Source organism: Scardinius erythrophthalmus (assembly GCF_964197995.2).
Source record: "Scardinius erythrophthalmus genome assembly, chromosome: 7".
NCBI lineage: Eukaryota > Metazoa > Chordata > Actinopteri > Cypriniformes > Leuciscidae > Scardinius > Scardinius erythrophthalmus.
This window is the reverse complement of record NC_138227.1, coordinates 12,151,827-12,296,005: the sequence shown is the minus strand read 5'-3', so window position 1 is coordinate 12,296,005 and position 144,179 is coordinate 12,151,827. Positions and strand designations below refer to the sequence as shown.

The 144,179-nt window shown below is 37.7% G+C and overlaps 5 protein-coding genes across 12 annotated transcripts in view; 3 read left to right on the top strand and 2 right to left on the bottom strand.

Moving 5' to 3' along the window:
• The window catches only part of scn2b (sodium channel, voltage-gated, type II, beta), a 14,218-nt gene extending 1,874 nt beyond the window's left edge, over window positions 1-12,344 (top strand). The window contains exons 2-6 of one of the 2 annotated variants that reach the window (XR_014030517.1): window positions 5,490-5,656; window positions 6,345-6,555; window positions 7,841-8,036; window positions 8,124-8,191; window positions 10,228-10,906. Coding sequence is in view for 1 of the 2 variants with exons in the window: in XM_081371050.1 (XP_081227176.1) it covers window positions 5,490-5,656; window positions 6,345-6,555; window positions 7,841-8,036; window positions 10,228-10,258 (605 nt within the window). In the remaining variant the exon portion in view is untranslated. Of the gene's footprint in view, window positions 1-5,489; window positions 5,657-6,344; window positions 6,556-7,840; window positions 8,037-8,123; window positions 8,192-10,227 lie in introns of both variants that reach the window. The other variant, XM_081371050.1, reaches the window with a different exon arrangement.
• Window positions 12,345-31,468: 19,124 nt separating this feature from the next.
• Window positions 31,469-69,919, top strand: scn4ba (sodium channel, voltage-gated, type IV, beta a). Of its 4 annotated transcripts, none has more exons than XM_081369705.1 (6): window positions 31,469-32,109; window positions 56,822-56,985; window positions 58,584-58,803; window positions 61,616-61,745; window positions 62,904-62,982; window positions 64,107-69,919. In XM_081369705.1, the coding sequence occupies exons 1-5, from the start codon at window positions 32,019-32,021 to the stop codon at window positions 62,932-62,934; spliced, it is 636 nt and encodes a 211-aa protein (XP_081225831.1). In that variant the 5' UTR covers window positions 31,469-32,018; the 3' UTR covers window positions 62,935-62,982; window positions 64,107-69,919. The 4 variants fall into 4 exon arrangements, with proteins under 4 accessions (XP_081225831.1, XP_081225833.1, XP_081225832.1 ...); XM_081369704.1 differs by lacking the exon at window positions 62,904-62,982 and having other exon boundaries at window positions 31,470-31,786; window positions 31,931-32,109; window positions 64,107-69,918; XM_081369707.1 differs by lacking the exons at window positions 56,822-56,985; window positions 58,584-58,803; window positions 61,616-61,745; window positions 62,904-62,982; window positions 64,107-69,919 and adding an exon at window positions 48,378-49,197.
• A 699-nt stretch (window positions 69,920-70,618) lies between these two features.
• tmprss4a (transmembrane serine protease 4a) lies at window positions 70,619-93,826 on the bottom strand. 3 transcript variants are annotated; one of them, XM_081371708.1, is made up of 13 exons: window positions 93,546-93,826; window positions 83,201-83,255; window positions 82,916-83,056; window positions 81,571-81,723; window positions 80,833-80,962; window positions 79,777-79,890; window positions 79,153-79,196; window positions 77,392-77,554; window positions 73,897-74,066; window positions 72,729-72,824; window positions 72,497-72,639; window positions 72,262-72,411; window positions 70,619-72,182 (listed from the first exon to the last, which is right to left on the bottom strand). In XM_081371708.1, the coding sequence occupies exons 3-13, from the start codon at window positions 83,025-83,027 to the stop codon at window positions 72,171-72,173; spliced, it is 1,287 nt and encodes a 428-aa protein (XP_081227834.1). In that variant the 5' UTR covers window positions 83,028-83,056; window positions 83,201-83,255; window positions 93,546-93,826; the 3' UTR covers window positions 70,619-72,170. The 3 variants fall into 3 exon arrangements, with proteins under 3 accessions (XP_081227834.1, XP_081227833.1, XP_081227832.1); XM_081371707.1 differs by lacking the exon at window positions 93,546-93,826 and adding an exon at window positions 88,550-88,914; XM_081371706.1 differs by lacking the exon at window positions 93,546-93,826 and adding an exon at window positions 88,192-88,605.
• Window positions 93,827-110,752: 16,926 nt separating this feature from the next.
• Window positions 110,753-116,551, bottom strand: il10ra (interleukin 10 receptor, alpha). The gene is made up of 7 exons (XM_081369916.1): window positions 116,207-116,551; window positions 115,289-115,391; window positions 114,981-115,150; window positions 114,625-114,770; window positions 114,335-114,488; window positions 113,945-114,057; window positions 110,753-112,934 (listed from the first exon to the last, which is right to left on the bottom strand). The coding sequence occupies exons 1-7, from the start codon at window positions 116,268-116,270 to the stop codon at window positions 112,065-112,067; spliced, it is 1,620 nt and encodes a 539-aa protein (XP_081226042.1). The 5' UTR covers window positions 116,271-116,551; the 3' UTR covers window positions 110,753-112,064.
• A 9,546-nt stretch (window positions 116,552-126,097) lies between these two features.
• tmprss13a (transmembrane serine protease 13a) overlaps window positions 126,098-144,179 on the top strand; it is a 20,538-nt gene continuing 2,456 nt past the window's right edge. Inside the window, exons 1-11 of one of the 2 annotated variants that reach the window (XM_081370439.1) lie at window positions 126,098-126,695; window positions 131,927-132,107; window positions 133,858-133,965; window positions 134,057-134,239; window positions 136,320-136,446; window positions 136,837-136,932; window positions 139,747-139,790; window positions 139,976-140,138; window positions 141,396-141,565; window positions 141,718-141,816; window positions 143,709-143,851. In XM_081370439.1, the coding sequence (XP_081226565.1) occupies window positions 131,981-132,107; window positions 133,858-133,965; window positions 134,057-134,239; window positions 136,320-136,446; window positions 136,837-136,932; window positions 139,747-139,790; window positions 139,976-140,138; window positions 141,396-141,565; window positions 141,718-141,816; window positions 143,709-143,851 (1,260 nt within the window). In that variant the 5' untranslated portion in view covers window positions 126,098-126,695; window positions 131,927-131,980. Of the gene's footprint in view, window positions 126,696-127,626; window positions 127,714-131,926; window positions 132,108-133,857; window positions 133,966-134,056; window positions 134,240-136,319; window positions 136,447-136,836; window positions 136,933-139,746; window positions 139,791-139,975; window positions 140,139-141,395; window positions 141,566-141,717; window positions 141,817-143,708; window positions 143,852-144,179 lie in introns of those variants that run through there. The other variant, XM_081370438.1, reaches the window with a different exon arrangement.

Below are 144,179 nucleotides of genomic sequence, written 5' to 3'. Positions count from 1 at the left end.
ATTCAAGTTCAAGTGAATACAGTGCAGTTTTTCTAGAAAGCCACCAGAGGGCGTAAACCACAGCATTTCAGTGACAGTACATGAACATGAGATAGAATTATAATAAAACCCAGTTTCACTAAACCATCTCCAAAGATCCTCCTACTTCCCATCCTAAAAGATTTAATGAGGTTAAAATATATCTCCATACAAACTTAAGTGCATCAACTATTAGACATTTATAATCTACTAATCTCCATTAAAAGTCAATTGGCACTAGAATAGGCAGAATTAATGTCTTCTTTACATGCTCATATTTCATGTAGATGAATTAATTTATTGATTAAAAATGTATGTCAATTGGTTTGATTTATTATTATTATTATTATTATTATTATTATTATTATTATTATTATTATTATTATTATTATTATTATTATTATTATTATTATTGCAATAGCATTCATACATGTGGCTTAAGTGTCCAGATATATTTTAGGACATGCATTTTTAAAACTAATATTAATGCATGGATATTCTCAGCGTTCATCATGTAGTCTAAAGCACAGTCAATTCCACTGGCAAAATTATTTGCACATCAATACCACATTCAGGTATACAGATGCGGTATTGGTGCGGCATCCTATTCTACAGGAGATTGAAGTTAATAATACATTTCAGTCGGCTTTCTGAATAAAATACTGAATTATTCCACTAGCCCCAAAAGCTATTGAACTCAATTTCACTGTAGAATCTCTTCTTCAGTAGACTACCGTTCAAAAGTTGTTTTTTGAAAGATAAGAATATTTTTATTCAGCAAGGATTAGGCTATAAATTGCATAAAACAATTACAGTTAAAGGGATAGTTCACTTTCAAAATTACATTTTGGTATGTTTTAGCTTACCTCAAGGGCATCCAAGATGTAGGTGTCTTTTTTTCCGCAGTAGTTTCAATTTTGATATTTTTAGGTCAAACCGTTCTTGTCTGTCAGTCATTTAATGCAGGTCTATGGTTACTGTCTCAAAGAGCATGCACAGAGTCCAAATTAAAACAATTCCCCGTCGTCCAAATTAAACAATTCCGCATCGTAAGTACACATTGATGGCCTAAGACACGAAACGAGCGGTTTGTGTGAGAAATCGAACGGTATTTATATCGTTGTTACCTCTTGAACACAGCCGCGTCCAAGTGATCTGAGGGCGCGGGCGGGTATAGATATATACACTAGATGTCGCCTTGGCTACGGTTTCGTTCCAATGAACTGCAGTAGCCAAGGCGACATCTAGTGTATATATCTATACCCGCCCGCGCCCTCAGATCACTTGGACGCGGCTGTGTTCAAGAGGTAACAACGATATAAATACTGTTCGTTTTCTCACACAAACCGCTCGTTTCGTTTCTTAGGCCATCAATGTGTACTTACGATGGGGAATTGTTTAATTTGGACGATGGGGATTTGTTTTAATTTGGACTCTGTGCATGCTCTTTGAGACAGTAACCATAGACCTGCATTATATGACTGACAGACAAAAACGGTTTGACCTAAAAATATCAAAATTGAAACTACTGCGGAAAAAAAGACACCTACATCTTGGATGCCCATGAGGTAAGCTAAAACATACCAAAATTTAATTTCAAAGTGAACTATCCCTTTAAGACAATGTTACAAGAAAAATCGGTTTCCACAAAAATATTAAGCAGCACAGCTGTTTTCAACATTGTTAATAATAATAAATGTTTCTTGAGCAGCAAATCAGCATTTTAGAATGATTTCTGAAGGATCATGTGACACTGAAGACTGAAGTGATGATGCTGAAAATTCATCTTTGCATCACAGGAATAAAAAATAACAGTTGATTTCAATTGTAATAATACTTGTTACTGTATTTTGATCAAATAAAAATCCTCGTGAGCGTAAGATACTTATTTCAAAGGCATAAAAAAATTAACAATCCCAATTTTTTAAATGGTAATGTATACAAACTTGAAAGATAAACTATAGAAAATATAAAAAGTCTACACTACTCATGTTTTACTCATTACGTTATTTTAGATTGCATACAGTGCATGCATATGTTGTTTTATTTTACTACAGCTTAGGTAGTCTTAATTTAAAGGGACAGTTCACTCAAAAATAAAAATTCTGTCAGCATTTATGACGTTATTCACTGACGATTTCGCTTGAGAGTTATGGTCACCATTCACTTTCATTGTATGGAAAATAATTGCTTGGACATTCTGCTATAAATACCTCTATTCGTCTTCTATGAAAAAAAGTGAATTATACCGTTTTCTAAAGACATGAGGGTGAGTAAATGATGCCAGAATATTTATTTTAGGGTGAACTGTCCCTAGTGGGATCAATGGATACAATCCAACTGCAGTTACAGTTGTATGTGAGCCGAATATGACATATGGTAGATTATGAGAAAACAATTGCTGTTAACAAGCTTGTGAAGATCTGCTTCTCCCAGAAATACAGATGTCTCGCTCTTCTCATTTACTGTGCAAACATACCATGTTCAAAGTTTTGCCCACAATATTTCAGTCATTAAGAAACTAAAATTGGGTGCATTTAAACCATCTAAACAGATTTGTTGCCATAACATTGCTTTTAACAACCCAATACTGAAATAAAAGAGAGGTTTTGCAGTGAGTACAGAGTGATACGAACAGTGAAATGTCCCAGTGCTGTTAGACTACAGTATATAGAAATGTAACAAATTATTATTATTATTTATAATCTTTTATTGGAAAATGAAACAACATTTTAACTCATAACTTTAACTTTGATAACTGCCTTAATCTTTTAAACAACTGAGAAGATTGGGCTCAAACTACATTTAATAAAAGTCACCTGTAAAGTTAATAAAGTATATATTACATCAGCATATGAGGGCATAATTGAACGACTGCAGGGACTCATTTCAAGATCAATCATTTAACAGTTCATCTAATGCCAAATTTATGAAAAAAAATAAAATAAATTGAAAATATGGGTTTGTGTATTATAACAATGTCCATCAAAACCAACACGTTGAACGATGTTAACTAACCCGCCGAAGTTTTTCTATTGGACTGGCGTTTAATTTTGCAGTGTGTAGAACAAATTTATTCTCACGTGCATTATGTATTATGTGCGTTATTGTCTCTGACAGACAGCATGTTAAAGCTGCTCAGCCCGCCATTTTCTCCCTGCTCTCGGAAAGCAATAGCGTAGTAAAAACATCCGGTAGTGTGGGTTTTCCAGGGAATGCATGTACTCGCTGGAACTCTCCTTCTCGTGTATTGTGCACGTTATACAGTATTTTGACAGACATCGATGTTGTGATATTCAAATGATGTGGATTTGTAAGGTAATGTTTATTTGTGTCTTAGCCGTAAAGTATTCATTGAAGTGATTTATGTTATGTTGATGTTTTTACTTCTAATATTCTAATCGAGAGCCATTTTTTGACGGATGTGATAACGTGCATAAGAGCTGTTCTACGTTTGATTTTTGGGTTATTACCGGTATAAAACGTGCTTTAGACGTTCAAAATGCTTTTTGCGTAGTTCATTATACTTATTTTATGGAATAAAATTTATTTCGTGGCTTAAATAAATTATATGTTACTCAGAGACTGTCATAAACGTTACATTTAGCTGTCACGAATTCATTGACTTTGGAAAATAAAGTTTTTTTTTTTTTTACCAGGAAAGGAGTGTTTTTTATGCCCAAAGTTGTTTGTATTTTCTCTTATAACAAAAATATTTTATTTAAACCCTTGAAAATGCAAATCCTGTTGTAAATAATAGTGAAAAATCACTTTTTCAAACAATGTTCCATTATTTCTCCTTAGCAGATTTTGACTCAGATTTTGAGGGTGTGATAAATGTAAATGACTCGTCTATATATATATATATATATATATATATATATATATCAATTACAATGTTATTATATAATTATAAGTATTATTATTTGTTTGTTTGTGCATGCATATATAGCTCCACAATGTACCTTGTCCACATTTCTCCTTTAACCATAACCTTGAGAGCAGGAAAAAGAGGACAGAGACAGCGCAGGGAGGGTGTAGGGATGGGGTTTGTCAGGAACTGTTGTGTGAGAGAGGGCGAGAGAGAGCTACACTGCAGTATTTTCTTCCTACAGCACTCTGAACCGGTGAATATTGATACATGCATCAAATCGGTTCCCCAAGAGTGGGCTGGAGACATCAGCAGTAGTCAGACCCCATATTTCCATGCTCATATAAACCCAAACAGTCATGTAAGAGAGTTTACCGATACATTGTAGCTTTTTAACTACAACAGTTAGACTATTATTTATTAAAATGTGTGAATTCAGTGATTAAATGTGCATGGGGAATGCGAAGGAGTTCTAAAGCGTCTCTGCTGTAGTGCAGAGAGAAACAGACTAAATATACATGAGAGTAAAAGGGTGGGTGGGGACGACATTGACGTAGTGCCGGTATTGAGTAACACACCCGGCCGAGTGCTGACTCTGCGTGTGTGTATATTTATGCTGAACATGCGTGTGTGTCTCTGTGTGTTTATTACAGCACACACTGAAAGCACAAGTAGGATACTGTTTCAGCAAAAAAACACTATGTATATAATGAATCCTTGTATATCTGTATAGTTCAAATGTTGCTTTGTAGGCACTCTGAATTTAACACACTATAAATCATTGTGATTACTAAAGTGATTCAAGTACACATGAGGTTTGTGTGTGTATGTGTTCTCCCGAACACAGCTGCTGTAGTTCTTGCTCTCTATCCGTGAGGACACCTGATTTTTTGAGAGGGAGGGGGACGGACTAAACTGCAGCACTTTGAGGGGGGTGGGGATGGGATGGGATGGGATGGGATGGGATGGGAGGGTGTGACGAAGTTGCTGCTACTACTGCAGAGAGCCGGGCCGATAAAGCATAACTGCTGCAGCAGTGGGAACTTGTCCAGAACTTGTGCAGAATGGTGTCCATTTGGCAGAATTGGCAGCATGGTGGAGAAAGTAAACCTTCCTGATAGACAAATTTATGACATTTTGGCTGTCGATTCAATACAAATAATGTCACCCAGTGAAATTCTGTCATAATTTACTCACCCTCAAGTTGTTCCAAACCTGTTCTTCTGCTGATATTTTGAAGATATTTTGAAGAATGACGGTAACTAAACAGTTGATGTACCCCATTGCTTCAATTGTGTTTCTTTTTAGTATTACAAAATTTAACCACCCATTTATCTCTTCCACTCAGAATTTAGAGTCAAAAATAGCCATTTTATTATAAGATACACTTTTTAACTGTTTTAAAGTTATATAATCCCATTATGAAATTATTTTAAAAAACAGCTTTTTTATCGGTTGGCAATAACATTTGAACTCATTCTTAAACGAATGACTTCAAATTTAATTTCAGTGACTTTAGATGAAAAAAACGTGCACCGATCAGATGGCAGGAAAATCAAATGACAGGAATTATACATGTCTATATTTACATATCTTGCAGCCTGTCCAGTGACTTCCATGGATGTGCTGGTGCAACAACAGATCAACGCTCTCAACGGAACTGATGTCAAAATCCCGTGTGCATTCACCTCATGCTACAAGCTGGACCCCAAGCAATTTGCCATGAACTGGACCTATCAGGAGACACTCAACAGCACAGAGGAGATGGTGAGAGAAAATAAGAGACTTAAAATGTTAAATATCATCAAAATATTAGCCCCTTTCACACATACCGTCTTTACTGGTAAATTACCGGTAAGAGATCATGTGTGAACAGGACCTTTTCAAAAATGCCGGTTAATTGGTTCCGGCAATTTACCGGTGAGGGAAGTTGTAACAATACCAGTAAATTACCAGTAATGTGTTCTGTGTGAATGCGGAATGAAGATTAACGGTATGATCACATACAATGTCAGAACGTGCTGACGTAAGAAGTCTGCTTGGGCCAATCATAAAGTTCTTATGGATATAATGCGATTACTCAGCACTGTTTACAGTAAGCTTTTTAATAGTTTTTCTATTTAAATATGCGCTCGATGATCATTTCTGACCGTTGCGCCACCTCTCACAGCTTTTTCAACGTGTCGCGCTCGAGACCCTGCCTTCTTTTCCATTAATCAGTGCTGCAGTTGCACTATTATAAATTGAACAGATAGTGAAACTAAAGCGGAACGCTGTTGCTTGTGTGAACAGCATATTTGTGCATTTACCGGTAAAGTCATTCAGGCAATTTTACGGTAATTTACTGGGATTGCTGTGTGAAAGAGGCTATTGAAATATCAATATTTACATAAATATAAAAAGTTAAAAGTTTTGTCACTTTTCTCAATCTACCTTCAATTTCTTCTTTTCCAAGTTCATGACCTATAAGACCAGGATAACACCCCTGAAGCCAAGCCGATTTGGAGAGCGGGCTATTTTTACTGGAAACCTAGAAAAGAATGACCTCAGCATCACTATCTTAGATGTGCAGTTGACAGACGATGGAATCTACAATTGCTATGTGCGCAACCCTCCAGATCGCATTCAGGGTCACGGCACCATCCAGTTCAACGTCTTGACTGAATGTAAGACTTCAGCCTGGGCTAAGATGCTGTACGGCAAAAGATTTGGGTCTTCAACCAGGGTTGCTTCAAGACAGGCCATGATGAATGGGGTTTCATTATTGCAGGTGTTGTTAAGTCCAGGATTAGAATAGAGTGCTGCAGAGATAACATATTTTTGTTGGTCAACCCAGAAATTTGCATCACCCTGGTTCCCTTGACAAAAACCCAATCAGATGTTTCTATTGGCTTTTGGATTATTGCAGAAAATAATCTCCTCAACCAACAAAAAGTGTATTATTCTTTTCACAAATTAACACAGCTTCTATAATTTTAAAGCCTAAATGCAACCGGCAGGAGTAAAAAGCTAAACATAGGATATAAACGAACTACAGCACGGTCACATTATTTCAACATCACCATCACTAAGTTTCTAATTACTCTTAGTCTTTATTTAAAAAAATAACATTTTGCCTAAAAGTTTGAGTTAGAATAGTTTGTGAACACAACAAAGCTGTAAAAGTGGACTAGCAAGTAAAAGAGTTCGGTATGATGACTTTTAATGTTCCCGACAACCTTTGTAAAAAAATCACAAAGGGGTATCACTGATATTGTATATGTTGTAAAATAAAACGTGGAAATATATTGAACTTGTGTTTACTACAAACCTTATTTCAGGGATTTAACTAAAAACCCATTGAATTCATTGACTTCACTGACTTTGTGTTTTGGCCGACAAACATGTCATTCCTTCAGCACTTATTTATTCAAAGAAAAAACACATTAATAAGGTTTGTATTCATAGTTCATCACAATGAAACAACCTTAACTTGCTCAGAAAAATTTAAACTCTTGCTCCACTAAGGGTACATTTACACGACTTACTAAAAACTTTGTTGTTGTTTTTCGAGTACAGATGACAACATTGTCAAAACGATCCTTGTTCACACCAATCCTGGAAAACTATTGAAACCGCTGTATGCATGCATGCACAGGCCAGTAGCTGGCGATGTCACTATATAAAGAAACACTATAGAAAAACTATAGAATATGTTAATAACTACTGTCTGCTCTAGCACCCCTAATGGCAACATTGAGAATGCAACCAGTAAATTTTAGCTGGTTAGCATAGGCCAGTTAGCCACTGGAGGTAGAAGTACTCAATCTTGGCCCAGAAAGATTTTTCTTTTCTTTTTCTACACTATTTTACACAAATTTTTAGAATATCCTTTTTTTACTGAAGAAATATGCTGCTTTGGTGAAGTTTGTTGTTAGCATCTCTTCTTTTTCTCTATTTTTCTTTGCCCAGTGCCACCACCAAGGGATTCGACTATTGCTGTCGCCATCGGGGCATCTGTGGGAGGCATTCTTGCTTTGCTCATTCTGTCCATGGTAGTGGTGAAGTGCATTCGTAGACATAAGAACCAGGAGCTGATCTCAGACGAGCAGAAGATGGAAGAAGAGGGCAAAGTAGATGGAGAAGGAGGAACAGAAGAAGCAACAAAGTAAGATTTTTTTCTTCTTCTTTTCTTTCCCAGTATTTGAGTATTTCGTCTCTGTAAACAAACTGCTTACTTTAAATCCTGAAACAGACAGCCCTAACCCGCCATCTTAGCCATGGAGGCCTAACGTATGGTGGAGCTCCATCCTTCACGTTCTGGTAAAACTGATTGCTAGCTAGTGTGTCTTGGTGGTCATGTGACTGTGGTTGACAGTGGCTCTTTCAAGTTCTCTTTCCATCATTGTTTCATCAGTCTGTCCTTCTTGTTTTTAGGTTGAATTCTGAATTCTCTGGTTGCAATCAGTCTTTGTAGTCTTTCTTTATCTGGTTAGGTTCTGTTGTGTCTGTTTGTGGTGGTTGCTGTCAGTGTTTTTCAGCTAACGAAATAACTGCTCTTGCAATATATATGAAGAGTTCAGATGCAAAAGCCTCTAAGTGCCATCTGAAATTTTCTTTTAGAATGATAAGTTTTATCAAGCTTGTATATTTAAGTTCAGCAATTTCACTTAAATGGAAATGAAATTACCTATTAATTGTCATTTAAGTGAAATTACTGAACTTAAAGGGTCATTTCACCCATTTGAACATTGGTTTTTATTTAAAGTGGGTCATATATGTAGTCGAAATGTAAAATAATTTTTGAATTTGGTGCCTTCGTGACCGAGAAAAGACAAAAAATAACTTCAGAACGCATTTGTATGAAAGACAACAACTCCCACAATGCACCACATTGCACAGCTCCGCAAGCCACTCCCACTAATCCAGAAAGCGCATATCTGCCTATAAGAGAAATCACTCTTCCGTCTACAAGGCTAGCTACTACCAGAGCTTGAAATTCATTTCACATTCACACAAAATGTCTAGTTAGTTGGCGAACTCATATAGTGCATTACTCCTCGTTTGTATTTCTTTCAAAAAGGTGAATTATTGCATGGTACCTGGATGTTCAGTCAGAACATATGCGGTGCGAAACTAGTTCTCAACACAAACGTCCGTGTTCCGTCTGATTCAGAGATTTCGTCCAGGAGAAATTGTCATCGTTGAAATTCTTTGCCGCAGACGGACTCTATCTCTGTGTTCATAGCGGTTCGTTGCTGCATAGTGAGATCACCGGCGCCACCAGTCCGCCCTAACTCGAGCCAGTCCGGGCTCCTCGTCCGCGGCAGGCAGGTCTTCTGCCTCGGCTGCTCTTCGCTATAATGCGGCTTGTAAAGGTAGCCACAAACACCTGATTCAAGCATCCGACTTCCGAAATCCTCTTCTTCTATATCATATTGAGCACTCTCCTCCGCTATTGTCATAACTTTACATCTGTCTCCACAGCGCCTGTTAGCTTAGCTTCAAACAAGATGGAGGATATTGCTTTCAGTTTCAGAGAGTAAAGTCCCACCCACTGATCTGTAATAGGTCTGTAGCGTGAGCGCGCCCCACCCTGGGAAAGATGAGAAACTAGTGTCTGTAGTCTTAACAGAAATCCCCCCCTCTAACACTTCCTCCTACAATGACGCAAAATGAAGATTTTTGCGTCATTGTAGGAGGAAGTGTAAGAGGTAAATAACAGATTTCTCCCGTCTCAGGGGAAAATGAGAGAGTGTTGCACGACCATTCAATAGTATGACTGGGTTTCTAACAATGCAAAGCTTAATGCAAATGGGTGAAGTGTCCCTTTAAATATACGAGCTTGATAAAAAAATTATCATTCTAGAAGAAAATTTCAGATGGCACTTAGAGGCTTTTGCCTCTGAACTCTTCATATATATATATATATATATATATATATATATATATATATATATATACATATATATTGCAAGAGCAGGTCTTGTGCAGTTATTTGGTTTGCTGAAATACACTATAAATATATATACAAATACAACAATGCAAGTGAATCATTGAATCAGTATTTTGAACGGCGTAATTGGAAGTAATGCCTAAGGAGTCACAGAAATTACATTTTCAAACTTTTTGGAACATGTTGGAATTTTTTCCGGCAGAGGTTCTGGCAAATGAATAATTGAATTAGTATTTTAAACCCAATTCATTGAGACTATCAGATAAAAAAAAAAAAAAATAATTATCTTGAATCAGATTTCCCAACTCTAATGGGATTTTCTTTTCCTACAAAATAACAAACTTCTTAAATATACTGTTAATAATAAATTCTCACATTTCATTGTCTTTCTTTTACCTTTCAGAAATTTATGCCTCCTGCCTGAAGATATGTAAAATTTGTTTTACTCTTCGTCTCATTCAACATTCCTCAGTTTTCTTGTGTAGCGACCAAACATGTCATGTTAGGAAGATCTCTGCCACAGTGCCATGATATGACGTCCAATCACTGGTGAGAAATCACAAAGGGTTTTATACTGCCTCTTCCACTCAATATGGCAGGCTAATGTGATAACAGCGTCCTACAGAACTGTTTATTTGGTCCACCCTTTTTACTGCCACTATTAGCACTATAAATATTAGCCATCCAGTATTTCTGCTAAGAATTTTCTAAAAGGGAGAGTTTTAAATTATACAAAGTCCTCCTTTATAACTGCCAAAGTTACCTTTATGGTGTTTATACATTTTGACAGTTTCTTGAGAAATCACTGCCCTCAACGTCCTCTTTAAGTGGATGCAGAAACATAACGTGTGTGTTTGTGCGTGTGTGTGTGCCTTCTCGTTGTGCCAGTTTGCAAAATGTTGTGCTGTTTTTACAATCCAGCATGTAAAACAGCAGAATATTTAGCAGTGATACCTTGAACCTACCAAAATGGCAGGACCATGACTATCCATCAAAATCTATCATTTGCTTGTTTATAGCACATAACACACCTCCAAAACATGTACAATCATTGCATGACAATTTTCTTATACATGATACACAAAAATTGCACAAAACAAATCATAACTTTGCATAAGCATCTGGCACATTCTATGAATAGAGTACACTTTGGTGTCCCATGACTTTTTAAAAGCATTAAGGCCCTGACACAAAAAGCAGATGGTCGGCCATCGGCCAACATCGGGCCATCGTTGAACGTCATCTGGCCCAGTTTTTGTGGTGTGTTCTGTACCGTCTGCACTAGTTGGACTTTGTCGGGGGGTATTTTGGCCGATTGAGCACGTCATACCTGAGCATTCCAATGCACAAATATTTTCAGAACTTGAGCTGCCTGAAATTAAAAAAGTGATCAGCATGATTGATATTTAATGGGTTATGTTTCCACTTTTGAATGACGAGTATAGACTATTGATACCTGCTGATATAGACAGTTGTTTTCTTACATGCAGGCGGAGAACGCATGTGCTAGTTGATAGTCGCCTGTAGCCTTTGTGGCGTGTTCAAGTCCAGCTTTTTAAGGTGACAACACAGTCGGCTTTCGTCGCCGCTAGTTCTTTAACATCGTCTTGGTGTGTCACGACCTTTAGAGGCACAAATCCCTTGTTGTTTTTGTTATGACCTATTAGAAACCGTATGCTTGTTATCTAACATCAAACTAACTTAGCATGAAGAGAAGTTTTTTTTTAGTCTCTTCCACCTCAGAGGACTTCACTTTCTTGACTATATCTAAAAATTAAAATAGAAGAGTTTTAAATTTTAAAATATGGACATAGAAGTTTTTAACATTCTGCTAATAGTAAAAAAAATAGTGAATTTTAAATTAAATTTAAAAGACATTTTTTCCATTACAAAAACAAAACGTTTAACATTCCTTGTGAGGCCCAAAAATTAAGCTAAACTGGACCCTTTTACTGCATGGCAGAAATTATGAATCGAAAAAATATATATATATCAAACAAATATCCTATGGAGCGACAGCATTTATGCCAAATTTGCAACCCTAAAATATTTTTTTCAAGTTTCAGGCATTTTGTACCCTATCTATAGAAAACGCCATTTACAAAACACTGCTTTCACACACAAACATCGTCATTTCAGGTGCAACAATTATGTGGCATTTGAAACATTCTGTTGGATACGTTTTGATAAAAACCAAAAAACAAATTTGATTGTTGATATTATTGTGTTTGACAAGTATGTTGTGGTGTGTTATTTGGAATGTGTGAACTTATTTTACATTAGTATCTATATATGTTTTTTTTTTCTCTGTACTGAATTTATGAACACTTCATTTTTAACCTGATAATCAATTTTCACAGCTAATCTTATAATCTGAAAGAGGCTTAAAAAAGGTTAAAATTGAGTCTTAAGCTTGTGCAAGTGAAAGATGATTGAATGTGTCAAATTTAAAAGAAAATGAAACATTTGGGTATACAGAGGAAATGATAACCTTTTAATGATTCACTGAACCTTTTTCCCAAAAGAAAAAGAACAAAACCAAAAACAGATATTTAGTTCTGTTTATAAAAATTCTGTTTCCATATCGAATGTGTTGGGAATCCATTTTGATTGTTAACTCATAGTAGTGGACTATGGACTGTCTAGTAGATTATGTAGGGAAGGGGCAGTTCTCCTGCATACCATCTGCTAAATCGAACAATTTCTGCAAAGAATAGCCTCGACGTTATAACAGTATGATTTTGTGTTATGTTCAGGAAACGTGAGAAGTATGTTTTAAATAGTTTAATTCAATAAAAGTAAATATATCTAAAAATAAATATATATGTATGTTGTAATCTTAAATGATGTTGAAAAGTCTGTATTTAAATTGAAGCAATTAATAGAGATGTAGGTTAGAACATTACATTCATTCAATAATAAACAGTTCTTCTTTGCTCTGGCATAAAAAAAAAACTTGAACAATATATATTGTACAGTATTTGCCTTCAAACCATAACAGTTTAAACTACTGTAGTACTTATTTTACTTCACTATCTGTAGTTACTCGGTTCGCATGCTGTAAAAAAATAAAAAAATAAACAACATTTATGCAGCACAGGCCCAAAGCCTGGAGCCACAGTGATTTTGAGCCTAGGAGGGCTCATCCTGATTGGGTTACGCTGCATTTTTTCCCCTACTGCAAGTGTATTATGTTACACTTCCACATCATCTCTTATAAAATTAATCATGGCTTTACTACAAAAAATAATAATAATAAAAAAATAAACTGGTTATCCATGGTTACCACAAATAAACCATAAACCACTGCTACACTAACCATAGTTTATCCATGGTATTAGTGATAAAACTGCGGTTATACAAATGGAAATCAATCCACCAAAAAAACATGGTTACTACACGTTTACTATAACAAAACCATGGTTAGGGATATTGTATTTTATGGATCATGACATGTTATATTGCTTCTTGTTATATCACTAACAAAAATGTACCAAAAATACATGGTAAATCCATGCTGTTGTACCACTATAATTTGCTGTTACCTCTATAATTTTTTGTATGAATGTATTCTTATTTATGTATTCTATTTATTTTTATTATTTTTATTTAAAATGTTATTTATTTATTGTGTTATGGACTCAGTAAGGTTCTTTGATATTTTACATATTGTGTAATCAGAACTGTTAACATTTATTGCTATGTATTCAATTATAATTTCATACAAAATGACGCTTAGTTACTTTGTTCACATGCACTTATAGATTGTGAATTATACTGTTTTGTTTGTATGTTTTACGACCCTGTGCATTTTTGCAATTGTGTAGATTTCATAATGTAATTTTAATATAATGTGAGTGACACAAAGATACTCCAAAAGGATAAAACATAACCATTAAGCTCATAATTTGATTTGCTGCACAGCAATTAACATTAAGCCAGCTTTTGAAATACAGACTGTGGCACAGTGATTTTATGGCTGGTGCATTAATGGTTGCCATTCATAGGTTGAATTGCCTTCATCGCCAGGCAACATGACTCTAAATTCCTGATTATATTTTAATAATTTTGTAATTATAATTATATAATTATACTATAGGTACAGTAGATTATAGCACAGATATGTAACCATGATACCATATTGTTGATTGTACTGCCTTGATGTTTTCTTTAATGCATTTGCCTACACATTAAGATCATACTAACATAACATGTATATGGACATAATCAATAGCAGCAGTCCAGCGAGGCTGGTTGGAATGGCTTGGGGACCAGTTTTTGCATTTTTCAAGCATTTTTTCATCATGCATGCCTCTGTTTTAGTATCTTTCTGAAGGTCTAACCCTGGCCTACTTTAAATACATATGCTTGCGCTTCACCATAACAATGAGCTGCATCACTGATTGTTTTTCTCCAATAAAAACAAAGAAAAAAGTATTTTGTGTCTGTTTTTGTTTTTTAACCTTTCACTAAAAATATTTGCATTTTCACTGAAAACATTAGCCTAATAAATATTTAAAGGATAGAAAATTGAATGGAAATGAAAATTCAGTTGAAATGAAAATCATTTACTCACCCCCATGATGTTCAAAACCCATCAGGCTTTCTTTCTTCGGTGGAAAACACTTGAAGATGATCAGTTCCTTTAAAATAAATATCAAATATAAAAATTATTGTAATTACTGTATTAAAATATTGATTATTTTTTAGTTAATTACAGCCAATTGAGCTACTTTCAGCTATGTTGTCAAAAACAGCAAATGTTAGTGCTTGGCAATATGCATTACATGGACATTTGGAGCAGGTAGGCAGGGCAGGTGTTTTTAAGTAGGTTATACTGAGAGAAGCTGACAGAGGGTGTTGAGGGGGCAGCGTCTCTGCAGTGTGATCAACACTATATAGCTACTGCTGGAGAAAATTGCAGCACAGGCAAAAGTGAAGGTGACTCATGCATGTAAATATACACAGTAGATATTCATCAAAGTGCCAAATTCAACTAGACCACAACATCATGACAACTTGCATATCAAGACTGAAAATCAACTAATTTAGTTAAACTATGAATTATTTGAGATGTGCATCTATTGATCATTAATACTCCAATCCAGATAAATAAAGTTTTTTTTTTTTTTTTTTTTTTTTACATATTTTATTTAAATGAATCACATGTAATGTTGGGGGTGCTGCCACGGTGAGTCAGCAAGACAGATGTAATTTAAACATCTGGTGTAAAAACCCTTCAGCAACTCAATCTCGCTGCAATTAGTCCGTTTTTAGATACACAGATGTGCTTGTTTCTTCTTTTTCTTATTTATATTGGTAATTATGTGTATAATACTCAAATAGCTTTATTTATTTATTTATTCTAGAATGACCCAGTCAAATTCCTCATAAGACCAATCTTGCCTGATGTGTAACTTATTCGCATCAGGCTCTTATAGGCTCTTAGGCTCTTAGGCTATGTGCTCTTAGGCTTTGTGTTCTTTTTAGAAAAGGGCAGATATTATATGTGTACAGATTTGGGCAATCTCACAATTATGTGTTTTTATTTAATTTTCCTATTGTATCAACTGTTTCCATAAGGATTACTCTTTCGATCTTCTCATCGACATATCTCTAATATTACAAGAGTAAATTTAGAAATGTTTCAGCAATGCTTGGATCTGTACTGGTGAAGAACCAAATCAGACTGGATCGATTGCTCCTGTCTGATCGATTGCTCCTGTCTGCCTCGCTGCCTGCTGTGAGTGTGTTTGTTTGATTCGGTGCGATAAGCTCCGTCTTAGCCATATATTTCTTTGTTTTGAACCATCATTTTACTACCATTTCTAGTTGTTTATACTACTACATTTTACCCAACATCTCAGATTAACCTGACATCGCTAGCTTTTGTTATTAGTACTACTAGCACAAAACGCTAGTAATTCGCTAGCCTGTTAACGCGCCACCCGTGCGCTCAGCTATTTTATTTATTTATTTTTCTCTCGCGCGTCCGCGCCTTTGAGTTCATAAAAAGCTCAGGTGAGTAAGAATCACTCAACAAACACGGTGAGTAATGTCTTGTCCTGTTATTGTCACTTGCACTTCATGTCACATGTTTAGTATAGGCTTCTCTGTCGACAATATAGGATTTATATGTGATAAATGTAAGGAGACAGTTAGGTTGACAGAGAAGATTTCAGAATTAGAAACACGCATCCAAACTTTAATTGAGGATAGTAAGAGTGCTAGTGCTTTAGATGTTTTGGATGCGCATAGAATAGTGCACACTTTACATGAGTCGGTTCTGGCTGAAGTAGAGCCCGTGCAGCCGGGCAAATGGGTGACAGTGAGGGATCGCTCTAGTCGCGGATCTAAAAACCACTCTTCCGTTCCGATTACCATAACAAATCGATTTGCCCCGCTCAGTGAAACACCCACTGAGAATGATTGTGCCCTAGTTATTGGCGATTCTATTACACGGAACGTGAAAATAGAGACACCAACCACCATAGTCACATGTTTGCCGGGAGCCAGAGCGCCTGACATCAAAGCAAATTTAAAAGTGCTGGCTAATGCTAATCGTAAATTCTCTAAGATCATTATTCATGTCGGCACTAATGATGTTCGACTCCGCCAGTCGGAGATCACCAAAATTAATATTAAAGAGGTGTGTGAACTTGCAAGTACGATGTCAAGGACTGTAATTTGCTCTGGCCCCCTTCCTGTTCGCAGGAGTGATGAGATAGTTAGTAGATTGTGTTCGCTTAACGGTTGGCTGTCTAAGTGGTGTCCGCTTAATAATATAGAATTCATAGACAATTGGAAAAGTTTTTGGGGCAAACCTGACCTGTTGAAAAGAGATGGTATTCATCCCTCCTGGGATGGTGCTGCTCTTCTCTCTAGTAATATGGCTCATAGTCTTAGAGCTCAAACATGACAATCTGGGGCTCAGGTCAGGAAGCAGAAAGACTGGCTAAACCGACTGTCTGCTAGCGGCCTCTCGTCACCAAGGTCAGATAAATCCCATCACATAGAGCCTCTTTCACCTAGATATCATCATATAGAGACTGTGTCTGTTCCCCGAATTTGGAAATCCAAAAAACGTTTAAACCCAACTAAGGTTAATTTAATTGATGTTCAACAAATAAAAAACAGCTATAATACAGATGAGCAAATGCTAAAGCTTGGGTTGCTGAATATTCGATCGCTTACTTCAAAAGCACTCATTGTTAATGATATGATTGCAGATAATAACCTAGATGTGCTGTGTTTGACAGAAACCTGGCTAAAACCAAACGATTACATTACTTTAAATGAATCAACCCCGCAAGATTACTGTTATAAACATGAGCCTCGTCTGAAACGCAAAGGGGGTGGTGTTGCTGTAATCTATAGTAATAGTTTCAAAACCACTAAGAAATCAAGTTTTAAATATAATTCTTTTGAAGCATTGGTGCTTAATTTAAAAATATATAGTGTAAACGATAAATCACGTTTGAGATTTGTGCTGGCTACTGTATACAGGCCACCAGGGCACCATACAGACTTTATCAAAGAATTTGCGGACTTTCTATCAGAATTAATATTGACTGCAGATAAAGTACTAATTGTTGGTGATTTTAATATACACATCGATAATGAAAAAGATGCATTGGGATTGGCATTTAAAGACATTGTAAATTCAATTGGAGTTAGACAACACGTGTCAGGACCTACTCATCGTCGTAATCATACTCTAGATCTAATATTATCACACGGAATAGATGTGGATGCCGTTGAAATTCTGCAGCAGAGCGATGACATCTCAGATCATTATCTAGTCTCGTGTAATTTGCATTTAGCCAAGGCTGCAAAGCCGACTCCGTGTTTCAAATATGTGAGACCTATCACTTCTGCTACTAAAGATTGCTTTATTAATAATCTTCCTAATCAGTTTCATCATCTCAGCATCTCAGATAGCTTAGAAGAACTAGATATTACAACAGAAACGTTTAACTCTCTCTTTTCCAGCACTTTAGACACAGTTGCTCCGTTGCGCTTAAAGAAGATTAAAGAAAATAGTCCAACGCCGTGGTACAACGAGCACACTCGGGCCCTTAAGAGAGCAGCCAGAAAAATGGAGCGCAACTGGAAGAAAACAAAACTAGAGGTATTTCGCATTTCATGGAAAGAGAGCTCAATTACTTACAGAGAGGCTTTAAAAGCTGCTAGATCTGCTTATTTTTCAACCCTATTAGAAGAAAATAAACATAATCCTAGGTATTTATTTGAAACGGTGGCTAAACTAACGAAAAATAAAGCTTCAAGCACCGAAGTTTCCAAGCAACACAGCAGTAATGACTTTATGAACTTCTTCACTTATAAGATTGATAATATCAGGGACAAAATTATAACTATGCAACCGTCTACTACAGTATCGCATCAGGCAGTGCATTGTAGTCTCCCTGAGGAAAAATTTGATTCATTCGTTGCTATAGGAGAGGAAGAATTTACTAAACTCATTAAATCATCTAAATCTACAACATGTATGTTAGACCCTATACCGACTAAGCTACTGAAAGAAATACTTCCAGAGGTCATAGATCCTCTTCTTAATATCATTAATTCGTCTTTGTCTCTAGGATACGTACCAAAAAACTTTAAGCTGGCTTTGATTAAACCGCTTGTTAAAAAAACGCAACTTGATCCTTCAGAATTAGTCAATTACAGGCCGATCTCGAATCTACCTTTTCTGTCAAAGATATTAGAAAAGGCAGTATCATCACAACTGTGTTCCTTTCTTGAAAGAAATGATATCTGCGAGGATTTCCAGTCCGGATTTAGACCGTACCATAGTACCGAAACAGCTCTCGTTAGAGTCACAAATGATTTGCTCTTATCATCCGATCGTGGTTGTATCTCTCTATTAGTGTTACTCGATCTTAGCGCTGCATTTGACACCATCGACCACAACGTTCTTTTAAATAAATTAGAACATTATGTTGGCATTACAGGAAATGCACTAGCATGGTTTAAATCATACTTATCTGACCGTTATCAGTTTGTAGCAGTAAATGATGAGATGTCTCATCGATCACAGGTTAAGTATGGCGTACCACAAGGCTCAGTATTAGGACCGCTGCTGTTCACTCTGTACATGCTACCATTAGGAGATATCATTAGGAAACATGGAATTAGCTTTCACTGTTATGCTGACGATACTCAGCTCTACATTTCTTCAAAACCTAACGAAACTTATCAATTCACAAAATTAACGGAATGCATAGCGGATATAAAAAATTGGATGACTTGTAATTTCCTACTTCTAAATTCTGAAAAAACAGAGTTTCTAATTATTGGACAAAAAACTTCCTCACGTAATAATCTAGAATACTGTCTAACACTTGATGGCTGCTCTGTTAAGTCTTCGTCGTCGGTTAGGAACCTGGGTGTGCTCTTTGATACCAATCTTTCATTTGAAAGTCACGTGTCTAGTATCTGTAAAACTGCATTTTTCCATCTTAAAAATATATCTAAATTACGTCATATGCTCTCATTGACAAATGCGGAACAATTAGTTCATGCGTTCATGACCTCAAGGCTAGATTATTGTAATGCTCTACTGGGTGGTTGCCCTGCACGCTTAATAAACAAACTACAGCTGGTCCAAAACGCAGCAGCTCGAGTTCTTACCAGAACCAGGAAGTATGACCATATTAGCCCGGTTCTGTCAAAACTGCACTGGCTCCCTATTAAACATCGCATAAATTTTAAAATATTGCTGATTACTTACAAAGCACTGAATGGTTTAGCTCCGCAGTACTTGAGCGAGCTCTTAACGCATTATAGTCCGTCACGTCTATTACGATCTCAAAATTCCGGCCAGTTGATTATACCTAGAATATCAAAATCGACTGCTGGCGGTAGATCCTTTTCCTATTTAGCACCAAAACTCTGGAACAGTCTTCCTACCATTGTCCGGGAAGCAGACACACTCTGTCAGTTCAAAGCCAGATTAAAGACACATCTCTTTGACCTAGCTTTCACATAATACATTATAGACTTCTATAATTTAATGTTATGCTGCATAGATTAGGTCAGCCGGAACCGGGAACACTTCCCAAAAATCCTGATGTACTCGTTACATCACGAGAAGAATGGCATCTACGCTAATTTTAGTGTCTGTGTTTATCCCAAGGTTTTTCCTGCAGCCTGCCGGATCCAGGCCGTATCCAGATCTGACGAAGGACCTTCACCTGGACCGATGACAACGCAGTGCTGAAGTGCCAACTAGTCTCTCCCTATGGAGGATCCCACTACCACTCTACAGATAAGGTGTTGTCGGGAAAATTCGTCTTGCGGTCCTACCCCAAAGCAACAAATAAAATAAAATTCCTTATCAAAATTTATAAGGAAAGACAAGTATTTTGTTTAGGCTTGGCTTGTAGGGAATTCCAAACCTGCGTATATTCTTACGCACATAACTATAGAACCCATTCTAAATGCGCATGTGACCGCCATCAGCGTTTCTCACAGGTTCGCGTTTAAAGTCTGTGTAGAGAGAATGGTGTCGTCTTAGCGGCCCCTAATTTAATAACAAATGATCATTGCGACGGAACCAAATCAATTAAAACTAACTTTAGATGGAAATAACTTAACTCTGCTGTAAAGCCGAAACAATCTCTGTTACCTTAAATTATACGCTTATCTCTGTAAAGCTGCTTTGAGACAATCTACATTGTTAAAAGCGCTATATAAATGAAGATGACTTGACTTGACTTGACAAATGTTGTTTGATCTATTTTTTTATTTGTTTTAGTAGCTTTGTCCATTCTCTCTTTTTGTCCCTTTCAAATTATTTTTTAATTAATCCAGATTCATGAAGTTCCCTTTCGAATGGGAACTCGCACTGCGTTCTAGGAAGCTAATGGGGAATGCCTCAGTGTGACCGGTGTCTGAAGAACCTGTTTAAACGCGACAATTGTATTGGCCGGTGACAGCCTATTACGTCGATACTAGTGCGACCGTGATGTATAAGAAGGCACAGTGAGAAAACATGTCATCTTCTTTTTCGTCTTCAGGGACTGTTTTGTTTGAGTACATGTAGTGGTAAGAAATTTTACTATGATGTGAAGATAATTGACACCAGATGGTGCACAAGACTTGTGTGTTATTTGTTTGGGCAAGGAGCATTAGAGTTCTCAACGGGTCGGGTCGGCCCGACAAACCTGACGGGACTCGCGGGTTCGGGCCGGGTTCGGGTTGAAAATATAAGCAAATGACTCGGGTCGGACCTCTGGCTTAATCTTTTCCGCTCAGTGAAAAAAATAAAAAAAAAATGTATTAATCATCACTGCTGTTCACCGTAAAGAAAGTCTGGCTGCTGCGTGCAACGTGCATCATGGAGAGGGGCGGGGGCAGACCTGACGCCGCTGCGTGCACGGCTTTAGCCTGGAGAAGAAGATGGAGTTGGTGAAAAGTAAACTTGCTGCAGGTGGATTCACCGTCGCTACTACAGGAGTGGGAAAATCAGAGGTCTGGAAAGTTGTTTGTATTGTTTGTATTGTTAAAAGGCATGAACATTAAAGGTTGATTTGAATTCCCGTCTGCTGGTCATGATAATACGTGTATGAGAGAAAAAAAATAAATTATCGTCGGGCCGCGGGCCGGGTTCGGGCAGATAATTCATGATGATGTGTTGGGTTACATCGGGTCCGGGCTTTAAAAACCACGGGCCGGGTCGGGTCGGGTTGTAATTTTCAGGCCCGTTGAGAACTCTAAGGAACATGCATGCTCAGTCCTCGAGGGGGCTGTTAGCGTGCACTGTGAGAGTTTTTCTTTGAAAAGCTCCACTCTCGTCTGTCCTTCTTCTTGAGAGAGGGGGGACAGGGACCTGTAACCCAAGGTTCGGGTCCTGCTCTCGCTGAGGCGGGAAGGAGACTGAGATTGTGGGGCTCTCAGGTGGAGCTCGCTGATGAGTTTGAGAGCGGTATAAATCTGTTGCACTCAGCGGCTGACAAGAGTGAGCTGCTGGAGGAAGATGTGTTATCTGTCACATCTTCTGATCTAGCAGTCAGTGTTCTGTTGAAAGACGTGTTGAAATGTCTGAGCCCTCCTTGCCTGCCGTTATGGAACGCGCTACGGCCAGACTTGATCTGCCGTGGAAGCGCAAAAAGGAGACAGCTCGTGGGAGATTAGATGAGTGTTTTTTATCTGGACATAACTGCCCAGCTACCGTGAGTCTTCCATGTTTTCCTGATCTCCATACTGAGATCGAGAAGGCATGGAAAACTCGCATCCATCTACATCAGCGTGTAAATCGTGCAAGGCTTTCCTATGGCCTCCTTTTATAAATAAATGAGCATCAAGTTGAGGGATTCTCTTTCCGCCTACTTGACAGACTTATTTTAGTAAGAGCTTGATTAGCACTTCCCTCACTTGAGGTATTCAGAGTACTCAGCTCCCCTAGAGCTATGTTTCTGCTCTGTAGGTCCTGGTGAAGCCTCGGGTTAAGCAGTGTCACACCCCTCACTTGGAGGCTCATTATGTTGAGACTTGCTTCCCAGGACTTCCGTCTCTAGAATCCGATGTGGTGTGTGTTATGAAACCACACAGAGACTCGAAAGTTTATTTAGAGGGTAATCCGCAATTGAAAATCCAAAATCAGGCTAAGGTCAAATACCAGCAAGAAAGTCCATAAAATAATAGAGTCCAGGAAACACAAGCAATGAATAATCCAGAGCAACGGGCAGGATAAATCAAGACACGCGAAAACAGGATACAATGGCTGAGAATTACAGACATAACATACGCAAGACTTAACGAAGAGTGACTGAGAAACCAGGCTAGATATAGGCAGAGGTTATGAGGTAAATGAGACACAGCTGTAAACAATCATAGATGATTAGACCAGGCAGAGAGTTATGCTGCCCTACAAAGGCAAAAGACCTTAAGTCGCTAGAGTGTGGAACTGAGAAAAATGACTTTAAAGATTTTTAGTTGTCCCGCTTAATTAATTATAGGTAGGACACTGGAAATTTGGCAAGTAGATGTTTTAGTAATGGAAATTATATACATAAAAAAATCTTGAGCTCAAACTTGACTTTTGACCACTATTTTAAAGTTACTGTACTCTGCCTTTGTATTGTCAGCAAAAAGTGAGAGGTCATACCAAGGCAAAAGGCAGTAACTTCCACATTATCAATATTTAGTTGCTGATCACCATTAACAAAATCATTATAGTACACACCTGTATAAAATCTAGTGATCATGGCATTTATTTTGTATGATTTACAATTATTTATAGCCATCTATTTATTGATATCCTGTGCTTTGGTTGCATTCTGATGGCATTATTAATACATTTGACATGACAAAATACCTCCTCTTAGTCCAGCGTTGACTCGACCGCGTTTAGGGCGGGGCTGAAGGCGAAGTTTTGGCACTCTGCCAGCTAGTTTGCGGGCTTTAATTCATGGTTGTATTCATCTGATACGGCAATGTGTAACGTTTTTCTGTCAACTCTGCATAATCCTTCGCGATCGTAATCGCACGTTTGTCGATGGAGCAGACCATGTTCTGACCGCTCTGAGGACATCAGAAGTTAGAGCGACTGATGGCAGCTGTACAAAGTACACAGTATACACCGTAATTTTAATTGTAATGGACATTAAAACAAAGGCAGATAACCTTACAATCTGGTAGGTAGCATTATTTGATTAAACACCGGCACCGTAACTTCATATTGACGTGCGGCTAAACAAAGGCAGAGCACAGTAACTCGTAATTTGAGCGTTCCAAAACAAAGCCAAAGAGCGGTAACTGATGTTACGGTGTTCTGCCTTGGTTTCTCATGGGCTTTTGGAAGTTACTGTTAAGACAAATCATTATTTTCTCGAAAAATAAACGGAATTGATTCAAGATACTTATCCACATGATAAAGAAGGTCTTGAATGTGCCAAAAATATAAATAACTCATTTTCGACCAAAAACGAAGTTACGGTCTTTTGCCTTTGCACGGCAGAATGGGTAATGAAGTCCTTAATAGAGTGGCAATAATCTGGGGTGGAGTTCCCTCTGGTTGCAATCAAGGGCACTCCAGCTGGTGAATGTAACACAGCCCCCTCCTAAGGAGCGGCTTCCAGACGCACCTAATATGGTCAGAGAAGTCCATGAGGCAGGCGGAGTGGAGGGCCAGGTCCATGGAATGGAAGAGGAACTGAAGACAAAGGAAGAGCAGGGAACCAAGGCGGAGCAGGCAGGACAGGTGGCCTAGGTGGGTTAGGCTGGGCAGGTGGCCATGGCAGCGCAGCCTGGATTGAAGTTCACCCCAGCGATACTGGAGAACAACATGGTGGAGCAGATGACCACCACAGCAGATTAGCCGGGACTGAACATCCTCACAGCAGATCAGAAGACCACCACAGCCAAGTTGACAGGAGACTGAAGACCCCCACGGGGGAGCAGAAGACCACCTTAGCAAGACTATAGACGGAGCAGGCAGGGCTGGAGTTTGGAGCATGGAGTATGGTGTAGTTGGTGGGTCTGGCAGAACTAGAGACTACCACGGCTGATCAGGCAAAACTGAAACAAATCACATTTAGGTTAGTGTTGACCTCAGGGGCCAGGTCAAAGCAGGCAGGGTGTTCCAGATTGACCTCTGTGGTCATCTCAGGGCAGGTTGGAAGTTCATGAATGACCTCTTATGTCGTGTCTGGGCAGACAAGAAGTTCAGGAATGAGCTATGCGGTTGTGTTGGTGCAAACAGGCAGTTCAAGAGCGAACTCCATGGTCTGGTCAGGGCAGACTGAAAACTTGGGGACGACTTCCGTGGTCACATCAGGGCTCTGAAGCGGACTCATGGGCTGGAGCGGGCTCTGGAGTGATGGCCATTTTGGAAACAGGCTCTGGTGCAGCAGCCATGTTGTGAATAGGCTCTGGTGTGGGAACCACAGGATGGGAAGGTACAGAAAGCGCAGGACATGCAACCATTATAACAGGACATTCTGGTGACCGTGGTGGGCCGGGGCTTGGTGTGTCCTGCCACTAACCCACCCCCAAAAACAATTTGTAAGGGGAAGGATCATCCTCTACTTTCCCAACAGTGAAGGAGAACCCAACTCAACTACAGTGCATAATCCAGAAATTCAATCAGCAACCCTCAAAGACCATCACAGTTGAGCTTAGAGGTCAGAGAAATTTACAATGTCTAAGAAGTCCTGGATGTGGTCCTCGAGAGATCTATTGCATTGACGCAGGCGGATGATTCTAACTGCTGGACCTTCTGTTATGAAACTGCATGGAGACACGAAGGCTGAGGATGCTCAAGTGTTTATTTTTAGGGGCTAATCGACAATCGAAAATCCAAACACAGTCTAAACTCAAATACCAGGAAGACAGTCCAAAAGGAAACACAAGCAAAGAATAATCTAGAGCAACAGGCAGAATGAATCAAAACACAGGAAAACAGGACACAATGGCAGAGAATTGCAGACATAACATACGCAAGACTTAACGAAGAGTGACTGAGAAACTGGTTATTGCCTTTCTGAGATACCTTCTCATTGTAGGCCTCTGCTAGAGAGCTGAGCCTAGAGATTCTGTTTAAGCAGACAGGTTGTAGGCTGACTAGGTTAAGATAGAATGATGTCAGCCCCCCTGGTGATTCTAGGGGTCAATGCTTATGTCCCCCTGAAGTGATAGGCCAGGGTCTTTTTTTTGTCCCTGGTCATATTCCCTTAAATGAATCTTTCATTAGGTAAATGATTCCAAGCCTTTGAGCTCTGCCCTGGGTCAAGTCCTTCCGTTTTACCTTGCGAGATGAATGGTATGAGTGAACTTCCTGACTGAGGCATGCAGCTTGGGCAGTGGCCGTAGGGAGTAATGTCACGAACAGCGATATACTGGTGTGTACCTTTGGGGAATTTTACTCTGACAATTAGTCCATTTGAGTCTTTAGGGCTTAGTCACAGCCAATCTAGCATACATTCCCCTCAGCATGGCGGAGTGGGCATTTGTTCCCCATTAGCGTCCTAGGACACAGTGTGAGTTCCCATTTGAAAGGGAACATCTCTAGTTACAAATGTAACCTTGGTTCTCTGAGAAGGGGAACAAGTCACTGTGTCTCATTGCCATGCTTCGGGGCTGCCTGTGTGGTCCCTTCAGATGAAGAAGTGGATGACATTTTCTCTAGGTGCCCATCTTATACCTCACAGGGACGTCATAGGCTATCGCCAGCCAATACAATTGTCGCGTTTAAATACACATCCTTCAGACACCGTTCACACTGAGGTGTTGCCCATTAGTGTCCTAGGACACAGTGTCTAGTTCCCCTTCTCAGGGAACCAAGGTTACATTTGTAACCCGAGACGTTAGTCATTTTTCATGCACAGAAAGAAATGTGACATCACATACTGTAAGTGTAATAACACCATTTGAGCCTTGCCTATATCGAGCTTAAACTGAAGCATTTTTATTGTTATATTTATTTGTATTTTTTTTTTTTTTTTTGCATAGCAAATCCTACAAGTAGCCTTCTTTGTATTTGTACTTTGATATATTTTCCTGATATAACTTTGCTTATGAACAAATAACAGTAATTGCAATACCAAATCACATTTTTAAATAAACTAATTGAATAATAATATCAATAGAAACTCTTATTTGATGAGAGTTTTAATACGCAAAACAATCTCTTGTACACTGATATTTTGCAAGACATCCTTTGTCACATCAAAACTTCACCTTCAACTCTAAGTATTTGTTTGTATAATAATAAATATATATATATATATATATATATATATATATACCGTACTATAACCTTGCTAAATTTCCACATGAATTGTAGCCTAAGTTACTCTTTGTAAGTGTAATGAATTGTAAAAGTGTGGTATATAGGCTATGTTTTTTACACATAAATCATTTATGAAGTTCTGTCAGGAAACCTAAAAATGTGCTTCACATGGTAACATCTAAGTTAGCTGATTTAATTGATTTAACGTCACTGAATCAACCTGACTGACTATACCAACAAAAGTCATTTTTGTTTCGGGCAAGGTACAACTAGTTCCTTAATGCCGGGGACACATGAAACATTCTAAGACTGAACTGAACACACTTACAGAAAAAAACGTAGGCTACGTTAAAGCCCGGGACACACCAAACCGACGCCAAAGAACTAGCGCTGATGAAAGCCGACTGTGTTGTCGCCTGCACTTGAAAGCTGCACTTGAACACACAGAGAGAACTACTGCCGACTGTCAGCTAGAATGCTGAATGTGTGTTCTGCGCCTGCGTGTAAATTAGACAACTGTCTATTTCTGCAGATATATTCATCTATATTCGTCATTCAAAAAGGGAAACCGACGCTACAGGCTGCAGATACACAAACCATAAACAAAGCAGTGCGTGCTTACGTTTTGAATATCAATCCTGCTAAACACTTTCTTTATTCCACTCCGCTCATGTTAATATTGAAATATTCGGCAAGGAACACTCAGGTAAGATGACGTAACAGAACAGCCTTCTATCTGTAGCCTACCGATTTGACTTCTTTGCTCTGTTTTGCTATTATTCTTGTGCACTGACTCAATGACTCACTGAACAGCCAATCAGAGTTCCCTCCTCCACGCGACTGCCTGACGCCGATTCAACTTGTCGAATCGGCCGAAAAAAAAAGCCGATGAGGTCCAATTTCTGCCGACGGTGCGGAACACACTGACAAAACTAAGTCGGCCGACGCTCTAAAACGGCCCGACGTCGCCCGACGGCCGATCGTCGGCTTGGTGTGTCCCGGTCTTTACAGTTTCCAACGCCTGGAGCAGATTTTAAACACGACTATGAACACAGACTGAACGCAACTGTCTCTGACTCTGAGCATTTGGTCATGATCAGTCGTAAGTATCAAATTACATTTATAATCGGCCTTACAGTTGTTACGTGTGTCCCCGGCTTAAGGAAACAACTTCACAACTTTTTAAAGCACTGCAATAAATAATAATGTAAAATACAATGAAATAAAACATTTACACATACATTAGTATTAGTGAAGAGAGTTTAAAGAGATTCAGTTGCGTTTATTCAAGATAAAAATGACTTGTACTTACCCAGTTTTGAACCATCAAACAAGTGCTCTTAAATTTTAAAGTGCAATTCCGTAAGTGAAGCCTGTCCTGCACATTAGTCCAAACTTCTCCTCCCCATCACATTCCACGCATCATAAAGTTGTAGAAAAAGAGGGAGCAAAAGAGAAACGAGGTAGGGAGGGCTGCATCCTCCTGCAGACTCTCTTGTAGTTGTTCCTGGGATGCTAAAGGTCTGAAGAAATGCAGCAGTGTACTTTAGTGCAGAGTGAGTGAGTGAGTGAGTGAGTAAGAGAGAGAGACTGAGAGCGAAACACATAGAAGGAGATTCTAAGGTCACTGTTAACTTGAAATGCAGAGACTCTCTTACTCTCTACCTCTCCGGCTCGCTTTCTCCCTCCTCCTGCTGTTCTCCACACCTCTTCTCCTCCGCCCCTCCCCGTTCCTCTCCTTTCCCGTCTGGCGAAGTTTTGCAACATCATGCTCCCCTCGCTGGTGCAGTCCGGGGAGTCCAGCATCTTCGCTATTACGTCTGTTTATCATTGATAAACAAACGTTTCACCTCCAGGATGCTTTCCAGTATTTGTAAATCATTAGTTTGATAGGACAATTCGACGTGTGGCGTCCCGTATGTGACTTCCAGGTAAAATCTATCCATCCATATTAAGGTCACGGTAATAAAACATTATTTCCTTTTTATCTTCTATTGAATTGCCATTCTCAATCAGAAGCCAATGGTAGTGTTTCTTGCTCCAAAGTGTCACCAACCTCTGTCTAGTTAATGCCTTCCTCCATTCTTCAACTGGGAGCGGGTCTTTAATGTCCAATCTCTCTCTCTCTTTCACTCTCTCTCTCTCATTCTTTCTGGTTCTATACTGTAGATTGCAATATGGGAATTGCTCTCTCTCTCTCTCTCTGAATCTCCACCCTCACACTAGCACACACACATATGCTGTGATATGGACTCCCAAGGTCGCATTGTCCTATAAGTATGTGTTCGTGTGTGTGTGTGTCCGACCACAGGGGGTTGATATTGAGTGCTCTCCTATAAATCACAACGGCCCACACAGGATGATATTCTTTCAGTCAGATATCTGAGTGTGTGTTTAAACATCTCTGTTTAGATCAGATGTGAAACAGCTGCTGTCTCTTTTTTTGGTATCACATCTGCATCGAGCAACAACGTTGTTCTTCCGCAAATGTTCCCGATTAACCAACCCCATATGCACACTCAGAATAGGTAATAAGTAATATGCAGTAAGTAAAATGTGCAGCGGCAGGCGAGACATACCTGGATGACCTACCGTCATTCTATATTAGATATCCAAAATGGCAAAAACATCAAAAAAGACCTGCATATTGTAAGGGTGAAAGAAGGGGAAAACTCCAAATGTGAGACGTGACTGTCTTTCCATTTTTGCCATTTTGGATTACTGTGGCCGGGATAATATCCTGTTTGTTGCTGTGTTTTTGGTGACTTTTCATTTAATTCCAGATAATATATAAAAGCAAGAGGTATTTATTTTAAAGCAGAAACACACTTTAAAAAACTATTTGTTTTTTAGGTTTAAAAAACAAAAAGTATATATATACTGGTCAAAATAAAGTCCAAATTTGAGCACCTCGTAGCGTCTTGAAGCTCTAACATTTGCAGACCACTGCTTGATATGATGAACTAATGGAATAAAATAAATACAATTTCAGTCATTACTGATATGTTGTTTCCCTTTTAGACCACAAGTCCAAACCACATATGCCTTGAACGACCAAAGCAATTGACTAGTCAAGTGTCAGTCCATAAAACTCTGACCACAAGGCCCCCAGTCCACTTCTTCATGTATTAAGCTTTCCATTTTAACAGCTGCACTGCTGGCTCATCTGGCGTTCAATCCAATTGTTACAATTCTGGGGGGATGAGACCCAGATAATCAAATAATCTATGGGATAGTGCATTTCAGATTGCTTAGACTCAGAGCCAGACCTTTTATCGGAATAAACTTTTCTCCACTTTGCAAATGATGTTGTGGACAAGAACCAACAATTCAGATTGGAAGATATGTGGATGACATGTAAAGCAACGATCAACGATACAATAATGGCTAATAAAACAAGAAATAAACACCAGAGATCAAAAAATCTGTCTGCACTAATTTAATAAGTACTTAAAATTTCACTCAATACACAATATACAGTTTTGCTCATGGATCTAATTAGTGCCTCATGCATCTATCTCTCAAAGATTTTATGGCACCAACCTTACAAACTTTAAAGTATGTTTAAAACACGATGTGCACCCTGGAGAATTTGCATAGCATTCAGCCAATCAGAGCTAGTGATTTTAGCCAGCTTCTGACATGTGTGTGTGCAATATGCATGAGAGGGTCAATGAAAATACTGCGGTCTGTGGGTGTGTTGTATAAAGCTGAGGCTGCAGAATGCTTAGCTCGACATTTTCTCAAGCTATAAATATCTAGTATGTAGCTTGTGATATGCTTTAAAAAGGATCTTGCTAATCATAAGTTCATCATAATTTTTCAGCTAAAATAAACAATAGCCATTGACCTAAGCAAATAAAGTGTTATTTTACAAGTTGTTTTATAACGTTATTTTATTTATGAATGTTATTTAATGAATGCAATCTAAATTATTATTATGGGGACCAGGATATAAATGTCATAGAGGGAAGATCTGCACAAACAGCCAATCAAGTGTTTACAAGCCTAAAATAGCCACTATGGAAAACAAAACTGTTTAGATGCATTACAACAGAGATTAAAACGGCATCATAAATTATGCACACATAATATATTTAATATCCTGAATGAGCGCAGCTGGGATACTACAGGACTCTCAAGTGTCCATTACTTCATATTTCGAATTTCAGTCAAGCTAGGCAGTGTTCGATTTAGCTTCTCTTCCTGGAACTTTAATCATTGATCCAGTCATGCATTGTAGGGTGGTTTGTGGTGGGTTTTACTTCAGACCTGGCAAAGCTCCAAAGAGAGAAACAGACTGAAAGAGGTAGACATCCATAGGAGGGAGGAAAAATCACAAAGGGAATCTTTGTAATTCCTTAATTGTTTTTACTAGATGTCAATGAGATTAAATGGAGACCTTTGTTCGCTCCTGCTTCTCTTTACTAGATAGGCTTAGAGTACAACTTGAATACAACTTGAAACTGGGATATATCAAATTATATATAACAGATAAATAAAAGGAAATTCATTGCAGGGACATTTTTGACCCCTATGTTTTAAATATCTGGACAATTTGTGTCACTTTTTGTGGCATTTTTGCCCTGAAACGTGATTCATTTCTGACCTTGCTCCTGAGATTTGAAAGAGCAACCTCTGAGCAATAAATTATTATTGTGGGCAAAGCAACAAGCTCAGACAGTAAAGTAAGGGAGATGAAATTTGGAAGGCGGCAGTAAATGAATAATAATAGCGTACGCAGATATAAAAACAGAAAGAAAACAGTCCTATGTGCTCACAGGCACTGGCTATAACGGGACACACTGAAGGTTTTATGATTTTCACAGATGTGATTAGTCTAAAAGACAACCCCCCCACAACACACACGCATCCCCTCCTCATACACTCTCCCGCCCTGCCTTATTTCTCTCTCTCTCTCCCTCTCGCTCATCCCGTACCTCTGCAGTGGCTTATTCTTTCCTGCGCCGGCTACAGACACACACCACCCCCCCTTCACCCCTCCTTCAATATGCTCCTCTTCAGGGGTAAGACCAACAGTCTCTTCCGACAGAAAGTGGAGCTCTGCGCTGCAGCTGCTGCTGAATGAATGCAGCGTTTCCTGCGTCTACAACCACGCTGAGTGAGAGAGAGAGAGTGTGTGTGTGTCAGCGAGACACTGCCGCAACTGAGAGCCACTGATCTGAAGATCAGAACAACGGATCAGGTCCTGCCTTCGTATTTCTCGCTCTCTAGTTCTTTCTCTCTCCCTCACCGGGACATACTGCAAAGGGAGATTTAGGACAGGAAGGTACTCCGCAAGCCTTCCCCAGCTGAAAGTCTAACTGAATTGATTTTGGGTCTCCCTCAGATCTAAAGTATCCTGAACCAAGACACACAGCGGAAGACTCGACCAGGGACAGACAGACAGACAGACACACGAGGGCAGACGGTCTGACATGGAGTTGCAACGAGGTAGATCCTTCCTGCACAGATGTGCGGGGTCCGGCGATGTGGTCCACGCAGGTCTGGTCGTCACACTTCTGATTGGTAAGTCTCTTGTAGTCTTTCCCTGCTATCCCACACTTGTACCCCTCTCTAGCCGTTTACTCTTAAGCCCACCTTCCTACGCTTTCCAAATGGGGCGGCTGCCAAAATGCTGCAGTTTTTGCATGGCTTGCCCAACTCAAGACTTTTTAAACAAGCCGGGTTACTTGTTGCTGTTTGTGGAGCTTGATTTCCTAAAAGATCTCGGGTTTCAATGTCTCGAGGGGCTACAGTCTGGGAGGACTAGGTTCTCTCTCATACCTCTGGTCAAAGAGAGGGATAGAGGGAGAGACAAATCATGTAAAAGCATGTCGGTATGTGGTACATATCAAGAGGGCATAATCAAGTTGGCATCAAACCTCTTAAATCAGTCGATATGGAATGTGATCATCAGTTCCATCTGTGCAATTTGGTCTATCGAAGTTCATTCTTAAACGTCTTTACCTCCAGCGGAGTAAATACATCTCATTAAGTTACTAAAATAAATAATCAGGTGACTTTGCTATTTCTTTTCAATCGCCCTTTCAGCTATGTCTGTTGTTCTCTGGGCCGTGACCTGTAAAGTTTGGGGGGGGATACGCCCTCCCCAGTCGATGTGGGTTTTTTAATGACTGATTCTTGAACTTTTACATTTGGTACCCCAAATCTTGATTACATTCTTACCGAAAGAAATTCTTCATATTTTCTTTTTTCTGCAATGACTTTTTTTTTTTTGTGTGTGTGGGATGTGGCTTCCTGCTTGGAGTGTCTATGATGTATTACACTGTGCAAGTCTTGAATCACACTGCACAAAAATATGCTGAGCCCACTGAATTTCGCCGCTGAATTACATTAATTATGTTTGAGCAGGTGGGCCTGATTCTTCCAAGAAAGCCCCCCTCTCCTTTCCATTTACTGCTTGTGAAGGTGAACCAGAGGCCGTTAAACTAGGTCATTTTCACTCTCTTCTTCATAGTATGAACTCGGATGGTTAATATGATCCTCTGCAGAGTTCCCGGTGGACTCGGGGAGGTATGATGAATATGTTCATGGCACATCCGTCAGGTTATGAGAAGGTGCACCACTTAGGGGCGAATCACCATTTTGACAAACGACACAGTTTTACTGATGGTTTGATTACACATTATTCTGTTGGTGTGCCTGTAATTGATAGAATGTGATGTTAATTGCAATATGAACAACACTCATTCATGTATTATCAGAGTTCATCAGATTCCATGCCTGTAGGGGAAAAAAATGGAATGTGAAGGAGATAAGGTCAACTATTATTAACTACTACAAACATCTACACCATAGTATTTAACACTAAATACTTTTTTTGATACTCCATCAGGCCTCCACCAAGAGGCTTTACTTGCTTATCAGGGGAAACGCGCCAAGACTTTTAGGTGACACAGGAATATTCTGAGGCCTGGAAGAAATGGTGAAAATGCTTCTTAAATCAGTTCTGGTCTTAAACATTGTCCAATACAGTTTATTGGAACACCAAATGGACATGCTCCTGCACTTACTAATATTACTAATTAAATGAAAAGAACACACAGTTTCTCCTGTGCAGGAATGGATAAGACTTGGGCTCTATAAATAGTCTAAGAGCACATGTGTGTAATATCATGGCATGCGGAGCGTGTGAAGAACATTATCTCCTCTACCGTCACTAGTCCATCACAAATGTGATTAGGAGCTCACATGCAAATCCCTGAACAGAATCATCAGTATCATTGAAAATTAGCAACATTATTAAATGACTGTAGGACCCACCAGATTTCAGGGAGAATATATTTATTTATTTGCGGTTCCCTTACGAATTTTTTTTTTTTTTTTTATGTGTTATTAGTATTCTTCTTTTAAACTAAAAATAAGAATGTATACTTTCATTCTATTTTTTGTACTTCTCAGAAATGTACTTAAAATTGCACTTAAGTATACTTGACATACTGACAGAAGTATATTTGGCCTACTTGTACTCAATCTTTTGATCGACGTATACTTAAAAGTATAATTAATATTCTAAGTATGCTTGGCTCGTAGTTGTGTTTACTCTTTTGATTGAGTATCCTATTAAATGTTATTAAGTGTTTTTTTTTCTTACCTCTGTACAGATAAAACGTTGATGGGATAATTCCGTGGCTACGCGGAAGCGATAAATAATTCTTTATTATACATTTTTAAGGCCAGACAAGTAGTTTGTTAAGGGTTAGTTTGTAAAGAAGGACTACACACCTGCGCACATATAGTATTACGCGCATACCTATAGACTAAACACGTGATGCGCATGTGCACTCCATTGGCGGTTTTGCGGGTTTGTGTTTTTGAGGTTTGCGCAGAGATAATCTTTTTTCCAAAAAATGTCAAGGCTTGCACCTTGGAATCTATTTCAGGGTTTGCATTCTTGAGCGTGACGCTCAGTGACGCACTGTTTTGTGTGGATGAGCGGGCCGGAGTGCGTTGAGTGTTTTCTGTTCGAACGGTGTCGTGTTAGCAGCCCCTAAGTTAATAACTAATGATCTTTGCAACGGAAGTGAATCAATCAATCAAAACTAACTTTAGCTGGACAATAACTTAATTCTAGAGCTGCTGTAAAGCCAAAACAAATCTCATACTGTAATTTCCTATTATCACTGTAAAGCTGCTTTGAAACAAACTATATAAATGAAGGTGACTTGACTTTACTTGACTTATAAACTTACACTGTTTGAAAATATAGATTTATAATGAAAACAGATATGTTAGCTAAGTATCTGATTTTTTTGTGTAGAGTCCAGTACATATGAATTAACTTCAAATCTACTTGACTCTTTCCCCTCTTTTCCTCCTTCGAAATACTTTTCGGACGTAGTCTTTGACAAAAATGCGATTTTCTCAGCTTTCTGTTTAAAATGTTGCTTTTTTAAAATAAAATTTACCCACATTCAAGTGCTGATAAAAAATGATGCATGAAGCTACAATAAAATGTTTTTAAAATGGAAAGCGTTAAAGTACAGTTAAAGGTTTATTTCAAGTTTAAAAAATGGATATCTAAATAGGAACATAGTAGTACATTTAAAGTGCAAAAATAATATATAGGCTAAATAGTAAACTATAATTATGATGTTATGTTCACTTTAAGAAAACAGACAAGTTGCAGTATAAACTAGTAGTTCCAGAAAAAAACAGCTCAGTTCCAGAAAAAACAAATTTGTGAGACAATTGGTAAACAATGGCTGAGTGTCTCACAAATGGTGCACAACATCAAGTAATTTCAACATCCAATCAAAATAATTACTTTTGAATGGCCGTTATTGTTTTGATGATGATGTAGCATCTACTGGCAGGAGCTAAAAGCCAAAGGTAACCATCTAAATCTTGCCATCCTTGCAATGCTAAATATGCTGTGTAAATGGTTTGTCTTTCAATGTCTTTCAAAACAATCAAACATCCTATTTGTTGAGGCTGCATTGAGAATGACCCAGGCCTGAAAGGGTCTTTGGTTTACAGTAAGAGCTGTCGGCTCTAAAGTTTGTGCATGATATGCTGATGTCATAGGATGTTCTGTGCAAGACATGGAGTTCTGTTACAGAGAGCAGTCATTGTTATCCAGCACTCTCCTCAATTTCTTTCACTCAACTCCTCTCTTTTTTCTCCATCTACTCTATGTGTCCTATTAAGTAGCAATATGAACCTCATTCCAGTACAGATTAGTGTTTGTGGTTAGGGCTGGGCGATAAAACGATAACGATATGTATCGCGATAGACACGTAATCAATATCAATAAAAAATGCGTTCGATAAAACGTTCGATAATTTATTTATTTTTTTCGTCGGAAAAAAAACAGCAAAGCAAGTTTGATTGCATGAACAAAGGCACTCACTCTCTAGTAACTAGATAAAACAGGAAAAGTCAGCTCTCCTGCCTTCAAGTCTGACCGTAGTCAGACCAATGTCGTCTGCAGATTATGCAAGGCCGTCGTCAGTTTCTCTGTTATTCGCGTTCTGATGCGCTGTTCTAGCGTGTGCGTTTCTCAGCGCGTACATGTGAAGCTCACATGCACTAAAAGCCTGTCTACCAGCGCCTGGATACTGGACTAAGTTATCTTTCGAGTCTTATTGTGCTAATACTGTTATATACACACAAGGTTTACATAAACTAGTCGGATATGTCTAAAGTGAAAGCAAACTTGAGAAAATTGAGAGAAAATCTGCATGTCAAATGCGTGTATAATAGACGCGTCGCGCGCAGTTCTTAAAGAGACAGTAGCAATAGTAAACACGCTGCCGCTTGTCCTTAAAGGGATAGTTCACCCAAAAATAAAAATTATCTCATTATTTACGCACTCTAATGTTGTTCCAAACCTGTATTCATTTCCTTCTAATATTTTCTAATATTAATTTTTTGAAGAATGTGGGTATCCAAACAGTAGCTGGTCCCCATTGACTTTCATAGGAGAAAAATATACTATGGAAGTCACTCTGGTACATCAACTGTTGGTCATTCTTCCAAATAACTTTTATTTTCAACAGAAGAAAGAAACTTATTCGAGTTTAAAACAACGTGAGAGAGTAAATTATGAAAATTAGAATTTTTAGGAGAACTATCCCTTTAGTGTTAATAAAACAACAAAATGTAAAGAGAAAATCACTCACTGCTCTTGACTGATAACTTTATTAATAGCTTTAATAAGTATCAATGTATAATTTATACAGTGAAGTCTGTTTTGTTTTATTTTCATATTTGTTCATCATATTTAATTACTTTCTGCAATGCTACTGTTAAACACACCTACTGTAGCTGAAAACATAAAGCACTGTTTATTTAATTTGTATATTAAGTTGTGTATGTGTAATGTGTAGCTTTGATCTTGATATTTAATAACAAAGAAAATAATGAGAACATTTTTTTATCCGCCCCTGTCTGCCATTCTTTTTTATTTTATATTTTGTTACCTAAGGCTTTGTTTTTAAAATATGGACATTAGTTTGGCTGTAATGCTCAGTCACAAAATAGTAAAACCAACATAAAAAAGAATTGTGATAAAATCGTGAATCGTGATATTATATTTTTGCCATATCGCCCACCCCTTTATAAAGCATTTCTTACGTATTCTTTAATTTTGCACCTTAATGTTAAGAGATAATTGTTAAGTGTTCATTGTGATTTTAGACTTTTGAGTTTTCCATGGTCGTGTTGACATTTCTGCCTTTATAACTGATGGGATTATAATCAGAGGTAGGTTAAGTTTAAAATAAAAAAATCTTTAAATGTAATATATTTGTCTCCTGGACTGATCCTTATTTTAAATATGTTATAAAAAAATTCAATAATTATCGATATCGACCGATATGAAACACTTATATCGTGATACAGTTTTCAGCCATATCGCCCAGCCCTATTTGTGGTGTATATTACGGGTATTGATTATCTCCCATATATATATATAACGGAAATGTACACTTAACTGTGGACTTTCAAAAAGCAAAAGTATAAATGGACATGAAGTCACATAAACAAACAGACATGTACATGCAATTGTGTGTATATTGTATATGAAAAAGGAAAACAAAAACAATTCTTACTTGGTGATTAAAATATTTATTGGGTAAAAAGGGAAAATAAATGAATCTTAATAAATGATTTATTATAAATATTGCACAAAAATATCCAGTGATATTTCCAGAAAGGATTCTGGTGTACCTTGTCTCTCATTTCTACTCAGTTGTTTCATATGGTCCAAAATGTTTCATTCGTAATATAGTTGATTTGTATTTATTTCATTTCTGTTTTTTAGGATCTCTACAACTTCATTACCTTCATATAATAAATTATTGTGTGGCATCTTATAACTGATTTTAAAACATTTGATTATCTTTTTAGCATCTCATTGACCAAATAAATTAACAGCACACATATGTGCTGTACTGTAAACAAATATTCATTTTAAATGAACTTTATAGAATCACAATTGCTCAAATCCACAACTATACATTATTCGCTATTATCTTGCAATGAGGAACTTTAACTTATAGTCAAGGGAATGGCTTGTCAGGGATAGAGATAATGAGATATGATAGTTGACTGAAAATTGATGGCCTGAATACGGGAAAGAAAAAGATGCTTATGAAGGTCAGAGTAATGTGAGAAAGGGGGATTGTTTGCTTTAATTAGTTTTGTTCTCTAGAGTGATAGTCAGTAGAAAGGTGGGTGTAGATTTAAAGGGAAGTTATTATGTGAATCAGATCCATGACAGAATAATATAATTTATTTTAGAAACTTTAGGGTTTTGTTTTAAACTGGCTAATTTGGTTGTATTGTTTTTGTTTTATTTCATCTTAACTGTAGAATTTAAACAATTTTGGCCTTTAAATAGCCTTTTGGGTAATTTTTATCAACCATTTATTTATTTAATTTACTAAAGGAAAAAAATAGCTTATTCTCAAATCACACTATGATAATATAGTCAAGACCAATGTAATTGTTGTATTATTTATGGTTGCATACTGCTCCAAGACTTGGGTTGAAGGTCCAAATGCAGCTTTATTGGGACATTCCACAGGGTCAAACACACGGTCAAACAATCCAAATTAGGGATTGTGTTTGGATCCCTAGCAGGCAGAGCAGGTGACCAGGGTGGAGCAGGTAGAGCAGGTGACCAGGGTGGAGCAGGCAGACTAGGTGACCATGGTGGAACAGGCAGAGCAGGTGACCAGGGTGGAACAGGCAGAGCAGGTGACCAGGGTGGAACAGGCAGAGCAGGTGACCAGGGTGGAACAGGCAGAGCAGATGACCAGGGTGGAGCAGGCAGAGCAGGTGACCAGGGCGGAGCAGGCAGAGCAGGTGACCAGGGTGGAGCAGGCAGAGTAGGTGACCAGGGTGGAACAGGCAGAGCAGGTGACCAGGGTGGAGCAGGCAGAGCAGGTGACCAGGGTGGAGCAGGCAGAGCAGGTGACCAGGGTGGAACAGGCAGAGCAGGTGACCAGGGTGGTGCAGGCAGAGCAGGTGACCAGGGTGGAGCAGGCAGAGTAGGTGACCAGGGTGGAACAGGTGACCAGGGTGGAACAGGCAGAGCAGGTGACCAGGGTGGAAGAGCCAGAGCAGGTGACCAGGGTGGAGCAGGCAGAGCAGGTGACCAGAGTGGAGCAGGCAGAGTAGGTGACCAGGGTGGAACAGGTGACCAGGGTGGAACAGGCAGAGCAGGTGATCAGGGTGGAGCAGGCAGAGCAGGTGACCAGGGTGGAGCAGGCAGAGTAGGTGACCAGGGTGGAGCATGCAGAGTAGGTGACCTGGGGCCGGTTTCACAAAGCTATTTTTGACCGGTCTGTAGTGTTAGACAAGTCTAAAATTTGCTCATAGACTAGTCTAATGCAAGTTAGACTGTTTCACAAAAATTAAGACTGACTTAATTTAGACCAAAAAAATTAGACACCTTACCCTCAGGCTAACTTAGGTCTAAAGGCGGTCGCACACCAAACGAGAAGCGCAGCGCCGCATCGCGTCTAGGACAACTCGAGGTATCGCACACCAGACGCACATTTTCTCAGTTCATGGCCAGCGATATTGTTATGTTTAAGGAGATTATGGAATTAAGATAATGTCTGTACTATGTTATGATTGTACTGTACAATTAAATACAATCGTTGCAAACTAAAGTCTGCAGTCTGAACACTTTACCTCAGAGCGTCCGTTAACTGAATGAATTGAGAATATCACCTGAAAATCCGATAACATCAGCAGTTTTCATCCAGGCAACTGATTTCTGTAAATGAATGTAAAACTAAATGTATATTGCAGGACAGGGTGAAGTCAGTATATACATTAATGACGATTTGAGACAAATATGAGACAAAAATGTAAATGCCGCTCTGTGGCGCGGCAGGATTTTGAACAAGGTCCTGAGCCGTTGCTGGGCGCCGCGGACAGATGCCGAATGGCGCCGCCAGTTTGCACTGCGTTGAGATTTTATGCAACAGGAACTTTTCTGAATGCTGTTGGTGACACATTGGGTCTCAGCAAAGCTTCTGTGTCACAGGTGGTATACAGGGTATCTTGTACCATGTTTTTGTATCTTTTCTGTACGTCTTTAACTCTCCGCTCAACGATCGGATTAACGCTGTTAACTGTCGTAGCAATCTTTTTCCAAATTAAACATTTCTTCTTGTTACTACATTCTCCGCTAAATTTCCCAAGTAAAATGTCCTTGTAACTGTTATACTCCTCCAACAAACACATATTTTCTGCTGGGGTAAACTGCACTGAGCAGTTGTATGCGCTAACTCAATCCGCCATGTTTTTTGTTTTGAAAAGTGTCTTATTTTACCCAGAATGCATTGCATTGTAGTCCTACTTAAGATAGTCAGAGTCTTAAGTGCTTTGTGCAATGGTCTGATTTTGATGTCTATCTGAAGTCTGACTTTCTACTATATCTAAGCCATAGTCAAAGTCTATCTTTGTGAAACCGGCCCCGGGGTGGAACAGACAGAGTAGGTGACCAGGGTGGAGCATGCAGAGCAGGTGACCAGGGTGGAACAGGCAGAGTAGGTAACCAGGGTGGAACAGGCAGAGTAGGTGACCAGGGTGGAACAGGCTGAGCAGGTGGCCATGGCGACTGAAGATCCCCACAGCAGATCAGAAGACCACCACAGCAGACTAGACAGGGTTGATGAGCTCCACGGCAGAGCTGGCGGGGCTAAAACCACCAAAACACAGCTGATGACCACTATGGTGGAGCAGGCAGAGCTGGTTACCATCATGGCGGAGCTGAAGACCACCAGGGCGTAGCTAAGGACCACCATGGTGGAACAGGCAGGGCTGAAGACCACCAAGGCATAGCTGAAGACCACCAGGGCAGATCAGGAAGAACTGGAACAAAGAGCACAGCAAGGTTAGGGTTGGCCTTTAGGGCTGTGTCAAAAAAGGCAGGATATAACAAATTGAGTCTTCAATCACAGTCTCCTTGACAGATACTCTGGAACTTAGTATTACCTTTCTTGCCGAGACGATACAGTTCATAGGCGACCTCTGTGGTCATGACAGGACAGACTGAGAGTTCATAGACGACATCCGTGGTCGTGTCAGGGCAGACTGAGAGTTTGGGGACAACCTCCGTGGTCGTGTCAGGGCAAGCTAAGAGTTCGAGGACAACCTCCATGGTCGTGTTAGGGCAGACTGAGTGTCCGGGAATGACCTCCGTAGTTGTGTCAGGGCAGACTGAGTGTTCTGGGTATTCAGGAGTGGATGCCACCGCCTCAAGACAAGCTAGAGAGCAGTGTACAGCCCAAACACACAGATGCTATCACAGGCAGAGCAAACAACGGGGGTATAAACTCTTGAAATGCTGGACTTTCAAGGGATGGGACCACCAGGATGCCATCCGCTCGCACAGACATCAACGGTTGGTCCACCAAACTGGAGGTTGGTCCACTGAACTGGAAGTCTCAAAGCACTAGGGACCACTTCAGTAGCTTGAGTTGCAGCATCCATGACGGCTGGAGACTCTGGCATGGCAGCCATGACGGCTGGAGACTCTGTTGTAGTGGGTACAGCATGAATGTCAATTTCATCCTCCACAACACCCACAGAAAAATCAGAGCCACTCGGCTGCAATACAAGATCTATATAATGTTCCAGAGTCCAGTGAGGATTATGCAATGGCATAAGCAAACTGAGCAGCTCAGATAGCCGAAGATGAAGATGATGAAGACCTCTAATGATAAATGTATAATTTCTTATTGAAATTTCTGACTTATTTCAAACTTTGCCATTTGGCAAATCTGAGCACAGTTTGAGCCAATGAGACACTAAAACTTTAGGGGAGACACGTGAGATTACTGAGGTCTTCTTCACAGAAAAACAATCTGGGAGGTTGAAACTGAATAAGATTCTACAATATGTCCATAAAGACATCTCATTTGTCATTTTTCTTTCCTGTGGGAATCTGACTAACTGACTACCCATCCATAAGAAACACTAAACAACCTGGATCATCTGCTTGCAGGTAATCCATCAATAAAAACAGAAACCACTTGACAAAGTGACTTGTGGAAAAATGATCAGAATGATGCCTTCCCCATCTCAGCGCAATGCCGTAATCTGTACATTAAGTGAGAAAGCATTACTGTAAACCAGAGCCCCTCCCGCTTATCCTGTAGACTACACTCAGAGTCTCTCATAGGGAATTAGGGCCAATGGAAGGAGATGGGGTGAATGGGGGTACAGAGAGAAGATGGAGGGATGGAAAATGAGTGTGGAAGAAAGACCAGCAGCAATGGTGATATTGTCTGCTGCAGTATAAAATTAATTTAGTCATTTAAGAGAAGACGAATGCAAGAATGCAAAACTGCATAAAAACCTGTCACGTGAATATAATTATACAGTAATTATTAATGTACATTTACACACAATTTTGGCAACACTTATCAAAAAGGTTTCATTAGTTTCATCAGTTACCCAGACAGCAACCTAGTGTCGGCCCAGATCTGGCCCACATTTGGGCTGTGTGGAATCCACGTGTACCAAATGTGGGCCGGATCTGGGCCGACACTATGTTGATGTCTGGCTAACTACTTTAGTTAACGTGAACTAAGAATGAACAATACTTCTAAAAGTATTTATTAATCTTAGTTCATTTTAATTTCAAAATGTACTAATACATCATTCAAATCATATTAACATTATATTAAATATATTAATTTTTTTTTTTTTTTTACTGTGAAGAAAACCATGAAGTGAAAGAGAAATGGCTGGATATGAAGAAAGGGATAAAATGGCAGTGTTAAGAGTGAGTAAGGAGGAAATCTAAAGAGGTAAAGAGAAAGAGGATGTAATGGCTTTGAGGAATGTGGAGCACTTTTAGCTGGATGTGGATGGACGAAACCACCTATCAGAATTTCAGACAGTTTAAAGACCTGGGATAAAAGGCAAAAATAAAAGACAAATCAGAGTGTCCCCCACATGCTGACCTTACCCGGAGGTAAAAGTGAACTCATCCTGAAACAGTTCACTCAGCAAAAAAAAAAAAAAAGGTCTGAGTTGAGAAGATGAATTATTCACTGATGTTCAGCTTTGCAACTACGGTATTAGGAGGGACCATTATTCAGGTGGCAGGTATTACTGTATTAAAACTACACTTAAATTAATTTAAATCCATTTCAGTTCCATTTAATTTTTTGTTTGACATTTTAGGAGGAACTCTGAGTTGAATTGTGAAATATACAAAACCTCACTAAGATAATTAAATCATAAGTTGGCAGCTGAAGTATAATGCATGTTACTATCAAGCGTATAAACAGCATCTCCTTTTGGCCGCATGATTACTTGTTAGTCAGTGCTTTGTCATTGTCTACATATCAAACAAACATTCACTCAAAAGACACTGTTTTCTGTAATACCTTAGTCTATTTGGAAGAGAAGCATGTGTGAGTTTGTATCGTTCTTGTCTGGCACAGCAGTACATGTTGGTCTCAATGGGACATCTGTTCCACCGTCAGAGAGCATCAAGGTCTTTCTCCGCCGTCTGTTGCCACCCAACTCACCCTGTCAGAAGGCAAAAAGTGTAAACAGTGAATATAATCCAAAATAATCCCTTCACATTCCCATCAGTCCTATTTACTATTTTATACATGGTGAATGGCACATAGTGCAATATATAGGGGATAGTGAATTATTCAGACAATGTAAATATGCTTTCAATCGGGTGAATGAAGTCTGGTTTCACGTTAGTATCACCACAGAAAACGTATCGGACCCATTTGAATTCTGCAAAGAATGCTATATTTTAAAGCGAGATTAGGAGGAAACTGCAGCTTTACTGAGCTCAACGGCCCAGGCCGAGTTGTGAAACAAACTAAACGCTATTGGCTATTATATAAAGGGGAGGAGCTGTTCAATATGCCCCGCCTTGTTTTCGTCAACACATTGACTAATGCTGCGTGTTTCAATGCACTTCAGTGGGCCTTGTATGTAATATAGAAATGTATTTTTATATTTACAAGTACATATGAGCATATATATTCATGAAGATATATTAAACTCCCTGCAATTCGTACCTTGATAGCACGCAAATATTTCTGCACGTTTTCGCTCGTGTGATTGTCAGAATCAGCTTTTTTGCTACAGCCGCCTTGTGAGTGTATAACGCGCCACGCCATTATTCACAGCTAAGAAAGAAAAATAGGCAAACTAGACGAGCGTTTGTTCAGAACTTGATTTTAGTGTTGTCATAGGTACCAACTTCGGTACCAAATTGGTACTGAGCGCAGGAACTGAAGACTAAAATGTTATTATTTAATGTTATCATTCTTTATTTGTATTCATAATAATTTGTAACCATTGTATTCTGTGAATCATAGTGTTCTTGGATATATGTGCAAGAGTGGGAGACAGGGAGTGGGTGTGCTGGAAGAGTCAGAGACATGGATGTGTATGCAGTGTAAGAACTTAGTTTCCACGGAAGCATTTGTTGACTTAAGGATTGGGTCTTGTTCCTCTGAGCGTATAAAACTCAACCTCTTTGGCCAGAGTAAGAGAGAATCCGGATCCGTCTATCAGCGGATATATTAGGAATCCACTGATAGATGCCTGGTAGAATATAAAAAAAAATTGTACTGCGCATGTGTCGAACTCGCCATCCACGCTCATGTGCGGTTGAATATCGATATATATTGAGCTGCCATTTGATTCTGCCGATTCATGCATTCAGAATTTATTGTCAATGCATTGGAAAAAAAAACAGTTGGCGCACTAAATGACTAAAGAAGGATAACTATAAAGATAATGATACCATACTAAACAAATAAACATATTTTATTTCAGGTAGTTTCCATGGCAAACTTTCTCATTTTCATTTAGTTTAACTTGCCTCCGGTTTCAGACAAGGCTAGTCCCAGACTGAAATGCTTAAGACTGAATTGACTTAAAACTGCATGTTTTAACTGAAAGCAACTTGCACTGACATATCTTAAAATATGCCACTGCCATTATTTCTCAAGATGCCCCCAGTTATGTGTTTTTATAAGGCACTGTTATAAAAGCTACTTAAATTACATAATTGAATTAAGGCCTAATCCTGGCTTAATCTAAGCCATGTCTGTGAAACCAGGCCTTGATGTACTAAAATAACTAAAACTGAAAAGAAATTTGAAAAATATATGGACATTAGACATAAATACTGTATGTGAAACTGACAAAAATGTACAACAAAATTACTAAAACTTTAACTAAAATTAAATTAAATTAATAATAAATTAAATTTAAAATAGTAATAAAAACTATAATAGTATCTGAATTATACTAAAACAACACTGCTATGCACACACACAAAAGATGAGATCATAAACGTACTTTAAGGATGCAGAACTATTCATAAACTTTGAAAACAAGCTTTAAGTTAATGCACCACAGATCCAGAGTCCAGGCACAACAGTGACCATGAACTTTCTCTTTCTGCTTTGGTGTTGATAATGCCATCATGGCACACAGAATGGCATGTCACCTACACTAAACAGATCAGAGTGAATATACAGGGTGCCTCAATTCACTCTATAAATAACATATAGCAGCACCCCAAGGACAGCTAAGGCACAAATGTCGACAGACAAAGGCAATAAATAACATGGGCCACCGAACATTTACTGTTCAACAAATCAGAGAGATAGAGAGGGAGGGAGGTGGGCTTCAGGTATTCCTAAAATGAGATTGGGTTTTAATTAAATTCCACAGCGACTGAATGAAAACATTGTAGGTTTTAATAATTAAGTTGAGGAATTTATCCAAACACAACGGCAGTGAAAATGATGAAATGGAATGGAGGCTGTAGGGATGAAGGTTAGCGTTTAATTAAACCAGTTTGTAGATTAGACACACCAAGTCACATGATGGACACACACAAGTAATCTGCTGATTTAGTCATCATTTCTTTCCCAGAGGTTCAACATTGGTATTCTTCGTAAGTCTGCTAAATGAATAAAAGTAAATATGCAGAGCCAGAATGGCACATTTTGGCAGACTTCCCCTTAATTAGCATTGCGTCTTGTGGTGTTTGGAATAATATCTATTCTGTTTCCTCACTATGACTGAGTGGGCAGAGTTTTGTTGAGGTGTAAATGTAAGCGGTTGCAAGCGGATCCACACTGCTGAAGGTGTGCTATCCACAGCAGTGAGAAGTCTTGTTCAGCACTTGTTCTACAATTGCTTTGGTTGGATTAATTATCAAAATCGCTGGGCTGTTAAGTCATTCACTGTTGTGATGAAAAGCAATAAAACGATTTGCCGGATTGCAGAGGAACAGACATGTTCTTGCTTTCCACTTTTTCAGGATAGAATGTTTGCAATCACTTCCTTTCCATATGTGCTAAAGTAGACTATTGTTTCTCATTTTTAATGTTTTCTGCACTAATAATATAATAGCAGGCCGAATCATTTATTTGGTGTGAAATATGTGCCTTAAAAACATGCTAACATCATTTTTAAAACATTTTGGGCCCTATTTTAACGATCTAAGCGCATGGTCTAAAGGGCACTGCGCAAGTTCAAAAAGGGTTGTCCCTATTCTCTTAAAGGTGCTGTAAGCGATCCCGGGAGACGTTACTTCTTTTTGACATTCGAATTGTTGTCAAACAAAACGGAGGCTAGCTAGACCCTCCCTCCTCCTCATCCCGTCTCCTCCCTCCTCCCCTCCCTTCCGATATAAAGGAAAGTCCAAATAGTCACTACAAACAAAGTTTAGTTTTACTGATACTTCATTCAATGAGTAATGTCGCCAAGTTAGATAAATGCTTTTATATATTGCAGAACAGAATGCAGAAAAAGAGAAACATTATCTTAAAATCGTCTCGCCACCTGAGGTTATAAATAGCTCCCATACAAGGATGCAATAATAGCATGATAACGTTCGCGTTTCCCAGTGAGCATAAACAACGGTGGCGGCGTAAACAAATTTAGTTAAAGTTGTCAATAGCCTATAAATGAACATTCAAATTCATAACAAACAGTGGATGAAAACAATCATTCACACAAATTGTCGCCCTACTGTGAATTTGCTTGATCATTTACAATAGAGATTGATCGCTGCTAGAAACATACATGTTGTATTCACCAAAGTTAACGCTGACTGCATAGATCTAGCTAATTACATCCTTGTGATGGTTTAGCGAACATGAACGTCAGTTTAGAAAGAAAAATGGATTTACCTGTTCTGCAAAAACAGAGCAACTGAATGTCGGATTGGAAGCCCTTCTGCCGGCGGAGTTCTCGCCACCTTTTAAAGGTTTTTCCGATGTAAATTCGGGACTTCGTGCGTTCCTTATCCTTGTCCCCCTTCTTTGCAATTTGTTCATCGGAACGTCGTCTCTTTGGTCGTGTGTCGGCCATAATTCAAACTTCCCTTAAGCGCTGTTCTGCGAATCACAGGTGAAATCTAGTCGTTTAATAGGAATCTATGCAATCGGGAATTCCATATTATTATAAATAATAATCAAAACTTACGTTTCCAAAACATTTAGAACATATTTTTGTTAGCTCAGAACATTAGCAATGTGCTAAAACATGCTAGAAGCATGCTAGAAACATCATGTTCGTAACATGTTAAAACATTTTAGCAATGAAACATGCCAAAACATGCTAGAAACAAGTTAGCACAATGCTAAAACATGGTAGAAATGTGCTGAAACATGCTAACAATTTTTTTTATTGGTCTTTCTATCATCATCTTACCTTCTTTCTGTCACGGTTACCGTTGGTTTCTGCACTACATTACCCAAGATTCCCTCTAGCACACCTGCACTCACTCTCAGGATCATTAATCACCCGCACCTGTTCCCAATCATTAACCTCATCAGTCAACGCATAAAACATTCCCTGTGATTTCAGTCTGGGTCAAGCCTCCAACAGGAACAGACCATAATCCGTTGTCTCCGTTTCCTCTGACAAATCCAGACTTCAAGCTGTAATGTATACTTACCTGAAACACTCACCTTTATGTCATTGTTGTGCTGTCTTCAGAAATCCTGTCTGAGTCCATGCTGCCTGAGATCCTGTGTTCCTTTGAGTTTCCAGTGTTTCAACTGAGCTTGTTTGATTGCCGATCTGCATCTGAAAGAGAAGAGACAAAGATTACTGAACTGAGATTGCTTGACGTCAACTTATCCAAAGTGAAAGTGCTTACCTGCTTTTCACCCCACATCGAGTTTCCTTCACGACTTCTGCACTTAAATTGAGTGAATACTCACCTCGCACTCTGATCATCTGTAAATAAAGCTGTGTTTGATTCACTTACCTCTGTCTCCTGGTCTGTATCCTGACAGAAGGCTTGACCATATACCGTTATGGATCCTACACAGCCCGCAGACCGTGCTTCCGTGAACCCCATGAAATACACTATGTTCAACCAGAAGGATAAGCAGGCTTTTGTGGGAACCCGCCAAGCTGTGTTCAGGGGGATCCGTGGAGGTCACAGAGGAGGATGTGGGCGATATGGGGCCGGACACTTTCTCCAGAGCCAACATCTACGTGTCCAACCAGATCTTCACATCCAGTCCTATCCTCATCTCATCAGTTCAATCAAACTTATCTCCAGGGATGATGACTTCTCTGATCTCCCTCCTCTCATCAGCCAAGCCGAACCAGAGCCTGTTATCTGCCCAGCTAAATCTGAGCACATCGTCTGCCTAGCGGAGCCTGCACTTCCCGCCAGTCCAGCCGAGCCTGCACTTCCCGCCAGTCCAGCCGAGCCTGCACTTCCCGCCAGTCCAGCCGAGCCTGCACTTCCCGCCAGTCCAGCCGAGCCTGCACTTCACGCCAGTCCAGCCGAGCCTGCACTTCACGCCAGTCCAGCCGAGCCTGCACTTCACGCCAGTCCAGCCGAGCCTGCACTTCACGCCAGTCCAGCCGAGCCTGCGACAGAGCGTCATGCCCGCCGAGACTGAGAGCGTCATGCCCGCCGAGACTGAGAGCGTCATGCCCGCCGAGACTGAGAGCGTCATGCCCGCCGAGACTGAGAGCGTCATGCCCGCCGAGACTGAGAGCGTCATGCCCGCCGAGACTGAGAGCGTCATGCCCGCCGAGACTGAGAGCGTCATGCCCGCCGAGACTGAGAGCGTCATGCCCGCCGAGACTGAGAGCGTCATGCCCGCCGAGACTGAGAGCGTCATGCCCGCCGAGACTGAGAGCGTCATGCCCGCCGAGACTGAGAGCGTCATGCCCGCCGAGACTGAGAGCGTCATGCCCGCCGAGACTGAGAGCGTCATGCCCGCCGAGACTGAGAGCGTCATGCCCGCCGAGACTGAGAGCGTCATGCCCGCCGAGACTGAGAGCGTCATGCCCGCCGAGACTGAGAGCGTCATGCCCGCCGAGACTGAGAGCGTCATGCCCGCCGAGACTGAGAGCGTCATGCCCGCCGAGACTGAGAGCGTCATGCCCGCCGAGACTGAGAGCGTCATGCCCGCCGAGACTGAGAGCGTCATGCCCGCCGAGACTGAGAGCGTCATGCCCGCCGAGACTGAGAGCGTCATGCCCGCCGAGACTGAGAGCGTCATGCCCGCCGAGACTGAGAGCGTCATGCCCGCCGAGACTGAGAGCGTCATGCCCGCCGAGACTGAGAGCGTCATGCCCGCCGAGACTGAGAGCGTCATGCCCCCAGAGCCAGTTGTCGGCCCAGATGAGCCGAGTCCAGTTCCGAGTCCAGTTCCGAGTCCAGTTCCGAGTCCAGTTCCGAGTCCAGTTCCGAGTCCAGTTCCGAGTCCAGTTCCGAGTCCAGTTCCGAGTCCAGTTCCGAGTCCAGTTCCGAGTCCAGTTCCGAGTCCAGTTCCGAGTCCAGTTCCGAGTCCAGTTCCGAGTCCAGTTCCGAGTCCAGTTCCGAGTCCAGTTCCGAGTCCAGTTCCGAGTCCAGTTCCGAGTCCAGTTCCGAGTGCCCCCAGAGCCAGTTGTCGGCCCAGATGAGCCGAGTCCAGTTCCGAGTCCAGTTCCGAGTCCAGTTCCGAGTCCAGTTCCGAGTCCAGTTCCGAGTCCAGTTCCGAGTCCAGTTCCGAGTCCAGTTCCGAGTCCAGTTCCGAGTCCAGTTCCGAGTCCAGTTCCGAGTCCAGTTCCGAGTCCAGTTCCGAGTCCAGTTCCGAGTGCCCCCAGAGCCAGTTGTCGGCCCAGATGAGCCGAGTCCAGTTCCGAGTCCAGTTCCGAGTCCAGTTCCGAGTCCAGTTCCGAGTCCAGTTCCGAGTCCAGTTCCGAGTCCAGTTCCGAGTCCAGTTCCGAGTCCAGTTCCGAGTCCAGTTCCGAGTCCAGTTCCGAGTCCAGTTCCGAGTCCAGTTCCGAGTCCAGTTCCGAGTGCCCCCAGAGCCAGTTGTCGGCCCAGATGAGCCGAGTCCAGTTCCGAGTCCAGTTCCGAGTCCAGTTCCGAGTCCAGTTCCGAGTCCAGTTCCGAGTCCAGTTCCGAGTCCAGTTCCGAGTCCAGTTCCGAGTCCAGTTCCGAGTCCAGTTCCGAGTCCAGTTCCGAGTCCAGTTCCGAGTCCAGTTCCGAGTCCAGTTCCGAGTCCAGTTCCGAGTCCAGTTCCGAGTCCAGTTCCGAGTGCCCCCAGAGCCAGTTGTCGGCCCAGATGAGCCGAGTCCAGTTCCGAGTCCAGTTCCGAGTCCAGTTCCGAGTCCAGTTCCGAGTCCAGTTCCGAGTCCAGTTCCGAGTCCAGTTCCGAGTCCAGTTCCGAGTCCAGTTCCGAGTCCAGTTCCGAGTCCAGTTCCGAGTCCAGTTCCGAGTCCAGTTCCGAGTCCAGTTCCGAGTCCAGTTCCGAGTCCAGTTCCGAGTCCAGTTCCGAGTCCAGTTCCGAGTCCAGTTCCGAGTCCAGTTCCGAGTCCAGTTCCGAGTCCAGTTCCGAGTCCAGTTCCGAGTCCAGTTCCGAGTCCAGTTCCGAGTCCAGTTCCGAGTCCAGTTCCGAGTCCAGTTCCGAGTCCAGTTCCGAGTCCAGTTCCGAGTCCAGTTCCGAGTCCAGTTCCGAGTCCAGTTCCGAGTGCCCCCAGAGCCAGTTGTCGGCCCAGATGAGCCGAGTCCAGTTCCGAGTCCAGTTCCGAGTCCAGTTCCGAGTCCAGTTCCGAGTCCAGTTCCGAGTCCAGTTCCGAGTCCAGTTCCGAGTCCAGTTCCGAGTCCAGTTCCGAGTCCAGTTCCGAGTCCAGTTCCGAGCAAGAGCCAGAGCCAGTCCTCGAGCAAGAGCCAGAGCCAGTCCTCGAGCAAGAGCCAGAGCCAGTCCTCGAGCAAGAGCCAGAGCCAGTCCTCGAGCAAGAGCCAGAGCCAGTCCTCGAGCAAGAGCCAGAGCCAGTCCTCGAGCAAGAGCCAGAGCCAGTCCTCGAGCAAGAGCCAGAGCCAGTCCTCGAGCAAGAGCCAGAGCCAGTCCTCGAGCAAGAGCCAGAGCCAGTCCTCGAGCAAGAGCCAGAGCCAGTCCTCGAGCAAGAGCCAGAGCCAGTCCTCGAGCAAGAGCCAGAGCCAGTCCTCGAGCAAGAGCCAGAGCCAGTCCTCGAGCAAGAGCCAGAGCCAGTCCTCGAGCAAGAGCCAGAGCCAGTCCTCGAGCAAGAGCCAGAGCCAGTCCTCGAGCAAGAGCCAGAGCCAGTCCTCGAGCAAGAGCCAGAGCCAGTCCTCGAGCAAGAGCCAGAGCCAGTCCTCGAGCAAGAGCCAGAGCCAGTCCTCGAGCAAGAGCCAGAGCCAGTCGTCGGCCCAGATGAGCCGAGTCCAGTTCCGAGTCCAGTTCCGGAGCAAGAGCCAGTCTTCAAGCAAGAGCCAGAGCCAGAGCCAGCCTACGAGCAAGAGCCAGTGCCAGTCTTCCCAAAAGCTCTTTCTTCGCCGCTGGTCTCACCCAGCTTAAAGCCCTCTTCGCCGCTGATCCTGCACAGCCCCGAGCTGCCTTCGTCGCTGGTCCTATCCAGCCTAGAGCTGCTTTCTCCCCCTGCCTCATCTAGCCATGTATCAAAACCTGACAAGTTCTCCATTAAAATTTTGGGGGGGCGCAGTATACCTGCTAGGGGGACCGCGGAGGTCTTTACGACAAGGTTCCCAGTGTCACCATGGCAACCTGAAAAAATATCTCCACCATGGCCACCTGAAGAAATATCTCCACCATGGCCACCTGAAGAAATATCTCCACCATGGCCACCCGAAGGGTCCTCACCACCATGGCCACCCGAAGGGTCCTCACCACCATGGCCACCCGAAGGGTCCTCACCACCATGGCCACCCGAAGGGTCCTCACCACCATGGCCACCCGAAGGGTCCTCACCGCCATGGCCACCCGAAGGGTCACCTCTGCCCTGTACTCCCGAGGGTCCGACAGCTCCGCCCTGGACACCCGAGGGTCCGACAGCTCCGCCCTGGCCACGCCCACAGCCTGCTCCGCCCTGGTCCCCTGACCAGCCTGCTCCGCCTGGACCGTCCTGGAATCTAGGATGCCCACCCTCCCACCCCTTTGGATGTTATACGGCGCGAGGACGCGCCTTCGGAGAGGGGGGGGTACTGTCACGGTTACCGTTGGTTTCTGCACTACATTACCCAAGATTCCCTCTAGCACACCTGCACTCACTCTCAGGATCATTAATCACCCGCACCTGTTCCCAATCATTAACCTCATCAGTCAACGCATAAAACATTCCCTGTGATTTCAGTCTGGGTCAAGCCTCCAACAGGAACAGACCATAATCCGTTGTCTCCGTTTCCTCTGACACATCCAGACTTCAAGCTGTAATGTATACTTACCTGAAACACTCACCTTTATGTCATTGTTGTGCTGTCTTCAGAAATCCTGTCTGAGTCCATGCTGCCTGAGATCCTGTGTTCCTTTGAGTTTCCAGTGTTTCAACTGAGCTTGTTTGATTGCCGATCTGCATCTGAAAGAGAAGAGACAAAGATTACTGAACTGAGATTGCTTGACGTCAACTTATCCAAAGTGAAAGTGCTTACCTGCTTTTCACCCCACATCGAGTTTCCTTCACGACTTCTGCACTTAAATTGAGTGAATACTCACCTCGCACTCTGATCATCTGTAAATAAAGCTGTGTTTGATTCACTTACCTCTGTCTCCTGGTCTGTATCCTGACACTTTCTGTCTGTCTGACAGTAAAACCTTCAAATCTCAAGCTATTAAAACTACTTTACACTTTCAGGCCAAACATCAAAATTTGTAGTTAAACATCAAATCGTTATATCATTATTCTGTCTTGTTAATATTTCAGTTACGATACATTTACAATATGATACATACATTTATTTGGGCACAAAATAGCATTATAAATTGACCTCTTTATGGTATAATTATTTTAACAGACCATAACATACAGTATAAGTTTATTGTAGGAGAGTAAGTGATCGAGAACAACAGAAAAAAAAAATCTCCAAAAGGAGGAGAATGATTAAATCAGCTGTCCATTTGACAGCATCTTTTGCGCATCAGTGATCCGCACAGTATCTGTGTATGTCAGTGTGATGACAAGCTCAGAAATGAACTCTCTGAGCTTTAGAGTGGCCTCATCGATGAATAAGTGCACTATAATGGCTGGTCATCCATCTATGAGCAAAGCTAGAGGGATCAATAGCCAGAAGGCAGCAGACAGGAGGTAGGCATATGATCTTGGTGAAGAGGCTGTTATCTTCCTTGAACCCTGGACCTTAACAATCAGCGTCATATAAAGTACCGCAAAAGGCTATTTGATCTGAACCTGCTTGCCTTAAGTTTGACTATGTCTCAAATCTTCTGTTTTTGGGCATCACAGCCTTTTTGGATGTAAAGTCTATCTTAGGTTAAAGGTAGAAAAATGATTATCTTCTGAGATATCCTTAATGGTCAAACCAGTCCCACAATACATTGTGAAATAAATCCCTCAAAAAATGGAAGAGCAAAATATCAAAATATATTGTTTGCAGTGATATAATACCGATATTTTCATTTTATGATATTTTCATTTTATTTTATTCATATTTTCAGGATTTTAATTTAAAGGGACACATTGTAACTTTTGACCATCTAGCGGTTAAAAAACAACTTCATGCATTTTGGAGAAAATTGTTTTGGTTGTGCTTTGGATCTGGGTGACTGTGCAGATGAATATGGTTATCCTATTTCTAATAAAACATTAACTACTAAGATTAAAGCTTGGGTAGGTTATTTTGGAGAGGCTAACAATAGCAGGCTAGCTTTCAAAGCATAAGATCCCACCCTCCCTCCAAAACACATGCATATGGACAGCCAGAGCAGAGTCTGCAAAGCGTCACGAGAGACGGCGTTAAATTACCTTATATCTCATGCTGCAGATTAATTTTGGCGATGATAGTGTTGCCATGGAAACGCATAATTCTGAGGAGAGAACAGCTCCAGGTTGAACGTCACGGGTTGTCATCTCGTAATTATGGTAATTACTACATATTTTGAACGCAGCATTAGCTTAATGTTTTGGTTCATGAGGATCTGTTAAAGGTGACTGCTGTTTGTTTGAGGCGATTGGTGACTGTCTGTCTACAACCCTGCATAGCCTCATGGAAAGTGCTGATGACATGTGATGGTGCGCGGAGGTATACAAATATAAATGTTGTCAGGCAGGTAGGACATCCTATTATTGCATTCGGACCAAATGCAATGATTGGACGAACATTTTTTGGTCCTGAGACTTCCACAGAAGACATATTTGAATATTTAGAACACTTCTATAATTGATTGCTATCAGGATGTGAAGAGAGTTTCAACCTGTATAACAAAAAGTGTTTGTGAAAAACATTGCCTACCCTATCTTTAAAGGAACAATCCGACTTTTTGGGACTCTAGCTTATTCACAGTATCCCCCAGAGTTAGATAAGTCCATACATACCTTTTTCATTTCTGTGCGTTCTGTAAGTGTTATTTGACGCACCCACCACTAGCCTAGCTTAGCACAAAGACTGGATGTAAATGGATAAGGTAGCATACTAATCCCAATAAGTGACAAAATAATGCAAACATTTTCCTATTTACATGTTGTGATCTGTATAGTCACAGCGTGTACAAATAACAAGGCTATATGAGACAGAGACCATTTTTAATCGTATAAATACTGGGAACTATATTCTCACTAGGCATAGGAGCACAGCTAACGTTACCTGGGCGGAGTGATTAGCGCAGCACACGAGACGCCCTGTTGATGGTTCCGTAAACAAAACAAACGTGACTAACTAACTAGTAGGGAACGTGACTCGTGATCATGGCTGACTTTGAGGAATTGTCAGAGGAATTTTACTGGGTATCAAACCAAGATCCAGAACCATATAGTTTTGAGCCAGAATACACAGACGAGGAGTTACAAACTTTGGAAGCTGTGAGACAAGATACAGCGAACACCCATGATTGTAAACTATAAATTTACTATCTAGTAATTGCTGACTCTATTACTCCAACTCTGAGCGAACTCTCTGCTCCTCACCACAGGGCGTCTCGTGTGCTGCGCTAATCACTCCGTACTGTACTGTATGTGCACAATTTCCTGCCAAAATCTTCACGCCAGGTCTAAAATATAATCACTTATAATAGGCTTATCATAGTTAATCAGGGTAAGACAAAAACACATTTTTGTAGAAGGATTGATGATGTATTGACCGGTAACCCGAAGGTTGCGGGTTCGATCCTCAATACCGGCAGGAAATAACCGAGGTACACTTGCCCTGAGCGCTCCCCGGGAGCCATTGCCTACAGCTCCATGTGTGTGTGTCCATGGTTTACAGTGTGTGTTCACTACTCATTGCTCCTGATGTGTGTGCTCGAACTTAGATGGGTTAAATGCAGAGGACAAATTCCAAGTATGGGTTGGCATTCACATGTCACTTTAACTTTCACTTTATAATTTTGAAACGTTTAAGATAAATTATAACATGTTGCACCACAGGACAACCACTTGAAATTAAGTCTACTACACTTATACAGTAAAAAAAAAAAAAAACAGTATTGATATGATATAGTTCTATCTAATGGAAAAATGTGTAGGCCTTAATCCACCCCAAAACAGTGTGTGCTGTGTATTTTTGTGCTTAGATTATAAAAACGACAACCTAGCTACATGCTTGCATCTTGTGAAATTAAACACTGAGATGGAAGCATTTAAAAATAGTCCTTCCCGCAATGGCTCTCAGCTACGACACATGCTACGAATACCAGAGCTGGGTTAGAAAACAACTCTGCATGTCATATTGAATGGCTCTTTTTCTCATTGGGAATGCAACATTTATGAACTGATTATTAACCCTGATTGTGAGTTTTCAGTCTGTCAGCAGGTTAAGCAGAATATATATATTTTTTAAAAGCTGGGTTGTTTCAACTCATGTTTGGGTCAAATGTGGACAAACCCAACCTTTGGGTTTAAAAATTGAATTAAGAAATGTAAACCAACGGTTGGGTTTGTCCATATTTGGCCCAAACATGAAACAACCCAGCATTTTTTTAGAGTAAGCTGTTTTCCTCATGGGGACCAAATCATTTCAGGACAAGGATTTCAGAAATTGTTCCCCACATACTATGTACTTATTATAGTAATTACAATAACTGGGAAATAACTAGGTACTAACCCTGAACCTACCCCTAAACCTAACCATAACCCATGCAGTTACCTTATATTAGCCAGTACACGTAAGTGCACATACTGTAAAATAAAGTGCAACCACTGCATTTTTGTGGGGAACCATACTTGTATCTCGCAATCACTGGCAATTGTTTGTGTTAGGATGATAAGTCTTGATAGTCGATGTTCATCTCTCCTCCATGTCTCTCAGGAGTGTGGTACGCTCAGGCTTTGGAGGTGAATACAGGGAAGGTCAATTCCATAGAAGTGATGAATGGAAGTTCAGTGCTCTTACCCTGCACCTACGCCAGCTGCATAGGCATTAAAAACCTTTACTTCAACTGGCAGTATAAGGACAATGGGACAATGGTTAAGGTGAGACATTCAGCCGTCTCTCAATCACACTGATTTCATGCAGCTCATGCTAACAGAAGAACATTTTTACAGTTTTTTCTTTGCCCATTTCACAATAATGCTTCACACAGTTATCGAACTTTCATCTTGGCACAGCAGTTCATTTCACATAAGAAATGTGATATCGAATCAACTCATTCTTCCCTAATACTATAGCAAATGTTGTCACCTAATAAGCACAATTTGTCACTCACTAACAACATCTACCATTACACAGTATTTATTTCATAATATTTATTTATAAAACAAAAATTACACCTCTTGACTCTTTAGAATTCACTGCAGTGTGTTACATGATCCATGTTTACATTACATTACAAAATTATTCCTAATTTTTATTCTCTTTTGTATAGATGGTAATGACATTGAAAGACTAAACATGCGAAGGTGTTCAGACACGTCTAATTGTGTTTAGTATTTCATATTTTTTAGACTTTTTAGAATTTATTTCAATATGGTTTTAGTGTAGAAATATTGCAAATTACTGTCTTGTACAGTTTTGTATTATGCTAGGTTTTGAAAGTTAGTTTAAAAGTTTTGTTAAGAGCATATAGTCAAGCAAATTAGCCTGTACATATAGTTTTGGCAGTGGTTTTGTGAGAAAAGTGAGCATTTGTGTAATTTGAAGTAGTCACTGAATGCATTTTGTGCCAAAGCAATGATAAATAGCTATTGTAGCTATTATAAAATGGTGACGTCTGTAAACAAATTATTAGTTTGTTACATTTCTATATATAATTTAATCACAGTTTAAATAACAGATTATTTTCATCAAACAATGTGAATTTTTGATGAATTTTGATTTACCGACACAAACAGCAATGAACGATTTTGAGACGAAGAACATCTAACTGTACATGAATCATTACTTATCAGAAATCACTGGTCACAGATCAGGTATTAGAATGAACATGGTTTACTTACATGTTGTGGCATTACTGTTGAGTCCATAACGTAAAAAGTCTGTTTGCAAAGCATGCACCGAAATTGCAACTGATTTACCAAAGGATACACAGTGAAATGTACAGAATTCAAATAAATATTGCTCAACTGAGACATTCACATTGTTGAAAATAAATAACCACATTCCTAGCATTAGGATCCTTTGGAAGGTAATGTTATTTTTAGTCCAGTGATCCTGTATCGCTCTTCTATCCTCATCATATCACTAACACGCCAGTGTTGCAAGTTGCGATGATGAAGTAGGCGTTGATCTTCTTCTGCAGAGGCGTTCTTTCAAATATCTATGACGTCATAAATCGCCACATTCCAAAAACGAGTCGTTTTCTGAGCTTGGTTTGAATAAAAGCTGTTTTTGAGACAAACAAGGAAGTTTCAGTTCTGAAACTATATATTCTTATAGTATGATGACCTCTTATATGTCAAAAGCTCAAGGAAAATTTGATTCCTCAATTCATGACCCATTTAAACAGTGTATATTTTGAGAAATATTTATCTTGAAAAGTGAATTCAAGCAAAAATAAAAACATAGCACCTAGTTTGATGTTTTGTTTCTAATGCGGTGGCATTTATTTATTTCCCATGATCTGTTCCCTCAGCTTTGTGAGGCCACTATCCCAGCAGAAGGAGTAGAACCTAATGTAAAAATCTATCATGAGCGGGTGGAGTTTGTCGGCTCCAGCAAGAAAAATAACATCTCCATCTTACTGCATAACGTCACCTTCGAGGACCAGGGAGAGTACATCTGCTTCGCCCGCAACCCTAAGGAGAGGGAACGCAACCATAGTGCCATTTTCACTCTTTATGTGGTGGATGAATGTAAGTTTCCATTCTCAGTTTTGTAAAAGGTCTATACTTAATACTTAAAAATGTATAAGTATTATACTTAAAAATTTGTATACTTAAAGTCTGTTGAATTGGAACAACTTATTTTATACTAAATGCATTTTAGTTGTCCAAAAGTAGTGGTGAAGTTCAACTTGTACTTACATTTTGAAATGCAGGATTCACTCAGTATAAACTTAAAATGTATTTTGGTGACATTACAATTGCAATTCAATTACAGTACACTGCAAGAGTATATTTGAAGTGTGCTATTGGCATCATTATTGTGTGCTTCAAATACAATATCTTTATAAATAATGGCACAGCTTAAGATTTTGCCTTTTACTGACATTTTACAGACACATCCAGTAGCCTATAGGCGTACCAGTAACTTCCAGTACCAGTAACCTTGCCGCCACACAAGCTCACTCATTTTACTAGTTGTGCCACCACGCATATATGCAAGCAAAACTGCGGTTAATTTGTGTTCTTTCTATACTACTGTAAGTTTTCTATCAATGACAGCACAAATGATATCACAAATCGGCGAGAAAAGTCTCAATTTAGGCGCAGTAAGCTGTGCGTGAAAATAAACGCGAAACTGTATAGAACATGAAAGTGCGTTAAACTTGAGGCTGTTGAAGAAATAAAGCCGGCAGACACAACATAAAATATAATCTGCAGAAATGCTCATTTCAAAGTGCAACGGGCCATTAAAGTACTATTACAGTATATGTGCATTGGAGCATATTAGGAATACATTAAAGTAATAAAACTTCTGATCAGGTACGTGAATTTCTTTCACCATTTCAAACTGACTATATGTTGTTGTTTTTGGTCATAATTACATATATTTACTTCTGTAACTACTTTCTATATGTAAGTAAAGCTGCTTTGCAACCATGCAACATTGTGAAAAGTGCTATAGAAATACATTTTTAGCCTACCCGATATTCAAAGTGTGGGTAAATTATTGAAAAGGTAAAGGTCATAATTATAAAACTTTATTCTTGATTATTTTTTTTCTAACTCTAAACACATTTCCTGTAAATTTCTTTTATCCAGGCGATATTAGTTTTATACTCAACAGGTAGAACTGAAATACAGTTCATTGTATTGTACATTTAAAGGTGCATTGCGCAAGTCTCTGAGTTTTTGCAGAACTATGCCCCCTCTGGCGACAAGCGAAACTGCAACCAGAGGTGTGCACGCTCATGACGTCATGCCCAGTCTCAAATTCCGACCCGAATCCTTCTTATTTATTTTACTGTACAGGATTATAGAGGCAATCGCAGTGATCAGAGAAGGGCTCATTCAGCCCATCAGGCAATTGTTTAAGCATGTATGGGTTAGAAAAACGGGTATTTTTAACATGAAATGTTGCGCAATGCACATTTAATCATAACAGGTCAACAGAGGATTCAACAAAACTAAATTACTGAAGTAGTACTTAAATATTTAACAAATTAAAATTATTTTATTATTTTATTTACTCATTGTTACATTTTTGTGTAGGCAAACGTTGTGTTTAGAAGTTCTGCCCTTACAGCATCTGTTAGCAGAAACAAACTAGATGTTTCAGGTCATACCTCATATTTTTAGTTGGACCTCAGCACTATTTCTGAATAACTAAAGTGCTTAATATATTTATTTTTCACTAGGGTAATTATATGTATTTTAAACAGTGTTTTTTTTTCATAATGGATTAAAGCTAGGGTTGCAAAGGGGCGGAAAATTTCCGGTAAATTTCCGGAAAGTGCCCGGTAAATTTCCATGGGAAGTTAAGCTGGGGAATTTTGGAAATATTCATTACCACGGCAACCGCTTGCGCGTCCACTCTGAAAGTAACTGTACACATAAGAGACGGATAGATACAAAATTTAAGGTTATTTCTATTCGTTAGAATATTGATATATGAACTTGTTGTCAAGTAAGCCCCGTTGCGAGCATGTGCGTCTCTCTAAACTTTCAGTGTGCTGCACTGCTCTAGTTGACTTCTGCGCCTTCCCCCCGAAAATATCACGTTAATTTTGAAAACGTAATTCCTTTTGTGGATCCTCTTGGTCTTTCTTCATGTTTCTTTGACAAATATCAGTGTCTCAGTCTCAGGCACGCTACACGCGAGTTAACCACGCCTTCTTATTTACATGTTGCAGTATACACGGAATAAAAAAATCTCTTACGGTTGACATTTTCTTCCACGGTAACGATATATACCGTCATACCGCCCAGCCCTACTTATGTGGTAAATAAAGTTATGCTAACTTATTTAGCATCTAACTTATCAGCTTGCTATCTATTAGATCTACATACATTTGTATGTGATATTTGCAATTTAAACATTAAATAAATATATTTGCCCATAATATCATCAAAACTTACTTTTAGTCCACAGGTTCAAATGTGTGCCTTCAATAGTCTTGTGCTTTGGGCTTCTGTACATGTGATGGAGGCATGCACTGTGCCAGTAGGGGGTGTGGTCTCAATAGCCATGCAGTAAGCAGTGTGCTATGTGCATGTGATTGAGGAATGGCATGGATATTCAAGTGTATTTGAATGGCATCTGTTTGTTTTAGTCAAGATTATGCTTTCTAAACTTTCCTCAACTATATTTAACTTCCCTATGAAGAGCCAACCTTCAAATTGGAAAATTCCCAGTTTATTCCCATTTATTCCCATAAATTCCTGTTAATTCCCTTAAATTCCCATTAATTCCCATGGAAAGCTTCCATCTTTGAAAATTCCCAGAATTTTGCAACCCTAGTTAAAGCTCTCAAAGCATCTCGACACGTGTTTGTCTTTGCAGTGAAAGAGGTGGACAACACATTGACCGTAATCATTGTGTCCGTGCTCGGAGGGGTCATAGGCCTGATCATTCTCATAATGGTGGTGAAAGCTGTAGTCCTCGCCGTTCTAAACCAGGTCCAGGAGAAGAAGTAAGTCAGTTTTATCCTGAGTCAAAATCTATACAGTAATCAATGTTCGCTTACTTTTTATGACTAGATTATAACCTAATCAATGAATTTTAGCCTGCCCTTGGTTGTGTGTTAAGATACATCCCTTACAAAAAAAAACAGGTGTACTTCAGTTCATTTTATTAAGTATACTCAAGTTCAAGTATATTTTTTGTAGCAAGTAGTAGTAGTAAGTATGTAGTAAGTACTATCATATCAGTACTATAATATCAATGTACAAGTAGTATACTTGTAAGTGTACTACTCAAGACTAAATTGGCCCACTTTTTAGTGTATAAAAGTATACTTATTAGTATACTTTAAGTGTAAACTTTGTGTACAAAACTATTTTACAAATATATTTTTTGTTTGTACTGCAATTATACTGCAGGCAAACTTTTATACTGACCGTTTACTATTTAAATACTTGTAGCACCTTTTTTTAGTTTATGAAAGTACACTTTGAAGTATGCTCTCAGTAAACTAGTTGTTTAGTAGCTCTATTCTGCAATTAGTCTTCGTTAAGGGAACTTAACATCATACTTATTGTTTACTATTTGTATTTATGTTATTTTTTCACTTTAAGTATACTACTACTATGTTCCTATTTATGTATTAATTTTATACTTAAATAGACTTTGAACTCTTTCCCCGCCAGCATTTTTATTTTTTAAAGTTGCCAGCCACCGCCACCATTTTTTTTAGTTTTCACACATCTTTCATGGCCCCCAGAATATTTTGTTGTATGAATATCTGAACACGCAATTTATCAAAAGAAAGAAAAGAGCCTCTGCTCTAGAATATATAAGCCTCTGCTTAAGAATGCATGATTTCATTCTAGCATCATGCATTCTTTTTTATCAACACTTGAATGTGAAAAAAAAAAAACTGAGAAAATCACGTTTTTGTCAAACACTACGCCCGGATGGGATTCAGAACGATGATCAAAACAAAGAATGAGTATCACTTTCTGCTCTTCCTGGGTTCAACATTTCATTCTGTAACATTAGGTAGTTTTGATTTGTATACCGTTTATTGTCTGATGATCACGTTAGATTACATGCACGTCAGCAATGCTTCTATCGCTTGTTTCTGCTTCTTCTTCACCTGTGTTTTGATCTGGAGATTCTGTACTTTCAGAGCATGTGTAATAACGCCCCCTACAATATAACAGTGAAAGCATGGATTGCCAGAAAATGTCATCAATGGCTTGGAAAGAGTTAAGTAGATTTGAAGTAAATTCTTATGTACACTACCAGTGGACTAGCCTACACACAAAAAAAACCCACAAAAAAAACACACACATACTCAAAATTAGGAACATATCTGCTTTCTTTATAAATCAATATTTTCAAACAATGTAAGTTTCTAATACAGTATTAGATAGATAGATAGATAGATAGATAGATAGATAGATAGATAGATAGATAGATAGATAGATAGATAGATAGATAGATAGATAGATAGATAGATAGATAGATAGATAGATAGATAGATAGATAGATAGATAGATAGATAGATAGATAGATAGATAGATAGATAGATAGATAGATAGATAGATCGATCTACATTGGGCAGTGGTTTGCAACATCACGAAAAAATATGCAGAGTCATCTTCCCTTCTGTTCTCTGTAAATGGTGGCATGTGTGCTGCACACTAACAGAAGCGACTCTCTAGGGTCCAGTGCTCTTCTGGTGACTTTGACATGGTGACTGTTATAAAACTCCCTGTGAGACCAGAGCAAATGTCAAAAAATATCATTCTGTCATTTTGAGTAAATGTCAATAACAAGGCATTCTGGGTAATGGTGATAGGGGTCATCCCTCACAGGACAACATTTCTCTATATCCTCTGTCTGAAATAAAATTTGTTACAATCCCAAATCATTCTTAAGAACACATTATCATTAAAAGAGTAACATTCTTGAAAAGGAAACTTTAATAAAGTAGTTTAAAATTATGAAACATAAAAACATGAAATTATGTCATAAGGGACAGGGTGCGGTCACATTATCAAAAAGGTCATGGGCAATAGAAGGCCCATTGTCTGTTGTCAGTAGAGCAGTGAAGCACAGCTCACACAGAACTGAACTTTCGGGTTGGTCAGCCTGGTGAATCCATGTGATCAGCTTGAATCAGTTGTGAAATTTACATGAGTAAATCGTTTGTCATTACGCAGAATACCCAATCTCACGTATTCCTGAAATGCATGACTATTGAAAATTCTCAGAACACCAGTAAATGTGACCACACCTTAAGTAATAGATAAATTGACATTTTTATGTCAAGGCAAAGTTACAATGTCTTACAATGTCTATGTCTTTTTTTTTCTCTTTCCTATAGTAAAGAGTGCCTTGTGAGCTCTTCAGGGAATGACAATACAGAAAATGGCCTACCGGGAACCAAAGCAGACAGCAAACCAACACCAAAGGCATGAAAACAGCATGTATGTGTACATATGTGAGCATATGTATACATGCATAACTATAACAGATTGAAAGAAAGTCATAACAATGGACAGTTTTATTCTCTTTATCTCATGAGAAAAATGCTATATAAATATGTCACCATATATTTTAGACTGTGCTTGAGGAAAAATATGAAGTGCTGTAGGCTGGATCACATACCCTTTGCTGGACAGAAAAGCATTATTGAACTACTAACAGAAAGCAGATGATGGGTGACGCTTTGGTGTGCTTGCATTCTGCTCTATCTTGTCTATGAGACACAGCACTCTCACACTGCCTTCTTCACAAACTGCCATATCCTTTCAATGCTCGACAGCACAAGAACCACATAACGAAATGTTTCAGATAAACTTTTCTCGTGCAACTTTATACATCTTCTTCACACTGCATTCCAAACGATCCTGAGGTGGAATCACACACAAGCTGATAAGTCAGTAACAAAACAAACGCCTTTATGGAAAAAAAACGAAACAATTTACGCATAAAACCATGGGTGCCTCTTGACATTGGAATATGTTTACCACCAATTCAAGCAGCTAACCGATTCTGATTATTAACCTCTCCGACCAATTTTACAAGTGATAATGAGTCATAAAGAGCAGGATGCGAGTGCACTTGAAGGCCAGAAACACACTCTACGCAATAGCACCCCTTGTGGCAATGCTGATAATACAACACTAACTTGCCATTCATTGTAAATTGTGCTCTGACACATTTCGTGTGTGAAAATTAGGTTGCGTAGAGTATTTTTCATGTCTAATAGCGTTCTTTAAAGGGTCAGAAAGGGGAAAAAATACTTACCAGAGATGCAGATAAGGGGTGTATATACAGGATCCAGCCAAGCACAGTTTATTCTATTCATTTCTTTTTCATGTTTTCTGCTTTAGATAAAACACAGGTGCCTGTAAACGCTTCAAGCTCCACATGCTTCCTGGGAGCCTTCAAATGCTATATAAATAAATTATACAATGCTCACATTAAAATAAAAAAAGCATCAAAAAAAAAAAAAACTAGAAAATAAACACCAATATAAAGACAATCCCCAGAAACCAACTCCCTGTAAATGAATGATCTTCTGATGCTGCTTTCAACAAAAATAACCAATTACTTTTCCTAATGCATGTGAATGTTTTATACAGTACATCTAGTGTACTATGTATCCATTTCTCCGAATCGTGTTCTCTTGTCTTTCCTTGCGTGATCTAAACATGACTGATCAATCTGTGCTTGTCGTATACATCACCCTCGCTAGTTCATAACATCATACCATCCAGACTCCACAGGACATCATACCGCCATTGTTGCTAACTGCTAATGTTGACTTTTGACATCTGAACGAGCAAGCTAGCAACCTCTGTGCGCTAACCTGCACCTGTCCTCACAGATGCTATGCTAAGAATACTGTTTTCATATCATCACACTATACATAAACAAGTGAAAAACTTTTGTGACAAAATATAATGTATTGTAATACCTCACATGCCTCTCAATGGCTACTTACATGTGACTAGCATTAGCGTGAATCTCTCAAATCTTCTCATAGATCAGATTAGCTCGATGCTAACTTACGAAAACACGTGCAGAGATGTTAAAGCGAATTCTGTTCATCAAAACAAGCCAACTTTCCAAATGTTTCAGGAGTTATTTAAGATTCAAGTGCCAAAATAGAACTGCTAGTGGAACGGTGGATGATTTAGCTGTTGCCTTCATCTAGTTTCGTTTGTCTTCCTCTTTCCTTTTGTATTGGAAAACCCATAAATGCACAATTCTCGCTCATATCCATATCTGGTTTAAGTATAAATATTTTGACAAATTCATAACTTGTGATGAATGTCACTTTGCGATTGTTCAGCAAAAATGCAATGAAACCCTCACTAGTCTTCCGCCATAACCCAAAGATGAATGTACGCAGTGGTTGTAGTTATGGCAAATTCAGAGGGGTTGTTTCTGGGCACTTTATTCATAAAGATATATGTTTTGAATGTGCATTGTATATGTAGGGCGAAGAGCGATGTAGAATTTATCGCAGGATATTTGAATATGAAGTTGAATAGCTGCAGTGGTGATATCACGAATAGGGGAACAGGAATAATTTGTCTCGTTGAATGGCTGTATCTCTTATATGTGCACATATTAGCAGTCTTCCAAATCACTTGACTCTCTTTTAGAAATCAGGGGGCTTTGGCAATCTCAACTGTTTGGGATGCTTTTGACAGAGCGGTATGAAATCCAAGTATAGACAGTTTTCATTTAATCCCTTTAAATTGTGTCCGTAAATGTGTCAAAATAAGCCATGATTTGGAGAAAGGGTTTGGTGCCGCTCTGTCTGTCAGATGCACTGTAAAGTCATGTGATTAGCGCCGAGTGTCCTAACTGTTGTTGAGCTGTTCGCATGGCCTCTTTGATTGATTTTTTAAATATGTTATGCTTCTTACAGCTTGTTGCCTTTTGTCATTTTCAGCCAGTGTATTTATGGATTAAACGATCGCATAAACAAGGAGATTACGTAGACCAGCAATATTGTAAAAAAGAAAGGAAAAAAAACAAACAAAAAAAAACATGGATGTATAGGCTCTTAAGAATGGACTGTTGTATGCAAATGAGCAACTTTAACTTTTAGTAGAGCTTCTTTTTTATTATTTAGCTATTTTAAGCAATCATGTTAACCCAATGCCTGTTCTGCTCATTTTTTGTGACTTTGTATATATCTTTTTTCATAATGATTTTGCATTTATTAAAATCAGATATTTATTGATTAGTATAATCTGGTGGTTCTCAACTGGTTTTGCTTTTCACCGGACATCAGGCGACGTAAGAAATAATGCTTATTGTACAAAAGTAAACAATAATGCCTTCAGAATCAGATACTGAAAATTGCTCATATTTCCATGAACTGCGTAAAGATCAAAATGCCGTATTTAACGTAGTTTTGTTCATGGTTTTGGAGGTCACAACCTGTCTGTGTAGAAATCTTGACTACCTTCTACCAAGTGGCAGGTAAAAGATGCGTCAAAATACCACAGAATTATTTTTCTTTTCTTCCTAACTTTATTATTTGGCTATTTTGTAGCTGTTTTGTATTTATATATCGAGTGATGCCACTATTTTACCTGCTGTTGTGCAGTAAAACCAGACATGTGATCCATTTGCCTCCATTTGATTTGGTTGGCAGACAGTTGAGAACCACTGGTATAGTGCGTAGCTGTGTAGATAGACACAAATATGCAGTCTCTTGGTCGTTTGCTCATGTCTGCTGAAATAGTTGGCTCAGCTCAGCCAAATCTGTGTTCGGTTAGTAATGTCTGAGCAGGCTGCATAGCTGCAGTGTTGCAATGCAGCACTCCATCCATGAGCCATGAATCTGCACACGTCATGCAGGTTGCGTTTCTCTCTGGATCTGAAGGACCATGGCAGGGAAAACTAAAGGGAAATGTCTGATTTATATCATAAAACATCAAAATATGATGTGCTATCGAAAGTGTATACATTTAACTTACTCAAAATGCATGTCACATACTTACAGCTACTACTTTAAAGTAAATATATACAGCTGCATTTTCAGGCAGGCTGCTTGATCTGGGTAGAAAGGAAATATGGGATTTGGAATATAAAATGTGCTTTATGTGCGCAGTTGTTCCTCTGTGTTTTGCAGAGAGAATTTGTTCTACATACGTGGGTTGTCCAAAACCACTTGCACTCTTGTACTTAAAATTCTTGTACCTATATTCATTTGAGAGTTTGGCTCTCTTCGATCTGATCCTATACGGGAGCAGATTGTCATTTTGTAAAGTTGACTTATGGATTTCCAAGAAAAACAAAAACTGGATTTTACTGCCTGGGTGTCTCGCTCTCACTGCCAAGCCAAGAGAGTGTGAGGACTGCTATGTGCTCCAACACATTCCAAGACACTCTGTCTCCCTCTAGTGGATTTTAAGACTTCCAACATTTTTAAATGATTCAATGATTCCAGTCACACTGGCTATGTTTGGAATGGCAAATTAGCAGTGTTGGGGGTAAAGCATTGCAAGTAACGCGAGTTACGTTATCAGATTACTTTTTTCAAGTAACTAGTAAAGTAACGCATTACTTTTAAATTTTAAAACAAAATATTTTGTTACTTTTTCAAATAACTAACGCAAGTTACTTTGTTTATTGACTGACACCTCTCTTGTCTCCATGTTGAGAAATGACTTTTGAAGATCCAATTTAATCATACTAATAATCAAAAATGACTTTAGTAAAATATCACATTTGGGTTTTTTTTTTTTGTTTTGTTTTGTTTTGGTTATCCAGAATGGCAGCACAGCTGAAAGGTTTATTCATTTCACTTTTGGTGTGAGTGGGCCTTTACAGTTTAAAAAAAAAAAAAAAAAATTTTAAATTAAAACAACAAACAAGCAAGCCCAGTCCAGGTGAGAAAAAGTCCTGCAAAAGTAACGTAACGTAACTTTTCTATGAAAAGTAACTAAGTAATGCAATTAGTTACTTTTCTAGGGAGTAACGCAATATTGTAATGCATTACCTTTTAAAGTAACTTTCCCCAACACTGCTAATAAGTTTACTGCTTACTGCATACTGCACAGTATACATTGAATACTGTACACTTTTTTTAAAATAGTATGCAAAACAGTATGCATTATGCTTCACTGTTTTCACATGACTTAAGTCTTAAATTTAATTCACTAAATGCCATCCAGTTGGAAATAAAACATGTATTTTAAATTTTAAATAATATTTTGTGTAAAAATTAATAGGAATAAAATCAATCCCACTAGTCATATTGGGTGCGTTGCATTGTGGGATACCAATTCTAGTATTATTTATATACTATTACCACATTTATATATATGGTAAGTTAAAAAATGTTTTAATATTTTAATTTTTCATTTTGATTTTACTTAGTTTTGCCATTTTTTTAAGCTATAGGTCTTCATATAATATTCATATTTTATTTATTTATTTATTTATTTTCAATAACCAAAAAATGATTTTGAATAGTTTTAACAATAATGACACATGCATAATGTACACGTAAGCAAATGTGGTAGGAATCACATTCGTTTTGAAAACTGCATATTGCATACTGTAAAAAAAGTACTAGTAGAATGCTAGCATGCTAATCCAAACCTAGCCATTGTATAAGAACATATGTAGAGTTTTAAAGTTTATATTTTACAGATGTGCATAAGCATTCTTTGTGCACTAAATAGACTAGACAAATTTAAGAGATTTTAATCCTATATGTAAACCAAGAAAACAGCCTAAAGGATACAACTTTCAAAGCTACTTAAACACAAGCCCTGCTGTACCACCCATCAGCACACCCAGGAGACCGTTCCTTTCATTAAACTTCTCTTCTTTAAGGTTGTAATGGAAGGTAAAAATAATACAAAAGGTAAAAAGATCCGAATGAATAGCATTGAATAATAGTTTTATGAAAACCGGCTCTGGCTGAGCACTTTAAACGCTTATAGACACGTCATGTACTCAGAAAAAAAGAGAAAATTTTAAAGAAATATATGTATGTACAGCTTTTGTCTTTAAATTTACCTTTGTAAAAACATGTCATATTCCCTTATCATAACTATGCACCGCAGTAGATTTCTCTGGATTGTAAAGAACAAACTAATAAATATATCACTATGAGAAATAAAGGTTTGCAAAAAAAATATTACTTCTTGTGTTTGTTTGCTGGGTTTTATTTGCTTGGGTAATCACATTTGTTTTGTTTGGTCATTGACGAAACCAAAGTTCCTTTAAAGGTGGTATCAGTGATTTCAGGCCCAAAAATATTTTATCACATTCATCTAATCTTTCCTAACAATCCGCTAGCTGCCTGCCCCATAAGCATGCCGTCAAAAAAACGCGTCTCTGTAGGCAGCCTAGGCTCTGAGATCTGCACACAAAAACAAATGATTTAGCCAAACACTCAAAACCAAAACAAATAGTGTTCCAACCAATCACCGACAGGGGGAGGGTGTTGTGAGGTTTTGTGCTCGTGCACGGCTGCACGCGAAGTCAGAGCTGAAGAAAAAGCTGGCTCAAAACCTCACAACACCCTCCCCCTGTCGGTGATTGGTTGGAACACTATTTGTTTTGGTTTTGAGTGTTTGGCTAAACCATTTGTTTTTGTGTGCAGATCTCAGAGCCTAGGCTGCCTACAGAGACGCAGTTTTTTGACGGCATGCTTATGGGGCGGGCAGCTAGCGGATCGTTAGGAAAGATTAGATGAATGTGATAAAAATATTTTTGGGCCTGAAATCACTGATACCACCTTTAAGGCAAATCATTTCACTTGGCGGCCATCTTTGAAACGCCTCTTGGGCAAAGATTTCAGTCATGCGAGTACAGCTCCTATCTCTTTGAATGAGGAAACAACAAATTCTTCAAAGCTGTTGACCACACTTCACTTTATTATTCGAAATTCGACATTACAGACACAAAACTGTACAATATTTACAAAGAAATATCCTTTACTTTCACAAGTAGGGTGAATTCAGGTAAAACGCACTACATTTTTGACACTGAGATGACTCTCAACAAAGTCCTAATTACACAAGTCCACCCTAAATTAAAAAAAAAAAAAACATCCATAAGTTAACAGTACATAAAAACATGTTTGATTTACATAATTTTAGCTTTGCGTGCAGTTTAAATGAACATATCAAAAATCGAATGAGTCTTACAACTCAAGAATCAAACACTACCCCACAAAGGGAAATATGTGACGACCACTTAATCCTGGTCTTAATAGTTGGCCTCTATAACTGATGCCATAACTTGTCCATTAAGATTTGTTAAAACATTTTAAAAGGCACCCTTAGTATTTTGGCTGAGTAAATGAGCACTGGCATTAATTCAAGATTATAACATAGCACCTAGTATAAAAGTCCTCAGACCTCAGAAAAGTAAAAGTACAGACATCTTAAGATGAGAAAAAACAGAACCCTCTTGTGGCTGCTGTCTCAAAGTGCATTTTAGGTCACTTTGAATTAAAGAGACAGCTCCTATAAATATAAAATGTCACCCTCATGATGAGAAGCTGTTCACTGCAGGGGCAATGAGTGGAGCTTGATTTCCAACTCCCACTCCCTGGATGTAATCTGGAGCTAGAAAATCTAACCATATCCCTCCACCTGTTAGATCCACAGAGGTCAAGATCCACCCATGACGCCCAGAGAGGAGGAGCTGGACCTCATTTGGCACTTGCTCATGACTTTATGTTCCTTCTTCAGCAGAAAACAAATGGGCAAAAATGTAGCAGAATGTCTAAGTTGCTCTTCTCCATACAATTAAAGTGAACGACAAGATCCTCCCTTCAATCTTAAAATTAAAGGTTCTTTATTGGCATCTATATTTCCATGAAGAACCTTTAACTTTCCATTGCACAGAAAAAGTTCTTTAATAATTTAAAGTGTCTAAAAGTGTTCACACAAAGAGTTCGTCTAAGACCTGTTCAGTGAAAGGTTCTTTGGGGAACCCCAAATAATAAATATATGGAATTGCTGTGAAAACCCCCTTTTGTAACCAATGTTTCTAAGAGTTTGTGCATTGTATGTAGGAGAGAAGCGTGAACATTCTTCAAAATGTCTCCTTTTGCGCTCCACCGAAGAAAGTAAGTACTACAGGTTTGGAATGACATGAGGGTGAGTAAATGACTGAATTGTAATTTTTGACTGAACTGTTCCTTTAAGATTGCATTGTCCCAAAAGATGACATTCACTTGTCTCCTCATTATACATACAATATACATTTCAGTGTGCAAAATCTTTTTCGTGGCACCTTTAAGTCCCTGAGTATGCTGACCAACAACTCCCACAGCGATTCCTCCGCACATTTGTGTAAATCAATATATCTTTGGTACCAGATCTCCTTTTTGTGCATTGAGGACTTTGTGAATTCGTACTATGGGTTTGATGGTGTCTTCTCCATCCCAGACTCACGCAAACTCCTGAAGATAAGCAACCGTGAGTATTCCAATATTACTAGGTGTACACAAACACAGTAATTCCTGAACAATATGTTCATACCTGCATAACTGAATGGACCCAGTCAAGCATCTGGTCCATATTGGTGTAGACACCAGGACGATTTACTCTGGCACAACCCACACCCCAGCTCACTACACCCACCAACATCCAGCGGTCAGATGAATACACCAAAGGACCACCGCTATCACCCTTAGAGAGAAAAAACAAACGGTTATACTAATAACATTATGACGCTCGCATGAACTAATGGTACACAGAAAAGCAGAAAACGTACCTGGCACGCATCTACTCCTCCCGTCAAAAAACCTGCACAGATCATCCTAAGAGTGACAGAAGAGCCGTACACCGTGGGACTTTGGCACTCGGCTCTGTCTATCAGAGGGATCTGTGCCTTTTGTAACTTTGGAGACACATTCCCTGCAGGAAAAACAGCCAGATAATGTTAAATACTGAATATTTGAATCTGTCAGGGAGGAAAAAATGGAGGATTAAAAAAAGCCAGGAACCTTTTTCCAACAGATGACCCCAGCCGGTCACAACCAGATTGTCGTCTTTTTTAAGGCCAAGATCTTGAGGTGGCAGGCACACCGGCCTACGGGATTCTGAATGGGACGAAAATAATGACATTAGTACCAATGATCATGGTCGAAAGATAACACAAAACACTGACCTTGAAGGATTGACAGAGCATGGTGGAGAAGGGATGCTGAGAAGCTGATTATAAAAATTCTGTTTTATCTAAACTAAATTATTCTATTTTATCTGAATTAAAATCAAAAGTGGATTTTTCAATAACATTGTAATATACAGTATACAATGACAAATTGATATTAACCCCCTGGTGTCGGTCAAAAATGAATTATTTCAATGAAAAGAATGTACTATATTTTAGTTTTGTGTTACTAAATGATATTGATGCAGTAGTTATGTCCAATAATGATATTGATGCAGTAGAATGCTTTGGAGTCTTGGGTCTCTTTTTAAAGAAGACAATTGGGCAGATTATTGCTGAAGTGAAAAAAGGTATAAAAAAAAGAAGAAAAAGTTATAGAATTTTAAGTTTGTTATGAAAAATCCACATAAAAACTATATACAATTTTTTTTTATGAAATATATATTTTCCAAAACTGAGAGTATGTTGTGTTCCAAATTTGAGGTTGATATCTCAAAAAAATTGCTTTCATTAAGATTTTGTTTTGGCACAATATCAAACATATCCACTAAAATAAAATTTGTTTCCCATTTATTTCCAATGTGGTCATTTAAAAAAAAAAAAAAAGTTTGACTATTTTTGTTTTTCAGGAACATTCGACCTTTCCGAATCATGTCCAGAATTTATTTTTCACATATCAAGTGACAAAACCTAAGTGTTGTACCATTATGAATTTCTGATGAAGTAAAAAAAATGTATACACATTTAATGATATATATACTGTATATATAAACTAATATATCGACCGAAGAGCACCAAATGGTTAAATTATTATACATTTATTGATATTATTAATCAGAGCATATTGTTTTGTTTTCTTAAGGAACTATAACAAGTTGTACAGTGTCAAGTGCAAAAGAAAGTAACTAAAAAACTCTCCAGGTTTTAACTCTTCATATTTAGGCATCCTGAATTTTTGGGTGAGTTTGGTGTGCGCGTGTGTGTGTGCTTGTCTGATTTACCTCCCACAGTGATGGGTGACTGGAGTCTTATCATGGCAATGTCATAGTCGTTCCGTCCTGAGCTGTAATATCTGTTGACGATGATTTTGTTCACAGAAGAAGCTCCAGAAGATCCCAGATATGTGATTCCAGTGACTACATTCCATTTGACCAGTGCCTTCCTACCATCCCTGTAAAACAGAAGAACAATGTTGCCATCTTAAAAGCATTGTCCTTTTAGCTTACACCCTGTATTAGTTCTATTTACAAAGCTTCAATTTACTGTATGCTTCAGGTAAGATGTGAACAATTCTTTTTTTTGCATGTTGAATGAAGAATGACGTACAATAGTCTCTAAACCAGATGAACTTGTTAGGGCTATGAATGATTTTCAGAAATGAATGGTTTTTATAAAGAAATATTTGAAGTAAGTGATTAAAAAACATGTTCACTTCCGTGACTCATATTTTCCCCATGTAACAGACATATGTAATTAGTAGACGTTACTTCATGCACCTACTATGTTAATAACAGTAAAATATGCATAGATACAAGTAACTAACCCTAACTCTATAGTAAGTACATGTAGTTAATTAATATTACTTATTACTTCTCTAAGCAAGTACAACTACGTCACCTTAAAATAAAGTGTAACCCAAAGCGCTTATTGTGTGTACATACATCTATGTAATTACAGCTGTTATTCCATCTATAATTACACCGTGAATTTTAAAACCGTGATTTACATGCACAACATTAACATTGACAGCATTATGTTATTTAATGTGAAGACTAGAGTATAGAATCTAACAATAGTTTGCAAATGATTTGTAAGTATGTACTTCATTATACTTCTTAAAAAGTGTAAAGTATACACTTTTTTTTTATGCAAGTACATATTTGTTAAAGACTCCTAATATAAATTGTGACTGGTTGTGCTAACTAACTGAATGAATACAACCAATTCATAGTTTTCTATGACGAAACAAGGCTTTCCATTTCCCGCCAGCCATTTTCCAGGTTTGTACTTAGTACCTATGTATTAAGACTGATATTAAAAGACCAAATTCAATATACACCTTATTGATGATGCATACTATGTACAGGCAAATGATGAAACCAGAATATAAAAGTGTTTTTCCATAGGAAACCATTATAAAGAAAACGCTTAACCATTCATATTCTGGGTTCATTTGCTTGACTATAGTATGCATCATCAATAAGTGTACACTGAATTTGATTCCTTTTTCTTTAAGTGTTTTTCGTGTTTTCAGAAACTAAAATAATGCATAAGGTGAGTATGTGAATCACAGGTTCTAAAAACTTGCATTTTGTTCACTTATTTTTGTTTTTCTTCTTTTGAGAGATCTAAATAGTTGTGGCTTGAAACAGATGGAAAAATTGACAGGTCTGTGTTGCAGTTTCATGGATGTTTTGATGATGTCTTTGCACTAGTCAAATGACTTAAAACTATGAATAGAGACTCTGTTGGTGAACCAGGCTTTGATAGAACTGAGATACAAATGCAAATACAATGCAAAAGTGGGAACCTGCAATTGTTACTTTAAAGAGCTATTTCTACCTGATTTATACCACCAACAAAAAAATTACCTGATTTAATGGGATAGTTCACCCAAGAATGACAATTAGCCCATGATTTACTCATCCTGCAGATGGCCATACAACCTAATGACGAACGTGGTTGCCCAGCCCTGTTTGTTTGAACCGCGAGAGGCGTCAATTGCCGTCATTACGTTGTGCGTCAAGTTCAAGTGTTACTCTTTTGGCGTAAATCGAAGCTAGTTATTTTAGTCGATAAAGATTTAAATATGGATATTTTTCTTACACAAACGCATCGCTTCACTTGAGAAGGCCTTTATTTGATGGACTTCCAAAGACATACAGTCATTCACTCCCATTATCAAGCTTGGAAGAGCCAGGACATTTTTTTATAACTCCGATTGTATTTGACTGGAAAGAAGATTGGCTAGAATGGCTTCAGGGTGAGTAAATTATGGGCTAATTTTCATTTTTGGGTGAACTATCCCTTAACTCATATAATGTATTGTTGGTGCTATAAATTAATGTATTTAGGTTGATTCAGTGATAGTACATAATATCTTTGACTTGAATAAAATATGTTAATTTAGATGCTTACCATTTTTTTCAGTGTACCAAAATAAATTGATTAAAATGTGCACAATTAACAATTGATTATTGATCTTAAATGCAAAAGTCATATTTATTGTAATTTATAAAAAAGGCACATCTCAGGGGCTACTTCGAGTAGAAATATTATTAAAAATTAAACTTTAAAACATTAACTGTTTTGTATTTGAATATATTTTAAAATGTAATTTATTCCTGTGATGCAAAGCTGAATTTAAAACACAATTACAGTGTCACATGATCCTTCAGAAATCATTCTAATATTTAATAACACTCTTTAGAAATCACAGGAGAATAAACTAACCCAAACACATATAATACTGACAACACGGAACAATGAACAGAGGAAACCAAGGGTTTAAATACACGGGAAGTAATAAAGAAAGAAATGACTGACAAGTGAATGAAATTAGTAACCAAGGGAACAAGCTGGCACATGCGAGGAAATTAGGTCAACTTACAATGACGAGGAACACGGTCAAACAGGAACAGGGTTAACAGAACCAAAACACAGTTATCTAATTTATAAAATGTGCCACGCCAGGGTCTAAGCAGACGTACACTACACACTTCTCCTTGTGGTAGAGAGTCGGAGATTTGGAAATCTAAGCAATCGCTCACCATTCTCAAGTAAAAGGATTTGAACATTGACTGGTGCTCTTTTATATGTAAATGACATTAATTAGGCAGCATTTACAAGTCGGAGATCTGAAACCATTCAGCTCCGCACAATTTCACAATCATTTGCGATTTATAAACTTCACTTTTGGAAGAAAGGCGTACGAATGTGTTTTCGTTCTCTGAATCACACGTAAACGCATATGAGAAATGATTGTAAGACGTAGGACGGTCCACAACGGAGCATACACATTACAATTAGATTTCATAGTACCTAATTTACGCACATTTGTTTAATTTGTTTCCTGTGTATTTGTTATTAAAGATTGTTCTAGTTGGAAAATATCGTTGTGTGCTTCGTTGCAAGCCACTCACCCGTTACAGTCTCACTGTTTCCACAAAACTGTTAAGCAGCAAAACCTTTTCAACATTGACAATAATGATAATAATAAAAATAGTTTCTTGAGCAGCAAATCAGAATATTAGAATGATTTCTGAAGAATCATGTGACACTGAAGACTAGAGTAATGATGCTGTAAAATCAGCTTTGACATCACAGGAATAAATTACATTTTTAAATGTATTGAAATAGAAAACAATTATAATAAATTGTAGTAATATTTCTCAAAATTACTCTTTTACTGTATTTTTGATTAAATAAACCAGCCTTTTTGAGCATGAACTTGAAAAAAAAAAGTGTATTTTGTATTATAATGTTTATACACCAACCCATTGAAGCAGTGGGCCGCAGTGACCACCCAGTTTGGAGACACCAGTGACCCTCCACAGGTGTGCTGGCTGCTGTACTGCAAGCTGACTTGCCAGGGCCAGTTCTCAATGATAGCGTCCTGTCCACCTACAATCCGGTCCTGGCTTCTGGACTTACCACAGTCTACAAAATAAAACAATGTTTTTCTTTTCATTACAAAAAAGATGTATTATGCAAATATGTTTTATGTTCTGTATTAAAATAAAATTCGAGAATAGAATATAAATATAAGTTGTCTGTCGACAGTATTTTAAACATTGAAGCGATAGTTCAACCTAATATAAAGCTGCATGTCTGCAGTTCTCTTTCTGTTTTCTTTCTTTAAAACATGCTTTAGCATGTTGAATTGCCCAGTCCAGATGACTGACTCTGTCAGTGAACACACCTGAATTATTTGATGTTGTATCATTAGAGCTAAAAGTTGTGGAAGAACACTGTAGCCAGAGCTACTTCTCTCTGTTGTAGGCTAATGATGTGTCACACAGGTACCATAACGTGTAGTTCTATGTCTGTTTAGTTTCACTGTGTTTTGGTTCTGTTTTTTCCGGTTCCTGTTTTGCCTGTGTTCCTGATCATTATTAGTCTCCCTGGTAGTTAATTAGTTGCTGAACCTGTTCTTGATTACTCCCCTATGCATTTAAAGGACAAGTTCGGTATTTTACACTTAAAGCCCTGTTTACAGATCGTATCTGATGAAATAGAACGGGTAAGATTAAAATTTGGACACATGCTGCTGTTCCGAGAATTTTAGGTTTATTTCGCTTTCCCCCCACCCCCACAATGGATGTCTATGTGCACTCGAACATTCATTCCTAAAACACATTAAACTTTCGTTTACAAAGACGTGAAACTCACCGAGTGGTCAGGGGTGTTCACTGGTATGTTCACTCAAAAATCGCTGAAAATGATGCATTCCAACAGGTGTTTTACCATTCGTTGTAAAACTGTGGATCTATTTTTCCAAACGTCTCACACCCGTAGATTCTTCCGTTGAGAGCTTGAATAATAGACACTCCAGCCCAGTTGGTGGCGATAATGCACCTTTGCCAATTGCAAGCAAACCACTGGATTTCATTGAATACACAGAAGAAGCAGAAGAAGAAGCGGCGGAGTAATACCGTACCTCACACAGCACATTCAATACAAGTCAATGGAGTTGGACAAAAACTACGATAAAACCTGTTGGAATGCATCATTTTCAGCGATTTTTGAGTGAACATACCAGTGAACACCCCTGACCACTCGCTGAGTTTCACGTCTTTGTAAACGAAAGTTTAATGTGTTTTAGGAATGAATGTTCGAGTGCACATAGACATCCATTGTGTAGGTGGGGGGGAAAGCGAAATAAACCTAAAATTCTCGGAACAGCAGCATGTGTCCAAATTTTAATCTTACCCGTTCTATTTCATCAGATACGATCTGTAAACAGGGCTTTAAGTGTAAAATACCGAACTTGTCCTTTAAGCTCTCGGTTTCCTTTGTTTCATTGTCCCGAATATCGTCTTTGTTTTATGTGGTTGTGCTAGTTTGCTTCTGCAGTCTCCTCTGTGTTCCTTTGTGGATATAACAAATTACTACGATCACTACAGCCACTACTCGTGACAGGTACTGGGCTACTCTGCAGCGGTTATCGTCCCGCTCGGTTTAAAATAAGCTGAATATAAACACTTATTTATTGACTAAAGCCCTAATTGGTTGTTGGATTAGGACTTCATAGTTACCTGAGCATTTTAACGTGACGACTTTTCCCGTACTGCATACCTTACTGAAAAAGAGGAAGAACATGAGAGAGTGAGAAAATGTTTACAACCAAAAATTAAATATGAATTAAGTTTGAGGTTGTTGTATATATAAAATCATTTAAAAGTAGACATTTCAAGCTTTCTATAGATATATTTCTAATGTCTGTAAGGCAAGTAGCCTATACTCGTTCAGGGAGACTGAGACGGCAGAAAGCGCATCCTGTTTCTTTTCTTTATTTTACAAAAGCACAACGTTTTGTTGTTTTTGTGAGTGTTAACAAATAAAATTAGAAAATTAGGAATGATGTATTACTCTTATCTGTATGACAAAAAATGTCAGTATTTTAAACTGAAAAAAAAGCAAGTGATCGCGCCGGCGGCTCCAATAAAGCGCACCATACTTTTGCTGCCTTCCTTCCACACTCAGCATGAACACTTGAATATCTGCCTTATAATAGTGCTTAAATAATGCCACTTTTTTTCTGAAATGCTTCGTTTACAAGTTATGTGTGTGCATATTTCTTTCAAATAGGTGACACTTGGTTTGATTATCTAATGCAATGACAAGTGAAGAAATGTATATACATGAGTATCTATACTAACCGATCCATTACGGTGGACTGGAAAGTCTGGGGTATAGATGAGCCCACCATACAGAAATCCATCTTCAGATCAGAGGACAAAAGACCCACTTGAACTGTGCTGAAAGATGGATTACTGAAAACACAAAATACAAGACAATGGAATTTAAACAATAAAATTATATATTAATAATAATTAATAATAGAACTATATTCAATTATACGTTTATTTAGCACTGAAGTCAATAATCCAAGACTTGTTATTCTGATAATAATTGTAGTTTTGCAAACTTTCAGTATTGATTTCCAGTTCCTGAGTTTTTCCAGTTTTCTCTTGTTGTAAGAGTTAGTTTACTCAAGAATTTAAACAATTGTCATTAATTACTCACCCTCATGTTGTTCCAAACCCATAAGACTTTCGATCATCTTCCAAACACAAATGAAGATATTTTGAATGAAATCTGACCTCCATTGACAGCCATGCAACTACCACTTTTATTCTTCATAAAGCGATCATAAAACTAATCCATATGAATCGAATGGTTTAGCCTACATTTTCTGAAGAGACTCAATTTCTATATATGATGAACAGATTGAATTTAGGCTTTTATTCACATAAAATCATTGATCAGCGTACATAACCAGAAGTTTAACGTGCAAGAACAAACGTTATTGGTTCTTGAGGAAGCTCCAATGTGATATGTAACACGAGAATGAACCTCATTGGTTCTCGTGCATCAAGCATGCTTGAGCTTCCATTTACCATATCTGATGTCTGAGTTCATGAATGTTTATATGTGAATAAAAGCCTAAATTAAATCTGCTCAGCATCTAAAGCATATAGGTTTACTGTCTTTTTATGAACTTTTTGAAACGTCAAAAAGGTAGTGGCTGTCAACAGAGGGACAGAAATCTCTCAAATTTCATTTAAAATACCTTAATTTGCGTTTCAGATAAACAGATAAACGTAAGTCTTTCGGATTTGGAACGACATGAGGGTGAGTAATGACTTTTTTTTTTTTTTTGTGAACTAACCCTTTGAGTGTAATGACAGCATGATCTGTGGACCAATACTCACGCTGAGTACCCCAGCTTTTGGCACACAGTCTCTGCATGTTGTTGGGTGAAACTTTCTTCACATACACTTTTCCATTTATCCTCAACAGAGCTGAATACCTGAAGCACATTATTGGTTGAGATCAGCCGTACTGTGCAGAAAGAAAAACAGTTTTAAAATTCAGACATCATAAAAGATTTATATTCATTATATGGTGGATATATTTGAAATATAAATAACTCAGCCATGAAATTCTACATGCCATCTGCAAGCAATCACACCACTACCACTTGGACACAAGCTGATTGGCCACTGCTTATTCTGTAGCCAATGAGATTGCTTGCTCAACATTTAAATAGTCCAGTTCAGTGTTCACCGGCTAGAACAGATTTACTCTGAAACCCTCCACCTCCCCCAGCACCACCTGCCCAGATCTGCTATGAGATTTATGCATGTCTATTAATGGAGCATCAGCATATCTTACATGACCAAATCTATCCATCCTCCAAGACAATATACATTGCCATAACTATATTATGTATACATATATATACACCATCAGAAAAGAGGGTGAGGTTGGGGCATTTGGCTTGTTTGTCTTGAAACAGGACACACAGGTTATATCTGTGCTGACTGCACGCATGTCTGTGAGCAGGTATGTGGGCGTGTGTGTGTGTGTGTGTGTGTGTGTGTGTGTGTGTGTGTGTGTGTGTGTGTGTGTGTGTGTGTGTGTGTGTGTTCTGAACACAGGTGACTTACGGGGGAAGGTGGAGTTGGCTCCAAACTGCATTACACAGGCTGACTCATCCTCCGCTCCACTGCAGTCCTCCTTCCCATCACAGGCCTTCTCCAGCGGAATGAACTTAACCGATTTTGAGCAAAAATAATACTTGCTGTCGATCAACTGCTTGACTACGTCATGAGGAAGAGGAATGAAAACAGCATTTGTTAATAAAGCAATTAAATGAATCAGTGTTTATGTTTCTTGAGTCACAAATGTTAAAGGAGTGACTAAATAACTGTTGTTGATGAGAAAAAAAAACATTTTGACTCATTGTTATTGTTAAAAGTGAGGTGGAAGGTTATGACCAGAAAAAAAAAAGTAGGTAATTTCCCCTGGCCCACATTAAAATTGCTGGGTAGAAAACATTAAATGTAGAGGAGAGAGGGGCTAGTTGTCACACAGGGGTGTTTGTCAGAGGGCTTTATCTGAGTTGATCAGTGTTCTCAGGACAAGGGTATTTTGGGCAAGTTGTCACTTTAAATATTATAAATGGTATACAACATTATAGAATGTAATAGGATATATTAATGTAATAGAATAAATGTATTCATTAAAAGTTTTAATGCATTTAATATAACAATACATGTTGTATTAATACATGTATGCAATGTATTACAGTTTTCACATTTTAAATATTATAAATTTATATGTAATGTATAAGTCACATGTTTTAAATGTCATAGATTTATACAATTTATGATGTATTTATTACAAATTTCATGTTTTGAATGATATAAATGAATCCTATGCATTAATTTTTACATTTATACATTGTATTAATTTGAAACATGTTTTAATTGTTATAGATTGATACAATGTATTCACTGCAATTTTCACATTTTGAATGTTATAAATGTAAGCTGTGTAATGTAATATAGTTTTCATTTTAAATTGTATACGTTTATGTGCCGTATTAACTGAGTTAAGCGTTTGAAATGTTATTATTGTTATACATTTTTTTTTATGTATATGGTTCAATATTTATGCATTTTAGCTTTTATACTTTTGCTGTTACAGAAATTGTTTTACATTTCATAATTGTTTAATTTTGCTAAATTGTAATAGGCTGTTTAGTGGCAGGTTCCAGTGACAACTTACCCCACTTAGTGTAACAACTTTACATGCTTGTTTAATGAACTTTATCTTTCAGTAACAGAGGGAATGTCCAATGACTTTAAAGTAGCCAATACTTTAGAGTCCCTTTTTGACTTTCAGACATACAGTATTCACTGGAGTGAAAGCAGGACAACTAGGCCCTGGCCTTCCCTGTATCATAATCACATGAGCTTAGAGATGGGGTGAAAATGACCCAGAACTTACTGAAGAAAGCAGCCACTGCCAGAATGGCCAGTATAACCACCACGATCAAGACTGTTATGATGATCTTTTTCACGTTTGGACTTCTCGTGTTTGGAGCTTTTGGAGTCGTCATTGGTTTTCTGTGTCTTCCGGGCTGAGCAACTAGAAGATAATATGAAAATGATGAAAATCATTGCAAACTTTCTTTCCCGTAAGACACCCACTTGAATCATGAGTATTACAAAGGAGGGTATTGATAAATCGCATGAATAAGAGATTGAAAAATCGGGTGATAGATTACTGTACCTGGTTGAGGTGGGTTTAAGGGTATAGTATTCTCTTCAGGAACCGGAGCTTTAGTCTGAGAATGAGAATGAGGAGGAGAGAAGATGAAAGGGAGAAAGTTAGAGATCATTTTGTTATTTCTATGACACATGTACCCCTGAAGCTTTATGACTCAGTTTTTGATATCACTTTCAATGTGTCACACGGGATTTTTTTCAGTCTTTCTTGAAATCTCAAAACTTCCTTGTAAACCGTCCTACTCAGCTTGAACATGTAGGCCGCGATTTATCTGCAGTAAGTAACAAACAGTTAGCTGGATTTATACGATCTGAGACCACAAAGAAGAAAGTGTGGTAGATGAGGTACAACAAACATTTACATTTTTCACTGAAACCTGGACTTTGAAAAAAATAAAATAAAACTTTGCTTCCACGTTTTTGGTTATATAGCAAAATTTCCAAATCTCATCTTCAATTTTAAACCTGTTAATCTTGTATGGTTATTTCAGTTACTGATATGGAAAATTACATTGTTGGTAGGCTGAAACTACTCTCATGGCAAAGCAGGAACACTTCCCTTGTACTTATGAAAATTCAATTTTTGACTGTATCAGATCAGACATGACTCCTGACATCACTAACACAGCTGGATGTAAACCTTAATAGATAGACCTATTGAGCTGCTGTTTCAATTTTAAGAGCATTTTTAACTTTTTACGTCAAAATAATTTCTCTTTTGAGCTGTATATTAATATAATCAGGTGACTGTTTTTGAAAAAGGGGACATTTGTCATCACCACAAGCAATTTAAAGAAAAATCATTGTGATTATTAAAATAGCGTTGAATTTGTATTTGTATGAGTAAACTATCAAAGTAAGATACACCAGATTTGAGAATGTGAAGTGACTCTTAACATCAGCCTGTCAGTCAAAACAGTGACTAACACATAATGAGAGTAACGGATGATTCCAGACAGCTCTGTTACTGAAAAAACAACCCATAAAATAACAGCCAGAACAAATTGTCTCCAAAAACATCTAGTCTCAACAATAACAGGAGTGGTGAGCTCTGCAGATTCGTTGTCTCCGAATCTAATACTGTGGGAGAAAATCCAGGCTGAATGAATAAATCCTCATTGAAATAAATGTGTCTAAATACACTTAATGCTCATGTGCTGTAAGTTGATTCCCTTAAAGCTTCAATGGAAATTATGTTTGTAATTATTCATTAAATAATGGAAATTAATGTTTATATATCTAAACATATAGAACAGCATAGTTTACTATTGAGATTTCACTGTATGCATCAAGACTAAAAATTGAGAACATTTTAGAATATCAGAAACAATATTTAATATTTAAGACAGTTTTATAAAAAAATTGGATAAGTGTGCAAATGTTTACTAGTGAATATAAAAGCTTTCGAACTAAATAAAAAGCTTTCCCAAATTCAAGTTAAGATACTTTACTTTGCAAGTTGCACCCAGAATTCGTGAACAACATTACAGTAAAACAACAAATGTCTCAGACTTTCTTTTTCATCATCATACAATGTACAAACTTCTTGAATTTCAGCATATCTAGAAACCAAGGAGTTGACACGATAGATATGTATAGATAGGCTATGTCAAATCTTAAGTTGGGACAAGCAAATAAGCTGTCTTCCACAGTTTTCCAAACACCAGAATTCCAAATAATATTTGTTGAACTTTAATGTCGTGAGAGAAATAATGGACTGTGATTTTTCAAAGTGACATTTTGATCATTTGAATCGGGATTTGGAAATAATGGATCAATTTGGCAGAAACTGAATAATTAAAATGATCCGAATTCCAATTTATCTTATTTTTATGACACTCATGCCTCTCTAATTAGCCTCTAATCGAGTTTCAAACTGATAAGCCAGCCACAGGTCAGTTTCACTAGTAATACATTTAACTGCCACTTTGAACTGAGGTCAAGAATGTGGTGTGGCAGTTTCTGAATTTGTGTTGTCTTGTGGTCCTTGTATCGGTGCATGATTGACTTCTCAAAAGATGGAAGTTGTCCTACAACACAAAGCAATGCAGCATCCAGTGTTTTTAATAAGGACTTAGTTTTTGGGTGTGGTGTTCTTATTTTATGAACCACAAGAAGGGAACACACCTTAAACATTCATTTGTCTTCTTAAATCAAAAGAGATTTGATAATGGCTTTTTTCCACAAAGCATTTTCAAACAATATCCTCAGAACACTCCTTTGATACATAAAAAAAAAAAAACATTAAACCCCAACCAAATAAGAAAGACAAACAGGAACAGTACATCAGTATTTCTAATGGTTACATTCCCAGTATGCACTGCGGTAGGGCTATGGTAGTATGATGATATGTATGATGATATGTAGTTGTAAAAATTATAATCATTATGTAATACAACATATATTGAGACACCACATATAGTGTCAATTGCAATTGTCTAATATATAATTAGTTGTATTAGAACAGAAAATGGCCTAGTCTGCATTGGTTCAGAAAAAGACTCAGAATACATATTTGTATTGTAAACAAACACTGTTAAATAGAGTAAAATATTGGTGATATTTACAGAGCAAATAAAGTTCAAATTGAAAGGTTCACACAGTGGAGCTTGAATCCCCCTTTCAACAAATACTGAAACCACAGAAAGTTCTTTGAGAGACAGAGACTGGAAGGGGAACTTCCTTTAAATGGGACATTAACACTAGGAGATCTGGACAGAGAGAAACAATCATGCAAATGGTGAGGATAGTTTGAAAAGAGTTGTTTACTAATAAGGTTAACAGTCAAATGTACAACTATATTGTGTTGATGCACAGAACAAAATATCTAAAACTAAATATCTAATAACGAATCTTGTAAAACAGTAAGAGTGGCAGTTGACAAGAAACTACGAAATTATACCAAAATAGCCTTGCTGTGATAGTCTGTGTTACCTGTGTTACACAGTGTTCAGTCGTACACTGATAACATCACTTGCACAACGCAGCACTTTATATATAATTTTGTTCAGTTAAACAGCAGACACTACAATTAAAAACATAATGATACCGGTATTACTGGTGTCATCACTTGTCGATTAACTGGTGGGAAAATATATCAAACAAAGCATAATGTCAGGTAAGAATATGATGGATAGCATAAGTGTTTTGTTCTGAATTATTTTCCACCCTATTCAGTATATAGATATACAAAGAAAAAAAAAAGATTGGTGTGGTTGCTTTGAGAAAGATCTAGTCATACATTAGGGTAACTCAATCATTATTGACTCCACACCATTCCAAGTGCTGTTGATCTATATTATCAGCTTTCAGGCCCCTTGAGGACTAGAATACCAAATCTGACAGGCACCAATAATTGGAAGAGATTTCAGGTCAGAAGTATCAAAGCGGACTCCTGCCAAAGCGGATTAGTTACACATGCCAACAGCTCCTTTCAAACTGCATCCAATTATTTGTTGTTAATGTATCAGTTTTTGCATTTAAACCTTCAGGCATACTGATCTCACATAGGCAAAAACATTTTATCAAGAACCAGACCTATTCAAATGACTGAAATGCAAAGTAGGACTTGAACAACACACACAAGAATCACGTTTCTACAACACACACACACACACACACACACACACACACACACACACACACACATATACATATACATATACATATATATATATATATATATATACACATATATATATATATAGCCTATATATACATACATATACATATATATATACACATATATATATATATATATATATATAGCCTATATATACATACATACACATATACACACACAACATATATATCATTGCACAAGCCTTCATTACTAACGCAAACACATCCTTGTTAGAACTAGAACGAATGAATGACATTTCTAAGTTATTGGGAGTAATATGGTATGCAGCACGATGTATGATATAACATTGCTTTCATATAACAGTTGAATAAAAAAGAACTTAATACTAAGTTACTTACATTTATACACAACCAGTAACTTAGTAGGCCTACACACTGTAGTGCGTTTAGTTTCTGAATTATTCTGTTTCTATTGGTTGAGCAAATTATTCAACGACTCGTTCATAGACACTTGTTTACCTTCCAGAATAATTCATTTTCAATTAATCATTTGAATTAATTATTCGATGACTCACTTCGAATTTAGACTTTCACGTGTTTCATTTCTGAATGAATCGGCGTTGATTAACGAATAGATTAAATTAATAATTAAGACAGTCACTTGTCAGCACTTACTAGCCTAAAAAATGTAACCTGTAAGGAGATACTGAAAAATTCCACCACTAATGCACAGAATGGCAGTCTGCATCCGAATATGCATATTCCCCTACTATATAGATGAAAAGCAGTAAATATTGAAAAGATTAGTATTGTCTGAATTCACAGTAGGCCTATTCATAAAACAGTAGGTGAAAAGTAGGCAACCTAGGCGAGATTCTTAAGTGTGCATCCATTAAACAGTTTAGTCCCATGAGGCCAAGGGTGAGAATTTGGGAATGACAGTGTGACACAAGGCAACTGACAACTTGACATATGTAGACAAGATTTCATTTATTTTGCTAGATTTACATTGCTTTCACACTGGGCTCGTTTGTTGCGGTCCGACCGCGATTCTCCCCAATCATCAACAACGGATACGTTTTATTTGATACATCATAATAATCAGCTTAAACGCATGCGCAGGTCACTTTACTTCCTGAACAAGTGCGCACCCGAGTCCGTGTTACTTTCACATTCACGCGAACCGCGGCACGGTTCGACTCGAGTGCAACCGAACTCAGACCACCTCCTCCAGATAGTCTCGGTTTCGGTACGCCAGCGCGCACCCGTGTCCGCATGACAGCGTTCACATTGGCGAACCGTGCCCCGTTCCGAACTAAACTGCCAGAGTGAAAGCACCAGCGTGGCTACGCTATCAACTGCACAGTGAAAATTTCTTCTTTGAGTAGAAAAAATCAGTTCAAACTCACTCACCCTCATGTTTCTCCTGTCGACGGGTTTCTGCAATCTGCCGGCCGTACAGAACACAGCAGAAGACAGGGCAGTGGAGACCGCAGAAGCCACCTCTATACCAGCAAAAAATACCTAATTCTACGATGCTCCTTTTCTTAGTGCACTATACTTCTCTTTTTCCGTAAATTCTTCCTGGTCTTGCCTTTCACTCAACAATCCCTGCTACCTGATCTGCCTTAATGCTGTTTCAAGCTCGCTGTGCTTCAAGTCTTTTGAACGTTTTCACCCTCTGCCCTCCTGTGCAGATTTGTTTGGAATTGGAGTTTCTCTGCGCCCGACCAAAACCCTTACCTATGTAACACAACACCACCCATCTCACCTAGATATGTCGCTCCTCCTCGCTGCATTCAATAACTTCCTCGTTGGGACGAGGCCAAATCCTGTACGTGGTTGAAGATGATCTGAACTCAGGGGTGCTGTCTGCACGGTTTAAAAGCGCTTTAACGATCAGGAAGTGGCTCTCAATTTCCTGGATCTTTATTCGAACAGGTTTTAGTTGTTATTACTATTCATTGTTTATCATCATAATTATGATCTAGTTGAAGTCTTTTAATGATGACTGCTCATCCGTTATTAGCCTAATGTAGATCAGGAATCTACCGGTTGTCACACTGAAATAACTGACTGAATCATTCATGTTGCTGCTGTATCACTGCTCATGTGAGAAATAATATGTATTCACTCTTCGACTGCTGTGATCTCATTCTCTTTATATTCTCTACTTAAAAATATATATTTTTAAAATTTTACATTGAGAAATTATTTTCTGCATGACTGTTTTCTTCAGTTGCTCTCTCTCAGCCAATAGTTGTCACATTTGTTTTGATTTGATTAGGTCTGATTCACTTCATTTAACTTCACCTTATCACCTTACTTCACTCATTTAATGGTACTTTAATTTGCTTCAACTCACTTATTGATTTCACATTACATCACTTATAAAAATAAATTTAATTTGAATCAATCTATTTCTGTACAATCAGTTTGACTCACTTTGTTTGGTTTGGTTCTCTATATTTTCCTGAAGTAAAAAAAAAAAAAAAACTCTACCTGTCTAAAAGTGATTACCTGTCTACCTGATTAAAGTTTAGTAGTTTGTAAATATATTCACATTTGATTTGATTCAATTACATTTGAATTTGCTTTGCTTAGATTCATTTCACTTTACTTGAATGATACCTGACAGAGTAAAGTTTATGAGTGTGAAACCAGATACATTTAATTTGGTTTGATTCAAATTAATTTGGTTTAGTTTGATTGGATTCAGATTCGATTTACTTCACTTGCATGCCTTTTATCATTGCTGACAACACATACAGATAATGTAATCTTGCCCAAACTGGCACCTTTGAGTCTTATTTCCATTGAGAAGAAAAAAAAAACTTAATAAGGCTAGCCAAAGGATCAGCATTATATTCAAATTTTACCTCAATATGCCATAAACTCACATCATGTGCGTATTTAACTTTCTCTTTTACAGTGTGTTACAGCGTCTCTTAATAGAAAAATCTTTTTCTAAACTCAGTGATCAAATCACTAAACTTTGCTATAGTTCAAAGGTAAACAAACACACCATTTATATAACCAAGTGAACCAGATCAATGATCATTTGACCCTGGTGCTCTGTTATCACTGTTATTTCTTTCTTTAAAGAGAGAGAGAGGACTCTAAACTTTGAGTGACATGTAGAGAAAAAGGTTCTCTGTGAAAGTTCTCAGTGGGAAAGTGATCATGTTTCTATTAAGGGTCAGGTCAGTGTGACCTCTCCTTGACCGGTGTGACCCCATGATACTAGTGCATCTCAGTCTTGTTAGGAAACTGTGTGTAATGAATTCCATTGACACAGCCTTTGTTTAACACATACTGGCTCTCCACAGAGCCATGATCTGATATGTTTACCTTGTTAAACATGTTGTTGACACTGCCATCATTACAAAGCAAGTTGCTCTGCCACTATTGTGATGTAGTGATACTAGAGTCGCACCTGACTTAATGACTCAATCTGTTTTTGTATTTCAAATTATTCTTCAAAATTGAGCAAGAATGTGAAAAACAAAGTCAGTGAGAACATGAATAAGAATGTTGCTCAGACATTTGAATATAAAATAGGAATCACAACGGAGCACTGTTTGGAAAGCTGACACCAAACTGCAGCGTTAGCCCAAGGTTAAAACAATGTAAACACTGTTTACTGTAGACAGGATTGAAATTTGAATTAGAGCTCTCAGCTCATATCCTGATATCTGATAAAGGAAAATGAGCTCATATTACTTACTGGAATATTGTACAATGTCAGTGTGGAAGGAAGTGAATGTCTATAGATGTGTTGCATCATTAGCAAAAACCAAATTAAAATAGGTTGTGTATCTCTACGTATTTAATCACATAATCATACAGAAGGGCAAATCTGAGTGTTGGGATAAATGTTCCATAAGGTAATCATACATTGACTGATAATATGCTACTAAATATATACAGCCATGACCGACAATGAATACACTCATTGAAAACAATTATGCCTTATTTTAAGTCTTTTAAGTATGACAGCTCGTAATATCAGTTTTTAATGTAGATCAGGAATCTACCACTTGTCACACTGAAATAACTGACTGAATCATTCGTGTAATGCTGCTGTATCATTGCACATGTGAGAATACGTATTTTCTCTTTGACTGCTGTGACCTCTTTCTATTCTCTACTTAAAAATGTTTTAAAATTTACATTCAGAAATTGATTTTCGTTCATGTCAATGTTAAGCTAATGAAAACACTACCTGACGGAGTGGAGGTTATGACTGGTCATTGGAGATAAAATAAAGAAAATATTAAGGATATGTGTATAAGACATCGCAGAACGAAGAACAGAATGAACTGAGGGCTTATAAACACACAATATACACACAGGGATTGTTAACTTAACGCAAGACACCTTCTTAACATAATCAGTGATTATGGAGACAAATTAACTATAGAACTGAGGCACACAGAAACACAGAAACTGAATAGAAACAGATCATGTGTCATTACGCCCCCTCCCAGAAAGGTGCGTCCTCGAGGCGTATTAGTTTCAACTGAGGAGGGAGGGAGGGAGGGAGGGCAGGGGCTCTGGAGGGGGACGTGAAACCGGAGAGAGAGAGAAAAGCTTGGGGCGAACCAAACAGTCCATGGGGGAGTGGAGGGAGGAGCCAGGAGCAAGAGGAGCCAGATGGTCACCCAGAGTCCAGCCAGGACGAAACGCCAGGGTGGGAGTCGAGGGAGGAGCAATAGTGTTGACTTGGCAGATGACATCCTTGGAATGACTGATGAAGATGGGGCTGCTGGAGGTGGAGACCCAGGTGGAGCGGAAGAGCCCACCTGACATTGATGGAGACCGAGAGACGAGCGTCCGAGGTAGGAATGAGACGAACGGAGCCGATGGGACTTAGGGCGAAGGTGGAGCCGTGTTGGGGTTGATGAAGATGGAGCCGAAGGTGCAAGCAGGACAACATCTGACCAAGGCAGAGCTGATGGGAGCCGTAACCCCGGATTTCCACCAACTGCGGAACGGCTGCGGAACAGTTCAGCTGCGTGTCGGCTCCGTGCTCCGCCGTCCTTCAATACCCACTAGGTCCGGATTTGTTGCGGAACGGCTGCGGCCATGACTGACAGCTGAAGTCACAAGGACCCACGAGATCTCGCGAATTCACGTATGATCGCGCGATATAAGTGCTGAATTGCTGCGGAGCTCTCCGGCATCCGGCAAAAATATCAAGCAAGTATCTGCTCCGGAGGGCTGCGGATCGCCGGAGTCGGAACGCAGCCATTGCGCAGTCAGTGAAAATACACAGATTGACTTTAATGGAAACCTATTGACTCCGCCGCCATTCCGGAGCGGATCCACAGCCGTTCCGCAGTTGGTGGAAATTAGGGGTAAGGACAATGGTTTCTGGTGGAGCTGTCGACAGGCCGCGGTGGAGTGATGGGTTCATAGGCTGGAAGCGGAGCCTGGGGAACCTCCTACTGGATGCAGCTGAAGAAACAGGTGACTCTGGGCAGGGTAGGACCAGTGGGATTGGAAGAAACATCTTCCTCAAACGCCTCCAAATTACTTCCATTCAATACATATCCACGATGGTGGGGTTGTGGGCTTCGCGCCATGCCCTCGAACTCCACAATAACTCCCTCAGCGACACACGGTGTTGCCGGCTCACGCACCTGGTCAGACTCTCCGTGTGGCTTAGGGGACGTTGTCTCTTCCCGTCCCGTCCATAACTGCAGGCCGATCTCCACAGCCTATGGTGGCCTCTTGCAAATCCTCCTCCTGCATCTCGCATGGAAGGGCTGGCTAAACTCTGGGTCTGGAGTGGGGCTGCTGTGGTCCTCAGCCAGGCCGATGGTGAACGCTGAATTGTTGTTCACCAGCACCCACTCCACGGAAGCAGAGAAATCCTCCTTTAGACCGTCCACTGGAACGCATGCCTTACACCGCTCGCTCAAGGCTGCCGTAGAAGAAGACAGTCCGGGTAGTGAGTTAGGCATGCTAGTATGCTTTCCTGTAGCTCAAACAGTAGAGCGTTGACGCTTGCAACGCCAAAGTCATTGGTTTCGGGAATTCCAGGGAAAGCAAGAACTGATAAGAATGTAAAATGTGTACCTTGAAATGTAATGTAAGTCACTTTGGAAAAAAGCATCTGCCAAATGCATAAATGTACATGTAAATGTGGTTTGATGAAGTCCTGGGCATGTTCTTCCAGTGGACGGTCTCCCGTACATTTTTTATATCATTTATATATGATTTATTTATTTTTACTTTAAAAAAATGTAATAACACAAACAATAATAGATGTTAATAGGGCCCTGTAGTAGAGGATGGGCCCCTGGGAATCTGGGTAGTCATGAATTTATTTTATTCTTTGATACTGCAAAATTCTATTATTATACTTGCTGTTCGGTTTAGCACAGGCAAAGCGGAACATTCTACACACATCCTGCCTAAAGCAAATACACACACTTGCTAAAGGAAAACTGAATTAAACGTACCCTAATTCACTTGAATTATTCTGGTGCTATTAATTACAACCCATAGAACAATTAGTCCAATTCCCTTAAAGATCATACAACTTTAGAGATATCAGATGGCTTATATATATATATATATATATATATATATATATATATATATATATATATATATATATATATATATATATATATATATATATATATATATATATATATATATATATATATATATATATATCAAGCGCTCTTATAAAATATAACATTTCATATAAATTATCAAAAAATCAACTAAAAGACAAAATAAACAGAACTTACTGTGGCTGTATTCCAAAAGGATCTGATGTCGATAAAGACTGGCAGGTTGTGATCCTACTCTCTGCTCTTTCTCTCACGTCCTCAGTGGTCATGGATATCAGTCTTCACTAGGCAAACCAGTATCAGAACAAATATTTAAGAATCAAGCCTCTTTATAACCAACCCTTGCTGTTCTTTCCCTTTGCACCGAACTGCTTTGTCCATATATTCTTGTCATCTTTTTGTTGTAGTATGTGCAAGGAATGAGATATAAGGAAGTGCTCGTGTTCATTTTCTCTTTTGTGTTTTTATCTTGCAAATAAGAGCTCTCAACACATCCTGATATTTGATCTACAGGAAAATATGCTCAGATTACCTCATTACCAGAATAGTATACATTGTCAGTGTGGAAGGAAGTAAATGTATATAGATGTGCTGCATCATTACAGTAAATCCAAAGTAAAATATGTTGTGAGTCTTTACTTATTCCAACATAATTAGGACACATTGAGTGTTGGAATAAATGTTTCAATCAAATAAGGCATAGATTGTCAGTGGTAATCATATTATATTAGGTCTTGTTATATTAATATAATACAAAGACGTAATGAAAAGACACAATAAATGAAAAAGAAAATATATATAAGTGTTTAAATCTTCGTATCATTTGTTTTGTGTGAGGATATTTCAGATATAAATGTATTATAATATTTACTTGTGCACTGTTTGTACAATAGTACTCATCTGTTTAAAGTGTTTACTTTATGACTCCTACCAAGGCTCAGTTTCGAGAGCCCTCATTTTAAACAACTAATGTAACTGTGTTATTATTGCAATATTGTAGCCTGCGAGCTGCACGTGACAGGTTGTGGTATCTGATTGATCTCGGTGTTCAAAACATTCTGAGAACTCTGCAATGAGCGCGGCATCCATCCGCATCTGTTTGTGTGCAGGGCGGCGGCACTGTTTTCATGAAATTCACAGTTTTGAAATGAAGATGGAGGTGCAAAAGGGGAACCCCCTCTATAAAACATCATTTTCCTCTTAAATTGAATATTAATACTTTGATCCTTCACATCACATTACATTTGACCTAGTGATCTGTTACAGATAAAAAAGTACCTCACACAGTTATATACTGTTTATGTGGTTAAGATATTCTCACTTGCTATGCTGAGGGTAAAAGGAAGGGTGGTTTTGAATTTTAATGAGACATTAAAACGTCAGCATGTGCGATAGCTGGCAGATAAAACAAGTAATAAAAACTCAGTGAGTGTTTTAGCGCAATTTTCTCACGTCATGGGATCACAACACTAAGAGATAGTAAATCTTTTCCTGGATTTTTTTTTTGTGCGTTCCCGAGATTAGACCTTCCTTAACATAATGCCGAAAACCCGAAGTCTCTAGGTGGTCTGGTTGAGGAGTAGATAGAAGTGCAAGATTGGTGCGCACAGACAGAACAGAAATCATGAGTTAACAATCGCAATTTTGTCCGGTGGAAAATTGCGCTAAAAAAAATAAAAAATAGCCTACTGCAAATGCATTGAGGCTGGTTAGAATAACTTATTGTCAGAGCATTATTCAAATATGAAAAGTTTCATTATTTACTCATATGACTTTCTTTCTTCTGTGGAACACAAAATTAAACATTTAGAATAATATTGTGCTCTTTCCATGCAATTACAACAAACAGAAATTGGAGTTTCCACATTTCAAAAAATGTGCCAAGGCTCTTTAAATTATCAATTCATGTGTTATTTTATATGTCTAGTCTTATGAATAAAATGTAAATTATTATTCAGTTATGATCTGTTGACCAATGTGACCAGATCACTGAGTCACTGAGTTGAACTATAATCAAATAAGATAATCAATCAGATTTGTGAACATGCATACTGGTTCTGTGAATTGCATCAACCAATTAATCGAAGAGACATCAGAGACTCATTTTGGGGGGTGGGGGGTGGGGATGATAAATGCATGACTGTTCAGTGGTTAACTCTTTCTCATTCACAAGGCTGAACTTTATCTTTATGGTTTTGTATGTCTTCCCTCATGTTTCCTGTACTGTCTTATACAAGCTACTTTTGAATTAAAGTGAATTTTATTTCATTCTGTGAGAGAAAAGCCATGATGGGAGTGTTTTTTTGTGCAACATCACTCCACTGAATTAGAAAATCACATGTGGTCAAGTTTGCCACCAGCCTGCTGCATTTCATTTAGTGAACAACAGAGGGCAGCACGTACCACATGCACATGAACCTAAACCGCTCCACCACCCCCACAAAGTGTGCACTGTAACAAATGAGAAAGCAGAAAATGATTCCATCTGATTCATAACCAGACAGGTGACATTAAACTAGGTGACAAACGTAGGTGTATATAAGAATATGGCGTGAAGACATTCTGTGACATACTACACATTTACCAGAACAGAACGTTTATTTCAAATAAAAACATTCTAGTACTTAAAAATGCCACATTTGTACTTAAATCACCTCATGAAAATGAAAATGGAAACAGAGCGTCAAACTTGGTGTGACTGAAAGAGATGCCGTCAGTGATAAACTAAACTATGTAGCCAGTAAGCTAAAGAAGCAATCAGAACAAGCGATAGTAGTCAGGTGAAAATGAAGCACCAATGTGAAAGGGTGGGCCAGACAATGTTAAAAAAGAGAATGAAGACAGACCAGTTTAGAAAAAAGCAGCTTTTCCCAGTCTACAGACGCACACAAAGCAAGTTAGCGACATAGCAAGTTAGCACTGTATTAGAAAAAGATTTGTTTTTCTAAGATAAAAGGAGCATCTACTCAACTCTTCTTCAGGGCACATCATAACAAAAGTACAGCTATTCTCAAGAAAAAGGCATCATGGGTAAGAAACTCAATACTGCTGTTCATAAAAAAACCTCCTCTAACCAGAAGACATCACAGTTCTTAGGTTTCAAGCATTTAAAAGCGCTATGTTAGTCTTATGACAAATTTCTTGTGAAGTTGCTTTGGATAAAAGCATCTGCTGAATGAATAAATGTAAATGAATTAAATGTGTTTTTGTTTTCAACGTTTTCACAATTAATAGGCTAAGTTTATTCTGGTCAGGTACTGGTCGTGCATTCGTTCGACTTTTAAATAGCATAGGTCTATCACGCGCTAAGTGTTAGGCTAAGCTAATAGGCCTTTGCTTTTAGCAGTTAGCACTTAGCATTCAGAACATGCAATTATTATGATTAATAGTCCATGTTTTTGCTGTGTGTTTGTGTTTTTTGTCAATCTATTAGTCACAAGTTGGAAAACTCAGAATATTTTTAAAATTACATACTGTTGTGATGTCACATTAATTAAACAAAATCTGCCAAAAATATGCAGGTAGCTTTGGGATACGTAGTTCAGACTGAAGCGGATTTCCTGATATGTGATTTGAATCGGATTTCATACCACATATGGATGTAGTTTGAAACGGATTTCATGTGATTTTTTTTTTTTGCTGTTCACATTAGCTAATTCTGATCAGATTTAAATCAGATATGAACAAAAATCGGATTTGGACTGACAATCTGAACGTAGCCTGTCGGGATAAGAAATAGAAAGAAGAATTGTCGGGTCGTCAGTCCTTGTTCGGATCTTTACCACATATTAACTTTAGTTTATCAAAATTTCCTGCTCTTTCCTGCTTACTAAAGCCTTCTCTATATGATTTAGCAGCTTCCACTTTTTTTCTCTGTGGTTTAGACATTATAAATTAGTGTAACAATGTGTTCAGTAGTACATAAACAGTGCAATCCATGCTGTTGTTTACATCCTAGTATCTCCAATATGGCCGCGCATTCGGGTAACTGACCAAACCGTGACGTAGGTGCAAACCCTCAATAGGATACTATTTTTTGTGAGTTGGTATGCAGCATTAGTCCAACAGGGTGTGAGCACACTATTTAGTATCCTTCTTTTAAGAATGCCATTAAAGGGGACCTACTATGCTAAATTCATTTTGTTTGAACACAGATGTGTGTCTACAGTGTGTGTAAACAACCAGCCTATAATTGTAAAAAATCCACCCAATACTTTTTTTATAATCCCCATAAATAATTAACAATCTCTGGTTTCAGATTTCCCCCTACTCTAAAGAGTAGGGAAGCCATGACTTGCCCTATTAGCATAGATCTTAGATCCCATGATAGATCCCATGACTTGCCCTATTAGCCTAGATCCTGCCCTGAGTGAACCACTTCATATTTTGTGTGATGTACAATAAACTTCATAAAACTCATCAGTACATTTTTGGCCGCATCATTTGGACGGGCTACAACAAGCTTGTAGATAAAGGCAAGATGACAGCATAAGTTGTAACTGTAATTAAACTAAACTATACCTGTTCTTACTCATATATTCTCTGGCTCTGTAGGCTGAACACTGCTGACAGTTTCAAAGTGTGAGATTGTCCTGTTTTGTTGCCATAGAGCTCTTAAAGCTCCACCATCTTCTAGAAAGGGGGCAGGGAACAGCAGCTCATTTGCATTTAAAGGGATACACAAAAACGGCATTGATAGATTTCATCATTGTTTTATAATTAAAAAAGTTTAATCATTTTTTTTTTTTTTTTACTGTTTTACAATTGTTGTTTAATGTCCAGAATTGTTAATTATCTTGCACCCTCATCCTTAAAAGCATTTGTTTCTTCGCGTACAGAAAATGTCAGAGAAACAAGAGCTTCGTCAAGAAGTGAATGTGAAGTACATTTTAGAGTAACTGAGTTTGGTCGATCAGCTTTTTCTGTAAGAGCTGTTAATAATATGTAATTGGGGGATGTACAGTAGTAATTTGGATTGCAGTTTTTATTGTTATGTGATGGATTATATGTTGTATATATTTTTCATTTGTGGAGGGATTTTATCGTATGTAATGATCTTTTGATCTTTTGGTATGTAATGTGATTTACTCTCCTGCCAAGGCACAGCAGATGAAATTTAGTGTTGTAGCTAATTCTGGGGTAGTTTTAATACTGTCCATTGTCCCTGTCAAATAAAGAATTAAATAAATAAATAAAAATCTTCCAGATACCTCCACATCGATTGGGATAGCTGTGGCGTTTGGGATCTTGGGATTGTTCCTGCTGATATGTTTGATGCAGATATGCTGCAAGAAAATCAAATGCTGCAAGCGCAAAAGTAAGCAGCATCCTCATTACTGTCTAAAAAAATAATAATAATAATAATCAATGTCCTTGAGCAAACTTTGAGAAAATAATAATGATATTTGATTTTTTTTCCTTAACAGACCATTCGGTGAAAGACAAAATTTTAAAGTAAGTGAACTGACTAATATTTGTTATATATTATGTGTGTGTGTGGTTCAGGTAAACCCTATGTAATGGGGACAACATTTGTTTCCCATGAGGAAATCAGCTTACATCATATATGTTTTTTGAAAATGTAAAAGTGGAGAAAGTTCTTTGTAGGTTTATGGGTAGGGTTAGGGGATAGAATATGTTTGTACAGTATAAAAATCATTGTCGATAGAAAGTTCCAATAAAACATGAAAACCCAACATGTGTGTGTGTTAATGGTATTCTGTTTAACAGAATAAATGTGGAATGATTGGTTGCTTATTTTTAACTTTAAATTGTGTGTATCTCTACAGGAAAATCAGGATAAAGAATTTGCCTCCGTTTTCAATCAGCAGAATCGTTGACAAGAAATAATGGCCATCACTGCTCATATATCATTCTCTCAATGCCTGTAAATAGTGTACATGCATCCTGAAAGAATCTAATTTAGTCCATGTTTTCTTTATTTCCTACATTTGTTGTAACCGTAATTATTTCCATGTTATGATGTGATAACGCCTGTCAATTTATTTATTTTTTATTTCTGTGAAAAGTGTGAATCACGCCTCTGAAGTGAAGGTGTCAGCGATGGAGATGATTCATAACTGGTTATGATCGCTTTCCCACAGCTAGGGAAAAGCAACACACCTTGTTTTATTGAGAACGCTTTTCTTATTGTTTTTCTCATTCTCTGACTCAAAATTTGTCTCACCACAAAAACATAGCGAAGCCTTTTTCTCAAGCTGAACCATTTCCATGTAAAAATAACTTCAAAGGTCACCATATACATTGATGAAATGTCAAGTGTCTTCAGTTGCAGTAGAACGATCACATCATCCTCCTTGTGATTAATGACGTCCTCTAGTCTCGGATGATATATTTCCTGTTAAGCAATATAATGTGTGTGATGTAATTTGGATCTGTATTCCTATACATCATATCTGATGTCAATTTTTTTAGTTTAATGTATATGTGTGAGTGTGTGTGTGCGCATGCATGTGTGTATGTGTGTGTGTGTGTGTGTGTGTGTGTCGAAATCTGCTAAGGGGTAATTAAATGTATGAAATCATGTAAAAATGTATCGTCTTTTATTGGAAAATTAATACTTTTCAGGGGTCGGGGGGGGGATATCAGTCAAGAATAGAAAATTATTGAAAATATTCAAACAAAAAATGTCAGAATCAGTTTGTAAATAAAAAACATCCGTCAAAAAGAACACATTATACAATATTCACTAACTCGGCAAAGTTTTTCTGTTGGATTGGTGTTTATTCTCTTTAGCATGCAGTGTGAAGTATTTCACTGTTCCCAGATCATTCCGATTCAATTTCAGCAATTGACGAACAAATTTATACTCACGAGTGTTATGTATTATGCGGGTTATTGTCTCTGACAGACAGCATGTTGAAGCTGCTCAGGCCCCCATTTTCTCCCTCTTTTTGGAAAGGATGTTTTTTAGTCAAAACATCCGTTAGTGTGGGTTTTGAATGCATGTACTTGCTGGAACTCTGCTTCTCAAAAATTACTACCATGCATTGTGCACGTTATATTTTGACAGACATCGATGTTGTGATATTCAAAAGATGTAGATTTGAAAACTGATGGATTATAAGGTAATATTTATTTGTGTCTTAGCCGGCAAGTATTCAGGGAAGTGATTGTTGCCCATGAGTATGTTATGTTGATGTTTTTAGTTATAATAGCCTAAACGACAGCCAACATATTTTTTTGACGGACATGATAACATGCGTAAGGGTTGAACTACATTCGATTTTTGGGTAGTTTTAAAACATGCTGGAGACATTTGAAATGCTTTTTGCTTAGTTAATTATGCTTATTTTACAGATTAAAGTTTATTTAGTGGATTAAATTGCATGTTATTCTGACATTTGGCTTGTCAAAGATGTAACGTTCAGTGGTTGCAAATTTGTTGACTTTAAAATCAAGTTATTTCAAGTATATTTTAAAGTGGTTTTGATGCACAGTTGTTTTTATTGTCTCAAAAAAACTTTTTTATATTAAACCCATGAAAATGCAGATCACTCTTTAAAAAAATTGTTCCATTATTACATTATGTACATAAATAAAATGTAATTTTCAATTATTTTGTTGAATATTTATTTTTTGTCTAATATTTTGTTCATAATATAAACATATATTACATGTGCATAATGAAAAATACTGTAGAAGCATTTTTACTAGTGGTTTCTGTTTTCTGTTTCCTCTTTAACAGCATTTCCTCTTTAATCTCTGGTGATCATCGTTGTTTTTCATTTGATTCAGTTCATGACAGCAGCTCACTAAACCGCAAGCCAGAAAAAAAACAACTTCATTAGTTATTCAACTGACGCAGTTCATGCAAACATTTATAGGGGCTAGATGTTTCCTGAGTTGGCATGCAGCAAGCAAAGTACATGGTGGTGGTCTGTAGGAAGTGAGAAACAGCAGTTAACATCTGAGGTTCAGCAGTCTCTCGATAACTTTTGTGAGACCAGGCCTGTGTAAAGCAGAGCAACTTTGACACCCACAGGATGATAAAAACTCTTTCTCAAAACTTCAGACACTGGTATACCATGATGGCTTGATTATTTCTAGGAATGGTAAATCTAAAAATAAAAATGATTTTTGATTATTTATTCACCATAATGACATTCAAAACCCACATGCTATTTTTCGCTGGAACACAACAGGAGACGTTTTTAAGAATCTTGGATGTTTTCCTTACAGTGACAGTTCATGGGGACTGAAATGGCAAAAAAAAAAACTCATCATATTCATGTTCACTAATTATATATATTAAGTAAAACAAAAATAAAAAGGCAATTTCTTGAAATTGCTAATTCATATCCCCCAATTTACCATTATACGTTGTATGCAATTATGCAATATCTTTACATCCGATTGTGGAAAAGATAATAGCATGGGTTTGGACTGACATGAGGGTGAGTAAATGATGACAGTTTTCATTTTTGGGTGACTGTTCCTTTAAGTAATCATGTGTCATCGTGACATGCAAAGGAGGATTTGTTCATTCTATAATTATTTTTGTGAGTATTTATAAAAATCACACTTATAAAATCAGAAATAGCAATGCAAATTAATAGTTTGCATGAAATATATGGTCTGAATGACATAATTCAGTTTGATTTGTAGGACCGTGCTGTCTCACTGAATCATTTTGAGCTGTTTCTTGGATATTTAACTTCAAGCAGTTGAAACAAACTGCTATTTTTTGAGAGGTAATTGTAAGAAAAATTGTGCTTCATTCTGCACAGTGTACCGTTTTGATGCCTCTTGCGTTTCTAGCGTAAAGGCCCCGATATACTCATGGCGAAAGTCTTTTTCATTCTTCGCTTAGGGGTAAAAAGAAGTGGGAAATCTATGAGCTTTACAGTATTAAACTTGAAAAAAAAAAAACAGTGTCAGTGTCGCTTTTCTTGAAAGTTTCAAACTCCAAACAAACTTCGTTTTGGCCTGATTCTGTTCTAAATGATGTCATATCATTGCATGGAGCATGGAGCGAGCAAAGCAGAGCTAGGGTTTTCAATTAATTCCTATGGAGTTTGAGCTTCACTCGCGTGCTGTGAATTGTTGGATTGACAGCGGGTCAGAGAAAGCACTGAGAGCGGCTGAGAGCATCCAAAAGTTGAGAGATGCTCACTTTTATGCAAATATCAAGTAAAATATATGTCTAGGAGCCAATTGCTATAGAGACACCCACAGCCACCTAAGACATGTCCCAAAGACATTGTAGCGTTTTGAGTGGCACTGAGCAGTGTAGTGTACACTGGTGACATTATTGAAATTGCCGAAAATGCCCATTCAAATCCTGCTGGGAGTGGTTTGAGTAGTGCCGGAGGGGTTACATTGGTGCCATGACCCAGATGGGTGTGATATTTAAGGCCAGTACACACCGGGACGAATATCGGCGCGCGTTATTCGCCAGCGTTTTTCAACGTGTTTTTTGTGTTCACACCCAAGCGATTTTCGCTGACGATGAGCCGAGTGAACATGCAAATTCATTCCCTGACATTAGATGGCGCTCCATAACAGTTCTCTTTTATCAAGATTTTTGTAGTCGCTGTCGCGTTTGTCATAGTTCTTTATGTTCCGACACCAACGAGACCAGCAGCTCTACATTCATCTTGCCTTGCATCTTCCTCGTCTTATTTCTTCCCGGCAGTGTTTAGACGCTACTCGGCATATATCTTCTTCGCCGTTATGTATGTGTGCTCGGCAAGACCGTTTTGTGTTTGAGCGCCCCCCAGTTGTGTTTTACTGTAACTTCAGAAGCTCCAGACACGTGAGCAAAAGCGGCAATCTCATTGGTCGGATAGTTTTTGACGCGGCGCGTCAAACCAAAAAAACGAACCCGAGGCGTTTTTTAAAAAATGACGCTTTTACGCGTGGCGTTTTTCGCGTCGGTGTGCACACTCACATTGGCGCCCTTTGTTTAGTCACGAGGCGTTAAATGTCGGCAAATATCGCGCGCGAAATTCGTCCCGGTGTGAACAGGTCTTTAGGGTGAGTGTAATGAAGACCAGCTACTAAGAGCTCTGCGAGTAAACCTTTCTCCCCAGGCTTCAAGAAGCGCGCTAGATGCTCCACTCTTTAGCGTCATTGTTATCCCACTCAAAAAATGAATTTTTGCCTCTTGTTAAATTTAATTAATTAAAATAAGCAAAAGTAACACAATTGTTTAATATTTTGTCACAACTTAATTTAATTGTGTTCAATCAACCTAATATATTTAAAACTGAAGTTTACTTAATTAATTTGTGTGAAAACTACATGAATCATTTTTGTTGACAACTAACTGGGCAGTGGATCTGTAGTTCCCAGCATGCTTTGCAAGGGACTGCATTAGGAGGGTAAATTTAGGGATTAAAATGTTATTTTATGTGTTTTTCTGTAAATGGAAATATGTTGTTAGTTAATGTTAGTGTAAACTTAGAGGACTTTCTGTAATGTTTTTGAATTTTGTGGTTACCATTATGCAGAAGAGTGGCGACTGTGTTTAGTTTAGGACTGTGGGCCTCAGTATACAAGCCTAGAAATCTAAACGCACTCTGGCGGCAGCAAAATGTATTTTGAAGCCAGGGCAGTCTAGCAACTCTCCATTGACTTTTGAGCTGCAAAAACCTAAATTGTGTCAGGCCAATCACGTCGTGTATAGAGTAGGCGGTGCGGGCTTAACATAATGATGACAGAGTTGCCACGGTTACCTGCCTCTTGAAAACAAAGATTACCTGCCTCTTAAAAACAAAGAATGACGGCTGCTTCTGGCGAACAGTCTTTCGAATCGGCTTTGTCCACGACTCTGGAGGACTTGGAGTTAGGTTTTTCTTTGAGAAAAGAGCATAGAACGGCACTTAAGTCATTCTTAAAAAAAGGAAGATGTGTTCATAGTTTTGCCGGCCAGATATGGCAAAAGTTGAATCTATCAACTAACGTTAGCTCCACTGTTGGGAAAACGCTCTGGTTGGTTGAAGCGCTGTCCTATTGCGTGCAGAGGGAATTTGAAAGACAGCCGTTTATCCCGCCCCTCGGATTGAGCCGTGTCTATGGTGAGTTGCCAGACTCAACATGTTGATGTAGGTCTGGCTTGCCAGGCTATCAGTATACACTATACATGCATTAACCTTTTTTGCAGACCTGCATAAGTAATATTCAATATTACTCTGTAAAAAGTGGTTATAATTAAACTGAACACTAATAGCTCCTATCATTGAATATAACTGTAGAGTCAAATTAAATAAAATTATAATGTTGGCGATTTTAGACAGGGCAAAAATTAAATGTAGTCAACCTGACAAAACTTTTTCTAGCAGGAATGACTAAATGAATTTAAGTTCATACAACAACATTACAACAAATCATTTCAAACAAATTAGATTTTGTAGGAAAAATGTAATTCATTTTCGTGGAAAAGGTTTCCTTAATTTAATTAAGTTCGTTCAACAGCTTCATTTTACATATGCACAGTTGGGTCACAGAGTATATTATATATAAGTATAATACACTGTCAGAAAAAAAGGTACAAAAGTTGTCACTGGGACAGTACCCTTCAAAAGGGTTCTAATATGTACCATTTAGGTACTAATATGTGCACTTCTGGAACTAATATGTACACTTTTGGTACCAATATGTACCTTTGAGGGACTAATATGCACTCTTACAAAGGTACAAAGGTGTACCTTTTGAAAAGGTACCGCCACAGTGACAGCTTTCTTACCTTTTTTTCTGAGAGTGTAATTAATGGTAAACAAACTTGGCATGCTGTCTTCTAAGAAGGCTTGATCAAGAGGAACTTGTGTTTGGAACTTAATTATATCTTCTAGTGAAATGTGAGAATGCTTTTGTGAACTGCTATGAATGATAGCATGGGCAGTTGCGTTCTTACTGCAACAGGCAACTTCAATGCATTCAACTGAACCTTTTTTTGAGCAGTCTGAGATCTACAGAGCTACTGAGAAACTACAGCTAAAGAAAACCACATTCCTCGTCGGGTCTTCCTACTCACTTCCTCTCTGGCTCTCAGTATCAGGCCATGCATATGTCAGAACATTTTGCCTTTTGAATGTTGCATAATCATTCCATGGTTATCTACTTTGTTGACTCATTAAAAGTTGATTATAGCATGGACGTATATTGTAGGTTATCTTTTATCCATATCTACATTTTTGGGTGGGGCAAACCCTGACATATTTTTTATGCTCAATAACTCTCCGTTCAGCATTCGGCCATGTGTGGGATACTACCTGTGAGGGCGGTGAGGACGCTGAGAAACGCAGTCATGACTAAGCTGATTATTCACATACTGGAGGAGTGTGATGACAACTTCACCCACAAAAACTCCACGATTCTCCCATTTTCTTCTAACCTGTAGGTATCCTTCCTTTAAAGCGTGACACAAATAAACAAAGGCAGTCTGTCAAGGTCACTAGATGAGAAGATTAGTATTTCTTCTATTGTAGAATTTCCAGTGAGTGGGTTTTGAGATCTAGGTTTTTTTTTTTTTTTTGTTATTCTCCAATTTTGGTAGTTGGGTAGTCATATCAAGTAACGGCTGTGAACTGCTGAACTGTGATCTGTGAACTGTAAAACTGATCGGCTGATGGAAGTCCTGAGATCAGAAAACAAAGACAGATGGCAGAAATAGTTCATGCTTTTTAAATACTTGCTTTTTAAAAGAATTGGGAACTTGTAAAAAATCTACTATACTTAGGCTAAAGATGAAAATTCTGTCATTAATTACTCACCCTCATGTCGTTCTAAACCTGTAAGACTTTTGTTCATCTTCGGAGCACAAATCTGAGTTTTCTCTCCCTCCATTGACAGCTATTCAACTACTACTTTGACGCTTCAAAAAGTTCATAAAGAGATCTTAAAACTAATCCATATGAATTGAGGTGTTTAGTCCAAAGATATGAACGCTTTATATGATGAACAGATTTAATTTATGCTTTTTCCTCATTGTTTTATTGTATTTTCCATCTTTCATGACTGTTAATGGAAAAAAAATATATATAGTTCTGTCATGAAGATTTCGCAGGCTGATAGGTCTTTTCCATGCAATCTGCAAGCAATCACTTCTTTACTTCATAGTACAAGTTGATTGGTCGCTGCTGATTCTGCAGCCAATGAGATTGCTTGCTCAACATTAAATAGTCTGGTTCAGTATTAGTTTTTTGGCTATTCCTGCAGCACACTATTAGAGTTCTTCTGAAACCCTCCACCTCCCCCAGCACCACCTATCTGCTGCTACAGGATTAATGTTTGTCTATTCATGCAACAGCAGCATTCATGTACATGCTCACAGCAGAGTGTCTGTGTATCTAATGGTAGTATCAAGTCCATAATTGCTCTGCAACAGATAATTGAAATATAATTACTCTAATTACTTTGACAGCCCTTGTTTTTAGAGAGAAGTAGTTTGTTCTCTCTAAAACTGGTTTGGAGTGATATTTATTATAGTGTTGTCAAAATTTTACACACCGTCAACATATATGTCTATGATTGGCTACAATGACACCCCTGGGCAAAATTGTTCCGTGTAACTAAAGAAATCAGGGCTCATCTGAGCAGCAGCAAATCTTGCAGCATATTTCATATTTGGTCCATCATCTGTCACGGGTGGTTGCAGGTAAACAGACGAAGATGAAAAATACGGTTCCAATACAGAACTTAAATACGGCGCATCCCAATCTGCATACTATCCGTCCTAAATCCTAGTATTCGAAAATAGAGTTAGTACATTCCAAATCGTAGTATGTTGAAATGAGTGTTCCAAAGATTCCCGGATGGTCTAATATTTCCGGTCAGAATCCGAAGTGCAGATCGATGCGCACTCTAACGACTAATATTGCCCACAACCAGGGCCGGCGCGTCCATATAGGCAAACTAGGCAATTGCCTAGAGCGGCACTTTTGTAAGGGCGGCAAAATGTGTGCCAACCGGGAATGAACAATTCACAAAATAGGCTATATGATTTGCTGAGCTGCCGCTGCCTGCCCCGCCCCCGCCCCGCCCCTGCTCTCACGAGTCATGTGACTCATGAGTAGTCTAATATTTTTAGACTCATGAGTCATGACTGAGTGATGGGAAGTTTGGATCATTTTACTGACTCTCTTGTTCGATCTCGTTCATCAAAATGAACGAATCTTTATTTGAGTCATTTCGTTAATTTAAGTGGCTTAAATGTTATACATTTAACAGCCAAATTCCCCAATCACATCCACCGCCGTGTGCGCTTCTGAAAGGTAAGTTAAGCTTTATTTGATCTTTAGTCGTTGTTTAAGATGCTGAACCTGCTGATGATATAATGTGCTTGCGGACATTTCATTTGTGTGTGTTTTACGCACATAAGAAAGTGGTGTAAAGAGATTTGCAACGGTAATTTGAGGAGCTGAAATGATGACTGCTTAAAGAAAAATGCCAGCAGGCATTGCCTCCTGCATAAACTTTAATATTGTTGACATTTTGGGCACACTGGCATTGCACTATTTGCGTTATAGGCCTATGTTGGTCTAATGGCTTATTGGTCTTTGTGTGTTGTTGCTGGTTTTGCGTTATATGTATGGCATAGGCTATTGGTCTAATAGAATAATAGAAACAAAATGTATTAGCCTTTTTACCTGTTATTATCAATCCAAATTAATCTCGTTTTTAATTTAACTTAATTTCGTTTCGTTTTTCTTTATTTAAATTTCGTTTTTTTTTTTTTTTTTTTTTTTTTTAAATTTCGTTTTTCTTTATTTAAATTTCGTTTTTTTTTCTTTATTTAAATTTAGTTTTTTCTTTATTTAAATTTCGTTTTTCTTTATTTAAATTTCGTTTTTTCTTTATTTAAAGCTACCCTTTAGGCTACTGTGTCAGTAATTTGTTAGTCAGAAAAATATTAGACTACCTTAAAAGTATTGCTTAAGTTAACAGACTGTGTGCATTTAATATCACTAGTGCAGACAGTGTCCGTTCTCGGAGCATATAAGCCCTGCCCGCGTGAGGTGCGCCGCTTCCCGCTCGCGCTGTTCTGTAAGCTAGTTTACTAAAAAGTGTATTCATTTTGAATGTGTTGTCTCGCGTGTCTCTCTGTAATTGCACCAAATGTGACACTGCACTCCCTTGTGAAGTCGATTGGATGAACAGTTCTCGAAATATCAAAATGCAAACAGACAGACAGACACATAGGGCCCTATCTTGCACCCAGCGCAATTGACTTTGTACACCGACGCATGTATCATTCCTATTTTGCACCCGCGCAAAGCGCGCTTTTCCCTCCACAGAAGCACGTCGCTAAACTAGGGAATGAACTTGTGCTCCCTGGGCGGTTCAGCGCAAAAAAGGAGGCGTGTTCCAGCGCAAACGTTCCTTCATGCTATTTTGCAGGTTTAGAAAACAATTGCGCCACTAACCAGGAAAAAATAGTTTAAAGTCAGTGGCGCGCGTTGCGCATGTTATTCATATGCTATTTTAAGGGCGCATGCTTGGCCGTAATCAATGTAGCGTGTGCACAACGCGCATACACTTTGATTCTCTCATCTACACAGAAGCAGCAGTTTTCATTTTTGCAAATCATAAATTATTATGATAGATAGATGGATGGATGGATGGATGGATGGATGGATGGATGGATGGATGGATGGATGGATAGATAGATAGATAGATAGATAGATAGATAGATAGATAATTTATTATAAAAGCATACATCTAGCTTACACATTTACCCAAATTATCATACGCCTTTTTAACCGAAGTTAATTTGGGTGGGTTTCTCCATCCCCAATGTCCCTGACGAGAGCGTTGCTCTCCTCGGCTGTGAACCGCTCCTGGCGCGCGCCTGGCAAATCCGCCGTTACAATAGGAATCCGCTTTAGAAAAAGCGCGTCTGCTCTTAAAGGGAATGTGAGATGACGCTCTGATTGGTTTATTTCACGTTACGCCCAAACCACACCTATGAATAATGAAGCTACTTCAGACCAACCCCTTTTAGATTTGCGCCTGGCGCAAGAGTCATTTATCCCGCTGGGAAAATAGCAACAGCGCCAAGACCCGCCCACAAAGTTACTTGCGCTTTGCGCTTTGACACTTGCGTTTCAGATCGTTAAAATAGGGCCCATAGAGATTCCTGCCTTTATTAGAGAGAAGAATATGTTCAGCACCCTCTCTCCGAAGCTTCGAATATTCGATGTTCATTACTACCGAAGCTTCGAAGCTAAAAAAAATGGTATCGGACCCGCCTTAGGGGCGGCAAAATTGTTTTTCGCCTAGAGCGGCAGAAGTGGACTCGCGCCGGCCCTCGGGCCCTGCCCACAAACCAATTAAATTAGATTGAATGGAGGATTTTAACTTTGACAAGATGATTGACAGGGCAGTTTACGGTGACAGGATGCACACGACAGATCTGTCCGTTTCGATGACGAAGTATGTTCCAAAGCTGGCCCACTCTTTTGCTACACACTCAAAAGTATGTACTTTTTCCTCACAAAAAGAGTACATACTTTTAGGGCATAGTAGCCTATAAGTAGACGAATTGGGATGCAGCAATAGTCACTCAGATGATTAATAGAACATAGCTGAACCAAATTAACTCATAGGCCTAATGACGCGGTGACCATGGACACAAACGAGTGGCGGGAAAATCAAACAAAGGAACACATATGAATGAAAACAAACTAAAAGTCCATGATAGCAAAGACAAACTGAACATAACTGTGACATATGAAAAGCTCTATACAAATTAATTTAAAGTGAACTGAAAATGCCTCAAGGTTATGCATCTAATAGTGGTTAGATGGGAAAGTGTTTAGAAACATGTTTTCTTTTATTACAATATTATTATTTTTCTAATAATATAAAGCTGCTTTTATATTTTAGAAAAGGGAATCATCATATTTTGGGGTCATTTGCTGCAAAATGTTTGAAAACACCTGGTAACAGTTAGATGAACAGGAGTGCTAAAGGATGGCTTTCTCCAGATATGCCCATTTTAGACTTTCCTATACAAAATTAAATATTATTTACTGCCCATTTACTGATTTCAGTGCACTAGTCTGTAATACAGAAAGAGAACCGTTTTCACTATGCATCCGCTTGACACTTTCAGAATTAAACATGTGTGAGATTTTATGATGGAGCGTTTGGAGGGTATAAATGTTGTTGTCGTGTTTTGTATCAGATGAAGTTGTGGTTTCTCTGAGCAACTGATTTGCTATTGAGATGAGAAGCAAAGGTACCTGCTGTTCTACAAATGACTGACACAAGATCTTTCAGAGAAAGGAAATACTCAAATCAATCCTAATGTTGTATTTTAGTCCATATCAGAATCATCACTTTCCCCGAAAAAAATATCCGATAATTATTACAGTGACAAGAACTATTTCTAAAGATACTTTTTTTTTTTTCGTAATGTGGAATCTCCACAAGAGTTTATTTTCTCTTTTTTCTCTGGAGCCTTAAGATTTGGGTGACCGCATGTTGAATCTGAGACTGAGATGATGTGGGTAAAGTACTTTTTGTTTCCTTCCCTATCTGAAGATGGAGGTCATTGATTGCGGCTGAGCGTCGCTTTCTCATTCAGTGGCTGTGTTTCGTCACAGCGCAGTGACAGTATGGAAATACTGAGTAATGGGTTTGCACAAGATCTGTGAGTTTTTGCTACAGAAGATGTGTTTATATGCAGGGCTTTACTGGGATGAGGGTTGGGGTTAGCTTATCTTTATTCATAATTCAATTGGGTTTTTCTTTTTAGAAGTGGCTGTGGTTGTCATTAGCTTTGATATTTTGATATGCTGTTAGAGGAAATCACTAGTATCAAGTACAAGTCATTTTCATGGGCAAACAGTCACAGGTTTTCGTGGGTTTCCACTAGAGGAAGTGCTGGGTTTTCCTGTGTCATTAGTATTTGAATATATCTCATTAAATTGGAACTTCACAAAAGATATTCTTGCCTCATAATTTGCATATGTTCTTGTTGGTAAAATGCAGATTCAAAGGTTTCACATTTGGATCTTCCAAAGACTTTTGGAAAAATGTTACTTTAAATTCTTTGTATCGTTTCACTGACTAAAACGACACTAAAGTGAACAGAAATTAAAGATATTTTTTTTTAAGTAAAAAACTCACTAAAGGTGGTGGCGAAGACTCTTTTAAATTGGGCCAATAAACAACACGCTCAAACACCATATCAAACACGGCAATGAAAGGAGGGTGTGGATGAAAAAATTGGGAATGGGAAAGCACCACTTATTTTCATAAAATGTAAAAATCTAGATATTTATTATTATTATCATCATCACCTTTACCATCATTCCATCACATTCAACACATAAAATGTAAATACGTACAATTCATGTGCAAAATTGCAATAGATGAAATGTAACAATAAATGAACTACATCAGTGGTGGGTGGGATGTGTCACATTGGACGTCAAGAACTGGTAACAGCTCATCGTCATCATAATCTGATACTAGTTCACTCTTGATCACTCAATTTGTCACCTCTCTGGTCAACGTTTAGACAAAATGATGACCCGGTGCTTGCAGGAAGTCACACTTCTGAGGGACAGCTCCTATTCTGAGGGCTTAGTATTAGCAAAGTATTTAGCATCTCTCTGCTGTTACTCTAAACAAAAAATGGAGCAAACGGCAGGAGGAGAAGCAGATACGCTTTGTTCGGCCCATATTTGCTTACACATTCATGAAAACGTCTTACAGTATATCTCACGTGAATGTCAGTTCTACGTCTCCTAATGTAAGAGGCAAAGTGTCCAGTTGGCAGGGCTCTTGTAGAAGTAGTGGACAGGTAATGAATAGCGATGACTCGCTGGAGTTCTCATCTGACTGGGAGGACAAATCTCCCAGTCCTAGCACATTCACAGTCTGTAGAGGTGATTTTTTCAAATAACTTGGTCTGTCATTGTCGTTATCAGTAGTACTGAGTTTCTCATGAGACAATGAACCACTGTCTGTTAGGAGCTTCCTGGTTTTGCACCAAATGCAAGTCTCAAAGTCAGAACACGAGCACGTCACATGACCAGACCGATAACCACTGCTAGGGCTGGCCATTTTAGTGTCTACATCACATGGAACGGTCGCCTTACTTTCAGAATCAGCAGAAGGGCTCTGACTACGATATCCATCCCCAACAACTACAATCTCAGACAGGTCACCATCCGCCCCTTGGAGATTGTCAAAATCATCCTTGTTTCCCATTCCCAAGCCACTGTAATCTTTTCTTTCACCGTTGCTGCTATTCACTCTCTCGTCCAGGAAAGGGAGCTCTTCCAGGCTTCTTCTTCCACCGCTGAGACCGCTGTCCTCGGTTCCTGTCAGACTTCCACAGCCGCTGTCCTCCTCTCCCGTATGTCCGTCTGTGCGTCTGTTCTTAAGCGAGTTTTGCTGGCCCACACTAACGCCACTGTCTGTACTCTTTCTTCTCTCTTTGTCATCCTCAGAAAGCTTCTCGTCCTCACCAAATGCTTTACTCTTTGCCGTCATTTTGTTCCTAGTCAGCATCCATCCCTTGTCAGTGACGGTTTCCACTTGGATCAATCCTACATGCATAGGGTGCCATCCATTCACAGCGGATTTCTGATGGACAATGATATATGATAAAATAATGGTTAACACTTAATAGTTAATCTCACAAAAGAACAAAAAATAATATGCTTGGGGAAATATGTTTTTAAAAGGAAATATTATTATTCAGTAGGGATACATTAAGTAAAATGTGAAAGTAAAGACATTTATAAATGTTACAAGAGATGTCCATTTAAAATAAATGCTGTATCAGCATTTTAGAATGAATTTTGAAGGATCATGTGACACTGAAGAATGGAGAAATGGCTGCTGAAAATTCAGCTTTGGATCACAAGAATAACTTACTTTTTGAAATATATACAAAGAGAATAGAAGTTATTTTAAATTGTAAAAATATTTCACAATATTACATTTGATTTTTTACTGTCATTGAGATCATGTACACGTAAAACATACGTAAATCCCCAGCACTTCCATTTCTGCTACTTTTCCTCGAAAGGAGAACTGACACTACTGAGTCTCTCTTCTTTAGATTACATTCTCTTTTTAGGAACCTGAAACTGGCTTGCTCTAACACTTTTGGTTTTGATGAAACTACATTTATCAGGGTTCCCACACCTTGGTTAACTTCAAATTCAAGGACCTTTCAAGGACTTCCCAGGTCCTATACCCTCAAATTCAAGGACTTAATGTGGGGACCTCAACACAAAGTACCTCACGCGGGAAACACTTAACTTAACGTAACGTATAAATGTGCGTAACTAACGCAAATCAAGTAAGCTAGTATGCATAGGCCACGAAGTGTTGGCGAAATAACACATTAGCGGACCAGAGAGAATAATATGATTTTTTTTTTTTCAGAAAACTTTCAAGTACTTTCAAGGACCTGTATGTCCTTTTTATTTTCATAAATATGTATGCATGTTTATTTTCAAAAACTTTCCAGGGCCTTGAAATTTATTTATTTTTTATTTATTTTTTCAGATTCACAAACTTTCAAGGATTTCAAAGAACCGTGGGAACCCGTGATTTCTTATTTAAAAATCACAAAGTTGACTCACCAGAACAGCCGGCATTTTACCAGGACGCCTTAAGAAGAAACAGACTGCAATCATGAAGAAGGTCATAACTCCAACAACACCAATGACTGCCATGTAGATCACCATAGACATATCTGACAAACAAGAGGAATCAACATTAAGCCTCAGTGGTTGAAATTTCAAAAATAATTAATAACAACCGCATAAAAACTCAAATGCAAAGAATAAGGGTCTTGTATCAGTATCACCCTGAAGGGGTTTATTTGTGCAACATACTAGTTACTAAATAAATCAATACAACAGTGAAAAATACATTTTAGCAGTCATTATGTTATATTGACCAGTCATATTTTTATTCCATTTGAGAGAGCTGTGTAAAAATAGAAGATTATTATTTATTCAAATGCGTACCTGCTGATGGATATATGCACCGGGGTAATGAGGTGTTGCTCACATCATCAGATATCATCTCCACTTTTACATAGACACAATACTCCTGCCATAATGGTAATGAAGTGAACTCCACCTGACCATCTTCGTCATCATCTTCGATTACTGTTTTAGCCTGTATCCGAGACAACACAGGTTTAGAGATTCCAACACCAAGCAATATAACAAGCAAGTTAATGCATTGTAAAGGGAGGGAGGGTGGGAGGGAGGAGGGAGGGGGGGGGGGTGTTTAGTCTACTAAAAAAACCAACCTGACTCTCCTGTCCTTTGGGATACATAATGGCAGAGTAACTTGCTCCATATGCAGAAAGGTATTTGAGAAATGGCTTTCTGTGAATCTTAACCTTTACCGTATTAGCAGTGAAAGACAGGTCAAATTCTGGAGCCAATAATTTACCTAAAACATGGAAAGAACATGGATGTTACAAGGTTTTTCATGGAACCATTGATGCCACTAAACAAACCTTATTTTTGTAGACAGTAAAACCTGATGTTCTTTATACTTAAGCTTAATCTAGTGCTGTTTTATTCAGTTAGTTTAGTTTATTTTTAGGTAAACAGTTGTTTTCCTATAGTAACACAATGAAAAAGTCCTGGAAATACTTACTCTGAATTAAACGTATTCTTCTCACCACTGACCAGGAAAAGTTGCCATTTCCTTGCAATTCAACCTTTATTCTCGTGTCGGGTTTAAATAAAAAGTTCCCAAGTTCACATCTAGTTTCTGTAGTCATGTTACACTCTGGCACAATGTCCCACTTATTAGGACTGGAATACCTAAAAGAGAGAGAGAAAAAAAACAAATACATTAGTTTTTGGAGCACTCTAAACTTCCTTTAAGCAAAAAAGGTGGGCAAAAAATAAAACCAAAATAATATGTTTAGTAAACTGTGAAACTATATTAAGACTGCTTACGGTTCTTGCAGTACTTGATAAAGGGCATGTATGGGGGCTCCTTTAGGGGGATCCCAGAGCGCAGTTACATGTCCCTCCCATATGTCAAAGTCTAGCTCTTTACCTGTAAACAAAATAGAAATATTGTCAGAATTATCTTCAGACTTTCCCAGACTCTTCTCTTCCCAAAAGAGAAGTGGTTTATTTGCTCTTGTTCCCGTCATAGCAGCATTCTCACACGTGATGCACTGTATTTATTGTCCATCAGCTGTACTTTCCAGATGTAGGTGACGTGGCATGTTTAAATTAAGTCAATTTGCTAATGGATGTCTACTTCATCAAGCAAACCGTTACTCAAAATGTTTCAAAAATAACTTAAACAATGCTATACAATACAATGTAATAGCGATGACTGGGTATAGTTGGTTGGGGGTTGGGTAAAAAAAAAAAAAAATCCAATTACACAAATTTGTGCTTTCTCTATCTGTGTTTTCTTGTATTTTCTATGTTGGTTTAACAAAAAACATACCTTTGAAAAGCTGATGAATATTCACTACAGTCAAATAAATAAATAAAAACATATAGTCATTGCTATATATTCATTTGCGAAATGTCAATGCAGTGGTCACAGGGGGACGCCCAAATTCGGTGAGGAATTTACATCACTCACGTCATTGCTGTGACAGAGACTGGGGGCTACAGTTCAAGTCAAACGCCCACTTGCACTTTATATTTCTTTCGTATTCTTGTATTTTTATTTCAGTATTGTGGACATGATATTTTTAAGAATATTTCATTTAAAATGACAAATATTGTTTAATATAACAAATTAAATAAAAGTATTTTCTAAAATGTAACAGTACACAGTACATTGTTATTATTGTCACCTTGCAAAATGAAAAGCCAGCCCCAAAAAAACCCTAATCAATCAAACCTTACTTGCTATGTAAACCGGGATGTGCATCAATGTGACCAGAAAAGAAACCCATGAGATCCAATCCATGTCTATGTCAGTTGAGAATCATATCCAACAACAAATTCCAGTCCTGTTCCATACAAGCACACGCGCAAAATGTTTCTGATAACCGAATAACCGTTCTAACAGAGCCAGCTCAATGTTCAGTTAGTCTTCAGTTCCGTCCGCACGTCTCTCTCTCTCTCTCTCATGTGAGTGAGGTTGAGTGGTTGACTGACTCTCTATGTATTTATACTGTGAACTTCCCCTCTCTCTGTTTTGCTTCAGTCAGTCTTCCGTGATGGCAGATATTTCCCCCACTCTAAGATAGCAACATCTCTCTCTCGCTCTCGCTCTCGCTCTCTCTCTCTCTCTCTCTCTCTCTCTCTCTCTCTCTCTCTCTCTCTCTCTCTCTCTCTTGTGGTTAGAAACGTAGCATTAAGTATGAAAACTGTTGAAGTGTAATGTGTAAACATGGAACATAAAAAATCTACAATGTAAATGTTTGAATCTATATATGTTAATGATTCCAAATTTAGAGGGAAATACCAGTGCAAACATTACATCGGGGGAGTACCGGAGTTATTCTTTCTTGGTATTTACAAAGGAAATTTTTTGCAAGTAATAGCTCATTAAGTTATTACTGTTTTTGATTATCACTTTTTCTAAACTACAAGAACTGTTGCTTCTCAATACTGAGCTACAGATACGTTTGCATATCAACATGTGACCACATGCTCGTGTGTTTGCATATCTGTGACTATAATCTTTAATGCAGTGGTTAGTGGTAATACATGCAGCGAATGCACATTATTTTGATGGTCCCTTTAACACATTCTGTTGACTATAAGTAACGTTGCACCTACATGTCTACTAACTCTCATTAGATTTTTAGTAGAGTATTGGTAGACTGGAAGGGTTAGAGTTGGAAGAAGTTGACATAGTTGCAAAGTAGTTGCAGCAGTAGAATGTCTGTTGGGGAGCATCACAATTAAGTGTTACCCATTATTTTATACATTATTGATGGACTATTTTTCACACATCTTGTTGGACTATCTGTCACACATCTTATTTGCAGGTTTTTTTTTTTTTTTTTTGTGGTACAGACAACCAGCTTTAAAATTTGGCTGGGTGTGGTTGGAATTTTTAACCAACGACTCACTGAACTCTTATGCATATATATATATATTTTTTTTTTTATGTATTTTTACTCTTATGAAGTTTTGCTGTTTTTTTTTTTTTTGTTTTTTTTTACATGATCTGCAAAGAATGTGAATAAAATTCACAGAAACAAAGAGTGTTTTTTAAAAAATAATAATGTGAAACAAATAATGTGAATAAAATAAGAATGTGAAAAACAAAGAAAAAAACAGAATGTGAATAAAATAAGAAATACATTTTTTAAATCACAAAGTATAAAGTAATTCAATAGTGTATTATAAAATGTTGTATTAACTTCCATTAATTTACTCTTTTATATAATTAATATATTAGGTACTATGTTTTTAAATCATAGTATAAAGTCATACAAAAATATATTAAAAAGTATATATAATATATTGCTGAATAATAATTATTCAGAACACGAAGGGCTCTTCCAATAATTTATGCTTTTAAAGTATATTTATAAGTATATTTTATTTATTATGCTTTTAAACTAATAAAAAGTAGTAAAAATCTCTCTGTGTGTGTGTGTGTGTGTGTGTGTGTGTGTGTGTGTGTGTGTGTCCAAATCTTTGTTTTCAATCACTTTTTGCATAAGAAAACTGAAAGGCGGCTGACATTTGATTCCCTTGGTGTGCATGTTTCACTTTCCCATTTGTTAAAGAACTGAAAGATCCTCCCAGCTCACACCTTTTAACCAGGCCTGAAGAGTGCGCTTAAATCGAAACTGATCATCTAGATTCAGTTCCATTTGAAGTTATATTCTTATTTGAAAAGCAAAGGCTGGACCAGATCAGTGTTCTCACGAAAGGATTTTCACACACCTGCTCTGAGGCTAAGCATGACACAAAACTCATTTAACAAGTCTGCTTTGGGTAAAAGCTTTTTAGCATCTAGAAACTTGTCAGCCCCGTTTCTAAATGATTTGCCGTGATCTTATTATAGCCATTGTACATTTTTAAACAGGATCATCTCACTAAGCAAAACCATAACCGGCAATAGTCATATCTTGCATGCTCAGCTGCAGCCACATTAAATAAAATGAAATAATAAAACAAAACGCACATTTTATTAATTTAAATTAAAGCGTGTCTGGTTGGATTAAAATAGGTCAGACTCAGGATGAATCACAGACTCAGGATTCACCTCTATAAATATCTAGGGCATGTAGCCTGTCTATATTTAGACTCGATGCATGTGCATACTATATTAAATCTCTCTTGAATACAAATATGTACACAAACATGAGAAATGAGCAATGCGCACAGAGACGAAGAAAACTGGGCTAGTTGTCTGATGTCATGAAGTCACCAGCGGAAGATCCTTTAGAGTTCAAATACAACTTAGATCATCACCTGGACTCTCTGAGAAGGTTCACTGAATGAAGTTGAAGTTTAACTCTGTTGCTAGAACACTGATTTACCCAGATTAAAATTGTTTGCTTAGACGAGAGTTGCAGACGTTGCCATGAGAAGGTCTCTTACCCCTGACACTCGTCGGTGAAAACCACACAAAAAGAAAATGGCACGGTGACAAGGTTTCCCACTCAGTGTGGTACAGGTTCTGCATATCAAACTAATCAAATACTTTCTAGCAAACCCTTTGCAACTAATGTCTGCACTATGATCATTTTTGGAATATTATCAAAAGCTTTTTAACTTACCACCTGAACAGTTTTTTTTTTTTTACTAAATAGACATTTGCACCTTCAATGTAATCAGAAATGCACTTGTTTCGTAATTCATATTTAATAATGGTAAAATGGAAATGTTTTAAGCATTCATTTGTTTATAAATGGCAAAATCTGGTTGAGCAGTGCTGTGCTATTCACAAGGAAGTGTGCTTGAATTTTGCTCATCACATGGTTTCATTATTACATTTGGTCAAATGTACTGGTATTTTCCGACTAGTTTCATGGTGTTTCCTTTGTTTCACTGCTCCTTTTCAATAAAATAGGGGGCAAGAAATGAAAACAAAAATGGTCAAAAAATTCTCCTTTTGTCCAATTGTAATTTTTGAATCATTTTTAATTATTTAAATCATTTTAAGATTTTATCATATATATATATATACATCAAAACTTTTTTATGATCTTACAGTAGCTCAACCATGACAATTATATTGTATTTCTGTTGTTGTTTTTTATTACACAAAATAATATAGGCCTATTGAACATGCTTGGATTATTTTAAATGTGCATTTGGCAGGCTAGTTGTTCGCTAACGTAAGTTGTTCTTCGTGAAATTCGTTTTTGAGATTTATCTAAATTACACTGATAGTGAGTAGTCTACACAGTATTTAATTCCCTCACCAATCCAAAAAAAAAAAAAAAAAAAGAAAAAAAAAGCAACTTGTTCACTAATCGTGATTTTCCCTGTCATCAAATCATTCCACCTATGTTCCGTACCGATGTTTTCACTCATTTATTTTGTCTATGTCAGTCTTTCTGTCTTTCTTTATCTGAGGTAACTCAGATTTTTTCCATTTCTTCAACAATGCACTAATTCTCCCATTGTCTCCGCTGGGAAAGCACGATAAAAGTTTATGCAAGTATCTGCACTTGCTAAGTTTGGCTCCTCACGTCACCAAACACCACGTTTTTTTGGAGGGGGACTGAAAAAAAAAAAAAACAACCCGTGGCAACACAGTAAACGTAGCCCAATTCCAGGGGAAAACCCTGGCAACACTGAATACTACGCTACAAGCCCATCTACTGAGGCGGCAGCCAATAAGCGTGAGGATTGTAGTAAAACACAGCGGCTCACGTCATTTCAACGTCATAAAATAGCTACATTGAGGGGAAGTGCCCCGCACTATGTAAGGCTTATAAAAACACTTTTATAAAGAAAACTAATATAAGAAGAGTCTTGATCGTATGCGAGTGCACAAAATTCAGATAATTCCTCACAAACACACACATTTTTTTTTTGTACCCAACTACTGAATACACTTAATTGCAGTGGTGGAATGTAACGAAGTACAAATACTTCCTTACTTTACTTAAGTTTGCCTACATTTTTCACGTATCTGTACTTTAGTTAAGTAGAATCAATAGTGCATACTTTTGACTTTTACTTCGTTACTTTTTGCAGCAATTATTATACTTTCTACTCCACTACATTTCTACAACGTTTCGTTACATTTTCTGATCAGTTTTTTCCCCTGCCAAAACAGGGATTGAAATAAATCTCCATGTTTTCGGTGCTGATACGGTGCTGATGCGTTCATGTAACATGTAAGGGTGCATGGCGCTGCCAATAAAGCACCTAAAACCTGTCACAAAGAACCGGCAGAAAGTAATGAATGAATATGTAAAATATAACAAGGAGACATTTTAATTGTTTATTAATAAACAAGTGTTTTCTGTGTCAGTGTCGGCTGCAAAGATGAAGTTGACGATGCTGACTCGCGATCTTCGCAGTAGTGAACGAGGCAGAGAGAAATGCACATTTCATACGGATTACATAAGCAGAGAGCAGTCTGTTTTCTTTCGTTTTGAATTGCTCTGTTTAAAAGTAGACATTTCAAGCTTTCTATAGATATATTTCTCAGGTCTTGAGGCAAGTAGGCTACCTTATACGTTGAGTTTCGGTTAATTTATTAGACGAGCTCCAGCTCACGCGCTGGTGTTGTCCTGAATATCTATTGTCTTCTTATTTATTAAATCCAGGCAATTGGTTGATGAAACATTGATTAAAATTAAGATACAATTAATACAAAACGAAATTCACTTTAAAGAAAGGCTTTGTGCTTTCTGAAAGTTTTAAAGCAGTCTTTTAGTGCCGCGTTCAGAGCGCTCACGTCCGTAATGGAGAACTGTCACGTAACATTGTTTTTTCCTCATAAATGCAACAAAAACAAACAACAACAAAAAAAAAAGAATATTTTATGTTCTGTGGAGGCCGACCCTTCTTCATCCAGTGGGTAGTATTACTTTTGGTTTGCGCAGTGTAATTCATAGAATTACAAAAACAATATTTTTCCACCTAAAAGTTAAAGATTTTTTTGTGTCACGTCCGTAACGCATATGTGTAGCCTATTTCCCCCATATTAAATATAAAACGCATGTGTAGACTGATATTTTTCTAATGTCTGGACTCCTTTATTAAGGGAGTATGGATAGGCTATATAAACGGTTTTTAATATGTATTAAATGCATTTTCGGAGAATTTATATTTCAAGTTTTTACTGCAAATGTCACGTCCATAACGCTAGAATTGCCCAATTTTAAAGAATTTATCCTCAAATAGTTTTGTGGTGTAGGTCTACGTATTGTATAATGTTAACTTCAAATAAGGGGTGTTTCACGATTCTGCCTTCTCACACCGCGACACAGGTTCGTGGATCTGAGTGTCGCAATTTCGGTTTCATATTACATATTTTTACAGCACTAATTATTAGAATATAGACATTAAGAGATTGTTAAGCAAGTACTTGTAATACTTAAAGTACATTTAAAATCAGGTACTTTTTACTTAAGTAGGGTTTTCATTGTGGTACTTCTACTTTTACAAAAGTAAATATGTCTCTGGTTATTTGTACTTTTACTTAAGTACTGAGATTCAGTACTTTCTCCACCACTGCTTAATTGACTATCAAAGTCACCATTGTTTGGAAGCTCTTTGTCCAAAGCAAACAATGACACTCAAAGCCCAGACAACCTAAAACAGGTCAAATGCCGCCATCTTCTGTTAAGATAAATTGCTAACACCACTGACCTAAGCTCGTTTCATTTACATTAATTTTACTTAGGAAGGCTTTCAACTAACAGCATAAAGTCTAGGCCATATTGGTGCTTATTCTGGCTCCTAAAAACAGGCTCTGTTAGAAAAGACAATATGAGAGTGACAATGTAAAGTAAGTAACCAAAATCACAGTTCTTTTTGCTTACATGTCATTTAGAGGTGAGATATAATCTGAAAATAGATTCTACCACCAGTAAATACACCACAATACCTTAATACTAAATTCATATTGACGGTTTACAGGTCAGCAAAGTGTGTTCTATAGAAAATTGTTCCAGGACTGTAACTTCCTCTTTGTCCTTCCTCAGATGGTTTCGTTTTGAGAACACTCCCATGTGTTTCCTCCTGATAAAGGTCATTTTAGCATGTCCCTTGCTACCATTTCATGAGTTTACACGTGCATAAACAGATAAAGAGCTTGAAATTTGGGATCATGGAGGGATCCTAGAAAACTGTTGTGGGACAGAGGTGAGAGACGGCTGTATTGTATGTAGGCGTCCTCTTGTGCTGATTGGTTAAATTATCTGAACATGCTTTTCCCGAACTTTGTTAAATAAACTTAAAGAATAAAAATTAGATTTTCCAATTTTAAAGTAACTGCTTATGTCCTGTGACAGATAGCAGTAATGTTAATGCTATCCTAACATTATAACTGAGGGACGAGGAAATGAGGAAGCATCCACTTGAGTTTTGAGAAGTAGCCTACCCTATGGCTGCATTTGAAGAGTTCAGATGCAAAAAACTCTAAATGCCATCTGAAATTTTCTTCTAGAATGATAATTTTTATCAAGCTTGTTTATGTTCAATAATTTAACTTAAATGACAATTAATAGGTAATTTTCATTGCCATTTAAGTGAAATTACTGAACTTAAATATATGAGCTTCATAAAAATGATCATTCTAGAAGAAAATTTCAGATGGCATTTAGAGGTTTTTGCATCTGAACTCTTCATTTACATACACTGGTGAACTTCCCTAAGCACTTCCCCTTGAGGGAATCCCTGTTTCCATTTTGAAGTGTGTTCAACTTTGAAGTGGGTGAGAGAAGTTTATTTAGACAGACACTCGACCCCTCAATTTTGACAGAGGGAGCGAGTCTCATATATACTCAATATGTACACTTTAGGCAGATCCATAGACCACAATGCCATTGTGACGTCACAGCAGATTGGACTAAATTTACCCCCACACAACTCTGGTGTATAAATTGGAGTTATTTTCACATTTTACCACATAATACTTGTAGATACCTACAGTAAATCTTTTTTTTTTTACACTGTTATAGTTTATTGTATTGTTATCATTTTTGTTTGTGTAATTTTTTATATTTTCTCCAATAGCCCAAGCACACATACAGAGGCCTATTTAATGGTGCATAAAACAAATTAATGAGGAAAAAAAAACTGTAAATAATGAATCAGCTCAATAATGGATTCCAAATGATGAAGGCCGTTTAATTTAAATCCATTGCAAAGATTCCGCCAGTAGTGGGCACTCTTGCAATGTAAGCAATGACGTACATGTGAGGGATGTTGGCAAGGGAAGGGCATAAAAAATTGGATTTAAACAGTCTATGGGTACTTTTCCAAAGGAAGGCTGCGCATAGTAAGGCTGCATATCTCAGCTGCCACATCATCAAGTGCCACGGTAGACTGTCTCAATTTTAAGTAGGCTATCCTTGGAAGACAGCCTTCATTTCACGTCCTTCATTCAGCTCATTTGGACTGGGCTAAGAATACTGGCTCACTAGGATGCAGCCTTCCGACTGAGAAGCACCCTATGTCTGAGGGGCTGTTTACACGACACCATTTTCAAATAAAAATCTTTTTTGCGTTTTGTGTTTTGGCTGTTCATACACAACAACGCCGTTTGGGGGGGCCTGAAAATGCAAACTTTTGAAAACAGGTTTAAAACTGCACGTTTTTGAACATGATACGTTATCGTCTCCGTGTAAACTACAAAAACGTGAATTAGGCCTAGTGAAAACGGTCACATCATGCGTATTACGTGTTCAGTCCATAGGGTTCAGTCCAAGCGTGCCGCACAAGCCCTGAAAAGTTAAGCCAAAGCATCTCGATCGCCCCCCGGTGACTGGTCCTAGTATAGGTCATAAACCCTGCCTCCATGTTATTTAACGTCACGTGAGACCAACTAAACAATTCAATTACACTTCAAATATATTTTTTCCAAAGATGGTTTCTGTCATTTACTGTAGTTTTTATCAAGCTTATGTAAGTTCAAGTGTTTGCTTTTAAAATAAGTTTTTAGTTAGTTATTTGATGCGGTGGTGTGACGTCATGATTGACAGGTTCTCACTGAAGCACCAACAGACTTTTTTTCAGGATCTTCGGAGGACTGAGGAGATTGGAGCTTTAAATTTAATATCTAAATTTCAATAATTAATAAAAAAAAAAAAAAAATTAAAGTGCAGGAGCGAGTGCTCCTTTTATTAGAACGTTTTCAAAAATGTATTCAATTATTTTGCCAATTTAGACTTGAGAATCATATGGACAGTTTTGTTAGAAAATGACATATATTTGTTTGGGTAACGATGCCTATCTAATCACACAAAATGGTTGATGTTTTCTAAAGACCAAAGGAGAGTTTCTGCCATTCTTCATTTAGCCAACAGGAGGCAGTGTAGAGTGAAGGCGCATTTTAGAAACTGAGTTGTCTGGCTTCCTAACTGCTGAGATCATGAAGCTGTCCTCACCTGTATTACATCATCAATCTGTAAATATATATCCCCTATGTTTGCTTGAGTGTTGAACGTTGAACCTGTGCCTTTTGAAGTGCCTTTTGCATCATAGTCAAACTCATATTACATTGCTTTTTGTTGTTTGAATACATTACTGACTGCGGGGTCTTTAACATTGTGCCTTGTGATAGCATTTTACACTATGGAATCATGTTATATTCATGTAAATAAAAATCTGTATTTTATATGGTAAATAACTGTAAAAAAAAGTAATATAATTAATGCGATGGGACGTTTCTGTGTTGTCACTCATTGATTACTGTAAATAACAGAAAAGTCGTGTTTCCAGTCAAATCACGTGGATCAGTTTCAAGGTGGCTTTTGTTACTTTTCTCTTTTGTTGATACAATAAATTGCAGCACATGAATACATTATATGCCTCATGCTCTGTTACAGCACAAATCTGAATGCAGTGATGTAACCTGACTATTGCTTTATTATATTTTGCTCTTGTTTTTCAAATGTCCACTGTATGGTTTATATTGGTTTGGGGGGAAAAAAACAATAAATCAAGGTTGTCTCATGTCTGTGCTTTTGTCATGAATAGAACTGTGTTAACAAAGAGTATTCATGGACATATAAACATACTGTACAACCGAGATATTGATAAAAGGAAGGTAAAAGAAAGTTATTGTTCCCACCAGTTCCTGCTAGTTCAAAAACTATCCTTGACTAGATGTGTATTCGCAAAATGAATAGAAGCTCAGTGACGTTGTTGAAAGACTGAACATACCTTTGGAAAAGAGAAATGTTGAAATACAGCTGTCTTTTTGCCTTGTCATTCTCTTTGTGAATTGTCATTTTAGCTTTTCCTGTTCACTGTGGTGACTCAGCTGCCACTGTGATGATGATGATGATGATGAACGGAATGTTTTCCATTTGACCACTGGAAAATGTTGTCGTGCTTCAGCGATCCTGAAAAAAACAAAACAGAACAGCCTACCAAAGATTACAAAATTGCAAAGATCTAATTCATAATCAAAATATTAAATTGGTCCAGTTTCATTTCAAATAACATTAATACATTAAGTGTCATTTGAGTGCCCAAAAGCCCACTGTATAAAACACGTGATATTTCATATATCACTGATATCAGACAGTAGCCTACTCAAATTGATGCTTCCTCGTTTCTTCGCTCCTCTGTCCTCATTTTCTTTCCTTCCCGCCTTCCCTTGCATCCTACAGGGGGTGGAGGCGCCGTGGAGCTGAGACGTGAGGGAAGAAAACGAGGATGCACAAATAAGAAATTAGAAGCACCCACACAAGCTTACCAGATTCAAAAGGTGCGTTCACGCCATGTCGTAATTTATGCAATAAGATGATTTCAACTTGTAAAAAACTTCCACGTCCTCGTAAAGCTTGTAATTACGATGGGAATTTTCTGAGAGCTCCAACTTGTACCACCTGACCTGACCGCTGCAGTTTCATCTAGGCGTTGATGGTGGTGCCATAGAAATGCATAGGCCTACTTCCCAGTCCGAGGAAGTGAACATCTCAGAACATCTCATCTCGTGCTGTCATTTTGAGACTAGAGCAAAATACCGTCTTTAGTAGGATATACTTTTATGGTATCGACTTTGTATCGTTTCAGTGGGGCTAAGTTACTTTCGGTTTCAAGTGAAAGGCCAGCGCTTGTAGGCAGCAGCTAAATTGCTGCAAAGAATCGTAAATACGAATGGTGCTACAGAAATGTTGACTACTGTTTGTAGTCAACATTTCAAACTGGATTGTCCACGAACACAGCCAAATGTTGGGCAAAAACTGAAAGAAACTGCCGTTCCACCCGAGTGGTATTTCAAGTGCAGGTAAGAAAGCTGTTTCCATAGTGTTTCATTTTACCATAATGCTGTTTAAAGAGACATATTTAATTTTCAGTGATATACCTACCATTACAGTTATGTTAATAACCCTCTGTCGATCTGACTGTCTGTGGGCGGGGATACAAAAATGCATAAGATACAATTTGTAGCAAAACGTGTCACGCGGACTTTTGCTGACAAATAAACGTGAACACGGTGAACGAGTTAACATGGTTCATTTACACTACTGACATTGCAGCTTTTCAGGCAGCTTTGTAACAAAGTTACACTTCAATTATTACCCAACTTCTGGCCTGTGCAGTTCATATTTGAATGATTGATGTATGGTTGAATGATTGGTTAGAATGATTGAAGTTTAACATATTTAAATCTCTGATCAAGCAAGCAACTTTTAGTCAAACTAGTCATCTATATTTATCCAACAGAACTACAGTAGGCAACATTTGAAGTGGATCAAAACCTTTCATCAAAGTTATACATGAATTTTGAACAATACCCGTTCTTGTCTAGGACAACTTTGATTCACTTTTTTGATCCACTTCAAATGTTGACTACTGTTTTTTTTGTTTTTGTTTTTTTTTACTCTGAACACAGTGGTGTAGTATGTCACCATTACTTTACAATATGAATTAAGCCTGCCAATTGCAGAGAAATGAGACAATATTGATAACTTTACAACAGGGAAGTTATTTTGATATGAAACTATTTTTAGCTCATCAATTCTAGGTGAGCCAGAGGGTAGGTGAGAAGATGTGCAGGGCTCCGGTGTTGTGAAACTGGTCGGGCAGGTAGATGTGACACTGGCATTCCTACATTGAAACTAAAAGAGGGAGGATAAGAGGGCAGTCCTAACTATGTCTTGAAAAGCAGGTGAAAAATGGAAATGAGGGTCACATTTTTCCTTTAGGACTGTAGAGACAGGTTGAACTTCTATCCACCCAAGTCACTTTTGGATCTAACCATAGTTCTCACTCCTGTGCCTATAATGGCAGACAATGATACGGTAAGACACGATCGCCGTGTTTTGGCTGCAAGTGTGTATGCTTTTGTATTTATCTCAACTATGTTTTCATGCATGTGTGACATGTTAACGTTCTATATCGTGTGGTTTATTTCAGTGGACTTTTTATATAAATGCGTTTGTAAGGGTCTGGCTTGTATGTTGAGCACCAGAGGGTACTAAGAAAGTTTTTGTTTTGCTTTGTTAAAACAATGAAAGAGAAATGGCATATAAAAATAGAGCTGTTAATTGGTTCAAATGATTTTGAAGTGTGATTAATCTTAAGTGTGATTAAACAAATTTTAACTAAAGCATTAATGCGTTACCAATATGTGACACACACTCATTAGGACAAAAAAAAAGTTGTGGCATTAACATTTTTCACACATTTACCAAGTTTCTACATGATCAAGAAATTATTCGAATTATAAATAAGTTATAATATAAGTTAGTGTGAACTAACAATTACAGTTGTATCTGTTAATATTATTCAGTGGTTCTGAGCTAATGTGGATTAACAATGAATGAATGCATTTTTTTTACAAAGAGGAATAAATTCATTGTTAATGTTAGTAAATGCATTAACTGATGGTGACTAATGGGACCCTAATATAAAGTGTCACCTAAATTATTATAGTAATGTAAAAATATGGTGATGGTATATATATATATATATATTATATATATAATATAATTTTTTTTTTTTTTTTTTTACTTTGACAGCTAGTTTGCTGATAATTGCTTTATATAATTGCTGATCATGCTATTTTTGGTAATTGTAAGAGTTTTGACTAACCAGTTCCTCCACATTGACCTGAAAACTTTCTCATTCTTTCTCATATCTAAGCTTCGGTAGCAAACACTGAAATGTGAGACCTATAACACACCTCATTGGTCAAATTTGGAAAACTGGAAGGTGTTTAGCTATGTATTTAATAATTTTAGCTGTCTGTATCAGGACTTGTTGTAAAACCAACTTAATGCTAAAGAAGAATTTAAAGATAATCTAGGATCTAGGTAGTTGAATAACACTCATGCAGGATACATGCATATCAGACAGAAACCCACTATTCATTCTAGACAGAAACTGGGGTCAGTATTGTTCTGGTATGTCAATTTAAGAGTCATCATTCTAGACCTGGGTAGTTAAATATAACTATAGTTAAGTAGGTTTAATGATTATTCAAAGAAACATTATTATGATTATTATAACGCTATTATGACCAATTCACATTTGACATCATAAAGAATGTATTAGTGGCACTGCAGCAAAAACAATCAACTAAATAGTTGAAAACATCAACAACTAAATGTGATTTGGGTAACAAATATGACTGGTCTGGTTGAATGGGTTAAGCACCCATATTTATTAACCTATTAGGCAGGCAATAACCAAAAAAACACCTTCCATGCAGCCTCTAAGCTGTGGTAGGAAAAGTGGTGTTGACTCATGCAACACTTGTGGAAAAATGACATCAATACAATGTGAATTTAATACATATTCAAAGCCCAGAAAACATGGCCCACCTGTCAAATCTTGGCAGTGTGTGAAACATGCATAGTTTTGGTGACACTGCGGGTGTAAACAGACAAGTTTGTTGTCATTTGGTGAAGCATTGTCAACACTTACACACCTACTCACTGGACTGAAGAGGTACATCTTTTAAAAGAGGCCATTAAACTGGAAATTAAAGTGAGGGAGGCTGTGACCTTCAAAATACATCAGTCACAAAACACAACTCAGTATAGCATAACAAAACGTCTGGTTAAACTGCATAGTTTCCAAAGGTGTTCTGCAATAGACTATACATAACTTGTAATGGATAATGTGTAGTCAAGCTGGTCATTATCACCAAATGGTTGGACCGTGGCGTGACGTGGTTGGACATGGTAATGACTTTCAAAAGTCCCATAAAAAGGTAGATTAATCTCATTTGAATCTGAATGGTAAGACTGATTACAGTTGGTCAGACTAGTTTTTAAGACACAGTCTTAACAAAATATATATGCAACTGGCCTCTGAAGTGCTATCAAGTCATTTTTACCTTAATCGTTACCTGATACAGAAGTAGTAATGCAATTAAAAACAATATTCAAAATAATAAGCAGTAATTTTAGTAATGTCACCCTGACACTATGATTTTAGCCATGATTTCCCACTCGCTGACCATTAATGGAGACAAAGCAGTGCTCATACATGTTAGTGACTATCGCTGTGTCAATTTTCAAAGACTAATATCAGATGACAGATATTTAGCAGGTTAAATATCTAGACCTGTCTGCGATCCTGTGAAATGTGTTTTGACTGAGAAAGACATCAGTATTGACAGACATTGTGCACTGTGAAAAGAAAGTTACATGTCAAGTCACCATAAAGTCAAACATACAATTCTTGTTTTTATGTAATATTGCAGTTTATTAAAAATTCTTTATCCATGTACAATATTATTTTTTTGAATATCCTTTAATCAAAATAACTTCCCCTCCCTCTTGTAATGTCTTCTCTTCTCTGATGATGCGTTTAGTGGCTTGAGGGTGGGGCAACCTGTCACTCACATGAGATCGACCAATAGCAAACCACAACCATCCAATCAATTCCCCTTGGACAAAAGTCCCGCCCTACATTTTTTTTCTTGTTAGAGAAACTGTTTCACTCGGATATGTGTCACAATAGGGAATAAAAGACTATCGCAACGTCGATTTCATGCCAGCTTTAAAGATGTGTTAAAAGTTGCAGCGATTGACTAGTCAGAATCAAGTATTCCAATTAGCTATGTGAACCTAACTTTAGTATTAACTAGAAATACTGCAACTACCCTCATAAACATTGCAGACAAACCACCAAGAAATAAAACTAATATTTATTTTTCTCACAGATTGAAATCCACACTCTCCAAGATTAGAAAAAATCATCAAAATCATTGTTTATCTTGATTATTTTTTTCAATAAATCAGTTGGTTCGTTCATGAAGTGGACTGATCCAGTTCTAGAGAGCAGCTTACTGACTCAAATTATTTGGTCACAGAATTAGAGGGATTATTTTCAATGATTAATGTTTGGATTCGATTGGACAACTTTTATTTGCATTATGTTTGAAGCTTGAAGTGTTATAGTGGCCAGCCATCATCACAATGTTTTTTTTTTTTTTTTGCATTCCACAGAAGAAAGTCAGTCATACGAGTTTTAAATCCTTTACTGAACTATTCCCGTAAAATAAATACTTCCTGTAGTGAAATCCATCCATTCAGAAGTAGAAGAAGAAAGAATGTATTCTTTTCAGGACTGTTGTGCTAACAAGGAAGCAAACCATTAGATTCTTGCAACCATACTGTCTAAGTTACAAATCAGTGTGAAGACATCAACACATTGTCAGAGGCAATCTGCCTACCTTTCATCAAGACAAAGTCTCTCCCAGAAGACAGTGCCCATTACAGAATACCCTGATTGCATTTGTTCAGTCTTATCATGGATGATAATGGATTGGGCAGTCTGAACCAATACAATCAAAGGGGTGAAAATGAGCAAGACAAGGAAATGAACGAAACTCAAGCATTATGGTCTAATACAAATGGCAGTTTAGGTTAAATGTCAAATTTTGTACAGATTGTCAATATAGAAGGTTATGTTGATGAAGTATGCAGTCAGCGCAAATAGCCTCATTGATCAGGTTTGATCCCATTTTAGTGACCAAATCATCAAATTACACTCTATGTTTAAGTATGTACACATCAAATAACTATTAAACGTATGTAGCATACAACAACAATCTAATAAAAATAAAAATTAAAATGAAAGAAAATAGTAAATACAATTAGGCCTTCATAAAAATAGGCACCAAAGTCAATAACTCCAAAAATAGGATTAAAAAAAAGTTTATTTTGTTTTCTCATTTGGGAAGTTGTTTTATTTGGCTGTGCATCACCAAATTTCATGGCGACTTCATTTCAGGACAAAAAAAAAACAAAAAAAACGTGATGAATAAAAACTAGAAATACAAGTATATTGACATATTTGTTATGGCATTTGACTAGAATGCAGAACTCATAGAATCCTGTTGGGGAGTGGAAGGCATTTTAAATATTTAAGACAAGGCACACAAACAAGTTCTACTAAGAGCAATGTGTGGCATCTTTAGTATGTTAAAAGGATTTTACTTGTCAAACCATGCCAACTATAATAGAGATGATGTGGTTTCTTTCACTTTCTCTTTTGTAGAAGGACCTTCCTCCACCATACTACTCTGTGGCAGTGGACCCACAGACCCCTCCTATGACCTACGAGGAGGTGATTTGTCAGGACAAATATGGTGTCGCGCAGAAAACTGTGCCATACTATGTTCAGAAGGACCCAGCACAAGTTCAGGTATCAGCTGTCATCGTCACACAGCGAGTTGTTGGTAAGTACTGAATCTATTTATTCACGCCGATTTGGTGCTTCCCATAAAAAAGCTTTCTCCACAATATGCTCTTGCTAAATGAAGCTAATATCTGCATACTGCATACAGTTATACCTGCAATGCTTGAGACTCAAATTTATAACATTAAAAACTGGAAAATAGGAATGTTTAAAAACAATAAAAAATTGCTTTACAAAGCATGTACCAAATTCTTAGAAATGTAATGATCGTGTTGTTGATTTTTTTTTTATGTTTACAATTTCAAATAGAATAGCATTTAAGCAAAAAGTATTAACAACATTTTGATAAAAGTTCAAGCATTTTTTTATATTAGGTTGCTGTCACTTTAAGACCGAATGCATGGATCCTTGTGCATTTTCTTTCTCAACTGTTTACGTTCACTTAAGAAATAAATGACTGTCTACGAGGATACTTGCAAAGATAGGCATTTTGACTCATAAGTACATGTATTTAACAGTTCAAACCTAATTAGACAGGAAAAATAAATATATATGAAACTTTCTGACCTTGACATACAGACTGACAATCTACAAGGTCTTGTTTGTGAGGTTTCCTGTTTCTGGGTTTCTTGTTACTAACAACAAGAGGGCTGGACAAAATGTTTGTCAACACTCTGAATCAGATTTATGGAGCCCTACACATAACATGCAGAAAAATAAGATACTGTTATCCCAAATTAACAATCTGTCCCCACAACCTTTACATTCATAGCCTTTGTTAATTCTTACCCTCATTCTTGTTAAATTGTGGCCACATTGTACTAATTTGTAGTACATGCAGATGATTTAACTGAAACGATAGAACAAATTATCAAGTCATGGGAATGTATTCCTAATTCCTCACAACAATATATTTTTGTTTTTTAATTAATAATTGTTTTACAATAACAAGGAAAGACTGCCAAACTATTCCCTCAAGAATTTTCTACATTTTTAAACATTGCATTCTCCAGACAGTTACACCACCTATACATTTTTACATCAAACCCCACTAAAAAACAAACAAACAAAAATTACAGTTAATTCAGAAATTGAAAATGTTCATAATAGACAATGTAAATTGAAGTCATTGGGCCCTATTTTAACGATCTAAGCGCATGGTCTAAAGCACACGGGCAAGTGCACTTAGAGCTTTTCCGAATCCACTTTTGCTAGTTTAACGATGGGAAAAATGGTTGGCGCACCCAGCGCATGGTCTAAAAGGGTTGTCCCTATTCTTTTAATGAGTAATGGGTGTGTTTTGGGCGTAATGTGCACAAAAAACAATCAGAGTCTCATTTCATATTCCCTTAAAAAGCCAGTTATTCGCATTTGCATTTGCTATGTTAACAACATGGCGCAGGATGTGAAAATGATAACTGCGTCAGGCTGAAACTAGCAAAACACACTTGCCTGGCGCTGCATTGCACTGGATGTATGATAGGGCCCATTGTCTTAAAGGTATAGCGGAGGATCTTTCCGAATTTTAGATAAGACCCGCCCTCTCCACTTTTTGAAAAGTTTGATTGATTCACCAGAATGATTGACAATTAGGAGGACCAATAGTATAGGCATTTCACCCGGAAGTAAAAAAATCCTCCGCTATACATTTAATAAATTGCATTCAAATGTATTTTTGAATAAATGAACAGTCCTCAACTTGCCTACAATTATAGTAGTGCTACACACTTTTGATCTCAAATGTGGGACATTAGTTTAGTTGGATTGCTGATTTGTTCTTGTTCCTTCAGCTCCTCCAAAAAGGCAGGAGTCTTGTGGACGGAGTGGCAAGTGTTGGGGTGGATGGGGAGGTGCGCTGTTTCTGTTGTTTCTCATTGGACTGGCCATCTGGCTTGGAGGTAACGACAGGACTCACCATTAATGCTCACCTTGTACCTTAACCCCTTTCCCTGATTGTTTTCTTTGCCACTCTCTCACTTATGGGGATAGTGCGTTACGGATCCAAGTCATATTCCGCCTATTATGGGGACAGTTGCAAGGGAAAAGATTGCAATGAAAATGAAGACCACGAGACGCATGACGACATGAAGGGGTCTGACAACTGCTCCAGCTCCTCCATTCAGTGTGACGGCATCAAAAACTGCCAACAGGCCAGCGATGAGACAAACTGCGGTGAGCTCACTTTCTACAACAAAGAGGCGGACTATCAGATGTTACTGATTCATTTAGGAAACATTACAAAGAGATTATTGGTTGAGTGTTTTGGATAATACTTGGGTGAAAACCACAAGGTTGACATGTCTTGATAAGGAAACTAGATTTGAAGATTAGCCAGAAACTGACTGGACTGCAATAAACATTTACAGTACACAGTAAGGCCTCTATTTATTGTTATGAAAAAAACAAAAAGGCTGTTAAAAACCACAGTGCAAGTTGCACCGCAAAAAGCAAATATATCTAAACCTCTTTTTTACTACATTTTACAAAACAAAACCGTACAAAAAAAAAATCTTACCAGATTAGTATTGTTTTTAATGTTAAATTTAAAGCTCCAGTATGCGACTTTGGTATTTGACCACAAGAGGGCGCAGTTTCAACAATAACAAAGGCGAAGCTTGATGACGCTATGAAGGAGGTGATGACGATGGGAGATGTCGTTTTTTTTATGCGTTTTCACCATCTAGCGATATATCTACATGGAATTAATGAATCATGATCACGGATGAGGTAATTTATTCGTTTTTGTATTACCTGTATGTCTGATCGTATTATTTTATTTCATCATAATTAATGAACTGCAAGGAACGTGAAATGTTATGCTATATTATCTGCAACATACAGCTATTTGTCAAATGATTTGTTTGGTTAATGTTGTGCAGTTTTACGTTTTTATGGTTAATGCCGTGTTGTGTAACGTGTTCAAACCAATATCTAAAAGTAAATTTGAACGAACATTTGCAAGTAATGACTAAATATATTTTTTTAACATCATATCCGATTGTATTTAATTGTACTGCCATAAGCTCGGTCACCACACGTGATAAAAAGCCTTACCAAAGTACAAAGAGCAATATAACTTTGTTTATAAGTGCTATTATTGACAGTTGCATGTCTTACCTGTCTCAATACACTCGCGAGAGAGTCTCTGTCAAGTCCAAGATAGTCGCGCAGCTCTCTCCATCTCGAAAACGCCTGCCGATATTTATCTGGGTTTTATTCCTCCGTTTGTCACACAGTCTAAGTGTATCCGAATATGGACGCTTTCGTTTTGTTGGCACTTCCATACTCGCCAAAGAGTTCGTGATCCATAACAGCTATAACCGTACAGTCTATGGCTATAACGCTTTAACCACCACTTCCGCATTTGACCATGCGATATTCCGGTGTGGTGGGTCATATTTTTTATTTTATTCTTTTTTTATTCTTTGTCAGACGTCTTTATTGTTTATTGTGATGAGAAAAAAAACCTCAATAAAGTTGTTGTAAAAAAAAAAAAAAAAAATCCCGTGTGGTGGAATATCCTATCACATGGTCCACACCGGAAAAAAGGGATATTGCGTCACTGAGGAGCGACATTTCTTTTCCGGGACGGCCAGTTATTTAAAATCGGAATTTCTCTGAAATAAAAAATCTTTGGAGACTTTTGAGATATTGTAAGTACACAACTGGAGGAAATATATCACACTGTGCAAGTTATTTTTGGAAATTTTATTACAAAATTCCTACATATTGGAGCTTTAAGCTAAAGTAAACAAGTAAAATCAAGATAATTCTATACCGTGTTGTTATTGTTTAATAAAACTATTTAAAATATTTTTTGGTAATTAAAATAAAATATAAATATTATAATAAAATAGAATAAAAATGCCTTAACTTAACTAAAATGGCTAAAAATACAAATTATATACACTATGTAAATTACAAAAGCACATAACAAAATGACTAAAATATGAAAATTATTTCAATATTTTATAAGTAATATTATTACTTATATTAAAATGAAAAAAAAAAAAATTAAAATAAAGACCAATTCAAAATATGAATAAATATTATAATAGTATGTAAATAATACTAAAATAACACTTCAATATATATTTCAGAAAGCAAGTCTTAATATCTTGCAATACCTCAAGTATATTAAAGTTGTTTTAATGATGGTCAGATATGTTTACTGTTAAAAAAGTAAAAAAAAAAAGTAAAAATTTAAGGAAATGCAATTTCACTGTTTAACATTCCTTTCCAATGTTCTCAGTGAGATTTGGTGAAGGTGGAAAGTTGCAGGTCAGAACTGCTCAGGATGGTCGATTCCTTCCAGTCTGTAATCAGGGAATGGATAAGAGTTATGCTGACCAGATCTGTGAACAACTGGGCTTTAGACGGTAAACATATTTATCTATCACTAACAAGAACATTTCTTTAAATTCAGCTACCATTTACAGTACTAGTTGGTCCAAACCCATATGACTTTCTTTTCTTAGTAGAACACAATATGAAATTTTGAAGAATGTTCACATAGCTCTTGGTCAGCAGCGACTAGGGTCCATCAACCTTAATAGAGCACTAAAAGCAACATAAAAGTCCATATGACTTGTACATTTACAAAATATTGTATTCTGCGCTCCAGGATAGAAAGAAAGTCATACAGGTTTGGAACGACATAATGGATAGAATGAATGATGACTGATTTTTCATTTTTTCATTAACTATGAATCTTGTTCCAACAAAAACTATTTTAATATAGCTGATGTCTTGTGTTTCTTTTCCCTTAGGTCTTATGCATCAAGTACATTGAATAGCGAGATGTCCACAGCCCTTACTCTACAATCTAGATCAGCCAAACTTATACAGGGTCTGGTCAATGTCAGGTAAGACCAGATCAAATAAAGTGCAGATTGTAGAACAGCATCCCAGCTAACAAAAATATGTTCTAAAAACGTTTCGCTAACATTCAAGCTGTGAGAAAGTTTCTTAATCTTCAAAACATGCCTTGGTTACACCTAACGCGTTTTTCAGGTTCGAAAACGCGAGGCACACAGCACTGCCCCGATCACACAGAACGAGCGGTGCGCTGCGTTTTTTATGTTGCTAGGCAACCACCGAAACAGCTGTCCTGTCAGTCAAGTAAACGTCAAATCAGCCTTTTATTAACTTTATTTACTTTCTGTTAACATTGTGGTAGTTGGTTTGTGAAGTCGTTAAGCTCCTGGAAACCCGCGAGAGCACCACAAGTTTATCCTCCATCATCGCACTCTCCGGGCGTTCAAAGCAACTGTAGCTTTCATCACGACAACGGAAGGACCGTCTCTCCATTCATTCGATTCATTGGACAGTGAAAAAAAAAAGCTGAGAAAATCGCGTTTTCATCCAAAGACTCCAACGTGCATAACCCTCTGGGCTTCTTCGTCCGAAAATGACCGAAAACTTTTACATTTTTAATTTTTTTTGCTTCATTGGAATGGGATGACACTTGGTAACTTTTGTTGTATTAGCTATGTGAACACACAAAAAAATCATGGACATGATTCGGATATGTTAAAGGGTCGTAAAAAAATAGTCACACTTAGCTTCCTCCCGGTCAAAAATGACCGACATAGGAAATGAATGGGAAATACGAAAAAATACGAAAACTCAGAGAAACTTTTAGTGGTACAAACTACAAATCAGCCACTGTGCAGAAAAAAGTGCACAGCAATAAAGGGGTGACACTCTAAAACATCAAGAGTGCAAATATGACACCCCCCCCCACACCCACACATACACGCACACCCACACCCCCACACACAAACACACAACAAATTATGCTCCAAACTATATAAAAACTATATAATTATAACTCCAAAACTGTAGCAAGGAGAGTCAAAAGGTAGGTATCATTTGAAAGAACTCTTTTTAAATTTTTTTAAAATATAAATTAGATTACATTTGGACATTGTCCTGCCGAGAAACGGCTGATAAAAGACAAAAATATGTATATAATTTTTATTATGATTTTGCATATCTTTCTTATTTGTCATGGAATAACTCAGGAAGGAAATAAGGTAGGAGGAAAATTCTTTTTTAGTGAAGTCCCCCTACATGTTAGCTGCATCTGGATATAAAAAATACATTTTTGGATAAAGGAATCAAAAGTTACAGCATTTGGAAAAGAGATAGCCTTTTTGTACAGTCTTTGACACCCCCTCATGGGCATTTTTTTCTCCATGAAGAATATCTTGTCATAAAAGCAATAGATTATGTTAATTTTGGGCTCATTTTAATTGTAATAATATGCTGTAAAAAATGAAGTGCCATTTTCAATGATCTGTGAATGTTTCATGAGCTGTATGATGTTTTTGACACATTGCAGTACATTATTTTATAGATTATGAAAAAAAAAAGAAATTCTATTTATCAGCAAATAACTCAGCAATACTTAAGAGTTTTTCAAAGTGGATACATTCACTGTAAAGTTCAGACTCTAAGCTTTCAAATGACATCAACTTTGTGTTAATCAAGGCAAGATTTTTGAAAAATATGGTAATGAATATTTTTGCAGCTAGGTGGCGCCTGCTGGCGGTACACTCGGTTTTAGAGGGATTACTCAGCACTCGTTAGGAGTTAATAAATGTAATTCATTTTTTTTCTTTCCGAATGGGAATAAAAATAAATAAATAAAATAAATAAATAAAAAAACTATAGGCAGCCTATAGGTGGTTATAGGACATGACACATAGGTTTTTTAGGCCTGCACGCTATTTTGATGTGAAATGTTGCATTTATTGAAAAAAAAAAAATACATATAAAATAAAAATATATATATATTAATTCTAATGGAAAAAAATAGCTCATAAAAATTATATAATTAATGCAAAGTATCATAAAAAACTCAAAAAAATTGAAATAATAATCAGAAAATATTATAGAACAAAAATATATTTGATTGGTTATCCTGGGAAAAAATAAAGTAAAATTTTAAGGCTTCGTCCTTTTTTGACCGGAGGGAAGCTAAGTGTGACCCATTTACGAAGAAGCCCAGAGGGATAAGCAATGCTTTAATCTTTTGTTTATGCTCCTTTTTTGCCTGTTTTGATCTGGAGATTCGGTACTCGTTTAGAAGATGTGTAATAGCGCCCCCTACCGTATAACAGTGAAAACATGGAAAGCTGGAAAATTCTGTCAATGGCAGGGAAAGTATTAAAAGATCAAACTTTGTACACACCTTATTTATGATGAATATTTTATACAGGCGAGCAGATGAATCCAAAATATGAACGCAATGCAACAGGCTAAATCGTTAAGCATTTTCTTTAGAATGGTTTTCTGTGGAAAAATGCTTAATTAGACATTTATATTCTGGGTTCATCTGCTTGCCTTTGCATAGTATACATCATCAATAAGGTGTATATTGAATTTGGTATTTTAAAATCACTGTCTTACTTTATTAGTACTTAGTACAAACCTGGTAAAAATTACTGGCGGGCAGTGGAGGAAAGCCTTGTTTCACTCTCCAGGTGGGCGTTCCTATAAAGGTGTGAAATCACGTGAAAGCTGCTCATTAATGTTACTGGAACAATGTTTGTTCATAACTTTGAGAGAACCTTTCCAGAATGTTACTCAAAGTTCTGAGAATACTCCCTGTTAGCTGGGATAAGAACTTCCTCAATATAACATAATGTCTTTCACAATTTTTCTTTGTTCAGCTCGAGCTGTTTGGACCACCGTGCAGTTTCACTTGAGTGTACAGGTAAGAATAAATTTGATCAGTTTACACTTTACATCAAATTACTATGACGCATAACTAAATGAAACGTTATACATCACAGTACACCTTCAATCATTGTTCACTCCATAAGTGACATTGTTTGGATAATGAGTAAATGTAAATCCTTCGAATTAATAGTTTTTTTTTTTTTTTTTTTTGTTTTTTAGATTGTGGCAAGCAGCAAAGTGACTCCAGGATCATAGGGGGCACGTCTTCTAAACTTGGCCAGTGGCCTTGGCAGGTCAGCCTGCATTTCAATGGACACCATGTTTGTGGTGGATCGCTCATCTCTCCAGACTTTGTTGTGTCAGCTGCCCATTGCTTCCCAAGGTTGGTTATTAGGCAGCAGGCATTGACTAACTAGGTCCATTCTAAGCAATTAAATATCATTCTCCTCTTCATTATTAGACATGCTTAAGTTTTACATTGATTACATAAATAAAACATTTATAAAAAAAAAATCTTCATTTATGTTTTGAAGATAAATGAAAATCTTACGAGTTTGGAACGACATGAGTAATTAATGACAGAATAAAAAATTTTGGGTGAACTATCCCTTTAAGGCCGTTCACACCAAGAACGATAACTATAAAGTTAACTATAACGGTGGACACTATTATTGTGCTTATTCTAAAGGCATGCTGCCGTTTTGTCATCTGCTGCTTTAAATGCTCAAGCTCTTTAAGGTCTACTGGATTCTGATTGGCTGTCATTGCTTTTAATCATTCATCAGCTGGAAAAAAATAGTTGTCTATGTAAGTGATTCCAATGATATTGTTTCTCTGTGCTGCATTATGGTTGTGCTGTGGATTCTGCTATTATTTTATATTTAGATCAATTTTTATATTATGAATATTACTATTATTATTATCATGCTTGGTGTAAACGGGCCTTTAGACACTCCAACACCACCTAGATACAACAAATTATTCAAGGCTTAGAACAGTATAACGTAACAAAGCCTCATTGGCTGAAATCATGTGACTTCAATACAAGTTCTGGACCACTGATTCAAAACTATGGAAGCTTGTTTCCGCCACAAAATAAAAAAAATTAAATGATAATTGCGACTTTTTATCTCACAATTGCGAGTTTACATCTCGCAATCCTGACTTTATTTCTCACAATTGCGAATTGCGTGAAATAAAGTCGCAATTGCGTGTTATAAAGTCAGAATTGCGTGAAATAAAGTCGCAATTGCGTGTTATAAAGTCAGAATTGCGAGATATAAAGTCGCAATTGTGTGTTATAAAGTCAGAATTCGACTTTATATCTCGCAATTCTGACTAAGATGTAAACTCGCAATTGTGAAATAAAAAGTCGCAATTATCTCTTAAAATGTTTTATTCTGTGGCGGAAATAAGCTTCCATACAAAACAGAAGATTCGCAAATGTTTAAAAGCTTCATGTTTGTTGCTAATGTAATATTCTAGTTAAGCTGCAGGAACTAGCGTACCAATTGTCAAATGTTTATTATTTATAGCTGCTTTGAGTTTCAGTGAGTTTTCAGACATTCTTTTAATCAATGTATGTCATTACAACATTGATGAAAATGTTAACTTGATAATCTTTTTCTCTTGATCACAGCTCAATGGCGAATTCTGGAAATTGGCGTGTTTATGTTGGGACTGTTTCCCAGTATACCCTTCAGACCCCATTCCTTGTGAAGAAGATTATGGTGAATGAGAATTACAACAGCAACACCAATGATTATGACATCGCCTTACTGAAACTCACCAGTCCTGTTGCTTTCTCCAGTGAGTTGGATTGACTTAATGGAGTAGTTCACGTAAACAAAAATATGTTTGCACTGCATTTTCTACAGTGAAACCATTTAGTAACCCTTAAAGAACCATACATTTATATTCTGAATATTCTACAATAGCTCAACATTCTCTTTCACATACAGATACCATACAGCCAGTTTGCCTTCCTACATTTGACCAGACCTTTTCTAATGGATTAGCGTGCCGGACATCTGGCTTTGGGACAACACAAGAGGGAGCAGGTATAGAGAGATAACAATGAGAATGAACGAAAATGGTTGAGGGGGAAAAATGGGACAAAGAGTAACAATGTATTATTATTATTTACCTAAGCAGGTCATAGAGAAGGTACAACATTTAGTGGGTGAATCTCACAAATCTGTGTGTGTTTTTTTTAAAGAGACAGAGAGAGAAGTAACAAATTACATTGTGCATGAAGAAAATTAAACTTTATTTTTCTATGATTATTAAGATTTTTTTTTTTTTTTTTTTACATGTGATGTGACTTGTCCTGAAATGTCCAATAAAATCTGATATATTATTTCAGCTGTAAAGTTCTGTATGTATACAAAATGATAGTGTTTGTTGTGTTGCCTTCAGTTAATGCTGATTTTGTTATAAAACCTGTGTGCAGAAAGGATAATTAAATATTTAAATTTAAATGATAGCAATCATCATTGAGAATATATGAGAAAGAGTATTACTAATAAACTACTATATATATATATATATATATATATATATATATATATATATATATATATATATATATATACACAGTACCAGTCAAAAGTTTGGAAACATTACTATTTTTAATGTTTTTGAAAGTCTCTTATGCTCATCAAGCCTGCAGTTAAAAAGAATAAAAAATAAAAAAAACAGTAATATTATGAAATATTATTACAATTTAAAATAATGGTTCTCTTTTTTAATATACTTTAAAATGGAATTTATTTTTGTGATGCAAAGCTGAATTTTCATCAGCAAGTACTCCAGTCTTTGGTGTCTTATGATCCTTCAGAAATCATTCTAATATGATGATTTATGATCAATGTTGGAAACAGTTGTGCTGCTTAATATTTTTTTTAGAACCTGAGATACTTTTTTCAGGATTATTTGATGAATAAAAAGTTAAAAAGAACTGTATTTATTTAGAATAGAAATCTTTTGTAACAATATACACACGTTCAAAAGTTTGGGAACAATAACTTTTCTTTTTTTTTTTTGAAATTAGTACTTTAATTCAACAAGGATAAGTTAAATTGATAAAAGGTGATGGTAACGATTTATATTGTTAGAAATGTTTTTATTTTGAATAAATGCTGTTTTTATGAATAAATGCTGTTAACGTTTTACTCATCAATGAATCCTGAAAAAAGTATTCCAAAAAAATATATTAAACAGCACAACTGTCTCCATCATTGATAATAACTGAGTATCAAATCATCATATTAGAATGATTTCTGAAGGATCATAAGACACCAAAGACTGGAGTACTTGCTGATGAAAATTCAGCTTTGCATCACAAAAATAAATTACATTTTAAAATATATTAAAAAAGAGAACCATTATTTTAAATTGTAATAATATTTCAAAATATTACTGTTTTTTTTTTAACTGCAGGCTTGATGAGCATAAGAGACTTCTTTCAAAAACATTAAAAATAGTAATGTTTCCAAACTTTTGACTGGTACTGTGTATATATATATATATATATATATATATATATATATATATATACTACTATATTTATTATAATAAATTAAAAAATAAAAACATTTGAAGACATTACAGTAAATAAGAAATTGGGGTGGGAAATCATAAAAATGTCACAATGCAAATGAAAATATTTCAATGGGCTTTATTTTCTTTATGCAAAAATATAATGAATATAATTATATAAAATAGTAAATATGAAGAAAAAAAAAACTTTTAACAATAGTAATAATCCTAAATAAAATTTTATTTTTTGGTGAAATACAACCTATTCATACTATTCATAAAATTCACGCTAATACAGTTTGCAAACTGCTGATTTGAGCTTCGAAGTTTGTCCACATCACAGTGTGTGTTTTCTTCTAAGCTTTCTAGCCGACCTTGACCTTTGACTGTGAGTGTTTCCATTATTCCACAGACCATAGCTCCACGACTCTTATGGATGTAGCAGTGAATGTCATTGACACACTTGAGTGTAACAGCAATCAGGTGTACATGGGAGCCATCACTAAGAATATGATATGTGCCGGCGATATGAATGGGGGCCGGGACTCCTGTCAGGTGAATCCACCATTGTGTCCATAATACTAGACCACAGAGTGACCTCAGGCAAATATATTATTTACTGGCCAAGTCTCGCCCAGTGTTTCTTTGTCTCATGACATTGATTCATTCTGGTGTTTGGGCAAATGCTGTATGTTGTTGTTCACAGTGCTGCAAATATGTTTTATTCAACCAAGCATTTATGCAAGCATGATGACATTTGCTTTAGGAACTATTTTATATGAAAATTACAGTAGGCCTATATGTCACACTTTCTTTTTTTCTTTTTTTTTGTAAAAAACTTATAGGAAAAGGAATATAATATTTTCTTATTTTATCTTATTTC

Bases quoted from the DNA above. Each gene is read 5' to 3' on its own strand.
- scn4ba (XM_081369704.1), top strand. From the start codon at position 32,019: ATGGAGTTGCAACGAGGTAGATCCTTCCTGCACAGATGTGCGGGGTCC. The intron at 56,986-58,583 runs GTGAGACATTCA...CTGTTCCCTCAG, and splicing joins ACAATGGGACAATGGTTAAG to CTTTGTGAGGCCACTATCCC. The intron at 61,746-64,106 runs GTAAGTCAGTTT...TCTTTCCTATAG, and splicing joins AACCAGGTCCAGGAGAAGAA to TAAAGAGTGCCTTGTGAGCT.
- tmprss4a (XM_081371706.1), bottom strand. The intron at 80,963-81,570 runs GTAAGTCACCTG...CTTTCTGCACAG, and splicing joins AGCCAACTCCACCTTCCCCC to TACGGCTGATCTCAACCAAT. The intron at 74,067-77,391 runs GTTGGTGTATAA...TCTGTTTTACAG, and splicing joins GCGGCCCACTGCTTCAATGG to GGATGGTAGGAAGGCACTGG.
- il10ra (XM_081369916.1), bottom strand. From the start codon at position 116,270: ATGGATTGGATCTCATGGGTTTCTTTTCTGGTCACATTGATGCACATC. The intron at 114,771-114,980 runs GTAAGTATTTCC...TCCATGTTTTAG, and splicing joins AAGAATACGTTTAATTCAGA to GTAAATTATTGGCTCCAGAA. The intron at 112,935-113,944 runs GTGAGTCAACTT...ATTGTCCATCAG, and splicing joins GTAAAATGCCGGCTGTTCTG to AAATCCGCTGTGAATGGATG.